Below are 144,179 nucleotides of genomic sequence, written 5' to 3'. Positions count from 1 at the left end.
AGATTCCGGGCTCTCCATCGACTCCAAACCCCACTTCCCCAGTAAAGCATGACCACATGTTTTTGATTATTCCCAAAGTTAAAGAAAAGATTTTCTCTTTTGACTCCCAACAAGGTATCATTGTAGCAATCCCAGCTCAAGGTCTTGTTAAAGTCACATTGATAAAGCCTTAGTGGCTTCTGTGATTGAGGCTTTCCCTCCACCCCTACACATAGTCCCTCCTCTGAGCTCATGAGCCGGCCTCCTGGGAGCCAGTGGAAAAGCTGAGAGTTGGAAAGTGAGGAGCAAACGGAAGCGGTGAGCTCAAAAGTCTCTCTGCGAGCGGAAGGTGAGCGCACCTCTGCACACTTGTTATGGGCCTCGTTATATAGAAGGAAGGAACCTGTGGAAAAAAAGAAGACTGTGTTTTATTAAAGGACTTAGCAATGAAGTTAATTAGTGACCCGAGCACTAGGGAAAAATATGTAACAGGGACCTCAACCACCATGTGCCATTTATAATACCGGATTCTACTTATTTGGCAAAGGGGCCTCTGGATGCCTTTAGATACTAGGGTGTGGCTGTAACTGTTACCTCTGCTCCAGCGGCGTACGTCCATTGTAACAGTGCACATGGCCGCTATGGGACCCATGAGGCGGGAAAGCCCGGCGCGGTCAGGCACAGGGCCCCCTCTCTATCCCCTGTTGTCACAATTCCAGCAATATCCACATCCACAGGAAACAGATATCTTTGAATAGTATGGTAGATTAGGAAGCCGAGAACTTCATCATCCACCATTCAGCCTTTGCCTGTGAGTCTGCTGGTACGGTGACATCACTACATTGCCTCCCCTCTTACACCGCATGTCGCAGAGCAGTGCACCGGGAGAATGATATGAGGTGAGTAGTATTTTTTTTTAAATGTTAGTAAACATAGGGGACATCATATTGAGTGGGGAGCTGTTGGGGCCATCATACTGAGTATGGAGTTGTAGGGGCCATTATACTGTGGGAGGAGCTATGGGGGTCATTATACAGGTGGGAAACATTATAATGAGTGGGGGGATTGGTGGGGGTCATTACACAGGATGGGACAATGATGGGGGATACTGAGTGGAGGGCTGGAGAGGGTCTGTGGGGGCCCCATTCTGAGTTGGGGACTGTGGGGGCCCCATACTGAGTTGGGGACTGTGGGGGCCCCATACTGAGTTGGGGACTGTGGGGGCTCCCATACTGAGTGGCGTGTTGTGGAGATCCTCATTCTGTGTAAGGGGCTGTGGTGCCCCTCCTACTGTGTGAGGGGCTGTGAATGCCATTATGCTAAGTGGTGAGCTATAGGGGCCATCATACTGAGTATGGAGTTGTAGGGCCATTATACTGTGTGAGGAGCTATGGGGGTCATTATACTGAGGGGGGCTTTTGGGTCTTCTATTCTGAGTGAGGGACTGTGGGTGTCCCAATTCTGTGTGGGGGCCCTTATTCTGTGTGGGTGGGCTATGGTGCCCTTCATAATGTGGGGGCCCTCACACTAAGTAGAGCGCTGTGTGTTCCCTCATACTGACTAGGGGGATGTGGGGGCTATCATGCTGAATGTGGCAGTCAGTGCCATCATACTGAGTGGGGGCATCATACTAAAAGGTCATTATACTGTGTGGGGGCCATGACGGTGTGCGTGTGTGTGCGTGTGTGTGCGTGGGGACTATAGGGATATCATACTATAGGAGGGCACTTTAGGGGCATTATGCTGTGGGAGTCTTATACGGTGTTAGTGGCACTTTGGTGACATCATACTTTACTGGAGGCACTGTGGAGTCATCTCACTGTACATTTGAGGTGAAACTGTGGGGATTCAGTGTGGGGATATAATACTCTGTGTGTGGATGGAGGCATTTTTGGAAGCATCATATTCTGTAGTGGCCATAAAAGAGGTACTGCTGGCGAGTACACTAAGGGGCTTCAATAAGGATATACTGTAATTATTGTGTTCTTGTCACAATACATGTCCTTCTCTGGGTTTATAAAAATTGGAGGACGTGACTTTACCGAATATATAAATAAATATACAGGTATATATTTTGGCGGGGGGGAGGGGGGGGGGTGCGTCAGCCAAAGATAGAACTTTTTCTATGAGCCCTGTGATTTGTATGTACACCACTGCCCTGCACCCCTACAGAACATGTGTAGACATAAATACTTACCCATCATTATGTGTCGTCTATGCTGCGCTTTTACTTTCTCTAATTCCGTCTCCATAGCATAATCTGCAAGTTTAAAATCATGTTTGTTTTAAAGGAAACGAGGTAAAAAATATTACATTCAATATTAGAAGGAAACAACTGAACAAACTGAGATCAGGATGGCAGAGAGAAGTTGGATTATTCACTTTTAAAATGCAAGTTAAAGGTAGGCTGGGAATAAACATGAACACAATCATAACGTAGGGGGCAATGAGAATGCATCTGCTCAAATTTCATTTTAACCATTTCATTTTAGCACTGATCCTTTGAGAGTCTGGCGATGTCTATTTAGACTTCTCTATAACTGATCCAAATAATGAAGTCATCAGTGTGACAAATTCTTTATGTGTTTGGATAATTTTTTGACAGTTTTAAAATGTAACCTGATATAGGGACAGGGCTAAAAAAAAAAAAGGGTCATAAAATGCCCCAAAGTTATTAAGAACATGTCTCATTATTTTGGCACAAATTTCATTGATTTGCTACAGGCAAGGCTTGTCATGTGAATGTATTCACATAGAAATTATCATAAGGTCGATTTTTGGCTTTAGAAGCCCAAATATTTGGAACTGGAATGTTAGTTAAGGAAATGAACATATTTTACCTTCTTTTCAATATCAGGTTAGAAAACATATAACAGGATGTAAATAATAGGTCTATACTTACATTTGGTCATAAAATAACCCAAGATGAAGATGCTCAAGAGGAGCAGAAGACCACAGCTAGAAGCAGCAACCAAGAGTCGGGACTTCTGATAACAACCTGGTAAAGAAGAAAGAGTTTCAGAGGTGGGCTTCAAAACCAGTGTCACAAAGTGCAAGGCAGAGACTTGAGGTATCTTCCTAGTATCCAGAAACCTGTATTTGAGTCGGTAAAAAAGTGAGATTTTTCGAACTTACTGAAATACATTGTAATGATAGTTATACTTTGGTTTCTCAACCATTACCACCACCTACAATATTAAACCACCAAGAATATTAAATGCTAATCCCCTCAAATCATCATACAACTCATAGACATTTTAGGTATTTACTCGCAACCACCTTGAACAATCATGAATTATTGACATTACCAATAGCACTAGCCATCTAATGACATCAGAGATAAAGACTACTACTCACCTAACCACCCTAGACCTCCAGTGGTGTTACAGGAATACTAACGCTAGTCATTCATGTATAAAGGCTACTACTCATCTAAACACCCTAAACCACCAGGAGTGTTACAGGAATACTATCACTGACCATACAAGTATATGTGACATAGTGCATATAGAATGTTGGAAAAGTTATTAAAATCAAAGGACATTTTGCCTGCTTTCCCAATGTCACCAATGCACTTGGAAATTCCCTGGACGTTTCACTTAGATATTGTACTGGAGTGTTCTGTTGAGGAGGAAAGAACTAGTCTCCTTACATAATTAATTCATACTTCCCTATTGCCTGGATAGATGAGTATGACTAAACATTTATGTGGAGGTGGCTAGGTCAGGAGAAACCTTGGATTTTAGCTTGCTTGGTTAGGAGGCTACATGGCACTATAATTTGGCTATTAGCCACTGTTTCACAGCAGTTATGGTACCCAGGTGGTATTCTTACAATGACTTTGATAAGAAGGGATCCATGCTTTACGTCTTTTTGGCGGGTCTGGATTCCACTGAAGTGTAGTATCTTCGATACTGCTTCCAGTGGATGATAGTCTCCAGAGGTTCTCAGAGTCTGGCTTCTCACTCCTCGGCACTGGTTCATATATACTTTCTTCTTGAAGATATATGTCACTATGTTCTGAAAACAGAAGATAAACAGATTTTGACCAAAAAGTTTAGTGCCATGAATCCTTTGCAAATGAAGAACACGTTTGATGTTAAAAGGAACAGACGGGTCTAAATCAAAAATGGGACTTTTGTTCCCAAAGTGGATACTTGAAAAGTATGGATTTGGGCAGAGTAATAAGAAATCATTATTACCTAAGTGTACAATATATTCACTCAATAATGTCCAAAAAAAAAGAAAAAAGGCATCAAGGAAAAGATCCAAATATGCCCTATACACCATTTTGGTGATGGGTATCGACACCAAGGGCAGAGAGGTCTGGTGTACCGTGTTTGATTCATCTTCCACAATTTAAAAGTCCATTACTTACCTACCTCTTTGTGAAAAATGCAGTTCCTCTGAAGAGGGGAGTCCTGCCCTACGATCTTGCTACATAATATGATAAAGAATGAGAAGATCTAAAGACACCAACACACATTAGAGCAAAATTGGCAAGACTCCTAGATTACGGTGGAACCGTCTGATGTGTTGGAGGTTTCCTGACACTCACCTGCAGATGATGACAGTGATGTATAGTCACTTGTTTTTGGAGACAAGCCACCAACAGAGGTGTCGACTTAACTCTTCTGTCCCCATACCGAAGACTGAACTTCTGAGATTGGGAGAGATTTCTATCGGGCAACAAGCCTTCAGCCTGCAGCGTCTTTGTATGGCTTCTTTAAGGCTTCATAGAAAGTCCATAGTTTTTGAACTGAATATTGTTAAAGTCTATTATCTATGCATGCTTCCTTGAAAAATTCATATAAGGACTAATTGGAAGACTTTTGCATTGCCATCTAATAGCCATATGGCCGGAAATGAGCTCAAGACGAGTCTCTAAAGTCTCCTTTTTCCTAGAGCTCAGAGTTGTGGATGACTTTTAGTTTGAAGTTCCTGTTTTACAGGAACTTTCTACCACAGCTGGTCAAGATGGTTTTGTGTTTGCTTGTCATTATCATAAATGGGATTTCCGGTTTTCGTAATCACTATGTAACAAGGACAGTTTTTCTGCCTTCAAATTTTTTTCCCTGTTTGCTATCAGCTAATTGAAACTTTCCTGTTTACACTCAGATGCTGTCCTGGTCGCCTGCTGCTTATAAATGAGGATCTATCACAAGATTTCACAATACAAAGTAAATAGGTATCTCAGACCTGAAGAGGCTGGTGTTCTCATTTTTAAAAGCCACATCAGAATGGCTGTATGATTATTTTTGAAAGTTTCCTTGCCTAGTTTTAAAATAATGATTTTTTTGGAGTCTCATAAAATGTACATTTTTTTATTTATTTTCGGATTATGAAGTCATCCTAGCGTAAATTTTCAAAGTAAGCACACTAGCTTCATCAGGTCTAAGACATCTCTATAATGATGTATGCAGTTTGTATTGCGAAATCTGTTGACAAATCCGCTTTAGGTCCAGCAATTCTGCAGTTGTTGTAAGATATGAACTAAGTCTTAGCCAATGGATGCCAACAATTGTTATCTTTGACGGACTGCAATCAGATATCTTTTAAATGATGAGAAATATATATTAAAAAGTTACAAAATGTTTTATTATATTACGGCTAGAGAGGATTGGATTGCTTAAAAGCTGTGAATTCATGGGAACATCCAATGGACCCAGTTTGCAACACCATAAGAGGTCCCACTATCATGTCCTTTTCTATAAAAAAAAAAAAAAGAACCATATAATGATAAATGGTCAGGAACAGATATACTATATAGCCTATTTACTGTACAGGGGCCCAGGTATGAGAGGTGACACCCAAGAATCCCCCCTCTCCTCAGGGGCGGTTCAGAAACATGCGCACTCGTCCATTAGATGTTACCAGCTCTGAAATTATCCAGATGTAAACAGTGTATGGAGCTGGAACAGCCCAGCTGTATGGAGCTGGAACAGCATAGCTCCGTACACAGCCAAGTGGCCATTCTGAGGTACTGCAGATCAACTTCTATTCATTTGAATTATTGATCTGTGATCAGCCGATTAGGGGGGTACCTGTTCTCAGACCACCGCCAATCTGAAATTGGCCTCACTACATATTGGACAAACCCGCTGCTAGTATTAGTAGCATTGGCCTATAGTCTAATGTGCGTGGGGGACCTCTCAATGATGTCAGAGAAGAAAGGAATCCAGTGTGTTGACCAATTCTTTTGTTCTCTGGCAGATTATTCTTGCATAGACCCTCTTATAGAACATAAAGGAGGGCTTGGTCAAGTTGATCGTCCCTGTGTATGGGTAAGATAAGACAGGGAAGATAGCTGTCGGCAAAAAACAATCGTCAATTCAACAATTTCTTATACACCTCTGGAAAAAATTAAGAGACCACTGCAAAATGTTCAGTTAGTCTGATTTTTCCCTTGATAGGTATATTTTTGAGTAAAAATGTAAATTGTTCTTTTATTCTATAAACTTCTGACAACATGTCTCCGAATTTCCAAGCAATAATTTTTGTATTTTTTTCTGACAAAGAAAAATGGTCAAAATTAAAAAAAACCCAGTGCTTTCAGACCTCAAATAATGCAAAGAAAACAAGTTCATAATCATTTAGAAACAACAATACTAATGTTTTAACTCAGGAAGAGATCAGAAATCAATATTTTGTGGAATAACAATAATTTTTAGTCACAGCTTTCATGCGTCTTGGCATGCTTTCCACCAGTCTTTCCCACTGCTTCTGGCACAAAAATGTAAGCAGTTCTTCTTTGTTTAATGGCTTGCAACTATCCATCATCCTGTTGATTACATTCCAGAGGTTTTCAATGGGGTTCAGGTCTGGAGATTGGGCTGCCCATGACAGGGTTTTGATGTGGTGGTCTCTTAATTTTTGCCAGAGCTGTATAAGTGTAGGGGGTAGATTAAAGCAGCCATTAATATCAATAGTAGCAGGCAAACCCTTTAACCTCGTTACTACATTATATTAGACCATTTGAGGTGTTATCAATAATCCCATCATCTCCCTAGACCAACTGGGACGTTACCATTGACCTAAGTGAAATAAATACAGCATGTTTAAAGTATACGCTGTCACATCTATGAGGATGTTTTTCATTGCTTTTCGCACTTTTATTATTCTCTTTAGATACTGTAACTTGATCGTGCAATCACTTGTACAGTGCACTGTAAAATTACCGTTCTCCTGTGAAGATCAGCCACAGGTTGGGCTTCATAGGTGAGCATTCATGGCAATGATAATGAAATCAACACCCTATTTCCAATCTTTTTAATGGCGCTCTAATAATTGACAGCGGTACCTACAAAGTTGCTTGGTCCCTAATCCGACGAGCCAACTGTTTTTGTCCAGGTTCGCTAGTATCTGGCTCCGGACCTGGGCGTATTATTTGATGTATCATGTGACACTCTTAATGGAGGCACCCCTGAATCCTTAAAAATCAGAAAACCCATTTGAGCCATATACCGCCTCATGAAAGCTAAAGAAAAACAAGCAATCCTATAAATATGGTCCTTATATTCTACTACCCTTAGCCATTTTGTCTTAATTACCTGATGGGCTTCTCTTTAGGAAAACGTCTCCATGCTCAGCTGGGGCAACATAATCCACGTTGCCGTACATGTTTCCATAAGAGGCTGATGGTGAAAGTGAGCAGTGTGGTCACGGAGAGGACTTATTGTACAAGGAGATAAGACGATGCATCCGGAGACACATGGTGTGTACGATTATACATCTGCTCATCATGTTTGGGTCCATGAGACATGAGCAGGAAGAGATAGGGGAAGCAACGCGTCACCTAGTATGACAATGGCACTACTGTAGAGGAATCCAACAGGCACAATAAAACTATTAGTACTTTCAATACTTCTGAATGGTAGTTCAGCCGACAGCTTTCTACCCCGACTCCTCCAAGCATAGGGAGAGTCACTGACAGACATTGTTGGTGGAGGCTTATGGAAAGGATCTGCAGTTGGAAATCTAAAATGTCAGATGGTTCTCTTCCCCCAACATCATCTGTCAAGGGAGAGTTGGGAGGTCCCCATACACATTGTTAGGTCGGCTGGTCCTGCTAATATCAGCGGGTTTGGCCAACATTCATCGATTGTGCATCTTTACGAAAATCTTCCAGTACCACGATCATACGCTGTCTTCAATACGGACATTCCTAGATAGGACCAGCCCTTCTTCAAGGGAGAGCTTCAGATTTCCTGGATTTTAATAGTAGTTATATAACAGTATCATTATATGTTGTAGACAGATGATCAGCATTATAATATAGACAGGGTATAGCAGTAGTATTAGGGGGTTATGTAGTCACTGGTATTTGAGTGCGGCATTGCAGTATGTATTTTGGAATTATATGGTGCCATTTTGAGGCACTGCACAGTAGGTTATTTTTCTATGTGTATATTGGCAGCTCTATATTAATTAGGCACTGTTTGATATAGTGCACCCAATCAGCCAGAGTTTCGTGGGACCAAATTCTTCAGTGCACCATACTTGTTTTCCATCTATTGTCGCCCTCCTCTTCCTTGATTGACCACTCAGGCTTTACAGAAGCTGAAGAAGGAGATAAGGCATCAACATAAGATCGGAGGGGGTCCAACACTTTATACATCCAGGGTTGCCTCTAAGCTGATGAATTTTGCATAGCAGGTCTCTCCCTTTACAGGAGATTCATCTTCTGGTGAACTCAACATTTTCAGATTGCATCTTGATTTAAAATACTGCAATACTTCAATTCCCCTGCGGTGGTGCTGCAGATGAGTTAAAGGCATTGTCCCCTTTCAGAAAACTTTAATCCTCCCGGTGTCTCTACCTCTGCCCGTGTCTCCGTTACTTGGCTGCAGAGATGACGTCACATTGACATCACTGCAGCCAATCACTGAGCTTAACAGCGCACGTCATCTACATGGGCCTAGCCACTGAGCTTAGGGATTGGCTGCAGCCATGTTAAGGCTGGTCCTCGAGAGAGTAAGTAAAGCTCATTTTGTTTTCTTTACAATGATCTGTACATACCTGGAAAAGTTTTTTGGAAAGTTACACCTTTAAATATTTTATCTCAATTTCCCTAACAAAAATAATTGTCATTTTTCATTGTCATCACAGTGAGGCCTATCCAAGGATATGATCCAACAATGCAATCTTGCTGATGCAACCAGACAATTTTACGTGCTGTCAAGTGCAAGTGCAGGGCCAATAAAGAGCAAGGCAGAGAAGGGCATGATAGTTTAATTAGACTTGCATAGCTGGAAGTTTGGGTATTTTAATTACTTAGACAAAGCTAATTGTGACTGTTGCAGAAGTGATGATATTTATTGTGGAGCGGTGGAGTAGCTCAGAAACTTGTATAATGTAGGTCATTAACATGTTAATAATACAAAGCTCTAAAGTCCATCATTGCATATTTATTACAAGATATATGTAGAGAACCAGAAACATTGTAGTATTGCTTTATATAATGTTCCCACATACACACAGTTCACTGCCATTGTCCATCAAAGTTCACAATCTAGGTCACTAGGAATTTCAGAGCCCCATACTGGCAACATTTTAGGGCCCCTTTGAGACTCTGCCCAGGGTCCGCCCCAGCTCCGCATCCACCCATCAAATCTTCCACAGTCCCAACGCCCACTCTTGGAAAAACTCCTCTTCTGCACCACGTCCTCACCAATCACACATTAGCAGTTCCCACCGAACAGCATATCACATACTTGGCCATCAGCTTTTGTTTCGGCTAGATTTTTTAAGCCACCACCACGACAAGGTAGGCTCTTTGGCAGCACCCTACTCTAATCTATTAAAAATTTCTTAAAATATCCAATACTCTTTTAGGTATATTTTTCTTTAAGGGAATGAATCACATACATTTTTTAAATGACCAATTGTCACACAATGGCCAGACAATATATTACCACCACATAGTGACCAAATAATACCACATGCAAGGCACAAATAACACCACACCATGACCAGAAAACAAATTACCACCAAGTAGTGACTGAATAATACCACATACAAGGAACAAATACCGCTATACCATGATCAGACCGTATATTACCACCACATAGTGACTGAATACTGCAACACTGATCATTAATAATAAAACTCACCATACTAAGTGCCATTATACACAGAAGCTGTGTATATAGTGTATAGTGTACAGGTAATACAGTGACCACCGGTGACATTATACACAGGAGCTCTGTATATAGTGTCAGTGTACCGCAGCTGAATGCAGAAGTGCACCTACAGTTAATACATAATTAGTTATTATGCATCCCACCATTCCAATTATAAATTGGAATCCACCACTATGCCCCCCACTAAATATACATAGCAACTTTTCTGATCTAATATGTAAATTAATTAGCACCAGTACTTTTCCCCCAATTTAATACCAGCTACACTTCTGCATTTTCAACTCCTCCTACTGTGTACCTCCTGCTCCCTCGATTCATTATATTTACATGCCCCTTCCGCTACAATTCATTATGTCATGTCTTCTGTCTTCCACCCTCAATTCATTATCAACTGCTCTTCCCCACATTCAATACATCATTTACTCTCCCCCATCCTCAATTTATCATTATTTGCTGTCCCACCCTCAATTCCTCATCATTTACTGTCCCCATCTGGCAGTCTCAATATATCATCATTTACTCCACCCACCCTCAAAATTCAGCATCATTTGCTCTCCCTTTAACCCCCCAAGTTATCATTTGCTCTCCCCACGAAATCTTCAATTCTTCATTTGCTCTTCCCACCACCACCTTCAATTCATTTGCAGTCCCCCATCCCCCACCCTCAATTCATCATTTGCAGTCCCCTTTCCCACTTCATCATTTACAGTCCCCTTTCCCACTTCATCATTTGCAGTCCCCCTCCCGACCTCACTTCATCATTTGCAGTCCCCCTATATCTTGTATTTTATCTGTTTAGTGGCCAGTGTGAACATGCACCTACAGGCTGCATGCATACCAACTTGTATTCCAGTTCACTCCTTAGGTTTTTGTTATTGGTCAATTTAGCTCTGCAGCTTATAAGACTTAAATGAGTTGTTCAAGAATATGGTATTGATGACTTATCAACAGGATAGATCATAAATAGCTTATCAGTGGGGGTACAACACCTGGCACCTCCACCATTTACCTATTTGACAGCAGAGTAGATCTAAGTGTAGCAGCCACTGCCGGCCATTGACAGCTTCAGCGGTACAAAACTTATACAAAAGAATAGTAACTGTGCTAGAGCAGCCAGTAATGGTCAACAGCAGCTGCAAACCTTTTATTGATGCTGTGCTCAGCAACTTCTTTCAAAGTATGCACATCCGTTCAGCGCTGGTACAAAAATCATCAATACCCTATGCCTGGACAATCACTTCAATGGGAATCCGCTGAGCTGGCAACAGCAGCAACCACAGAGTGAATCTTGGTGCAAGCATGGAATTTAGGTATGGTTGGTTGAGGGGGTTGTGCACCTTTAAATATATGTAGGGTACGGTGGCTACATTGGTGCTTGGGTAGAGTGGTGGAATTAATGCCATTATATATAGGAGAAAAACTTTACCCACAGCAGCAAACATTTTTTTTTACAAAATCACTTAAAAGGGAGGTTACCTGGTAGTTACAAACGCTGTCACAAGACGCCATGATTTGGCTTGAACAAAGCTAGTCTAGTAATCTTGTTCACTTCTGCGGCCTACTTACCGCATATCAGTCCCTCGCACATAGACACCAGTGTTGTCATCATCTCTTTGTTTGGCCAAAGTGTTCCCTCGCTGCCATCAGTACACACACTTTGTCTATCTATCTTCTCCACCTTGTGTGTGTCGACCCTTCTCCATTTTGGAATATGTACTCTTAGCTCACAGGAATAGACCTCTCGGCCCTTCATCTTGTGGTGGCAGTCTATACCTTCTTTCTTTCTGTGTAATGGTGGCACTCTCTCATGCACACGGGTTTTTCATATTTACAGATAGAGTTGAGCGACTTTCATTTTTTTAAGATCGAGTCGGGTTTTGTGAAACCCGATTTTGTCCAGAGTCGAGTCGAGTGCAGTCGGCCGATTATCGCTAAAAGTCGGGGATCGACCGAAACACGAAACCCAATGCAAGTCAATGGGGAAGCATAGTCGGCAGTGAGTGGAGGCCAGGAAAACACCTACAGTGCCCATTTTAATGCCAAAAACATCCATTCTTGTTTCTGAAGCTTGTCAATCTTAATTAACTTTATAATAATAGTTGGGCATAGGGAATTGGGGGTCATTTGGCAAAAGTTGTGGGGGGAGTAGGGCCGGCTCAAGTTTTTCGTGGGCCCAGGAAATGCGGACTACGTCACGGCGGTGTTGCAGGGAAAGGTAAGTATTTCAACGTTGCAAGTGCTGTGATCCTGAGCAAGCAGGGGGGGCCCACTCGTTCGCATTGGCACTGGCACAGGGCCCCTCAAAGTACAGCGATGTGTGTTTGCATGGCGGGGGCGCCTCCCACCAGCAGCGACACTTTTGCGTACTCTGAGGGGCCCTGTGCCAGTGACGTCGCCAACGAGTATGCCCCCCCACCTGATGAAGGAACCTGCACTTTCATCTGCACCTTCCTCTCTGTCCCTGTGTAAGGTGGTATAACATGCGGGAAGGGGAACCTTACTTTCAGCAGGGTCAGATTCTGGCTGTGTAGAGTATAAGGGGAATGTAGTGGTCTAGGTCAATGTACCAGCAGACTCATCTAGCAGTGGCTGGGCAATGGGCAGGATGAGGAGGAAACAGATATAGGGCCAAAGAATAAAGTAGGCTAAATGCAGTTCAAAATTGGTAACAGGACTAAACAGGCGGCATTGCTTTGTTCAGTGGAGTAGCAAACCCAAGAGCAGCAGACACTGTTTCAAGGGCATAACCACACTAGTAGGCCAAATGCAGTTTAATATCTGATAGCATAGGGCGAAAGCCAGAATGTGGAAGCTCAGCTTTGTTCAGTTGAGGACAACACCAGGCAGGGGCAGACAGACACCTTTAGTAGGCCGGAACAGCCAATTTTAAAAAAAAACAGCAGTTAGTAAGAGGCAGAAGGTAGAAGCTCAGCTTTATTCAGTTGAGGACAACACCAGGCAGGGGCAGACAGACACCTTTAGTAGGCCGGAACAGCCAATGGCATTTTTAAAAATGGTAATTTGGAACTGAAGGTTGAAGCTCAGCTTTATTCAGTTGAGGACAACACCAGGCAGGGGCAGACAGACACCTTTAGTAGGCCGGAACAGCCAATTTTTTTAAAAACAGCAGTTAATCAGAGCCAGAAGGTAGAAGCTCAGCTTTATTCAGTTGAGGACAACACCAGGCAGGGGCAGACAGACACCTTTAGTAGGCCGGAACAGCCAATTGCATTTTTAAAAATGGTAATTTGGAACAGAAGGTTGAAGCTCAGCTTTATTCAGTTGAGGACAACACCAGGCAGGGGCAGACACCTTTAGAAGGACGGAACAGCCAATTTTTTTAAAAACAGCAGTTAATCAGAGCCAGAAGGTAGAAGCTCAGCTTTATTCAGTTGAGGACAACTTGAACTAGGGACTGCAGACAGACTTTGCAGGCTGTCCCCTGTGTGGACCATGCATCCAATACATTAACCCATTTAGCCACAAAGGACACGTAACCTTCCGTGGCCAGGCCTACAGGTCCATGTGTCTGTTGTCAGGTATACCTTTGGACTGACAAATTGACAGAATGCAAGGACAATGCGGTCTTTAACATGCAGGTGGAGGGGTGGGATGGCTTTTCTCGCAAAAGAATTGTCAACTGGGTAGCTCATAGCGTGGTATATCGTAGTTCTTCCTGGCTTTATTAATATTAAATTAAATTAAAAAATAGGCTCTAGGCACTTTATTATTGGTTCCAGGGGTACACGGGCAGCAGTGGTCAGGTGAGTGGAGGCCTAGTGGAAGGAGGGACCTTAGACAGGCTTCGAAGGCCTAACATAATAAAATGGGCTGGCGGTAGGCACTTTATTATTGGTTCCAGGGGTACACGGGCAGCAGTGGTCTGGTCAGTGGAGGCCTAGTGGAAGGAGGGACCGCAGACAGGCTTCAAAGGCCTAACATAATAAAATGGGCTGGCTGTAGGCACTTTATTATTGGTTCCAGGGGTACACGGGCAGCAGTGGTCAGGTGAGTGGAGGCCTAGTGGAAGGAGGGACCGCAGACAGGCTTCGAAGGCCTAACACAATAAAATGGGCTGGCTGTAGGCACTTTAAAATTGGTTCCAGGGGTACACGGGCAGCAGTGGTCTGGTCAGTGGAGGCCTAGTGGAAGGAGGGACCGCAGACAGGCTTCGAAGGCCTAACACAATAAAATGGGCTGGCTGTAGGCACTTTAAAATTGGTTCCAGGGGTACACGGGCAGCAGTGGTCTGGTCAGTGGAGGCCTAGTGGAAGGAGGGACCGCAGACAGGCTTCGAAGGCCTAAAATAACAAACAATAGGCTCATGGCAGCTTTACAGCGGTTACATGGATACACAGGCAGCTTGGTGGTGAGTGGAGGAGTATTTAAAGTAGGGACCGCAGACAGGCTATCAAAGGCCTAAAATAACAAACAATAGGCTCATGGCTGTTTTACATCGGTTACATGGATACACGGGCAGGCAGCTTGGTGGTGAGTGGAGGAGTATTTAAAGTAGGGACCGCAGACAGGCTATCAAAGGCCTAAAATAACAAACAATAGGCTCATGGCAGTTTTACAGCGGTTACATGGATACACGGGCAGGCAGCTTGGTGGTCAGTGGAGGAGTATTTAAAGTAGGGACCGCAGACAGGCTATCAAAGGCCTAAAATAACAAACAATAGGCTCATGGCAGCTTTACAGCGGTTACATGGATACACGGGCAGGCAGCTGGTGATGAGTGGAGGAGTATTTAAAGTAGGGACCGCAGACAGGCTATCAAAGGCCTAAAATAACAAACAATAGGCTCATGGCAGCTTTACAGCGGTTACATGGATACACGGGCAGGCAGCTTGGTGGTCAGTGGAGGAGTATTTAAAGTAGGGACCGCAGACAGGCTATCAAAGGCCTAAAATAACAAACAATAGGCTCATGGCTGTTTTACATCGGTTACATGGATACACGGGTAGGCAGCTTGGTGGTCAGTGGAGGAGTATTTAAAGTAGGGACCGCAGACAGGCTATCAAAGGCCTAAAATAACAAACAATAGGCTCATGGCAGCTTTACAGCGGTTACATGGATACACAGGCAGCTTGGTGGTGAGTGGAGGAGTATTTAAAGTAGGGACCGCAGACAGGCTATCAAAGGCCTAAAATAACAAACAATAGGCTCATGGCAGCTTTACAGCGGTTACATGGATACACGGGCAGGCAGCTTGGTGGTCAGTGGAGGAGTATTTAAAGTAGGGACCGCAGACAGGCTATCAAAGGCCTAAAATAACAAACAATAGGCTCAAGGCAGTTTAACATCGGTTACATGGATACACAGGCAGGCAGTTTGGTGGTCAGTGGAGGAGTATTGCAAGGAGTGTCTGTCCCAGTACTCCCAAAATATAAATAGATGTTAATGTCTCGCAAAACAACCAAAACAAAAAAAAAGGTGGCATACTTAGGTACAGGGGTGGGCTCATCTACTGAGTTTCTGACATAGTAATTTGGCAGTAACTATTTAATGGTGCCAATATAGGACACAGACACAGACTACTTTAAGTTGCATCATAGATGTCTACAAATTTGTATTGTCAGTGCCAGACATTGAATGATGTCAGCGAATAGACTAAAGATTGGTGGAGCTGTGCGACATAATTTTGCACGTGGTAGAGCACATTTTGAGCTGGGGTAGGGGGGAACTCTCTTGAGGCCGGCGGGACCGCCCCAGGGCCCCTCATGTTACAACGGTGTGTCTGACGTTGGGTGCGCACCGCCACCGCCAGAGACACTACATTGTACTATGAGGGACCCAGTAGCAATGCCGTCAACCAAAAGCGAGCACACCCACCTCTTCAGACAAACAGCAGTCTCACGGGTGCTTGCGCCAAGTCGCGATACCACGGCCCCGTGTGGGGAGTTTTGCCATTTAGGGAGGTGTAAACATGTCGTATGCTGTACAATCAGCTGCAGCAAATTAGACATTAGAAAAGTAATTCACAGGCAAGAGCTTTTCATAGGAAAGCTAGGTGTCGGCCGGGCAAGGTGGGGCAAAAGATTTCGAAATCCAGTTGTGGTTCATTTTAATGAATGTTAGATCGTCAACATTTTGGGTAGCCAGACGAGTCCTTTTTTCGGTTAATATTGAACCTGCAGCACTGAATACTCTTTCTGATAGGACACTTGCTGCCGGGCAAGCAAGCTCCTGCAATGCATATTCTGCCAATTCTGGCCAGGTGTCTAATTTGGAGGCCCAGTAATCAAATGGGAATGACGGTTGAGGGAGAACATCGATAAGGGATGAAAAATAGTTAGTAACCATACTGGACAAATGTTGTCTCCTGTCACTTTCAATTGATGCAGCAGTACCTGTCCTGTCTGCGGTCATAGCAAAATCACTCCACAACCTGGTCAGAAAACCCCTCTGTCCAACGCCACTTCTGATGTGTGCACCCCTAACACTCCTAGTCTGCTGCCCCCTGGAGCTCGTGTGAGAACGATCACGTGCGCTGTGTGCTGGGAATGCCTGAAGCAAACGGTCAACAAGAGTTGATTGTTTGGTTGCTAATATTAGTTCCAAGTTCTCATGTGGCATAATATTTTGCAATTTGCCTTTATAGCGTGGATCAAGGAGGCAGGCCAACCAGTAATCGTCATCGTTCATCATTTTCGTAATGCGTGTGTCCCTTTTTAGGATACGTAAGGCATAATCCGCCATGTGGGCCAAAGTTCCAGTTGTCAAATCTCCGGTTGTGATTGGTTGAGGGGCAGTTGCAGGCAAATCTACGTCACTTGTGTCCCTCAAAAAACCAGAACCCGGCCGTGACACGCAACCAATTTCCTGTGCCCCCGGGAAAGGTTCGGCATTAAAAATATACTCATCCCCATCATCCTCCTCGTCCTCCACCTCCTCTTCGCCCGCTACCTCATCCTGTACACTGCCCTGACCAGACAATGGCTGACTGTCATCAAGGCTTTCCTCTTCCTCTAGTGCAGACGCCTGCTCCTTTATGTGCGTCAAACTTTGCATCAGCAGACGCATTAGGGGGATGCTCATGCTTATTACGGCGTTGTCTGCACTAACCAGCCGTGTGCATTCCTCAAAACACTGAAGGACTTGACACATGTCTTGTATCTTAGACCACTGCACACCTGACAACTCCATGTCTGCCATCCTACTGCCTGCCCGTGTATCCTCCCACAAATAAATAACAGCACGCCTCTGTTCGCACAGTCTCTGAAGCATGTGCAGTGTTGAGTTCCACCTTGTTGCAACGTCTATGATTAGGCGATGCTGGGGAAGGTTCAAAGACCGCTGATAGGTCTGCATACGGCTGGCGTGTACAGGCGAACGTCGGATATGTGAGCAAAGTGCACGCACTTTGAGGAGCAGGTCGGAGAACCCAGGATAAGTTTTCAATAAGCACTGCACCACCAGGTTTAAGGTGTGAGCCAGGCAAGGAATGTGTTTCAGTTGGGAAAGGGAGATGGCAGCCATGAAATTCCTTCCGTTATCACTCACTACCTTGCCTGCCTCAAGATCTACTGTGCCCAGCCACGACTGCGTTTCTTGTTGCAAGAACTCGGATAGAACTTCCGCGGTGTGTCTGTTGTCGCCCAAACACTTCATAGCCAATACAGCCTGCTGACGCTTGGCAGTAGCTGGCCCATAATGGGACAACTGGTGTGCAACAGTGTCATCTGCCGATGGAGTGGTTGGCAGACTGCGTTCTGTGGAAGAGCTGTAGCTTCTGCAGGAGGACGAGGAGGAGGAGGAGGAGGGGGTGCGAACGCCTACAGCCAACTGTTTCCTAGACCGTGGGCTAGGCACAACTGTCCCTAAATTGATGTCGCCTGTGGACCCTGCATCCACCACATTCACCCAGTGTGCCGTGATGGACACATAACGTCCCTGGCCATGCCTACTGGTCCATGCATCTGTAGTCAGGTGCACCTTTGTACTCACAGATTGCCTGAGTGCATGGACGATGCGCTGTTTAACATGCTGGTGCAGGGCTGGGATGGCTTTTCTGGAAAAAAAGTGTCGACTGGGTAGCTCGTATCGTGGTTCAGCGTACTCCATCAGGGCTTTGAAAGCTTCGCTTTCAACTAACCGGTAGGGCATCATCTCTAACGAGATTAGTCTAGCTATGTGGGCGTTAAAACCCTGTGTACGCGGATGCGAGGATAAGTACTTCCTTTTTCTAACCAGAGTCTCATGTAGGGTGAGCTGGACTGGAGAGCTGGAGATCGTGGAACTTTCGGGTGTGCCGGTGTACATGGCAGACTGAGAGACGGTTGGAGACGGTATTGTTTCCGCCGGTGCCCTAGATGCAATATTTCCTCCTACAAAACTGGTGGTTCCCTGACCCTGAGTGCTTTTGGCTGGCAAAGAAACCTGCACAGATACTGCCGGTGGTGCGGAAAATGGTGGCCTTACAGTGACGGAAGGGATGTTGCGTTGCTGACTAGCTTCATTGGCCGAGGGTGCTACAACCTTAAGGGACGTTTGGTAGTTAGTCCAGGCTTGAAAATGCATGGTGGTTAAGTGTCTATGCATGCAACTAGTATTTAGACTTTTCAGATTCTGACCTCTGCTTAAGCTAGTTGAACATTTTTGACAGATGACTTTGCGCTGATCAGTTGGATGTTGTTTAAAAAAATGCCAGACTGCACTCTTCCTAGACTCGGATCCCTTTTCAGGGATTGCAGACTGAGCTTTAACCGGATGGCCACGCTGTCCTCCAACAGGTTTTGGCTTTGACACGCGTTTTGGGCCAGATACGGGCCCGGCAGATGGAACCTGTTGCGATGTTGATGCCTGCTGCGGCCCCTCCTCCACCTCCGCTTCTGAACTACTGCCGCCTGCACCCTGTTCCCCCAATGGCTGCCAATCGGGGTCAATAACTGGGTCATCTATTACCTCCTCTTCGAGCTCGTGTGCAACTTCGTCTGTGTCACTGTGTCGGTCGGTGGTATAGCGTTCGTGGCGGGGCAACATAGTCTCATCAGGGTCTGATTGTGGATCTGTACCCTGAGAGGGCAATGTGGTGGTCTGAGTCAAAGGAGCAGCATAGTACTCTGGCTGTGGCTGTGCATCAGTGCACTCCATGTCAGAATATACTTGTAATGGGCATGGCCTGTTAAATGTTTCACTTTCTAAGCCAGGGACGGTATGTGTAAAGAGCTCCATGGAGTGACCCGTTGTGTCGCCTGCTGCATCCTTCTCTCTTGTTGTAGTTTTTGCTGAGGAGGACAAGGAAGCGACTTGTCCCTGACCGTGAACATCCACAAGCGACGCGCTGCTTTTACATTTACCAGTTTCGGAAGAGGAGGCAAAAGAGCTAGAGGCTGAGTCTGCAATGTAAGCCAAAACTTGCTGTTGCTGCTCCGCCTTTAAAAGCGGTTTTCCTACTCCCAGAAAAGAGAGCGTTCGAGGCCTTGTGTAGCCTGACGACGAAACTGGCTCCACAGCTCCAGACTTAGGTGGAATATTTTTATCCCCACGACCACCTGATGCTCCACTACCACTACCATCATTACCAGCTGACAATGAACGCCCACGACGACCTCTTGCACCAGACTTCCTCATTGTTTTAAAATCTTAACCAAAGTAACTTTATTTGTTGCTGTCAAACAACTTACACGGTGAGCTATAACTTCAGTATGATTTCAATATCCCTTAACAGGTTGGTGAGACCACAAGGAAAATCAGGCACAATGTTACACACTCTGTTTTCTGTGGCACAAAATCACAGAGATGACACACACGCAGGACTGTCACTCAAGCACTAATGTCAATATTAATCTCCCACCTAATTTATTTATTTTTTTTTCTCAGGGAGACTTTAGAAACCAAATAATATTAAAAAAACCAAAAAAATAAATAGGCTTTCTATGGCCCACTGAATGAGAGGGAGAGAGGTGGCACACCCAGGAGTCAAGACTGGCACACAAGCTGAAAGGGCAATATTACTCTCCCACTGTTTTTTTATGTATTTTTTGTTTTTTAAGGGAGACTTTAGAAACCCAATAATATTTAAAAAAATAAATAAATAGGCTTTCTATGGCCCACTGAATGAGAGGGAGAGAGGTGGCACACCCAGGAGTCAAGACTGGCACACAAGCTGAAAGGGCAATATTACTCTCCCACTGTTTTTTTAGGTTTTTTTTTTTTTTTCAGGGAGACTTTAGAAACCAAATAATATTAAAAAAACCAAAAAAAAAAAATAGCCTTTCTATGGCCCACTGAATGAGAGAGAGAGGTGGCACACCCAGGAGTCAAGACTGGCACACAAGCTGAAAGGGCAATATTACTCTCCCACTGTTTTTTTATGTATTTTTTGTTTTTTAAGGGAGACTTTAGAAACCCAATAATATTTAAAAAAAAAAAAAAATAGGCTTTCTATGGCCCACTGAATGAGAGGGAGAGAGGTGGCACACCCAGGAGTCAAGACTGGCACACAAGCTGAAAGGGCAATATTACTCTCCCACTGTTTTTTTATGTATTTTTTGTTTTTTAAGGGAGACTTTAGAAACCCAATAATATTTAAAAAAAAAAATAAATAGGCTTTCTATGGCCCACTGAATGAGAGGGAGAGAGGTGGCACACCCAGGAGTCAAGACTGGCACACAAGCTGAAAGGGCAATATTACTCTCCCACTGTTTTTTTATGTTTTTTTTTTTTTTCAGGGAGACTTTAGAAACCAAATAATATTAAAAAAACCAAAAAAAAAAAAATAGCCTTTCTATGGCCCACTGAATAAGAGAGAGAGGTGGCACACCCAGGAGTCAAGACTGGCACACAAGCTGAAAGGGCAATATTACTCTCCCACTGTTTTTTTATGTATTTTTTTGTTTTTTAAGGGAGACTTTAGAAACCCAATAATATTTTAAAAAATAAATAAATAGGCTTTCTATGGCCCACTGAATGAGAGGGAGAGAGGTGGCACACCCAGGAGTCAAGACTGGCACACAAGCTGAAAGGGCAATATTACTCTCCCACTGTTTTTTTATGTTTTTTTTTTTTTTTTCAGGGAGACTTTAGAAACCAAATAATAAGAAAAAAAATAAATAAATAAATAGGCTTTCTATAGCCCACTGAATGAGAGATAGCACACACAGCAGTGGCACACAAGCCCTGACTGAGGCCAATATTTTTCTCCCACTGATTGATGTAGTGTTTTTGTGTTGAGGTAGATTTTAGAACACAAATCAAGGGAAAAAAAAAAAAATGCTTTCTATGGCCCACTGAATGAGAGAGAGGTGGCACACCCAGGAGTCAAGACTGGCACACAAGCTGAAAGGGCAATATTACTCTCCCACTGTTTTTTTATGTATTTTTTGTTTTTTAAGGGAGACTTTAGAAACCCAATAATATTTAAAAAAAAAAATAAATAGGCTTTCTATGGCCCACTGAATGAGAGGGAGAGAGGTGGCACACCCAGGAGTCAAGACTGGCACACAAGCTGAAAGGGCAATATTACTCTCCCACTGTTTTTTTAGGTTTTTTTTTTTTTTTCAGGGAGACTTTAGAAACCAAATAATATTAAAAAAAAAAAAAAAAAAATAGGCTTTCTATAGCCCACTGAATGAGAGATAGCACACACAGCAGTGGCACACAAGCCCTGACTGAGGCCAATATTTTTCTCCCACTGATTGATGTAGTGTTTTTGTGTTGAGGTAGAATTTAGAACACAAATCACGGAAAAAATAAATAGGCTTTCTATGGCCCACTCAGTGAGAGATGGCACACACAGGGATGGCACTGTAGCAGAAATGCCAATCTTAATCTCCCACAAAAAAAAACAAAAAAAAAAACAGGGACTGTCCTACAATTACTATCTCCCTGCAGTAATCTAAGCCAGGTATGGCAGGCAGCAATAGGAGTGGACTGATGCACAAATTAAATAAAAAGTGTGGACAAACAAAAAAGATAGCTGTGCAGAAAGGAAGGAACAAGAGGATATGTGCTTTGAAAAAAGCAGTTGGTTTCCACAGTGGCGTACACACAGCAATACAGCTATCACGGAGCCTTCTAGGGCAGCCCAATGAGCTACAGCGCTGAGGGGAAAAAAAAAAAAAAATAGCTTCCACAGTCCCTGCACACCGAAGGTGGTGTTGGACAGTGGAAATCGCTGCAGCACAAGCGGTTTGGTGGTTAGTGGACCCTGCCTAACGCTCTCCCTGCTTCTGACGAAGCGGCAGCAACCTGTCCCTAAGCTCAGATCAGCAGCAGTAAGATGGCGGTCGGCGGGAACGCCCCTTTATAGCCCCTGTGACGCCGCAGACAGCAAGCCAATCACTGCAATGCCCTTCTCTAAGATGGTGGGGACCAGGATCTATGTCATCACGCTGCCCACACTCTGCGTTCACCTTCATTGGCTGAGAAATGGCGCTTTTCGCGTCATTGAAACGCGACTTTGGCGCGAAAGTCGCGTACCGCATGGCCGACAAGCACAGGGGTCGGATCGGGTTTCATGAGACGCCGACTTAGCCAAAAGTCGGCGACTTTTGAAAATGATCGACCCGTTTCGCTCAACCCTATTTACAGATAGTGCTAAAAGCTGGATCATTGATTCTCTGCGATCCTCTCTATAGCTCTGGAGCAGAGCCCCAATTATAGCATGTGATACTTACCCCCACTTCTAGTTAACTAAGATGCAGACACTACACTCACTACTGAGCTCCATTACCAAACTTTTTGTGTCTGTCTGCACGTGTCCTTTACTGATGGTAAAACATGAGCCTTTTTATGTTCTCCGCCATGATTTTAGAGGCATTGTGCCAGTAGTCCTCTAGAAAGTAGTGCTCGCCGGAGCTACCAGGCCAAAAATTAGGTGGTAGCGCTGTAGAGCACTTCTCCTACAGAGTGTACTGCATTTGCACATTGCCATCCCATTTACACAAGCCTTTTCCATACAAACACAGAAGTCTGAATTCACAGAATTACATTCAAGTAACTATACACTCACAGAAGACAAATATAAAGCCAAAAGCAGGTTGATAACTCCATCCATGGATCTGATATGTAATTAAGAGATGAAAGTTACCCGAGCAACATGTTTTTTTATGTAAAGGCAACTTATAATATATGTAAAAATAATTTTTTCATGTCAAAGTTGTCTCTGACAGTGCTAAAGCTAGAGAGCACTTGACTAGGCCCAAGGTTGTGAGTATTTTCCAGTCATCATTCACAGCAAATCTAGATTCATGGGGAGTATTAATCAAAAAAGCTAATTCACACAAAAAACCCAATATTAAAAAATTACCTTTTATTAATCATTTATATAAAAACTAGTGCACACAAGACCATTACCGACACAAGAAAAACTTAATAAAAAAACTAATAGAAAAGGCCTTAGGAGGTGCCTGACCCTATAGCCTAATACTCACTGGCACCCTACCTACCAGCGGAGGTTGGCACCCTACAACCTACGCCGTGGCGCCCCCGCTCACCGTCGGCTGTCCCTTCTTTTCTAAAAGTCCCTATGGGACAACGGGTAGAAAAGAGAGGAATACAATAGCAATATAATGTAATAGGTGCAGATTGTTGAGGGCCAGGTGGGGTAACACTAACCCTATATCCTGACCCTACCTCGCAGCAGGGGTAGGCACCCTAAAGCAATCGCGACATATGGCGCCTCCACTCCTCGACGGCTGTTCCAAGGCTCACCCTACAAGGGGGTGTGAAAGGTGCTATAGTGCAGGACAGGAAAATGTAGCCAAAAAAGGGGCCTACAATGGCAATATAGATTGGGCTTTTGATTAGTGTTGTGACTAGGGTTGAGCGAAACGGATCGTTCATTTTCATAAGTCGACGACTTTTGGCAAAGTCGGCGTCTCATGAAACCGAGCCGATCCCAGCGTTGCGTCGGCCATGCAGTACGCGACTTTCGCGCCAAAGTCGCGTTTCGATGACGCTAAAAGTGCCATTTCTCAGCCAATGAAGGTGGACGCAGAGTGTGGGCAGCGTGATGACATAGATCTCAGTCCCCACCATCTTAGAGAAGGGCATTGCAGTGATTGGCTTGCTTTCTGCCTCGTCACAGGGGCTATAAAGGGGCATTCCCGCTGACCGCCATCTTACTGCTGCTGATGTGAGCGTAGGGAGAGGTTGCTGCCGCTTCTTCAGAAGCAGGGATAGTGATAGGCAGGGTACATAAAGCTACAAACCGCTTGTGCTGTAGCGATTTCCACTGTCCAACACCACCTTTTGTTTGCAGGGACAGTGGAAGCTACATTTTTTTTTCCTCAGCGCTGTCGCTCATTGGGCTGCCTTAGAAGGCTCCCTGACCCTGATAGCTGCGTTGCTGTGCCTGTGTGTGTACGCCGCTGTGCAAACCAACTGCTTTTTTCAAAGCACAAATCCTGTTTTTCCTTCCTTTCTGCACAGCTATCTTGTGTGTTTGTCCACACTTTTGTGTGCAGCAGTCCTTTTTCTAGCTGCCTGCCATTCTTTTCTTAGATAACTGCAGGGAGATAAATATTGGCAACTCTGCCTCCGTGCCAGTCCTGTGGGTGGCATCTCTCTCTCATTTGTGTGGCACCGAAAACGAAAACGACTGTGTGATACTTGGCCATTTTTTTTTTTTTTGGCTACATTCTCCCTTTTCCAAAAAAATAAATTAGTGGGAGATAAATATTGGCAAGTCTGCCTCCGTGCCATTGCTGTGGGTGGCATCTCTCTCTCATTGTGTGGCACCGAAAAGCAGTGTGTAATACTGGGCCTTTTTGTTTTTCTTGGGTAAATTCTCCCTTTTCAAAAAAAAAAAAAAATTAGTGGGAGATAAATATTGGCAAGTCTGCCTCCGTGCCATTGCTGTGGGTGGCATCTCTCATTGTGTGGCACCGAAAAAACCACTGTGTGATACTTGGCCATTTTTTTTTTTTCTTGGCTAATTTCTCCCTTTTCAAAAAAAAAAAAAAATTAGTGGGAGATAAATATTGGCAAGTCTGCCTCCGTGCCATTGCTGTGGGTGGCATCTCTCTCTCATTGTGTGGCACCGAAAAAAACACTGTGTGATACTTGGCCATTTTTTTTTTTTGTCTAAATTCTCCCTTTTCAAAAAAAAAAAAAAATTAGTGGGAGATAAATATTGGCAAGTCTGCCTCCGTGCCATTGCTGTGTGTGGCATCTGTCTCTCATTGTGTGCCACCAAAAAGCAGTGTGTAATACTGGGCCTTTTTTTGGGGGGGGGTAAATTCTCCCTTTTCAAAAAAAAATAGTTAGTGGGAGATAAATATTGGCAAGTTTGCCTCCGTGCCAGTCCTGTGTGTGGCATCTGTCTCTCATTGTGTCCCACCGAAAAGCAGTGTGTAATACTGGGCCTTTTTGTTTTTTTGGGGTAAATTCTCCCTTTTCAAAAAAAAAAAGTTAGTCGGAGATAAATATTGGCAAGTCTGCCTCCGTGCCAGTCCTGTGTGTGGCATCTGTCTCTCATTGTGTCCCACCGAAAAGCAGTGTGTAATACTGGGCCTTTTTTTTGGGGGGGGTAAATTCTCCCTTTTCAAAAAAAAATAGTTAGTGGGAGATAAATATTTGAAAGTTTGCCTCCGTGCCAGTCCTGTGTGTGGCATCTGTCTCTCATTGTGTGCCACCAAAAAGCAGTGTGTAATACTGGGCCTTTTTGTTTTTTTTGGGGAAATTCTCCCTTTTAAAAAAAAAATAGTTAATGGGAGATAAATATTGGCAAGTTTGCCTCCGTGCCAGTCCTGTGTGTGGCATCTGTCTCTCATTGTGTGCCACCGAAAAGCACTGTGTAATACTGGGCCTTTTTGGTTTTTTTGGGTAAATTCTCCCTTAAAAAAAAAATAGTTAGTGGGAGATAAATATTGGCAAGTCTGCCTCCGTGCCAGTCCTGTGTGTGGCATCTGTCTCTCATTGTGTGCCACCGAAAAGTACTGTGTAATACTGGGCCTTTTTGGTTTTTTTGGGTAAATTCTCCCTTTTCAAAAAAAAATAGTTAGTGGGAGATAAATATTGGCAAGTTTGCCTCCGTGCCAGTCCTGTGTGTGGCATCTGTCTCTCATTGTGTGCCACCGAAAAGCACTGTGTAATACTGGGCCTTTTTGTTTTTTTTGGGTAAATTCTCCCTTAAAAAAAAAAATAGTTAGTGGGAGATAAATATTGGCAAGTCTGCCTCCGTGCCAGTCCTGTGTGTGGCATCTGTCTCTCATTGTGTGCCACCGAAAAGTACTGTGTAATACTGGGCCTTTTTGTTTTTTTTGGGTAAATTCTCCCTTTTCAAAAAAAAATAGTTAGTGGGAGATAAATATTGGCAAGTTTGCCTCCGTGCCAGTCCTGTGTGTGGCATCTGTCTCTCATTGTGTGCCACCGAAAAGCAGTGTGTAATACTGGGCCTTTTTGTTTTTTTTGGGTAAATTCTCCCTTTTCAAAAAAAAATAGTTAATGGGAGATAAATATTGGCAAGTTTGCCTCCGTGCCAGTCCTGTGTGTGGCATCTGTCTCTCATTGTGTGCCACCGAAAAGCACTGTGTAATACTGGGCCTTTTTGTTTTTTTTGGGTAAATTCTCCCTTAAAAAAAAAAATAGTTAGTGGGAGATAAATATTGGCAAGTCTGCCTCCGTGCCAGTCCTGTGTGTGGCATCTGTCTCTCATTGTGTGCCACCGAAAACTACTGTGTAATACTGGGCCTTTTTGGGTTTTTTTGGGTAAATTCTCCCTTTTCAAAAAAAAATAGTTAGTGTGAGATAAATATTGGCAAGTTTGCCTCCGTGCCAGTCCTGTGTGTGGCATCTGTCTCTCATTGTGTCCCACCGAAAAGCAGTGTGTAATACTGGGCCTTTTTTTGGGGGGGGGGTAAATTCTCCCTTTTCAAAAAAAAATAGTTAATGGGAGATAAATATTGGCAAGTTTGCCTCCGTGCCAGTCCTGTGTGTGGCATCTGTCTCTCATTGTGTGCCACCGAAAAGCACTGTGTAATACTGGGCCTTTTTGTTTTTTGGGGGTAAATTCTCCCTTTTCAAAAAAAAATAGTTAGTGGGAGATAAATATTGGCAAGTCTGCCTCCGTGCCAGTCCTGTGTGTGGCATCTGTCTCTCATTGTGTCCCACCGAAAAGCAGTGTGTAATACTGGGCCTTTTTGTTTTTTTTGGGTAAATTCTCCCTTTTCAAAAAAAAATAGTTAGTGGGAGATAAATATTGGCAAGTCTGCCTCCGTGCCAGTCCTGTGTGTGGCATCTGTCTCTCATTGTGTCCCACCGAAAAGCAGTGTGTAATACTGGGCCTTTTTTTTGGGGGGGGTAAATTCTCCCTTTTCAAAAAAAAAAGTTAGTGGGAGATAAATATTGGCAAGTCTGCTTGAGTGCTGCTCCTGTGTGTGCCATCTGTCTCAAATTATTAGGGCACAGAAAACCTAGTGTGTAACATTGGGCCTGATTTTCCTTTCAGTGTCAGGCACCTATAAAGGTATATATAAATCCTACAGAAGTTTGAGTTCAAGTTATAAGTTGTTTTACAGTAACAAATAGCGTTACTTTAGTTACGTTTTGCAAACAATGAGGAAGTCTAGTGGAAGAGGTCGTGGCCGTGGGCGGTCATTGTCAGCTGGTAATGATGGTAGTGGTGGTGGTGGAGCATCAGGTGGTCGTGGTAAAAGCAGTACAGCACCAAAACCAGTTGGAGGACAGCGTGGCCATCCGGTTAAAGAAGCTCAGTCTGCAATGCCTGAAAAGGTATCCGATAGTAGAAAGAGTGCAGTCTGGCATTTTTTTAAACAACATCCAAATGATCAGCGCAAAGTCATCTGTCAAAAATGTTCAACTACCTTAAGCAGAGGTCAGAATCTTAAAAGTCTAAATACAAGTTGCATGCATAGACATTTATCCACCATGCATTTGCAAGCCTGGACTAACTACCAAACGTCCCTAAAGGTTGCAGCACCCTCGGCCAATGAAGCTAGTCAGCAACGCTACATCTCTTCCCTCACTGTAAACCCACCATTTCCCGCACCACCCGCAGTATCTGTGCAGCTTTTGTCGCCAGGCCAAAGAAGTCAGGGAGTCGCCAGGTTTGCAGTAGGAAACACTGCATGTAGGGCACCGGCAAGAATACCATCTCCTACCCTCTCTCACTCACCCATGTCCACCGGCACCACCGCTAGTTCCACGATCTCCAGCTCTCCAGTCCAACTCACCCTACATGAGACTCTTGTTAGGAAAAGGAAGTACTCATCCTCGCATCCGCATACACAGGGTTTGAACGCACACATTGCTAGACTAATCTCATTAGAGATGATGCCCTACCGGTTAGTTGAAAGCGAAGCTTTCAAAGCGCTGATGGACTACGCTGTACCACGCTACGAGCTACCCAGTCGGCACTTCTTTTCTAGAAAAGCCATCCCAGCACTCCAACAGCATGTTAAAGACCGCATCGTCCATGCACTCAGGCAGTCTGTGACTGCAAAGGTGCACCTGACAACAGATGCATGGACCAGTAGGCATGGCCAGGGACGTTACGTGTCCATCACGGCACACTGGGTGAATGTGGTGGATGCAGGGTCCACAGGGGACAGCAATATTGGGACAGTTTTGCCTAGCCCACGGTCAAGGAAAGAGTTGGCTGTAGGCGTTTGCCCCCCCCCCTCCTCCTCTTCCTCCTCCTCATGCAGAAGCGAGAGCTCGTCCACACACCGCAGTCGCACATCCACTCCATCCGCAGCTGCCACTGTTGCACACCAGGTGTGCCATTATGGGACAGCTAGTGGCAAGCGTCAGCAGGCTGTATTGGCAATGAAGTGTTTGGGTGACAACAGACACACCGCGGAAGTTCTGTCCGAGTTCTTGCAGAATGAAACTCAGTCATGGCTGGGCACTGTACATCTTGAGGCAGGCAAGGTTGTGAGTGATAACAGAAGGAATTTCATGGCTGCCATAGCCCTTTCCCAACTGAAACACATTCCTTGCCTGGCTCACACCTTAATCCTGGTGGTGCAGTGCTTCCTGAAAAGTTACCCGGGGTTACCCGACCTGCTCCTCAAAGTGCGCAGATTTTGCTCGCATATCCGCCGTTCGCCCGTACACTCCAGCCGTATGCAGAACTATCAGCGGTCTTTGAACCTTCCCCAGCATCGCCTAATCATCGACGTTGCAACAAGTTGGAACTCCACACTGCACATGCTTCAGAGACTGTGCGAACAGAGGCGTGCTGTTATGTTTTTGTGGGAGGATACACATACATGGGCAGGCAGTTGGATGGCAGACATGGAGTTGTCAGGTGTGCAGTGGTCGAAGCTACAAGACCTGTGTCAAGTCCTTCAGTGTTTTGAGGAATGCACACGGCTGGTTAGTGCAGACAACGCCATAATAAGCATGAGCATCCCCCTAATGCGTCTGCTGATGCAAAGTTTGACGCACATAAAGGAGCAGGCGTCTGCAGCCGAGGAAGAGGAAAGCCTTGATGACAGTCAGCCATTGTCTGGTCAGGGCCGTGTTGAGGACGCGGTAGCGGGCGAAGAGGTGGAGGAGGACGAGGAGGATGATGGGGATGAGTACTTTTTGAATGAGGAAGCTTCTCCTGGGCCAACAGAAATTAGTGGCGTTGCAAGGCCGGGTTCTGTTTTTTTAAGGGAGACAAGTGACGTAGATTTGCCTGTAACTGCCCCTCCAACCAGCACAACCGCAGATTTGACAACTGGAACTTTGGCACACATGGCGGATTATGCCTTACGTATCCTCAAAAGGGACACACGCATTATTAAAATGATGACCGATGACGATTACTGGTTGGCCTGCCTCCTTGACCCTCGCTATAAAGGCAAATTGCAAAATATTATGCCACATGAGAACCTCGAACAAATATTAGCAACCAAACAAGCTACTCTTGTAGACCGTTTGATTCAGGCATTCCCAGCACACAGCGCCGGTGATGGTTCTCAGTCTCACACAAGCTGCAGGGGGCTACATGGCAGAGGTGTTAGAGGTGCACAGATCAGAAGTGGCGTTGGACAGAGGGGTTTTCTGACCAGGTTGTGGAGTGATTTCGCAATGACCGCAGACAGGACAGGTACTGCAGCATCCATTCAAAGTGACAGGAGACAACATTTGTCCAGTATGGTTACGAACTATTTTTCAGCCCTTATCGATGTTCTCCCTCAAGCGTCATTCCCATTTGATTACTGGGCATCCAAATTAGACACCTGGCCTGAATTGGCAGAATATGCATTGCAGGAGCTTGCTTGCCCAGCAGCTAGTGTGCTATCAGAAAGAGTATTCAGTGCTGCTGGTTCAATATTAACCGAAAAAAGGACTCGTCTGGCTACCCAAAATGTGGATGATCTCACCTTCATTAAAATGAACCACTCCTGGATTTCAAATTATTTTGCCCCACCTTTCCGGGCTGACACCTAGCTTTCCTATAAAAAGTGCTTGCTTGTGGACTGGTCTTACTGAGTGTTCCAATCTGTTAATTTGCAGCAGCTGTTTGTCCAGCATACGACAGGTTTACACCTCCCGCAATGGGAAAACTCCCCCCATGGGGCCGTGGTCTCGCCACTTGGCTCAAGCACCCGTTACAGTGCTGTTTGTCTGAAGAGGTGGGTGTGCCCGCTTTTGGTTGACGGCACTGCCACTGGGTCCCTCATAGTACAATGTAGTGTCTCTGGCGGTGGTGGTGCGCACCCAACGTCAGACACACCGTTGTAACATGAGGGGCCCTGGGGCGGTACCGCCGGCCACAAGAGAGTTCCCCCCCAGCTCAACCTGTGCTCTGCCACATGCAACATTATCTCGCACAGCTCCACCAATGTTTAGTCTATTCACTGACATCATTCAATGTCTGGCACCGACAATACCAATTTGTAGACATCTATGATGCTACTTAAAGTAGTCTGGGTCAGTGTCCTATATTGGCACCATTAAATATTTACTGCCAAATTACTATGTCAGAAACTCAGCAGATGAGCCCACCCCTGTACCTAAGTATGCCACCCTTTTTATTTTTTTTTGTTTGTTTTGCGAGACATTAACATCTTTTTATATTTTGGGAGTACTGGGTCAGACACTCCTTGCAATACTCCTCCACTGACCACAATGCTGCCTGCCTGTGTATCCATGTAACCGATGTAAAACTGCCATGAGCCTATTGTTTGTTATTTTAGGCCTTTGATAGCCTGTCTGCGGCCCCTACTTGCATTACTCCTCCACTGACCACAATGCTGCCTGCCTGTGTATCCATGTAACTGATGTAAAACTGCCATGAGCCTATTGTTTGTTATTTTAGGCCTTTGATAGCCTGTCTGCAGCCCCTACTTGCATTACTCCTCCACTGACCACAATGGTGCCTGCCTGTGTATCCATGTAACCGATGTAAAACTGCCATGAGCCTATTGTTTGTTATTTTAGGCCTTTGATAGCCTGTCTGCGGCCCCTACTTGCATTACTCCTCCATTGACCACAATGCTGCCTGCCTGTGTATCCATGTAACCGATGTAAAACTGCCATGAGCCTATTGTTTGTTATTTTAGGCCTTTGATAGCCTGTCTGCGGCCCCTACTTGCATTACTCCTCCACTGACCACAATGCTGCCTGCCTGTGTATCCATGTAACCGATGTAAAACTGCCATGAGCCTATTGTTTGTTATTTTAGGCCTTTGATAGCCTGTCTGCGGCCCCTACTTGCAATACTCCTCCTCCGCTGACCACAAAGCTGCCTGTGTATCCATGTAAACTATTTTAAACTGCCTTGAGCCTATTTTTAGGTATTTTAGGCCTAGTAAGCCTGTCTGCGGTGCCTCCTTGCAATCCTCCTCCACTGACCACAACAATGCTGCCCGTTTACCCCTTGAACCTATTTTACAGTGCATAGAGCCTATTTTTTTATTTTATTTAATATTAATAAAACCATGAAGGACTACGCTGTACCACGCTATGAGCTACCCAGTTGACAATTCTTTTGCGAGAAAAGCCATCCCACCCCTCCACCAGCATGTAAAAGACCGCATTGTCCATGCACTCTGTCAATCTGTGAGTCCAAAGGTACACCTGACAACAGACACATGGACCTGTAGGCATGGCCACGGAAGGTTACGTGTCCATTACGGTGCAATGGGTTAATGTGGTGGATGCATGGTCCACAGGGGACAGCCTACTAAGTCTGTCTGCAGTCCCTAATTCAAATTGTCCTCCACTGTCTAAATCTTACCTTCTACCTTCTGGCTCTCATTAAGTGCTGTTTTTAAATAAAAAAATGGTGTTTAGGGCCTACTAACGGTGTCTGCCCCTGCCTGGTGTTTGTCCTCAACTGAATACAGCTGAGCTTCAACCTTCTGGCTCTCATTAAGTGCTGTGTTTTTAAAAATTGGTGGATAGGGCCTACTAACGGTGTCTGCCCCTCCCTGGTGTTGCCCTCAACTGAATACAGCTGAGCTTCTACCTTCTGGCTTTCGGCCTATAGTATCAGATATTAAACTGCATTTGGCCTACTAGTGTGGTTGGGCCCTTGAAACACTGTCTGCTACTCTTGGGTTTGCTACTCCACTGAACAAAGCAATGCCGCCTGTTTAGTCCTGTTACCAATTTTGAACTGCATTTAGCCTACTTTATTTTTTGGCCCTATATCTGTTTCCTCCTCATCCTGCCCATTGCCCAGCCACTGCTAGATGAGTCTGCTGGTACATTGACCTAGACCACTACATTCCCCTTGCACTCTACACAGCCAGAATCTGACCCTGCTGAAAGTAAGGTTCCCCTTCCCGCATGTTATACCACCTTACACAGGGACAAAGAGGAAGGTGCAGATGAATGTGCAGGTTTCTTCATCAGGTGGGGGGGGCATACTCGTTGGCGACGTCACTGGCACAGGGCCCCTCAGAGTACGCAAAAGTGTCGCTGCTGGTGGGAGGTGCCCCCGCCATGCAAACACACCGCCGTACTTTGAGGGGCCCTGTGCCAGTGCCAATGCGAACGAGTGGGCCCCCCTGCTTGCTCAGGATCACAGCACTTGCAACGTTGAAATACTTACCTCTCCCTGCTCCACCGCCATGACGTAGTCCACGTTTCCTGAGCCCACTAAAGGCTTGAACCAGCCCTACCCCCCACAACTTTTGCCAAATGACCCCCAAGTTCCAATGCCCAACTATTATTATAAAGTTAATTAAGATTGACAAGCTTCAGAAACAAGAATGGATGTTTTTGGCATTAAAATGGGCACTGTAGGTGTTTTCCTGGCCTCCACTCACTGCCGACTATGCTTCCCCATTGACTTGCATTGGGTTTCGTGTTTCGGTCGATCCCCGACTTTTAGCGATAATCGGCCGACTGCACTCGACTCCACTCTGGACAAAGTCGGGTTTCACAAAACCCGACTCGATCTTAAAAAAATGAAAGTCGCTCAACCCTAGTTGTGACATTTATGACCATAAGGTGCAATATTAGCAATAGTTCCTCAAGGAGCCTATAATAGGGGAACTAATTGAAAATTTCTATATGGAGCCCCCCACCTCCATAGGGACCCAGCTAAAAAGAAGAGAAAAATAGTTCTCTAGAGACAATGCTTCATGACAGGGCAGACTGGCTCAGCTTAAAGGGAGTCCTTTCAGTACTTCTTTCCTGAATGGGCTTCTCTCCTTGTCTACAGCCTTTGTATCCGCCCTCCTTGAGACTGCACATGCTTTCTCCTTTTCTCATGTTGTGGATTTTGGTGTATAATCCCTCCAGTTGCTCACTGCTGCTATCTTTGACACTGAGAGAAGGGCAGATGGGGAGGAGCTGAGACTATAAGGACCAAGAGTTTTGACAGCTATGCTTCAGTTTTGCAGATCACTGACCCAGATACATAACTTACAGACACTCTGCAGTGGCAAAATGGTTAAAAATATTTTTAATGAGCGCTAGTTAGAATTGCGCTTGCGCTTAGCGCTTGAGTTTGCATTTAGGAAGCCATTAAACAATAAAAAACATCTCTGTGCAAAGGCTTACGTAGCCTTTAATGATAGATTGATTAGGGTGTGGAGTTTTGGATGCCATATTTATAAAAAATCACTTTCTCTGCTGTCACCTCCCTCTTCTATTTCCTAATCTTACGCACTGGAGAGGCTGAGAGGGTGGAGAATGTACAGTAATAGTAATAAGAAACTCATTACAGATCAGATTATTACAGGTGGTGGATCAGGGAAGAGAAGCAAAGAGGAGAATGAACGGGAAAAGTGATGGCACAGGTAAGAGGGAAACAATACAACAAAGATGACACCAAAGATGCTGCTATGAAGAAACTGAGTTCTTAATTCTGGTTCTTTCAATAGGACGTTTGGATAAGGACAAGGGTTTTGTCAATGTGGATGTATTTAAGACGGTCGAGAATAATGGATCCACCATAAGGAGCAAATGTAAAGTATCTATCTCTCTATTATCTATCTATCTCTCTATTTATCTATCTATCTATCTATCTATCTATCTATCTATCTATCTATCTATCATCTACGGTATATATTATCTATTATCTATCTATCTATAGATCTATCTATCATCTATCTATCTATCTATCTATCTGGAGCGCCCCCACACCGCCGCAGGGCCTAGGGGTACCCGGAGCAGGGCCTCTGGGTCTCAGTCCTGGGGTTGTCACGGTGGCTAGACCCGGTCCGTGGCCCTGTCCGTCAGTGGGGGACGTCCGGTGCAATAAGTGATGATGGTGCAGTAACGGTGGTGTAACGGTGCAGTTGTGGGGTGCAGGTCGCGGTAAATAACGAGGACACCAGGTTGCAGTCTCTTTACCTCTTTACTGGAGATCTCTCAGTCCGCAGTCCAGAATACGGTTCACCAGGCTGCGCAAGTCCGGTCGGTCCGATGGCACCTCCAGAGTTCTCCTCACAGGTGGAAATCAGTGCCCTCCTTCTTAGCGCTATGTGTTGTAGTCCTTCCCTGCTGTGCTCACGGAAAGTACCCCACAACTGTCGTGTCTGTTTCTTAAGTTCCCTCACAACTCGATTCACTGATGTTCTTCTCGTATTCCATCCCTCCCTGTTATTCAGGTTGGAACGGCACCCGTTTGTCAGGTAGGCCTGGAGTTCTTCCGGGACCCTAGAGACGCCCCTCTCCCGCAATTGCCCCCCAAGACTTCATAGGTGATATGTGGTAGACAGCCCGCCTTAAACTGACTGCCCTGCCGCTGTTTGGAGTATGGCTTGAAGCTGTATGCTATTCCACTCCCTCGGCGTTCCGGCCACCGGTAATGCGCCTCAGTAGGATGTTGCTCCGGTCCTACAGCATGACCCCTACTGGTATTCTCCTTTTTGCTTGATCTCGTTTCTCACTCAGCACAATCTATCTCGCTTCTAGTCCTTTCTTGGGTACCGCCGCTATGCTGAGCAGGCACGGTCCCGTTACGTTCTTTCCAATGCCAAGCCTCTGTCAGGATCCCACCCCTGACAGAGACCCTACTGTCTCTTCCTCCACAACACCCTCTGCCACAAGGTGTTGCTTCGTTCAATCCAGTCAGCTTTCTCCTCTAACTTCCTGCCTGACCCCCAGTTTACCCACTATGGTGGGGAGTGGCCTAATGAATAGCACCCTTAGCTCCCCCCAGAGGCCCTGCTGTGAAACATATTGGTGTCTGTGATACCTGGTCAGATGAACTCCTTCAGTGCCATCGAACGCACCATGGCTCCCCATAGTGGCGGATCCACAGTACTGCAACGACCAGAACTCTGGGGCGCTGCACTCCCCCCTGGTTAAACACAGTACTCCGGGACTGGGAAGAAAACAACAATACAGGTTAGCAAAAAGACATACAATTTTGTTGAGTGCAAAACAATAAGCATACTTGAACAAGCTTCCCTTTATGGGAGGTGAGGACACTTTAACGTTACAAACATAATTAAATATCATAGCAACAGGCTACAATTAACTCTCATTACCCAACCGGGTATTCTACTAAGTGCAATTTAATGAACAATAATTTAACATTGCCTTCAAGGAACATACACTCCTAGCTCGCTAAAGGCCTTCCCATAATCACATTACAGGGCAAGTTAACTTTTCATTCTCCTACTTTGAACCTGCAGGACCGCCTGTCCCTATGGCACCAGACCTACTGCCTCTCCTTTCTTCTACAGGACCGCCCCGTTCAGCCAGGGCCTACTGCCTTTCTCTACTATACATGGTATAGACATAACATTCCTTTCAGTTTGAGAACACTGAGCCGGCTCTACTTGGCTCCTATAAGGACTCACTCACTAACCCCTACGGGTTCACTTTCTGTCCTTAGTAACACATTATTAACTTTCTATGGGGACTCAGGGTTTACCTTCTATCCTCACCTTCGTTACTACTTCCTTTCTTTCAACTATGCAGGACTCTAATTCCTCCCCTACGGGCTCTCTGCATCTCTCTTTTTAAAGAACATTATCTAGATTTCACATTTCAAACAGATTAAACACACATAACTTTTCTTTATGCAAAAACAGTTACATTTCTTCCAGAGCATCATCATATTACTGTTCTAAAACAGTATCACTTTTCAAGTTCAGGTCAAACATCCCCTTTAAGAGGGGATCAAGTCTTTCTGAGGTAGCTCGTCTTCTCAGCCTACCAGTCTTTGCTCGGCAAAGGTTCCAGAACGGTATCTTCGCAAAGAGTCTTTAAGTAAAACCAGTAGAAAGCGCCTTTAAGAAGGTGCAAACTATTTACAAGAAAGTTTGGATCATGCACTGTTCATGATTACGGCAGTTCTTATAACATTGTGGAACAAAAAGCAAAAACGAAAGTGAAAGCAAAAATAAAAAGCAATAGGGATCCCGGGTAAACAAAGGGATCCCTTTAAGAGTTAACCCAGGACGGGTTTTAGCAGCAAAATAGCAAGGAAATAAACAGTTAACTATTTACAGTTCAGGTTTCCGAGGCTTAGTTGAACGGCTTCCAGGGCTGCACTTGGCACTTAACCCCTCCCGGCCCGGGAAGGGTGAAGTCCAGGGTTGCACCCAGTGCTGGACAAACGCCGTTAATCCGTCTCTCATGTACAGTTAAATCATGCGCAGCGATGGAGGTCTGCGCAGCTTGAGTAGGGGCATTTGCCGCAGCAGAGGTAGCGGCTGCTGCAAGATCAGTCACTGGAACGGAGTCAGCAGCTGTGGCACTAGCAGTCGCTGGAGTGGTGTCGGTCGTCAGGGCAGGGTCGTCCTTCATACCTGCTTCAGATGCGGTCCCTCCGGTGCCGGTCTGCTCCGTCTCCACTGCGGCCTGTAGCGCTGGTTGCAGGGCCTTGTGCTGCGACGCTGTCATCTCTGCTTGCAGTACCTCGCTTTCCGGCAGGGCCCTGCTTTCTGGCTTCGGAGCGCTGGAACTTCTTTCTTGCTCCGGACCAGACGAGGCTGCCAACAGACGTCTGGCGAGGCTCCCGATGATGGTCTTCTTCCACCCGGCCTCAGTGCTCAGCTGCATCCGCCGGGGTTGATGGATCAGCCCGTCCGCTCCGGTCTGCAGGAGGTCAGCGTCAACTGTGGAGGTCTGGCTGCGGTGCCTCTCCGGGTAGCTGGGGGAGTCCTCGGCTCCGACCCCACGCTCCGGCTCCGGGCGGCTGGCCATGGCGTCCTCCATGTCGCTGAATTCTTCTTCCTGGTCCTTTTCCCGCTCTCTCCTTCGTGGGCGGTTTCGTTTTCGCTGTCTCTGCCCACCATTGAGGATCAGGAGGCGGATCTCGGCTGCTGACGGACACGTCCTCAAGGGGCCGAGATATTTAGAATGGGCGGCCATTGTCTTTCGCGCTCTTCAGCTTGTTCACGCCCACTTCCACGCCCTTCTTCTTCTCCTGCGCTCTCCTTAGCGCTGTAATGGCGGCGGTTTTGGCGGGAACTTCTGGCGGCAAGTGGCAACACACAGTCCTTGTAATAACGCACAGTCCAAGCACAATAAATCACAGTTCCAAGTATAATAAATCACAGTTCCAAGGCACACATGACCTGATTCTTCAGGCTTAAGTAGATCCTGTTCATGACGCCAAGTTGGAGCGCCCCCACACCGCCGCAGGGCCTAGGGGTACCCGGAGCCGGGCCTCTGGGTCTCAGTCCTGGGGTTGTCACGGTGGCTAGACCCGGTCCGTGGCCCTGTCCGTCAGTGGGGGATGTCCGGTGCAATAAGTGATGATGGTGCAGTAACGGTGGTGTAGCGGTGCAGTTGTGGGGTGCAGGTCGCGGTAAATAACGAGGACACCAGGTTGCAGTCTCTTTACCTCTTTACTGGAGATCTCTCAGTCCGCAGTCCAGAATACGGTTCACCAGGCTGCGCAAGTCCGGTCGGTCCGATGGCACCTCCAGAGTTCTCCTCACAGGTGGAAATCAGTGCCCTCCTTCTTAGCGCTATGTGTTGTAGTCCTTCCCTGCTGTGCTCACGGAAAGTACCCCACAACTGTCGTGTCTGTTTCTTAAGTTCCCTCACAACTCGATTCACTGATGTTCTTCTCGTATTCCATCCCTCCCTGTTATTCAGGTTGGAACGGCACCCGTTTGTCAGGTAGGCCTGGAGTTCTTCCGGGACCCTAGAGACGCCCCTCTCCCGCAATTGCCCCCCAAGACTTCATAGGTGATATGTGGTAGACAGCCCGCCTTAAACTGACTGCCCTGCCGCTGTTTGGAGTATGGCTTGAAGCTGTATGCTATTCCACTCCCTCGGCGTTCCGGCCACCGGTAATGCGCCTCAGTAGGATGTTGCTCCGGTCCTACAGCATGACCCCTACTGGTATTCTCCTTTTTGCTTGATCTCGTTTCTCACTCAGCACAATCTATCTCGCTTCTAGTCCTTTCTTGGGTACCGCCGCTATGCTGAGCAGGCACGGTCCCGTTACGTTCTTTCCAATGCCAAGCCTCTGTCAGGATCCCACCCCTGAGAGAGACCCTACTGTCTCTTCCTCCACAACACCCTCTGCCACAAGGTGTTGCTTCGTTCAATCCAGTCAGCTTTCTCCTCTAACTTCCTGCCTGACCCCCAGTTTACCCACTATGGTGGGGAGTGGCCTAATGAATAGCACCCTTAGCTCCCCCCAGAGGCCCTGCTGTGAAACATATTGGTGTCTGTGATACCTGGTCAGATGAACTCCTTCAGTGCCATCGAACGCACCATGGCTCCCCATAGTGGCGGATCCACAGTACTGCAACGACCAGAACTCTGGGGCGCTGCATATCTATCATCTATCTATCTATAGATCTAGCTATAGTTATCTATTATCTATCTATGTATTATCTACGTATCTCCGTATCTATCTCCTTATCTATCATATGTCTATCCACCAGATATATTGGCTGTATTTGAAGACTTTGAATGCTTCTATAGCTCAGTGATTGAGATGCTAATGTATTTTATTTGATTAAGGTATAGCCTATGGTCCCTGGTGGGTCAGTGGTATAGTCGTTATTCTGTTATTCTATCCTTTCGTCCCAGTATAGACTCTAGAAGGTACAGAGGTGCAGTCCTGGTGGCTAGTGGTACTATCAGTGGCCAAATCTTTAGTGGACTTGAAGCCTGGTAATTGTGGTTGTGTTATAGGAGAAGGAAAGCAAGGAAAGTTAGATTGGGGTACTGTATGTCTTTATTAGTTTATTATTGGCTGGTGATCCCTGGTGGACCTGTGGGATCTTGTAAACTTTGTGAGAATTCTTGTAGCCCATGCCGCACTCATTACCGCCTCAATGTCTGAACGATAGGAGGAGGTGTTAGAGCAGGATCCATTTTATTTTGCTTGCCTCCATTTTGTATAAGTGTTATTAAAGGTCATAAAAACAAGACATAATTCACTATTCTTCATTGTGCTGTTATCGCTGATTCATAAGAACTAATTGTAGCAGGGAATGTCCTTGGTAAAATAACGAATAATGTACTGTGTAAAAATGTGTTTGCGAAACCATAGGGAGACTAGGGAGTAATACACTCCGACGCTTAGCCCATATATGGAGAATCCGCCTCCAACACAAGAATGCATAAAAAGTGTGTGTAAGCTTAAATAAACTAGAGATACTTCAGATACAGCCCTGGTGTACTGTGTCTTATCTCTCCGGTGCCGTGACGTCATCTCTACAGTGGACTCATCAGAGAGTAGGTCGAGACCTGCGACAACAGAGGTTTACACTAATTAATAAGCAGTTTATTGTGAAAGAGATTAATAACGTGATCCTAAATCCTTTGTATTTTCTTTTCCCAGCTGAATCCTGCTTTAGGAACAGAAAGTATCCAGGATAGCTCTCCTTGCTTTAATCTTGCTGATCGGTATAATCTTGATAATCTTTGTATGTGCATTCAGTAAGTATAAGATAAATGGTTCCACATGCTCACACCTACAGTACATACAGAGCCTTGAAAAAGTATTCATGCCCCAGGAACTTTTCCACATTTTTTCACTTTACACACACAACGTTACATGCATGCTATTGGGATTTTATGTGCTATACTAACACAAAGTAGCAAGTATTTGTGAAGTGCAAAGGAAATGATACATGGGTTTTTTAAATATTTAAAAATGTAAATCATAATATAATAAAAATAAAAATTGTGGCATGAAATTGTATTTAGCCCTCCCTCGCTCCCCTCCTTGAGTCAAAACTTTGTAGGGCCACCTTTCACTGTAATTAATTCTGCAGTGTTTTGGGGTCTGTCTCTACCAGCTTTGCACATCTGGAGGTGACATTTTTGCCCATTCTTCTTTGTACATTCGCTCTCGCTCAATGAGATTGGATGGAGGTGTCTGTGAATAGCAATTAACAAGTCTTGTCACAGATTATCAATGGGATTTAGGTCTTGGTCATTCACAAACATGAATATGCTGTGATCTAAACCTTCCATTGTAGCTTCCTCCTGGAAGGTGAACCTATGCCCCAGGATTGCCCTTTACTTAGCTCCTCCCATCTTCCCATCAATTATGACTAGCATCCTTGTCCCTGCTCAAGAAAAGCCTCCCCACAACATGATGCTGCCAAGGGCTGCCACCAGGAATTTCATGGCCCCATACTGGTAAATTTTTCAGGCCTCCTTGAGACTCTGTCCAGGCTCCACCCCAGCTCTGCCTCCAACCCTTGAACGTTCCACAGTCCCACCGCCCACTCTTGGAAAAATTCCACTTCTGCACCATGCCCTCACCAATCAGACATTAACAGTTCCAATTGAACACCAGATCACATACATAACCATCAGCTTTAGTTTTGGCTAAAAGATTTTTAATCCACCACCATGACAAGGTAGGCTCTTTTGGCCGGGCCCTACTCTACTCTAGCCTATTAAAAATTTCTTAACATATCCAATACTCTTTTTAGGTATATTTTTATATTTGTTTTAGGGAATGTGTCACGTTTTTAAAATGACCAATAATACCAGATACAAGGGACATTATACACAGGAGCTCTGTGTATAGTGTACAGGTAATACAGGGATCACCAGCTCTGTATATAGCGTCAGTGTACAGGTAATACAGTGATCACCAGTGACATTATACACAGGAGCTCTGCATATAGTGTCATTGTACGGGTAATACAGGGATCACCAGTGGCATTATACACAGGAGCTCTGTATATAGTGTTAGTGTACAGGTAACACAGTAATCATCAGTGACATTATACACAGGGCCTCTGTATATACAGTAGTGTATAGTGTACAGGTAATACAGTGATCACCAGTGACATTATACACAGGAGCTCTGCATATAGTGTATAGTGTCAGTGTACAGGTAGTACAGTGATCACCAGATACATTATCCACAGTAGCTCTGTATATAGTGTTAGTGTGCAGGTAATACAGTGATCACCGGTGACATTATACACAAGAGCTCTGATATTCACCTACACTGTTTCTTCCTCATCCAGCGCAGACCCCCATAGCTTCTTCCTGCCAGGACTCATTTCTGCAAATAATAACACAGTTATCTAGAGTACATTACCCAATTTTCCCCAACTTCGACACTGCACCAGATGAAGAAAGAAAGTGATAGTGTCATCCTGCACAATAACAGGACCTTTCCTTCCCCACTGAAAACACTATCCTCAAAAATAAAATACATTACCAGAGGCTACAGAAACTCTCCACCATCTTACAAAAGGGAGACGAGGTTCAATCGCAGGAACCAACAACACTGATGTCATCATGCTTAACTGTACATCAAGACACGGAAGACCAAGACCAAGGTAACCTGCAAATTATCAATCTTTCCACTTATGTTTTGACACCAGCAGAAAACTCGGTCTTGACTAAGGGTTTGTCGTTTGCCCCCATGAACACCCTTGACAAGTTCACCCTTGTCAAGGATGTATATCTATTTTGTCGTCAACTGACTTTTAAACTTCTGTATCATCATCCCTCTTTAGCAGATCAACTTCCACATGATGAAAGACAAGTCCTTAGGGATCTTATGGACTTGCTTAATGAAAATGATATGGATGTTACCAGGAGACGGTTTTCCGGAAGATTACCATCACAGGCCACTCCATCTCTTTCCCTCTTCCCGGCAGTTCAAATTTTCTTCAACAATACCTGTAGAGAGATACAGACTCTACGTGTGGACGGTAATAGAAATAGAAATCTAAGCCCACTTGAACAGAGGGCCCTCCTTGGTCTACAAAAGAACAAGGAATTCTTGGTCCGTGAGGCTGATAAGGGGGGTAACATTGTTTTATGGCCTAATTCTCTGTATTTACAGGAGGTTAAACGACAATTAGGAGACTCTACATGCTATAGACGCCTTCCTGGAGATCCTACTGATATCTTTAAAGGGAAACTGGATCATCTGTTTGAATCAGCACTCCAACATGGCACCTTGAACAAAAAGGAAGTGACGTTCTTGACAACAGACCATCCTGTGGTACTGACGTTTTATTTGCTCCCCAAGGTGCACATGTCGTTGGAAAACCCTCCAGGTAGGCCAATCGTATCCGGCATAAGTGGTCTGTTTGAGAAACCATGTATGTATCTGGACTTTTTTCTACAGCCTATGGCAATGTCACTAAAATCATTTATCAGGGATTCGACACACTTGATCCAGCTTCTTCGGGAGTTTGCTTTACCACCTGGCACTCTCCTAATTACACTGGATGTCGAGTCCCTGTACACAAGTATCGACCATGATACAGGCCTAAGAGCTGTTTCATTCTTTTTGGAACATAGCAGTACAGGAGACAGAAAACATGACCAGTTCATCTTAGACCTCTTGTTTTTTGTCCTTGACAAAAACTACTTTGTCTTTGATGGAATATTCTATAGACAAGTAAAAGGCACGGCCATGGGGGCACGATGCGCACCATCCTACGCAAATCTCTTTTTGGGGTGGTGGGAGGAATCGGTGGTCTTTGAACATGGAGCCTACAAGAAATTTTGCCAGAAATGGCTCCGCTTCATTGATGATGTCATAATTTTTTGGACAGGTACGGAGAAGGAATACTATCTTTTTCTCACTGAACTTAACAATAACCCTTTCAACATCCGGCTCACTTCACATCTCTCACGGACGTCAGTGGATTTCCTTGATTTGAAGCTTACCCTTGATGGTTCGTATATTGTTACCACCCTTCACCGTAAACCGACAGCGACAAATAGCCTGCTGCATTACTCTAGTTTCCACCCTAGGTCCTTAAAGAACGGTATACCAACTGGTCAATTTTTTCGATTAAGGAGAAATTGCAGTGATAGGACCGACTTTGATGTGGAGGCTCGGAAATTGACTAATCGTTTTAAACATCGGGGATATCCTAAGACTGTTATTTCCTCGGCTTACCAGAGAGCGAAAAATAGTGAACGGATGGGACTATTCCAAAGACAAGCACGTGAGACCTCTAGGCCCATGGGCATTGTTACTACATTTAACAATCAGTGGGGGGACATCTATAAAATCCTGGACCATAGCTGGGGAATCCTACTCAGTGAACCCAAGCTAAAGCCTCATATCTCAGAAACACCTAAATTGATAGCCAGGAGGGCCAGTAACTTGAAGGACTTGCTATGCCATAGTCACTTTATCCGTCCTACTATCAGACTCAACAGGGGTATTAGAACTATTGGCACCTACCCATGTGGAGGCTGCAATGTTTGCCAGTACACCGTAGCCCGGGATGGTCTGTCATTATCTATTTCTCCTTTCCAGATCAAACCCAGGAGGTCTTTCTTCAATTGTAAAAGCCGCTCATTGGTCTATGCCTTAATATGTGACTGCCCCAAAGTCTACGTGGGACAAACAACCCAAGAATTAAGAAGGAGGATTCAACAGCATCTTTCGAATATTGCCATGGCTCACAAGGATCGAGAGAAAGGCAAGAACATTTCATCAGTAGCGACACATTTTCTGGATGTCCATCTTGGCCGTACCAAGGGCTTTAAGGTTATGGGACTAGAGTTGGTTCCACTTAACATCAGAGGCGGAGATAGAGTTAGAAAACTACTGCGATGTGAATCAAGATGGATCCATGATCTTCAAAGCCTCGCCCCACATGGACTCAATGAGGAACTTTTATTTTCGGGATATTACAAACAATCTTAGTTTTTTGGTTGTGTCCTTACTAGTATTATCATATACATCTTTTCTTTAGATATGATTTATATATTTTTATTTTTTATTCTACATTTATTATCATTTATTATTATATTTTTTTATTTATTATTTATTTTTTATTATTTTTTATTTTTTATTTTTTATTTTCTATTTTCTATTTTTATTATTTTTCATTTTTTATCATTTATTATTTATTATTTTTTATTTTTTTATTATTTGTATTATTTTTTTCATTTATTTTTATTTTTTTATTTTTGTATTTATTTTCATCTTTAGTTCAGTTTATACCTATTATTCTGTGGATATTATATTAATTTTGTATATTTACCCTTTTTTATTTTTATTATTTCATTTATTATTTTTGCTTGTTAGCTTATTCTTGTTCATTTACTGTAATGCAATACTGGTATATTCTCCGTATATACCCCTCAGAGCCATCATCTAGTGTATATATGTATACATATACATACACATAAAAATCTGTCTTATCCCCCAAATAACCTTCCTCTTTGTCTCCATGGGCAGACAAGTCCCTGCCCTAAAAGAAAGAACCTGGCACTCAACTTAATGCTTGTGAGATTTTAATCGTAGTAGCCAAAACGTTTCGGTCCTATATCTGGACCTTCATCAGTTACGTACTATGATGAAAAAAGTAAATGACTGTAGTGTCATATAAGGCACAGCATGGTCTGCGTCTGGTATTTGCGCAGATAGGTTTAGGCACACAGAATGGACTTATTCACGCTGATAGGTGCTGTGCTTGTGTCCAGACACGGAATCCCCGCTTGTCTCTGCCCTGTGTCCCTTGCGTACTATATACAATTGCTTCACTCCGGATCCTTTGTATCCGCTAGGGGTCCTTTTCCTTTCAATACTCTCGGCCGAGAGTCCATATGCGGACTTATTATGTCTTCTGGCATACAGTGCGCAGGCGCCGACCGGCGCACGCGCACTTGCCAGTAATCCGCAATAGGAGAATCTTCTCCCCTCTTTCGCAGCTTCGCTGCACTGCGCAGACGCCGACATTCTCTATCACCGATTGGCGCATGCGCAGCTATGGGCGGCCCACAATCAGGGAACTTCTCACCTTAGTAAACTCGCTATACTGCGCAGACGCCGGCGTCCTCTGCAACGTCCGGTTTTCCTCGCTCAGTACCGGCGCCATGCTCTACATCCTGGATTCTAGATACCAGCTGTTTCTAGCCTTTTACAATTAACAGGTATTTATAACACGGGCACCTCTCTGCATTCAATGCCCCTGAGGAAGCCAGATCTCTCTGGCGACACGCGTTGGGTGATTTTATGCCCTGGTTCTCTACCCCCCTTTTTTTGCTTGTCCCTAGAATCCCTTGACATTTTGTAGGGATCGGGGCTCAGTCTTGCACTGGACGGGGTACTCCTTGTTTATATGTAAGTGTATGCCTGTATTATTATCTTAGCCTTTGGGACTGCATAGGTTACCTATATTCAGTGCACTTTACTAGGTGTTGAATACGTTATTTATATATGGGGATGTGTTTTGAACCAGGGTTATAGACCCTATTATGGGTCTTTGTATTTACCATGTTTTTTGGTGGTTTTATGTGTTTTTAAAGTTTTGTGCAGTGTTTTGTGCTTGCTATATTTAATAAAATGTATTATATTTGTATGATCTTGGATGTGGTGATCCCCAATTTATACATGCCTCTTTTCTCTTTGTTTTTTTGACTTATATATCTTTGTGGCATGTGATGGGAGATCCCATGTAGTGGTGCCCGCCTGTCTTTATTTTTACATGTGCAGGTAATACAGTGATCACCGGTGACATTATACACAAGAGCTCTGATATTCACCTTCACTGTTTCTTCCTCATCCAGCGCAGACCCCCATAGCTTCTTCCTGCCAGGACTCATTTCTGCAAATAATAACACAGTTATCTAGAGTACATTACCCAATTTTCCCCAACTTCGACACTGCACCAGATGAAGAAAGAAAGTGATAGTGTCATCCTGCACAATAACAGGACCTTTCCTTCCCCACTGAAAACACTATCCTCAAAAATAAAATACATTACAACAGTAATAATATGCCTTAATTATGCCCTACAGTAATAATGTCCAACATCCTGCCCCAGGTGTCTTCCATCCTGTTCCGAAGTGTTTCCCATCATGCCCCATGTTTCATAATCCTGCCCCATGTTTCATAATCCTGCCCTATATGATCTCCCAGCCTGCTCCAGGTGTCTCCCAGCCTGCCACAGGTGTCTCCCATCCCTCCCCAAGTGTCTCTCAGCCTGCCCCATGTGTCATCAGCCTGATCCATGTGTCATCACTCATCATCCTACCTCATGTGTCATCATCCTGCCCCATATGATCTCCCTTCCTGCCCCAGGTGTCTCCAATCCTGACCCAGGTGACTTCCATTCTTCCCAATATGATCTAGAAGCCTTCTCCAGGTGTCATCATCCTGCCACAGGTGTATCCCATCCCGACCCATGCGTCATCATCCTGCCACATATATTCTCCCATCTTGCCTAAGGTGTCATCATCCTCTCCCATATGATCGTCCATTCTGCCCCAGGTGTCTCCCATTCTACACTAGGTGTCTCTCATTTTGCCCCATATGTTCTCCTATCTTGCCCCCGATGTCATCATCCTCTCCCATATGATCTTCCATTCTGCCCTAGGTGTCATCATGCTACCCCATATGATCACCCATCCTGCCCCAGGTATCTAACATCCTGCCCCACATGTTCTCCCATAATGCCCAAAGGTGTCATCTTAATTCTCCATATGATCTCCCCTCCTGTCCCAGGTGTCTCACATCCTGCACCATATGTTTTCCCATCTTTCCCCAGGTGTCATCATCATATCCCATATGATCACCCATCCTACCCCAGGTGTCTCGCATCCTGCCCCAGGTGTCTCCCATCCTGCCCCATGAGTCATCATCCTGCCACGGTTGCCTCCCATCTTGCCCAGGTGTTATCATTCTGTCCTAGGTGTCATCATCCTGGTATAGATGTCTCCCAATCCTGCCCCAGGTGTCTCCCATCCTGCTTCAGGTGTCATCATCTTGCCCCATGTGTCTCCCATCCTGCCACAGGTGTCTTCACCCTGTACTGTGTATCACCCGTCCTCCCCATGTGTCATTATTCTGCTCCATGTGTCTCCCATCCTAACCCATGTGTCTCCCATCCTGCCCCCATGTGTCTCCCATCCTGCCTCATGTGTCTCCCATCCAGCCCCATGTGTCTCCCATTCTGCCCCATGTGTCTCCCTTCATGCCCCAGGTGCCTCCTATCCCACCCCAGGTGTCTGGCCGTGGTCCAGCGGTATCCTCTTCTCATGCATTTCAGGCGCGGATGCCTCGGTACATGACAGTGACATCATATGCTGACGACGTGCATGCCGAGGTCGGCTGCCGGCCTCTGATTGGCTGACAGCTGTTATTTGTTGCTGTGCAGAAAGTCGGTGGCTTCCTGTACGGCAATAAATTTAACTGAATGTGCGTCCGAGGACACACGTTCAGTTACTGAGCCGGCCGAATCCTGCTGCTGGGGCCCGGTGAGCAGAAGGGGGCCTGGTCTGGGCCTCCCTCTGCTCACTGGGCCCCATACACCAGTAAGAGCAGTACTGATGGCGGCACTGATGGTGCCACCACAAAGTTTGTCAATCGGGACGGTGGTTTCAGGGTGATGTACATTGTTAGTTTTCCAATATACATATCGTTTTGCATTTAGCCCAAAAAGTTCTACTTTGGTCTCATCTGACCAGAGCCCCTTCTTCCATATGCTCGCTGTGTGCAATACATGCGTTTTTGCAAACTGCAAACAGAACTTCTTGTGGCTTTCAAAATAGTCTTTCTTCGTGCTACTCCTCAATAAAGGATAGATTTGTGGAGTATACAGTCGAGGTCTCCTGTGGAAAGATTCTCACACCTGTGTTGTGGATTCCTGCAGCTTCTCCACAGTGACCATGGACCTCTTGGCAGCTTTTTAGTGCTCGCCTTGTTTGGGATGTCAGTTTAGATGGGACGGCCATAGTCTTGCACTCAGGATTTTATTTAGGGGTATGAGACTACTGGGGGCTGAATACAAATGCACGTCACATTTTTCAGATGGATATTTTTAATATATTTTGCATACCATGTTCTCCATTTCCTTTACACATACTTGCTACTTAGTGTTGGTATGTAACATAAAATCCAAATAAAATACATTTAAGTTTGTGGCCGTAGTATGAAAAAATGTGAAAAAGTTCACAGGGTATGAATAACTTTTCAAGGAACTGTAAACTGATTGATGGCTCTTCAATGCTTGCTGCCGCATCTCTGCCTTGAGTTAAGGACCTATGTTGCTGGGTGTTCTCTGCCCAATGTGAAGTGTTTGCAGTGTATGCACAGTACGCTGTGCGTACAGCGTGTGCGGTGTGTACAGTGTGTGCAGTGTGCGCATTGTGTGGGGTGCATAATGTGTGGTGTGTATAGTGTGTGTCGCGTGTACAGTGTGTGCGGTGTGTACAGTGTGTGGTGGTATTGGAACGCCCCCACGTAAGGGCAATGGGGTACTCGGTACCGGGTCCTTCGGTTCGGGCGATGTCACGGTGGCCCGACCCGGTCCGTGGCCCTTTGAGGGACGTCCAATAAAGAAAAGAGTTTTTATGGTTTGGGAAAGGTCTTTAAAGGGGAAATGTTCGTGACGCCACCTGTGGTATTCGGTCAGGGTGTCCGACGCTGCTTAGAGGTCCGCTGGGGTGATGTTATGGCAGCTAGATGGTATACCTTCCCACAGGTGAAGTGTATCCCCAGGGCTTCCCAGAAGTGTAGATGGTGATGGTGGATGGTGTGAGGCGCAGGGAATAACGAGGACACACGGTTGCAGTCTCTTTACCTTTTACTGAAGACTTCAGTATCCACAGTCCAGAGCACAGACCACAGGGCAGGCAGAGTCCAGCCGGTCTGAAGGCAAATCCAGAGTTCCCTTATCCAGGTGGAAATCAGTAGCCTTCCTCTTGCACCTGTGTGTTGTAGTACCTCCCTGCTGAGCTTCTCGGTAAGGTCCTCACAACTCTTGTAGATGTTCTAGATGTTACGTCTTCCTCTCTGTCCCCCAGATGGTATGGATAGGACAAACCCACATGACTGATGGCCTGAGGCTTTTTACAGGGACCCTAGAGATGCCCCGGCCCCCACAAGTTGCCACCGTGCCTCCTGGGTATAAGGTCGGGCAGCCAACGTGGAATTGACTGTCCTGCTGGCCTCTGGAGCAAGGCTTAGAGACTGTTGCTCCCTCGGTGTTCCGGCCACCGGCTTCTGCGCCTCAGAAGGAGGCAGCCTTCTACAGGGCAGAACTCCTTCTGGTTTTATCTCCTTGTGCTATGACTTCGTTTCTCACCCGCTACAATACAATTCTCTTTGTGTTCTTTCTTAGGATGCTGCCACACGTGGGGCAGGTGCAGCTCCGTAGCTTTCTGTCTAGATCTCTGACAGGATCCCACCCCTGTCAGGGACCCTCTGTCTGCAGTTCAGATGTTCCTCCTTTCCCGGTCTGCCTGACAGGTGTTGCCTGGGCAAAGCCCAGTCAGCTTCTGTCTCGATGTTACCTGGGCGAAGCCCAGCCAGCTTCTGTCTAACTTTCTATCCAGCCCACCAGTTTTACCCTATTGTGAGGAGTGCCCTAGTAGATAGGAGCAAGGCTCCCCCTGGTGGACTGGAGTGTGAAGTGTGGTGTATGGTTTGTGATACCTGGTAGGAAGATCTCCTTTATTGCCATCAGATGTAATATCACTCCCCCTGGTGGAAGAACGACATTACTGCAACGACCAGGACTCTGGGGCGCTGCAGTATTAGTGTGTGCAGTGTGTATGGTGTGTACAGTGTGTGCGGTGTGTACAGTGTGTGCGGTGTGTATAGTGTGTGCGGAGTGTATAGAGTGTGCATTGTGTGTGGTTTGTACAGTGTGTTTGTTGTGTACAGTGTGTGCGGTGTGTACAGTGTGTGTAATGTGCATAGTGTGTGCGGAGTGTATAGAGTATGCATTGTGTGTGGTTTGTCCAATGTGTTTGGTGTGTATAGTGTGTGCGGTATGTACAGTGTGTGCAGTGTGTACAGTGTGTGTGGTGTGTACAGTGTGTGCTGTGGTTACAGTGTGTGTGATGTGTATAGTGTGTGTGCGGAGTGTATAGAGTGTGAATTGTGTGTGATGTGTAAAGTGTGTTTAGTGTGTATAGATTGTGTGGTATGTACAATGTGTATTGTTTCTACAGTGTGTGTGGTGTGTACAGTGTGTGTCGTGCGCATGCGGCAATTGTGGTGTGTACAGTGTGTATGCTTTGTAGTGTTTGCAGTGTGTACCGTGTGTTCGATGTATATGGTGTGTGCACAGTAATAATTTTAATGAAACCTTTGTTCTGTTTCTGCAGATTCAATGATCGTTAAACAACTGAAGATAATGAATTTAAAAGGTAACTCTCCTATTTGACCTGTGAACCAGTATATACCCATGTACCTCTCACTTTATGACCCCAGAAGGTGTAAGATCATTTTTTCAATAGGAATCTGTACCTCAATAGCACTCTTACTTACAAATATACTCACTGTAGGTGCCCATTAAAGGAAACCTGACACCCCCAAAATCGAAGATGAGCTATGCCCACTGGCATCAGGGGCTTATCTACAGCATTCTGTAATGCTGTAGATAAGCCCCCGATGTATCCTGAAAGATGAGAAAAAGAGGTTAGATTATACTCACCCAGGGGCTGTCCCGCTGCGGTCCAGTCCGATGGGCGTCGCAGTCCGGTCCGGGGCCTCCTATCTTCATAGGATGACATCCTCTTGTTATCTTCACGCTGCGGCTCCAGTGTAGGTGTACTTTATCTCCCTGTTGAGGGCAGAGCAAAGTACTGCAGTGCGCAGGCACCAGGCCTCTCTGACCTTTCCCGGCACCTGCACACTGCAGTACTCACTCACCGCCCCAGCCGCAGCAGCATCCTCCTGGGCGTCTCCCTCCTCAGTGACCGCCGCACTCTCCCCTGCTCTAAAAGAGGCAGCACGAACATGGTAAATGCCCCCAGCTAACGGCTCATTTTACCTTTTTACATTTTTCTATTTTCTTTGTAGTATCACAATCTGTGAAGACTATTGATACAGCACAAGAAAACATAATGGACAAGATGAATGAGCTGAAAAGCCTTGGTAATAAATCTCTAAAATCGCCCATAATGTACATGTATGAATCTAGAAGGCAGATAGGACATAGTACAAGAGATTGGAAGGAGACAACTGTCGCCACATGAGCTTTCCCCCAACAGTGACATTATTTAGTTTGTATAGAACCTACTGTATCAGGACAATTTTACTAACCAAACTGGTGTCATGGCGGTATAAGTTATGGAACAATATAAATACCTATTTTGTAGTAATCCGATATTCTGTTGCTTAGAAATCAAGCTTTGAAGACACATACAAATTATCCTTGAAATGGATTGTGGACTAGTCCGGAGCCGTCTCCTGACCTGCTTTTCCCAGCCCAGCTCCAGGTGATTGATATGTCTTTTCCAAAAAGACCTGTCAGTCACCTGGATTAGTGCTGAGAAATGCTGTCCAAGGGGGAAGAGGGCACCAGACTAGTCCCATCTCTCGCTCTGGTCCCCGGCCAGATCTGCAAACTATATATCATCTCTGAAACTCTGAAGCATTTCAGAAAAACATGTATACCTGACTGAAATTCTTGCTGCCTGTGGTTTGGGAAGCAAGAATCAAGTGAAAGGTTCCCTATAAAGGGGAACTAGGCAATTTTTACAAAAATCTATGGGTTGTCAAAATCCCTATATAGTAATATATTATTCATCACAATTACTGATTTCCAAGATGTTGTGATAGCAGAACAAATAAGGAGGGGACAAGCACCAAGAAAATCCCAGAGTGAGTGAAAAGGTTCTTCTGCAGAACTACCCAGGAACCTTTGTAAATGAGTTGTCAAAGTCAACGTTAGCTTTACTTTACCTTCATCAAGAATGTGGTCCACTGTCCTAGCCCTGCATCCATATGGCCCTACTCACCTGTGTCTAAAGGTACCTTCACATTAAGCGACGCTGCAGCGATACAGACAACGATGCCGATCGCTGCAGCGTCGCTGTTTGGTCGCTGGAGAGCTGTCACACAGACCGCTCTCCAGCGACCAACGATGCCGAGGTCCCCGGGTAACCAGGGTAAACATTGGGTTGCTAAGCGCAGGGCCGCGCTTAGTAACCCGATGTTTACCCTGGTTACCAGTGTAAAATGTAAAAAAAACAAACACTACATACTCACATTCACGTCCCCCGGCGTCCGCTTCCCTGCACTGACTGAGCGCCGGCCCTAACAGCAGAGCGGTGACGTCACCGCTGTGCTGTGCTTTCACTTTACGGCCGGCGCTCAGTCAGTGCAGGAAGCGGACGGCGGGGGACGCAAGGGTGAGTATGTACTGTTTGTTTTTTTTACATTTTACACTGGTAACCAGGGTTAATATCGGGTTACTAAGCACGGCCCTGCACTTAGCAACCCGATGTTTACCCTGTTTACCAGTGTAAAACATCGCTGGCATCGTTGCTTTTGGTGTCAAACACGACGATACACGCCGGTCTGACGACCAAATAAAGTTCTGAACTTTCTTCAACGACCAGCGACATCACAGCAGGATCCTGATCGCTGCTGCCTGTCACACTCAACGATATCGCTAGCCAGGACGCTGCAACGTCACGGATCGCTAGCGATATCGTTTAATGTGAAGGTACCTTAAATGTCCTAGTCTAAGCATAGCGGTTGGTTGGTGGCCAAAATAATTGAAACCTGGTTCACCAGCCTCCTTAGCTACATCCTTAGCTGTTTTATATTTCAGCGCTTTCAAGACCTTCATGTCCAGATGGATGGTATAAAATCAGGTCCGCGTGTTACTATTTCTCTACTATTGTTGGAACATGGCAAGAAGCTAACGACACCTGCATTGCACAAAAATCTCAGCTGTTGATTGTGACCAGCCCGGAGGAAATCGTAAGTCTCCGATAGTAAGGACTAAGAATAGTTAAAACGCTCAGATGTATTTATGTACAGAAGGGTGGGACATCTCCATCCAGAGGCCACCTGTCATGTCCAACAACTTGGGAATCATACAATGTTGTATTGTCATTGTATTGTTGCTGTTACACTGCTATGCATTAGTTTGCCTTTTAGTAGTTTGTCTTGTATCTCTCCCTGTTGTCTATCTCTGATGTAAGTAACCCCTGCCTTCTTCCTCTTTGGTCAGTGTTAGTCATCCATCTTTGTCAGATGTTCATATCTATATACATCTCTGCTTCAGAATAATCTTTTTTTTTCTAGTTCTGCTGCAGCTTTTGCAGCTACTGCTATTGTATAATACAAGAGTCCAGTTTAATAATAAAACCTCTGGAATCTTCATCCTCTGCAGTCGAGTTGAAGCTATATGATGAAATCACTTTGTGCGAGAACTGGTCAATAAAGACTTCCATAGAAATGTTGTCTAAAGAGCCCCAGACTTGCAGCCTAGTTATGCAGTCAGAAAAGTACCAACTTTACACTGGTAGTTCTGTCTTCTGGCTTGATAGTGAGAGATGACATTAATGTGTGATTGGAGGTGGTCTGGTCATTTGGACAGCAACAGCTCGTGTGATAAGAAGTAGTGGTGCACATCCATGGATGACTATCTATTAAAAGTGAGCTGAGAAAATCTCTATACAAAAGCCATAGTTGCCAACTTTAAATGATTGCCATATTGTAGACGAGATCTGCAGATGAGTGTGACACAAATATTTTTGTCCCTGACAATGCCCCCTCTCAATTCAATACCATAGTGCCATAATCAATCCCCATCTGTTCTGTACCCCTCAATGCCTCTGTTGCCCATTTCCTGAGATGTTAGGGCACAAGAAACTTCTGAAATTCTGGGAAGATTTCAGGTGCATTCAATAGAGTCGGGGAAACTTGTTTTTTTACTCTTCCGGGAGTCTGGAAGGTCCTCTCTTTTTTCAGGAAGCTCCTGGAAATTTTGGGAGATTTACAAAGTATGACACAAACTCAAAAATATCCTACAGTGCTTAAAAACTTCAAACAGAATGGAAACAAAATTCCACATGAAAATGATAGTAAGATATTATTCATGATATACACTATTTGGACAAAGTATTGGGCCCCTAGCCCTAATCATTGAATTCCGGATTTTCATTCTGTCCCACGGCCCCTGGTGTATAACCTCAATTTCCTTGCCTTCTCATCTGCCTTTAATGACTTGACACAATGGCTGGTGGTTAGTGATTAGCGAACGTGCTCGGATAAGTTGTCATCGCATCTGCATGTCTTACGGCTGTTTGACAACTGCAAAACATGGAAGGATTGCCGATTAGTTCAAACCTTCTTTGATATTAACATCAGGTAAATAATTGTGCTCCTGCAGCGCCCCAGAGTCCTGGTCATTGCAGTAATGTTGCTCTGCCACTAAGGGGAGTGATGTTACGTCTGATTGCACTAAAGGAGTTCACCTGACCAGGTATCACACACACACTACACTTCACACTCCGGCCACCAGGGGGAGTGGTTCTATCTAGTAGGCCACTCCTCACGCTCTGGTAAAACTGGGGGTTGGACAGGAAGTTAGGGAGAAAGCAGCCCGGGAGAGTTCGGGAGAGGACCTGTCAGGGGTGGGATCCTGACAGTGGCCTAGCGAAAAGGACAGATCATTACGGAGCCGTGCTTGTAGGATATAGCGGCAGGCTTCTTAGAAAGGACACGAAGCGAGGTTTATTGTGGAGAAGTGAGAAGCGAGATCACAGCACAAAGGAGAATAGAACCAGTAGGAGTCGTGCCCTAAGATCGTGGCAACATCCTACTGAGGCGCGTAGCCGGTGGCCGGAGCACCGAGGAAGTAACAGACTCTACGCATTACTTTAAACTACGGCAGGACAGTTAACTTCAGGTTGGTTGTCTCACCCTTTTACACCTAACGAAGACAACGGAGGCAATTGTGGGAGAGGGGCGTCTCTAGGGTCCCTATAAAATAACTCCAGGCCTACCCCGTCATACGGGTGCGTCCTAGCCATATCATCTGGGGGACGGAGAGAGAAAGAACATCAGAAACAGACACAACAGTTGTGAGGACTATCCCGTGGTGCTCAGCAGGGAGGTACTACAACACACAGGCGCTAGTAGGTAGGCTACTGATTTCCACCTGCAAAGGAAACTCTGGATGTGCCTTCGGACCGGCCGGTCTCAGCCAGCCCTGTTAGCAGTGCTCTGGATTGAGGATCCTGACGCCTTCAGTAAAGAGGTAAAGAGACTGCAGCCCTGTGTCCTCGTTATTCATCGCGCCTTGCACCACGCACCATCATCACCTTTCATTGGACGCTCCTTAGCAGAGTCACGGACCGAGTCTAGCCACCTTGACAACCCCAGGACCGAGACAGAGAGGCCCGGTACCGAGTATCCCGCGGCCCTGCGTTTGGGGGCGCTCCAACTCCCACCTGAAGCCACATAGCCTGGGTTTCCATGGTTGAGCAACTGCATTCAAGCCTGACATCACCAAGCACAATGCTAAACGTCAGATGAAGTGGCGTTAAGCACAGAACTCATCTCAAATTACAAATTTGTTTTCTTTGCAACCAAATCCCTGGTGGGCTATGGCTGTGAAGTGGGATGCTTGCTTTTTTTGATTTGGTTCCTTGTACATATTGTTCATAGGCATGTGGTAGGTCCACCCCTGCTTAGATACTTGTACACCAAGAGATAATGGAACTGGAGTTAAATATAATTATATTATTAAATCTCCTCATTCTGCTCTCTCCTAGGGTGCCCTGCTGCCTTTAACCATTGGAAAGGTTTCCTGGGCATGCGCACTGCGCTTGTCAGACGCTCCCCCAGGTTCCCCGCCTTCCAGCGTCGGTCTGTGCAGGAATCTGCCCAGGAATCCCCGCCCCGCACTGTGCATAATGCATAACACAGTGCGGGGCGGGGATTCAGCAACAGGGTGGCCGCACTGCCCGCACAGGCGCAGAACGGAACCCGGCATCAGCGCTAGGACGGCCAATGAACACTGCGCCTGCCCCAGGCAGGCACGCACAGCGCAGGCGCCGGATTTAAGAAGAACAGCGCGCAGGGGGCGGCGACCATCGCCCCAGAAGAGATGAGTGACGGCAGTTGGGCGCTTCACAGAGGAGGCTTCAGAACTGCCTCCAGGTACAAAGATAGGTATTTGGGGAAAATTATAAAACGCTTTATTGAGGGAATAACAGAAGCAAAAACTAAAAGAACCACCTTGTTAGACTGCAGCATTACTGCTGCACAAGGTGGCTCTTTTAGTTTATAATGGCTGGAGGTGGTGACAGTGTCCCTTTAACTCTATACTTACAGGTTTAGTAATGAGGGTGTCTGGCCGACACCTCTTCATTACTAAACCTAGGCCTCGGTGTCAGCGGAAGCTGCTGACACCAACCCATTACCCCAATGCCACTGCACCAGGACATCGGGAAGAGCCCGAGCTAAGTTCCAGAATTGGTGCTTCAAATATAACGCCCTATTTCTGGGGCAGCTGAGGGCTGGTATTTTTAGCCTGGGATGGGGCAATTAAACATAAAAACGAAGGTGTTCAACAAGGAAATTACACAAAGCTTTTTTTTAACCTTTTTTCAAGTATCTTTATTTAGCTCCAAAAAGTATTGATTGCTGTACAAAAATGCATAAAAAATGCATGCAAAAAAAGTATGCAAAAATGAAACAAAAACGCATAAAAAAGTGTGCTTTTTCCTTTGCGTTTTTGCTGCCAACAAATTCCTAGAGATGCAGAAACGTTGCAGAAATGTCTGAAATCAAACACACAACGTGTGCACGTACCCTTAGAAACCTCTGGTGATAAGTGTTACATTTGTTTCCTTGAAGCGGTTACTGAAAAGAATATATATTATTATATTCTGACAAATTGAGGTAGCAATCACTATATGAAGGCATGAACAGCCAAGTCCACTGAGTCTGTCAGAGGAATAGGTAATGGGGAAGCTCAGAGTTTGCCACTTATAGATTACATAGAAAAGAATAGTGTCCCAGGATGCTACTTACCGTATTTTTCGGACTATAGGACGCACCGGACTATAAGGCGCACCCAGGTTTTAGAGGTGGAAAATAAGGAAAAAAATATTTGAAGCAAAAAAAATGTGGTAAAATATTTAATAACATAAATAACATACTATTATATGTGGTGTTATTATATATAATAGTATGTTATTATGTTGGAAGCTGCAGGACCAGTGTGGTGTCTGTGAAGTACGATATGAAGACGCTGGAGGGTGAGTATAAGGGCTCATTTCCACATGCGAGGCACACGTCCGTATCTCGCATGTGGAAACCAAGCTCTGGCGCCGGCACTTTGGAGCTGAGCTGTGCAGCTCCATGTGTTCCTATGCGGCCGCACGCTCCGCTCTGGAGTGCCGGCTCCACAGCTTGGTTTCCACATGCGAGATACGGACGTGTGCCTCGCATGTGGAAATGAGCCCTAAGAATGGGGGCACAGGGCTTATAGTGAAAGCACCACTCCAGCACTGCAAAATAACACTGGAGTGCTGCTTTAAAATCCCATGGGAGAACTATAACTCCCAGCATGTCCTGCAGATCCTATGACATGCTGGGAGTTATAGTTCACCAAAGGACGGGCAGAGTGCTTTATTGTGTTTTGTAAAGACTGACCTCTTAATTGTGGCAGCCAGCCTGTGGTGAGGTAAAAGCTGGAGCATCCCATGGCTGCACACACACAGAGCCCTCCCTGTTGTTGTTGCCTTTCCACAGCGCAGGACATAAGAGGAAGCAGCAGATTCTAGGTGGGAGTCTGAAGGACCTGTGATGATATCAGAAGAGGGAGGGCTCTGAGCTGCCATGTGATGCTCCAGCCCGCTCACTTCTGACATCACACAGGTCCTATTTGTGCACCACAGAAGTCAGCGTCCAGCACAGGCAGGTAGGCAGCGATCCCCTGGCCCCTGCTGCTGCCTCCTCCTCCCCCGGACACACAGATTCTCCCCGGAATCAGTGCTGGGGAAACTGTGTGTCCATGCTTAAGTTCAGCATTCATTTGCTGCTCCCCGCTCACCGCTCAGCTGATCGGTGGGCGGGGAGCAGCTAATAAATATTCACTGCACTTAATCAGCGGGGCCATGTGGTTTCCAGAGCAGCTGATTCCGGGCAGCGGGGACAATCCTGAAGTGGGATAACAGTGCGATCCCACTCGCTGCTGCCCCCCTCCCCACATGCTATATCCGGACTATAAGACGCACCCACACTTTCCTCCCAAATTTGGAGGAAAAAAAGTGCGTCTTATAGTCCGAAAAATACGGTAGGTTGAAAAATAAAATAAAGCGCAACTTTCTAAGACCTAGAGATCTACTCCAGAGCAAGGTAACACTAACCCACCATGTGGAAGCCTATTTTGCACCTCTGTCTAGCGGTAGAACATTCTAAAATGCAACCACTTTGCTCTAAAAATAATCTGATTATGTAATAATTATAGGGGATAACTCAGGAGACTCTTTGCGTGGAACAAGACAACTACAGGACACAGTTTTATAAGTGGTAAAGTCTATATTATCACACGGTGATTCAAACAGGTGCAGAGAGAAACTCAAGTCCACAACACTTGGTGTAAATATTAAACGCAGCTTAGCAGTCTATAGGGAACTTCAGAGGAAAATGCAATCACGCAGAAAGTCTATGAAGCACAGTTATTCTTGAGGATACTTGACACGAATAAGTCCTTGTTTTAGTCCAAACACAGATAGATATGCTTATAAGGCAGTTCAAGCAATGTCTTATCTAAACCAGGAAGGCCTGGGTGAGCAGAGCAGCAACAGCTTACATGTCCAGCAAATGCAGATGGAAGTAAACACGAGCAGCAGATGAAGTAAGATTACTGGAAACTGGTGTATGCAGCGGGAACTCAGAGCAGAGTAGCAGGATCACCATACAGGTATACAGGAGCAGGTATATAGCCAGGGAGTCACCAGAGTCAGGAGCTGAATGCAAGGCAGAATACTCTAGCACAGACTGAAGGCTGTGGTGGAGTTTTATAGCAGGAAGACACAGTGCACATGAGACCAAAGATGCCATCTTGGAAAAGGGCAGTAATGCGCAAAAGTAATAAAAATGTTTAGAGTCCTGACATTACTCCCTCCTTAGAAGAGGCCTCAGGACGATCCTGGACCTGGTTTCTCAGGGAATCTCTGATGAAAATGAGAAATCTTCTGTTGGGCATTGATGTTTTCCACAGGTTCCCAAGAGTTTTCCTCAGGGGGATATCCCTGCCATCTTATCAGATATTGGAGCCGATTCCTGCGAATCCTGGAATCAATTATTTCCTCCACCACAAATTCTTCTTGCCCATCAATCACCACAGGCTGCGGAGGTGGCACAACACGTCCCTGGAAGGTATTAGGAGATACAGGCTTTAGTAAAGATACATGAAAAACTGGGTGTACCTTCATAGTCTAGGCAGCTTCAGCCGGCAGGCCACAGAGCTCACAATACCGTTGATCTTGAAAGGGCCAATTAATTTCTGTCCAAGTTTTTGTGAAGGAACGTTTAACTTCAGATTCTTAGTTGCTAACCACATGGAATCTCCTACCTTGAACATGGGTGCAGGTTTACGGAATCTATCAGCCGATCTCTTATAACGTTCTTGAGCTGTGGTCAGGGATTCCTTCAGAACCTCCAGATTTTGCCTCATCGCAGTCAGCCTTTCCTCCACTGCCGGAACCGGAGAATTAATTGGAGACCTAGGTAAGATACACGGATGATAACCCAGATTGGCAAAGAAAGGTGTAAATTTAGTGGAGGCGCTCTGAGAATTGTTATATGAAAATTCGGCCAACGGCAGCAACTCCAACCAATCATCCTGGAGATGGCTGACATAGCATCTTAGATATTGTTCCAGCGTCTGGTTGGTACGCTCAGTCTGACCATTTGTCTGGGGATGATAAGCGGAAGAGAGACAGACATTAATATTGAGTGCAGAGCAAAACCCCTTCCAGAATCTTGAAGTGAACTGTACTCCACGGTCAGAGATGATCTCATCTGGGACCCCATGCAACCGAAAGACATTCTGTATAACTAAGTTCACTGTATCTTTAGCTGAGGGGAGGCCGGTGCACGGAACAAAATGAGCAGCTTTTGTCAGGCGATCAACTACCACCATGATTGTATTCATACCCCCCGATGTAGGCAGCTCCACAATAAAGTCCATTGATATAGACCCCCAAGGGCAGGACGGAACAGGTAATGGTTGTAGAAGACCCGCAGGTGCCACATGAGGATTCTTGTAACAAGCACATACCTCGCAAGAGAGAACATAGTCCTTGGTATCCTTCAGGCAAGTTGGCCACCAGAAGAATCGGCTCAGGAACTCTTGTGTCTTCTGTACCCCCCTGTGACCAGCCAACTTGGAGTCATGTACCAACTTGAAGATCTGCAGACGGACGACCTCAGGGACATAGATACGTGGATCTCTGTTATGACCCCAATGGCGAGGGTCTCAGAGAAACAAGTAAGTCTGCAACGTACAAAAATCCAGCTCATAGGGCAGTGGTAACTGGGTTGACCATATATCTACTCCTAACGCCAACACTAGCAGTAGCCGGGGAACATGCCTACGTTGGTCGCTAGATGTCTCGCGCCAGCCGGAGGACTAACTACCCCTAGAAGAGGAAAACAAAGACCTCTCTTGCCTCCAGAGAATAGACCCCAAAAGTAGGATAGTAGCCCCCCACAAATAATAACGGTGAGGTAAGAGGAAATGACAAACACAGAGATGAACTAAATTTTAGCAAAGAGAGGCCCACTTACTAATAGCAGAATTTAGTAAGATAACTTATATGGTCAACAAAAACCCTATCAAAATCCACGCTGGAGATTCAAGAACCCCCGAACCGTCTAACGGCCCGGGGGGAGAACACCAGCCACCCTAGAGCTTCCAGCAAGGTCAGGAAACAGATAATATACAAGCTGGACAAAAATGCAAACCAAAACAAATAGCAAAAAGCAAGAAAGCAGACTTAGCTTAATCAAGCAGGAACCAGGATCAGTAGACAAGAGCACTACAGATTAGCTCTGATATCAATGTTGCCAGGCATTGAACTGAAGGTCCAGGGAGCTTATATAGCAACACCCCTGACCTAACGACCCAGGTGAGCATACAAGGGATGAATGACATACCCAGAGTCAAATCACTAGTAGCCACTAGAGGGAGCCAAAAGGTAAATTCACAACAGTACCCCCCCCCTTAGTGAGGGGTCACCGAACCCTCACCAAGACCACCAGGGCGATCAGGATGAGCGGCGTGAAAGGCACGAACTAAATCGGCCGCATGCACATCAGAGGCGACCACCCAGGAATTATCCTCCTGACCATAGCCCTTCCACTTGACCAGGTACTGAAGCCTCCGCCTGGAGAGACGAGAATCTAAGATCTTCTCCACCACGTACTCCAACTCGCCCTCAACCAACACCGGAGCAGGAGGCTCAGCAGAAGGAACCACAGGCACAACGTACCGCCGCAACAAGGACCTATGAAATACGTTGTGGATGGCAAACGACACCGGAAGATCCAGGCGAAAGGATACAGGATTAATGATTTCCAATATCTTGTAAGGACCAATGAAGCGAGGCTTAAATTTGGGAGAGGAGACCTTCATAGGAACAAATCGAGAAGACAGCCATACCAAATCCCCAACGCGAAGTCGGGGACCCACACCGCGGCGGCGGTTGGCAAAACGCTGAGCCTTCTCCTGTGACAACTTCAAGTTGTCCACCACATGCCCCCAGATCCGCTGCAACCTATCCACCACGGAATCCACCCCAGGACAGTCAGAAGGCTCCACATGTCCCGAGGAAAAACGAGGATGGAAACCAGAGTTGCAGAAAAATGGCGAAACCAAGGTGGCGGAACTAGCCCGATTATTAAGGGCAAATTCAGCCAACGGCAAGAAGGTCACCCAATCATCCTGATCAGAAGAGACAAAACACCTCAAATAAGCCTCCAGAGTGTGATTAGTTCGCTCCGTTTGTCCGTTAGTCTGGGGATGGAAAGCGGATGAAAACGACAACTCAATGCCCATCCTACCACAAAAGGATCGCCAGAACCTGGAAACAAACTGGGATCCTCTGTCCGACACAATATTCTCAGGAATGCCGTGCAAACGAACCACGTTCTGGAAGAACACAGGAACCAGATCAGAAGAGGAGGGCAGCTTAGGCAAAGGAACCAAATGGACCATCTTGGAGAAACGATCACATATCACCCAGATGACAGACATGCCCTGAGACACCGGAAGATCAGAAATGAAATCCATAGAGATGTGTGTCCAAGGTCTCTTCGGGACAGGCAAGGGCAAGAGCAACCTGCTGGCACGAGAGCAGCAAGGCTTAGCTCGAGCACAAGTACCACAGGACTGTACAAATGACCGCACATCCCTTGACAAGGAAGGCCACCAAAAGGACCTGGCCACCAGATCTCTGGTGCCAAAAATTCCCGGGTGCCCTGCCAACACCGAGGAATGAACCTCGGAAATGACTCTGCTGGTCCATCTAGCAGGCACAAACAATCTGTCAGGTGGACAAGAGTCAGGCCTACCAGCCTGAAATCTCTGCAACACACGTCGCAGATCTGGAGAAATAGCAGACACGATAACTCCTTCCTTAAGAATACCCACAGGTTCAGCGACTCCAGGAGCATCAGGCACAAAGCTCCTAGACAGAGCATCGGCCTTCACATTCTTAGAACCTGGTAAATACGAGACCACAAAGTCAAAACGGGAGAAAAACAATGACCAGCGGGCCTGTCTAGCATTCAGGCGTTTAGCAGACTCGAGATACATCAGATTTTTGTGATCAGTCAAGACCACCACACGATGCTTAGCACCCTCGAGCCAATGACGCCACTCCTCAAATGCCCACTTCATGGCCAACAACTCCCGATTGCCCACATCATAATTTCGCTCTGCCGGCGAAAACTTCCTAGAGAAAAAGGCACAAGGTCTCATAGTAGAGCAACCAGGGCCTCTCTGCGACAAAACGGCCCCTGCCCCAATCTCCGAAGCATCCACCTCAACCTGAAAGGGAAGTGAGATGTCAGGCTGGCACAAAACAGGCGCCGAAGTAAACCGGCGTTTTAACTCCTGGAAAGCCTCCACGGCAGCAGGAGCCCAGTTAGCTACATCAGAGCCTTTCTTGGTCATATCCGTCAGCGGTTTAACAACGCTAGAGAAATTTGCGATAAAACGACGGTAGAAGTTAGCAAAACCCAAGAACTTCTGAAGACTCTTAACTGACGAGGGTTGAGTCCAATCATGAATAGCTCGGACCTTGAGTGGATCCATCTCCACAGCAGAAGGGGAAAAAATGAACCCCAAAAAGGGAACCTTCTGTACACCAAAGAGACACTTTGAGCCTTTTACAAACAAAGAATTTTCACGCAGAATCTCAAAAACCATCCTGACCTGCTCCACATGCGAGTCCCAATCATCAGAAAAAAACAGAATATCATCCAGATAAACAATCAAAAATTTATCCAGATACTTCCGGAAAATGTCATGCATGAAGGACTGAAAAACTGAAGGTGCATTAGAGAGACCGAATGGCATCACCAAGTACTCAAAATGACCTTCGGGCGTATTGAATGCGGTTTTCCATTCATCGCCTTGCTTAATGCGCACAAGGTTGTACGCACCACGAAGGTCTATCTTGGTGAACCACTTGGCACCTTTAATCCGGGCAAACAAGTCTGACAACAGCGGCAAAGGATACTGAAATTTGACAGTGATCTTGTTTAAAAGCCGATAGTCAATACAAGGCCTCAAAGATCCGTCCTTTTTGGCCACAAAAAAGAATCCCGCACCAAGAGGGGAAGAAGAAGGACGGATATGCCCCTTCTCAAGAGACTCCTTGATATATGAACGCATCGCGGTATGTTCAGGTACCGACAGATTAAACAGTCTCCCCTTAGGAAACTTACTGCCAGGAATCAAATCTATTGCACAGTCACATTCCCTATGAGGAGGCAGTGCACTGGACTTAGACTCGCTGAAGACATCCTGATAATCAGACAAATACGCCGGAACTTCCGAAGGCGTAGAAGAAGCAATAGACAAGGGCAGGGAATCTCCATGAATTCCATGGCAGCCCCAACTTGACACTGACATAGCCTTCCAGTCCAAGACTGGATTATGGGTCTGTAACCATGGCAAACCCAAAACAACCAAATCATGCATTTTATGCAGAACAAGAAAACGTATTACCTCCCGATGTTCGGGAGTCATGCACATGGTAACCTGTGTCCAAAACTGCGGTTTATTTTTTGCCAATGGCGTAGAATCAATACCCCTAAGAGGGATAGGATTTTCCAATGGCTCAAGAACAAATCCGCAGCGCTTGGCAAATGACAGATCCATAAGGCTCAGGGCAGCACCCGAGTCCACAAACGCCATGACAGGATACGATGACAGTGAGCAAATCAAAGTTACAGATAGAATAAATTTAGGTTGCAAATTACCAATGGCGACCGGACTAACAACCTTAGTAAGACATTTAGAGCATGCTGAGATAACATGTGTAGAATCACCACAGTAGTAACACAAGCCATTCTGGCATCTATGAATTTTCCGCTCATTTCTAGTCAGGATTCTATCACATTGCATTAAATCAGGTGTCTGTTCAGACAACACCATGAGGGAATTAGCGGTTTTGCGCTCCCGCAACCGCCGGTCGATTTGAATAGCCAGGGCCATAGAATCATTCAGACCTGTGGGAATGGGAAAACCCACCATCACATTCTTAATGGCTTCAGAAAGGCCATTTCTAAAATTAGCAGCCAATGCACACTCGTTCCACTGGGTCAGCACGGACCATTTCCGAAATTTTTGGCAATACACTTCAGCCTCGTCCTGGCCCTGAGACATAGCCAGCAAGGCCTTTTCTGCCTGAATCTCAAGATTGGGTTCCTCATAAAGCAAACCGAGCGCCAGAAAAAACGCATCAATGTCAGCCAATGCCGGATCTCCTGGCGCCAGCGAGAAGGCCCAATCCTGAGGGTCGCCCCGTAAAAAAGAAATAACAATTTTTACTTGCTGAGCGGAGTCTCCAGATGAACAGGGTTTCAGGGACAAAAACAATTTACAATTATTCCTGAAATTTCTAAATTTTAATCGGTCTCCGGAAAACGGTTCAGGAATCGGTATCTTAGGTTCTGACATAGGACTTCTGATAACATAATCTTGTATGCCCTGCACACGAGCAGCAAGCTGGTCCACACTTGTAATCAAGGTCTGGACATTCATGTCTGCAGCAAACACAAGCCACTCAGAGGTAAAGGGGAAAAGAAAAAAAAATGAGAGAGAGAGAAAAAAAAAAACTCAGAACTTTCTTTCTTATAATCCCGCTTCTGCAATGCATTTAACATTTAATACTGGCCTGGCAAACTGTTATGACCCCAATGGCGAGGGTCTCAGAGAAACAAGTAAGTCTGCGACGTACAAAAATCCAGCTCATAGGGCAGTGGTAACTGGGTTGACCATATATCTACTCCTAACGCCAACACTAGCAGTAGCCGGGGAACATGCCTACGTTGGTCGCTAGATGTCTCGCGCCAGCCGGAGGACTAACTACCCCTAGAAGAGGAAAACAAAGACCTCTCTTGCCTCCAGAGAATAGACCCCAAAAGTAGGATAGTAGCCCCCCACAAATAATAACGGTGAGGTAAGAGGAAATGACAAACACAGAGATGAACTAGATTTTAGCAAAGAGAGGCCCACTTACTAATAGCAGAATTTAGTAAGATAACTTATATGGTCAACAAAAACCCTATCAAAATCCACGCTGGAGATTCAAGAACCCCCGAACCGTCTAACGGCCCGGGGGGAGAACACCAGCCACCCTAGAGCTTCCAGCAAGGTCAGGAAACAGATAATATACAAGCTGGACAAAAATGCAAACCAAAACAAATAGCAAAAAGCAAGAAAGCAGACTTAGCTTAATCAAGCAGGAACCAGGATCAGTAGACAAGAGCACTACAGATTAGCTCTGATATCAACGTTGCCAGGCATTGAACTGAAGGTCCAGGGAGCTTATATAGCAACACCCCTGACCTAACGACCCAGGTGAGCATACAAGGGATGAATGACATACCCAGAGTCAAATCACTAGTAGCCACTAGAGGGAGCCAAAAGGTAAATTCACAACAGATCTCTGAACCACATGCCACCCTTAAAGACAAAATTAATATCCACAGGTGGGTTGGCCAGAATTACATCACCGTCATAAGCCTCCCTGCACTCCTTCCACAAGTCCTGATTGTGGATAACTCCGATGAAATTGGCATCAGATAGAATGGTCTTGGACGGGGCTCCAGGTACAGCATCCACAGCATGGTTTCGGGATCAAGCATCAGCCTTCCCATTACGAGAACCTGGACGGTACGAGATAACAAAGTTAAATTGATTTAAAAATAAGTTCCAATGAGCCTGACGAGGAGAAAGACATCTAGCGGATCTAAAGAACTCTAAATTGCGATGGTCAGTTAGCACTATGATCTGTTGTGCAGCTCCTTGCAGATGATGCCTCCATTCTTTGAAAGCCGCAATAATAGCCAGCAATTCCTTGTCTCCCACGTCGTAATTCTTCTCTGCTGAGGTTAGTCTATGGGAAAAGAAAGCACAAGGATGTAGCAAACCCTTCTCTCCAGTTCTTTGGGAGAGAATAGCCCCCAAAGCATTATCAGAAGCGTCCACCTCGACAATGAAAGAAAGTGTTGAATCTGGGTGTATCAACAGCGGTGCTGAGGTGAAACAGATCTTAAGCCGATCAAAAGCTTCTTGAGCCTGTGATGACCACTAAAAGGGCTTTTCCTTCTTTGTCAACGAAGTAATGGGATGGACAATATCAGAAAAATGTCGAATAAAGCGTCTGTAGAAATTTGCAAAACCAATAAAACGTTGGACCTCCTTAACGTTCTTGGGTGCCGGCCAGACAAGGATAGCCTGAATCTTACCACATTCCATGTTCAGCCACTGGAGAAAGATGATATAACCTAAGAACTGTATCTCAGAACGATGGAACTCGCATTTCTCCGGCTTCATATACAGATGGTTCTCTTTCAGACATCTTAAAACAGTTTTGACATGTTCTTCATGTTCCTGTAGAGAGTCAGAAAAGATTAGTATATCGTCCAAATAGATCACCACAAACTGGTCCAACAAATCTCTGAAAATGTCATTACCAAGGTGTTGAAATGTTGCAGGGGCGTTACAAAGCCCGAAGGGCATCACAAGATATTCAAAGTGTCCATACCGGCATCTGAATGCTGTCTTCCACTCATCCCCTGGACAAATACGCACCAAATTATAAGCCCCACGAAGATCCAGTTTAGAGAACACCTTAGCATGGCGGACTCTTTCCAGTAATTTGGGAATCAGAGGCAAAGGGTAACGGTTTCGTATGGTTACCTTATTAAGTTCCCGATAGTCAAACAGGGTCTCAGGGTCCCATCCTTCTTTTTTACAAAAAATATAGGTGCCCCTGCTGGTGAGGAAGAAGGACGTATGAAGCCTTTGGCCAGATTTTCACCAATATACTCCTTTAAGGCTTGAAGCTCAGGTGCCGCCAAAGGGTATACTGTTATGACCCCAATGGTAGAGGGTCTCAGGAATAATTGCTAGGTCTGCAAACACAGAAAACCAGCTCATAGGGCAGTGGTAACTGGGCTGACCATATATCTAATCCTAGCACCACAAATACCAGCAGCCGGGGAACGTGCCTACGTTGATTCTAGACGTCTCGCGCCAGCCGGAGAACTAACTAACCCTAGAAGGGAAAAGAAAGACCTTTCTTGCCTCCAGAGAATAGACCCCAAAAGTTGGATACAAGCCCCCAACAAATAAAACGGTGAGGTAAGAGGAAAAGACAAACATAAGAATGAGCTAGGTATTTAGCAAAGAGAGGCCCACTAGCTAATAGCAGAATATAGAAAGATAACTTATATGGTCAGCAAAAACCCTATCAAAAATATCCACACTGGAAATTCAAGAACCCCCGAACCGTCTAACGGCCCGGGGGGAGAACACCAGCCCCCTAGAGCTTCCAGCAAGGTCAGGAATCACATTTAGTACAAGCTGGACAAAAATGAGAGCACGCAAATAACCCAAAAAACAAAGAAGCAGGACTTAGCTTAATTTTGCACGAACCAGGACCAGCAGATAGGAGCAAACAGAATATGTCTGATTACAACGATGCCAGGCACTGGACTAAGGATCCAGGAGGTTTATATAGCAACACCCCTGAACTAACGACCCAGCTGGGTGCAAACTGAGGGAAGAAAATCCCAGAGTCATATCACTAGTAACCACAAGAGGGAGCCAAAAAGTCTAATTCACAACAGTACCCCCCCCCTTAAGGAGGGGTCACCGAACCCTCACCAAGACCACCAGGGCGATCAGGATGAGCAGCGTGAAAGGCACGAACTAAATCGGCCGCATGCACATCAGAGGCAACCACCCAGGAATTATCCTCCTGACCATAGCCCTTCCACTTGACCAAATACTGAAGCCTCCGTCTGGAGAGACGAGAATCCAAGATCTTCTCAACCACGTACTCCAACTCGCCCTCAACCAACACCGGAGCAGGAGGCTCAGCAGAAGGAACCACAGGCACAACGTAGCGTCGCAATAAAGACCTATGGAACACGTTGTGAATGGCAAACGAAACCGGAAGATCCAAGCGAAAGGACACTGGATTAAGGATTTCCAATATCTTGTAAGGACTGATGAAGCGAGGCTTAAATTTAGGAGAGGAGACCTTCATAGGAACAAATCGAGAAGACAGCCACACCAAATCCCCAACACGAAGTCGGGGACCCACACCGCGGCGGCGGTTGGCAAAACGCTGAGCCTTCTCCTGTGACAATTTTAAGTTGTCCACCACATGATTCCAGATCTGCTGCAACCTATCCACCACAGAATCTACCCCAGGACAGTCAGAAGGCTCCACATGTCCCGAGGAAAAACGAGGATGGAAACCAGAGTTGCAGAAAAATGGCGAAACCAAAGTAGCGGAACTAGCCCGATTATTAAGGGCAAACTCAGCCAACGGCAAGAAGGTCACCCAATCATCCTGATCTGCCGAAACAAAACACCTCAAATAAGCCTCCAGAGTCTGATTAGTTCGCTCCGTTTGTCCATTAGTCTGAGGATGAAAGGCAGACGAGAACGACAAATCAATGCCCATCCTAGCACAAAAGGATCGCCAGAACCTGGAAACAAACTGGGATCCTCTGTCAGACACAATATTCTCAGGAATGCCGTGTAAACGAACCACATTCTGAAGGAACACAGGAACCAGATCGGAAGAGGAAGGCAGCTTAGGCAAAGGCACCAAATGGACCATTTTCGAGAAGCGATCACATACCACCCAGATGACAGACATACCCTGAGACACCGGGAGATCAGAAATGAAATCCATGGAAATGTGTGTCCAAGGCCTCTTCGGGACAGGCAAGGGCAAGAGCAACCCGCTGGCACGAGAACAGCAAGGCTTAGCTCGAGCACAAGTCCCACAGGACTGCACAAATGACCGCACATCCCGTGACAAGGAAGGCCACCAAAAGGACCTAGCCACCAGATCTCTGGTGCCAAAAATTCCCGGATGACCTGCCAACACCGAGGAATGAACCTCGGAAATGACTCTGCTGGTCCACTTATCAGGAACAAACAGTCTGTCAGGTGGACAAGAGTCAGGTCTACCAGCCTGAAATCTCTGCAACACGCGTCGCAAATCAGGAGAAATGGCTGACAAAATAACTCCCTCTTTAAGAATACCAACAGGTTCTGCGACTCCAGGAGAGTCAGGCACAAAGCTCCTTGAAAGAGCATCAGCCTTCACATTCTTTGAACCTGGTAAATACGAGACCACAAAGTCAAAACGGGAGAAAAACAATGACCAGCGGGCCTGACTAGGATTCAGGCGTTTAGCAGACTCGAGATACATCAAATTTTTGTGATCAGTCAAGACCACCACACGATGCTTAGCACCCTCGAGCCAATGACGCCACTCCTCAAATGGCCACTTCATGGCCAGTAACTCCCGATTGCCAACATCATAATTCCGCTCAGCAGGCAAAAACTTCCTAGAGAAGAAAGCACATGGTCTCATTACCGAGCAACCAGGGCCTCTCTGTGACAAAACGGCCCCTGCCCCAATCTCAGAAGCATCCACTTTGACCTGAAAGGGAAGTGAGACATCAGGCTGGCACAAAACAGGCGCTGAAGTAAACCGGCGCTTCCACTCTTGGAACGCCTCCACGGCTGCAGGAGCCCAGTTAGCAACATCAGAACCTTTCTTGGTCATATCCGTCAAAGGTTTAACAACGCTAGAAAAATTAGCGATAAAACGACGGTAGAAGTTAGCAAAACCCAAGAACTTCTGAAGACTCTTAACTGACGTGGGTTGAGTCCACTCATGAATAGCTCGGACCTTGACTGGGTCCATCTCCACAGCAGAAGGGGAAAAAATAAACCCCAAAAAGGGAACCTTCTGTACTCCAAAGAGACACTTTGAGCCTTTAACAAACAAAGCATTCTCACGCAAAACCTGAAACACCATCCTGACCTGCTCCACATGTGAGTCCCAATCTTCAGAGAAAACCAGAATATCATCCAGATAAACAATCATAAATTTATCCAGATACTTCCGGAAAATATCATGCATAAAGGACTGAAACACTGAGGGAGCATTAGAGAGCCCAAAAGGCATCACCAAGTACTCAAAATGACCTTCGGGCGTATTAAATGCAGTCTTCCATTCATCTCCTTGCTTAATGCGCACAAGGTTGTACGCACCACGAAGGTCTATCTTGGTGAACCACTTGGCACCTTTAATCCGGGCAAACAAGTCCGACAACAGAGGCAAAGGATACAGAAATTTAACAGTGATTTTATTCAGAAGCCGATAGTCAATACAAGGTCTCAAAGATCCGTCCTTCTTGGCCACAAAAAAGAATCCCGCACCAAGAGGGGAAGAGGAAGGACGGATATGCCCCTTCTCCAGAGACTCCTTGATATACGAACGCATTGCGGCATGCTCAGGTACAGACAGATTAAATAATCTTCCCTTGGGAAATTTACTACCTGGAATCAAATCTATGGCGCAGTCACAGTCCCTATGAGGAGGCAGAGCACTGGATCTGGACTCGCTGAATACATCCTGATAATCAGACAAATACTCAGGAACTTCCGAAGGAGTAGAGGAAGCAATAGACACCGGCGGGGAATCAGCATGAATTCCCTGACAGCCCCAACTTGACACAGACATTGCCTTCCAATCCAAGACTGGATTGTGGGTCTGTAACCATGGCAGACCCAAAACGACCAAATCATGCATTTTATGCAGAACAAGAAAACGAATCACCTCCCGATGTTCAGGAGTCATGCACATGGTCACCTGCGTCCAAAACTGCGGTTTATTTTCCGCCAATGGCGTAGCATCAATACCTCTAAGAGGAATAGGATTTACCAACGGTTCAAGAACAAAACCACAGCGCTTGGCAAATGACAGATCCATAAGACTCAGGGCAGCACCTGAATCCACAAACGCCATAACAGGGTAAGAAGACAAAGAGCAAATCAAAGTCACAGACAAAATAAATTTAGGTTGCAAATTACCAATGGCGACAGGACTAACAACCCTTGTTAGACGTCTAGAGCATGCTGATATAACATGTGTAGAATCACCACAGTAAAAACACAACCCATTCTGACGTCTATGATTTTTCCGCTCATTTCTAGTCTGAATTCTATCACATTGCATTAAATCAGGTGTTTGTTCAGACAACACCTCCAGAGGATTAGCGGTTTTGCGCTCCCGCAAACGCCGGTCAATTTGAATAGCCAGCGCCATAGAATCATTCAGATTTGTAGGAATGGGGAAACCCACCATCACATTCTTAATGGCCTCAGAAAGGCCATTTCTGAAATTTGCGGCCAGAGCACACTCATTCCACTGAGTAAGCACGGACCATTTCCGAAATTTTTGGCAATACACTTCAGCTTCATCCTGGCCCTGAGAAATAGCCAGCAAGGCTTTTTCTGCCTGAATTTCAAGATTGGGTTCCTCGTAAAGCAATCCGAGCACCAGAAAAAACGCATCAATATTTGCCAATGCCGGATCTCCAGGCGCTAGGGAGAAAGCCCAATCCTGAGGGTCGCCCCGTAAAAAAGAAATAACAATTTTAACTTGCTGAGCTGAATCTCCAGATGAACGGGGTCTCAGAGAAAGAAACAATTTACAATTATTCATGAAATTCCTAAACCTAAATCGGTCTCCAGAAAATAATTCCGGAATAGGTATTTTAGGTTCAGACATAGGACTACTGGTAACAAAATCTTGTATGCCCTGCACACGAGCTGCCAGCTGGTTTACACTTGTAATCAAGGTCTGGACATTCATGTCTGCAGCAAGCACAAGCCACTCAAAGGTAAAGGGGAGGAAGAGAGGAAAGAAAAAAAAAACCTCAGAATTTCCTTTCTTATTATCCCACTTCTGCAATGCATTAAACATTCAATGTTGGCCTGGCATACTGTTGTGACCCCATTGGCAGAGGGTCTCAGGAATAATTGCTAAGTCTGCAAACACAGAAAACCAGCTCATAGGGCAGTGGTAACTGGGCTGACCATATATCTAATCCTAGCACCACAAATACCAGCAGCCGGGGAACGTGCCTACGTTGATTCTAGACATCTCGTGCCAGCCGGAGAACTAACTAACCCTAGAAGGGAAAAGAAAGACCTTTCTTGCCTCCAGAGAATAGACCCCAAAAGTTGGATACAAGCCCCCAACAAATAATAACGGTGAGGTAAGAGGAAAAGACAAACATAAGAATGAGCTAGGTATTTAGCAAAGAGAGGCCCAGTAGCTAATAGCAGAATATAGAAAGATAACTTATATGGTCAGCAAAAACCCTATCAAAAATATCCACACTGGAAATTCAAGAACCCCCGAACCGTCTAACGGCCCGGGGGGAGAACACCAGCCCCCTAGAGCTTCCAGCAAGGTCAGGAATCACATTTAGTACAAGCTGGACAAAAATGAGAGCAAGCAAATAACCCAAAAAACAAAGAAGCAGGACTTAGCTTAATTTTGCACGAACCAGGACCAGCAGATAGGAGCAAACAGAATGTGTCTGATTACAACGATGCCAGGCACTGGACTAAGGATCCAGGAGGTTTATATAGCAACACCCCTGAACTAACGACCCAGCTGGGTGCAAACTGAGGGAAGAAAATCCCAGAGTCATATCACTAGTAACCACAAGAGGGAGCCAAAAAGTCTAATTCACAACAGTATACGTTACCAAAAGGAATAGCTGCCCCAGGATGCAGCTCAATGGGACAGTCATAATGCCTGTGTGGAGGAAGCTGATCTGCATTCTTCTTGTCACAGATGTCAGAGAACTCTTTATATGCTGAAGGTAAAGTAAATACCTGTACATGTGGTTCCGTAGCCGTGGACTCAGGGACAGCTTCTGTTAACGCTGAGTTGCTCCTTGTTGGAAAGATAATCTCCTTGGTCTCCCAGTTGATAATTGGGTTCTGAGAACGCAACCAAGGAATGCCTAAAATCACAGGAAATTGAGAAGAAATTAGCAAGAAAGAAAGTTGCTCCTGATGATTAGGCTCCAACAAAATTTCAAGGGGTACGGTCTCCTGATCCACAGGCCCAGAGATTAAAGGTGACCCATCCACTGTTTTCATGGTAATTGGAGAGTCTCTTTGCTGAATTTCAATACCATGTTCCTTGGCAAATGCGATATTCATGAAATTGCCACCTACACCAGAGTCAATCATAGCTGCACTGGAAATCCACTGTCCTGAACACAGAATCTTAATAGGGAGAGAACAGTGAGAGTTCTTCTCCTTCAGCTCCTTGGGGGGTGAAGTCATAGAAAGTAAATGGAATACAGCGTTTAAAGGCAGGCTACATTCAGAGATGTCAGATTCATCATCACAGTTGTCATATTCTCCTACCGCTGCTAGCACCTTGTTAGGCCACTTGGGTCACTTGGGACAGTTGATTAAAAAGTGGTCAGACTGACCGCAGTAGAAACATAGACTTTCACGAAGGCGATGCTCCTGGCGCTCATTAATCTCGCGCCTCTGAACGGAATCAATTTGCATGGGCACCTCCTCCACCTCCTGAGAGGTCTTACCTGCAGGCTCTTTGGAAGGAAGGGAAAAGTTAGAAATACGGTTATATGCAGCAAACTTCTCCTGCCTACGCTCAGTAAGGCGAATGTCTATGCGCACATGCTGTATAAATGTCTCTAGCTCTTGTGGTGACTCAGAGCGAGCTAGTTCATCTTTTACAATACTAGACAGACCCCTTTTAAAAATAGGCAATTGTGCATAACTGTCCCAATTGGTATCTACCGCTAATCTCCTGAATTCAGTGGCATACTCAATAACAGAACGTTTAGCCTGGCGTAAAGACAATAAAGCAGATTCAACGGTTGCATGGCGATTAGGATCATCAAACATTAATGCCATAGCGGCCAAGAAATCATCCAAGTTATTTAACCGTGGGTCATGAGACTCAATCATCGGATTTGCCCAGGTGAGCGCTCGCGAGGTCAGCAGCATCATTACACACAATACTTTGGATCTATCAGTAGGAAAACGGTCAGCATGCACATCAAAATATAGCATACATTGATTCACAAAGCCACAAAATTGGTTGCAATCACCATTAAATCTGAATGGGGGCAACTTAGGTGGGCTAGCTGGTGGCGGTTGCCCAGAGGGTAAAGTCGCTTGTGCAGCTATTTGCGTGCTTATGTCCTGAAAATCCCGTCCATACTGGGCTCTATGCCTGCAAGTTTGTTTTCCTGGGCTGCCATGCGGGTGCTTAAGTCCTGCAAAGTTTGTCCAAACACTTGTTGATTGTGTTCAAAGCTTCCAAACTTCTTTTGCAGACCTTCCACATCTTTCTGCAGTGATCTAATTATGGAAAACACCTGCTCTAATCTGCTTTCTGCAGTCATTGTTCCAGCAGTCTCCTCCTTTCGGGCTAGAGTATCCTGTAATAATTATAGGGGATAACTCAGGAGACTCTTTGCGTGGAACAAGACAACTACAGGACACAGTTTTATAAGTTATAAAGTCTATATTATCACACGGTGATTCAAACATGTGCAGAGAGAAACTCAAGTCCACAACACTTGGTGTAAATATTAAACGCAGAAAGTCTATGAAGCACAGTTATTCTTGAGGATACTTGACACGAATAAGTCCTTGTTTTAGTCCAAACACAGATAGATATGCTTATAAGGCAGTTCAAGCAATGTCTTATCTCAACCAGGAAGGCCTGGGTGATAATCTCATGTTTAAGCAGAGCAGCAACAGCTTACATGTCCAGCAAATGCAGGTGGGAGTAAACACAAGCAGCAGGCAGCAGATGAAGGAGGATTACTGGAAAGTGGTGTATGCAACAGGAACTCAGAGCAGAGTAGCAGTATCACCATACAGGTTCACAGGAGCAGGTATATAGCCAGTGAGTCACCAGAGTCAGGAGCTGGATGCAAGGCAGAATACTCTAGCACAGACTGAAGGCTGGGGTGGAGTTTTATAGCAGGAAGACACAGTGCACATGAGACCAAAGACGCCATCTTGGAAAAGGGCAGTAATGCACAAAAGGTAATAAAAATGTTCAGAGTCCTGACAGATTAGTTCTTAGAATGAACAGTTAATTGTGTTAAACTTATACATAATTATACTTCTAAATTGTTTTTTCTCTTTCATCTAAATAGTCATTTTAGGCTCATTTCATATCTCCTAATTTGAAGGGATATTCTCATGTTAGTACATTGGTTTAATTAGTTAGACAGCATGACAATAAGAAGTTTACAATTGACCTTCTGTCATTCTTCTGCAGTCAGAGCTTTTGTTTTACATAGTTTACAGCTTGTTTTCATGGAGCTAAACAACCAAACCCTGGACAAGTGTGCACAGTAATTACATTCTAGAAGATGAGTCAACTTCTAAAATCTCAGCTACCTCTCTATAGGACTTAGCTGCTTACCTCCCTCTCCCTTCATTTCAGCTCCTGACTAGCTGCTGTTATAAATCTTACAAAATCACCAGCCTCCATTATTGGCTGCTTCCAGAGCAGGTCTACTAATCAGGGCTCTTACTTTCCTGAGCTCTGTGCTTGTTCAAACTCCCTGTTATCCATGTGTAAATATAGGGATAGCAGTGTATAATTCAGGACAAACAACTGATAGCCGAATGTGTTACAGCAGATCTTGTGCTGTGCTTTATAGTTCTACTAATACTATTGCGGCGCGCCCCCACACCGCCGCAGGGCCGAGGGGTACCCGGAGCCGGGCCTCTAGTTCTCAGTCTCGGGGTTGTCACGGTGGCTAGGCCCGGTCCGTGGCCCTGTCCGTCAGTGGGGGACGTCCGGTGCAATAGGTGGTAGTAACGGTAGCGATGTAGCGGTGCGGTTGTGGGGTGTAAGTCGCGGTAAATAACGAGGACACCAGGTTGCAGTCTCTTTACCTCTTTACTGGAGATCTCTGAGTCCTCAGTCCAGAACACGGTTCACCAGGCTACGCAAGTCCGGCCGGTCCAATGGCACCTCCAGAGTTCTCCTCTCAGGTGGAAATCTGTGCCTTCCTTCTAGCGCTATGTGTTGTAGTCCTTCCCTGCTGTGCTTACGGAAAGTAACCCCACAACGGTTGTGTCTGTTTCTTAAGTTCCCTCACAACTCGATTTGATGTTCCTCTGTAATCCACCCCTTCCCTGTATTCAGGTTGGAATGGCACCCGTTTGTCAGGTAGGCCTGGAGTTCTTCCGGGACCCTAGAGTCGCCCCTCTCCCGCAATTGCCCCCCAAGACTTCATAGGTGATATGTGGTAGACAGCCCGCCTGAGACCGACTGTCCTGCCGCTGTTTGGAGTATGGCTTGAAGCTGTATTCTAATCCACTCCCTCGGCGTTCCGGCCACCGGTATTGCGCCTCAGCAGGGTGCTGCCTCTTTCAACAAAACCCCTGCTGGTATTCTCCTTCTGCTTGATCTCGTTTCTCACTCAGCACAATCTATCTCGCTTCTAGTCCTTTCTTGAGTCCCGCCGCTTCCAGGAGCCTGCGCGGACCCGTTACGTTCTTTCAATGCCAAGCCTCTGCCAGGATCCCACCCCTGGCAGAGACCCTACAGTCTCTCCCTTCACAACACCCCCTGCCACAGGGTGTTGCTCCGTTCAATCCCGTCAGCGTTCTCTCTAACTTCCTGCCTGACCCCCAGTTTACCCACTATGGTGGGGAGTGGCCTAATGAATAGCACCCTTAGCTCCCCCCGGAGGCCCAGCTGTGAAACATATTGGTGTCTGTGATACCTGATTGGAGGAACTCCTTCGGTGCCATCGAACGTACCATGGCTCCCCTTAGCGGCGAAGCCACAGCACTGCAACGACCAGGACTCTGGGGCGCTGCACTATAGTTACCCAATTCACCAGAACTGTCACTTAAGGAGGAGTGCCAACCTTGGAAAAAACCATAAATGAGACTGCAAATTTCTGAATTTCTCAATAGACAATTTGAGAATACACCTCTAACAAAACAGTAAAATCACAACATTTTGACTGCTTTTAGTCACCACTTATTTTTCACTTCGTATACATTGAAATTAATTGCAAAACAGTATGCTATAAGCTCCCCTTAGTGGTGACTGCATACTGTCAACATTTTATTTATCTCTATAATGAGCACTTGAAGCTTGGTATGAGGAAAAACTGGGCTCCTACTGCTATAATTATATAGTTATTAATACAGACAGATTGATAAAGGAAGTAAAAATTTTATGATTTCACCCTATGGTTTAGTAGGGGCTTCCTGAATGTTTACTCTACAAAAAGAAAGAGAAAATAGGATTGGGAGGGAGATAGAGGGAAAGTAAAGCATTTGGGGCTAAAGCCTTTAAGTACTGAAAGCACCGCTCACAATTCCGTTACCCAGTTTTTGTCCAAGGGGGCCCAAATAAGGTAGAGACGGTCCCACATTTTATTAAGACGGGAAATAATTCCATATTGTGAATATCTTTAGGATTATGGAGAGATAGAGGAAAATGTTCCTTTCAATGGAGGGTGATAAAGAACTTTGTTGCAATGAATAGGTGGAGAAGCATCGATTTTGGTTGGGGTAGTCATCAAAAAATGTAAAATTGTAAAGACCATATAACTCTTACTATGCTTGATATAAGGACCAGAAATTTAGACCAGTAGAGGGTTAGGAGAACATAGTTTGAGAAGATATCAAATAGGGCTGGAGATTTTTGCCATCTCCACCGGGTGTCCAGAACTTGGGGAAGTTTTAGCCACTTTGTGACAGATAGTTTGCTGCATAGAATTATTAAATTTCCATTTTGTGTATTTTTCAGCTCATTTGGAGTTCTATATCAGCAAAAAAAAAAGCTCAAAACTACTGTACAATTAATGGCGACAGTTTTTTGGACCTACTGGGAATCAAAAAAGAAATAAGCAGATATTTACTACATACAGTATTGTGCAACTGTTTTAGGCAGGTGTGCTGCAAAGTAAAAATACTTCAAATCAAAACCTAAAGGGCCCTGTGAGACAAATGGATTTCTCCCTAAACGAAGGTTCACCACTGCTCTATGTTATCGCAATTTGTAGATTATGGCTTTCACTGTGGTTCGCTGGAGTCCCAAAGCTTTAGAAATTGCTTTATAACATTTTTCAGACTGATATGTATCAGTTACTCTGTTTCTCATTTATTCCTGAATTTCTTCAGATCGCGGCACTTTGTCTAGCTTTTGAGGATCTTTTGGTCTACTTCACTTTGTTAGGCAGGTCCTATTTACATGATTTCTTGATAGAGAGCAGGTGTGGCAGGAATCAGGCCTGCCTGTGTCTAGGGAAATTGAACTCACCTTCCCAAAGATGTGATAAACCACAGTTAATTTATGTTTTTTGTTCATTCACTTTGCATTTTGTTAATTAATAAAAAAAAAAACTAGAATCACTTTTATTTTGGAAAGCATTCTTACTTTGCAGCATTTTTTTCACACCTACCATGAATTTTTGCACAGTACTGTTTGTAAAACACATAAGCCATATGAGTCGTCCGCCAGGGCCGTGGGGTCCTTGGTACCGGGTCCGATACTCACAGGAGGATGTCACGGTGGCGGCGACCCGGCCCGTGGCTCTGGGCGCCCATGTAAAAGGGAAAGTTTTTAAAGGGGTTGTAGGAATAGTTTGTTCATGACGCCACCTGTGGTGTCCGGTCAGTAGGGACCGACGCTGCTTAAAGGGGTCCTCTGGGGTGATGGTATGGCAGCTAGATGGTATAACTTCCCACAGATGAAGTGGGTCCCCAGGGCTCCCGTGTGTAGATGGAGATGGTGAACGGTGCAGTGAAGAACGAGGACACAGGTCTGCAGTCTTTTACCTGGTTTACTGTAGACTTGAGGCAGCCACAGTCCAGGGCACCAGATCACAGGTACAGGCAGGGTCTGGTTGGCTTGGTAGCGAATCCAGAGTCCCCTTTACCAGGTGGAGTTAAAAGCCTTCATCTAGCGCGGTGGTGTTGTAGTCCCTTACTGCCTATGGCTTCTGATAAGGTCCTCACAGTTCTTCTCTGTCTCCCATATAGGTTAGGACACAAACCCATATGACAGGTGACTCAAGCCTTTTTACAGGGTCTCTATCACGACCCGGGCGCTATGTGTCAATGTGCCTCCTGGGTATTAAGGCAGACAGGTAACTTGCAGTTCAGCTGTCCTGCCGGTTTCTGCTGTAAGTCTTAGAGTCCCTCACAACCTCGGTGTTCCGGCTACCGGTTATCTGCGCTTCAGAGGGAGATAGCTCATTCGCAGCTGTCCTCCCCTGATGTCACTCTCCTGTGCCTCGCTCTCCTTCATGCTCACTGAACGATGTTCTTTCCTTTTCTGTATCTCTTTCTCCAGGGGCTGTAGTACCTCAGACTACAGGGCCCCTTCAGACCTTCTGACACTCTATGTCGGTCTGCTCTCTTCTTCTGTCTCTCTCAGACTGCTGTCTGGCACTAACTGAACTCTTTCCCTCCAGATCAGAATGTATTTATAGGGGAGTTCACCCTAAGCCAGGTTTAGAGCTCCCTCTTCTGGCCTGGAGTGTGAACATGTTGTGTGCTTTGTGATTACCTGACAAAGAGATATCCTTCATCGCTTCTAAGCGTAACATCACTCTCCCCGTGAGGAAAGCAATGTCACTGTGACGACCAGGACCCTGGGGTGTCACACATATATGCCAACTCTGCTAGAAATTCTCCATGGAGTAGTCAGCAAATCACTAAGCCCACTGAAGCATCCTAAAGTCAGTGAAAGGTTTCTTGTGACTTAGTGTCTTAAGAAGGTGGTCATAGACAAAGGACAGAATGGATAATGGGCTCAGAGAGTGTTCATAAGTTAAAAGCTGACTTAAACAATCTGTGTTGTTCTGTACTCGTGGCAGATGAGGTTCAATGTGGATAATGTAAAGTTATGCTTTATATGTAGTGCAAAAAAACTATTTTACCAAGAGTAAAACTAGGAGAGCCACTTGTAGAAAAGGTTCTGCATGTACCTGTAAATCACAGACCGCAATGTCAGTCAGCGGCTTCTAAGGCCAGCGGAATATTCTCATGTATTAAAAGAGGCATGGACTTTTGGGAAAGGGACGTAATACTATCACTATACAAAGCACAGTGTTCATAAAAAGCATGCTCTGGAGTTAGAAAAAGTACAAAGAGGAGCCACAAAAAAAGCAAGGGCATTGAAAATCTTAGCTATAAGGAAAGATTAAATTTTAGTTTTGAGAAGAGTTATCTAAGAGGAGACATAACTTATGCAAATACAAAAATGGCCCCTAGAGTATGGTCAAAAGCTGTATCATGTAAAACCTCCTCAAAAGACAAGAGGGCATTCCCTCCACCTGTAGAAAAAAAGTTAATTCTCCAGAGAAGACAAGGCTTCTTTACCACAAGAACTATTAATCTATGGAATAGTCTACCACAGGAGCTGGTCACAGTGGGAACCATCCATGCTCTCAAAAAAGGCTTAGATGCTTTCTTAGAAGAAAATAATCTACAAAATTATATACGTATAAATTTCTTGTTATGAATGTTGATCCAGTCGATTGATACTCAAGGATAACAAGGAAAATTTTCTCTTAGAGCAGAGTAAAACATGCAATATGGTTGTATCTGTTCACTTTCCCTAAATTGTCTCCCAGCCTTTGTGTGAAATTGAGGACGTCTTTTGTTCAACCATGACAGTAACTATTTAAACCGCTTGAAAAGTAAACGCTTCCCCTCTGGATCCACCAGGGTGGAAAACTATAAGTGACATATAAATTTGGGACTGGGTTTCCCTCTACAAATCACGTATGTGTGTGATTTCTGCCTCAACATTGTTATATTCTGTCCATCTTCTATTTCAGCCACTGGAAAGTTAGAGAACCAAATAATCGAGAAAAACAAGAAAACTGCGTAGATATGAAAATCGATGGCTGGAATGATCTACACTGTAATTCACTTGATTATTATATCTGCAAGACGTAATGACTTTTTGCTGCTGATATATTTATGACCGTATGACCTTCTTCTGTGAATAAACTAATACATAATCCAAGTAGTAATCATTAGTTTTGTTATAATTGTAACAATGCCAGATAGGCTAGGGTTAAATCCTAGCTCAGCAGGCTTTGATTATATACCTGGCTAGCTCTGCTCATAAATCGGCTAGGTGTTCACCTAACTTAGTCTGCTAGGGAGGCTGACCAGACTGGATGTGTCTTGAAGTTGAAGTGAGAAAAAAAACACAATCTCTTTGAGAAGAACCTGCACAGGCCATGTGCACCAAACTGCAAGTATCAGTGTTTGCTATGGATGATAGCTGTTTTATTTGACTGAGCTGGAGCTATCTAAGCGGTATGTGAAGTATTCAGGGTCGATACTGTTTAGTTAGTGCCTGGATAAGGCTACAGGAAAGAAATATATCTTGGTACCGTGTTAGCCAGTAGATAGAAAAATATTTAGAATTGAGAGTCCTCAGTGGTTGATACCTTTTAATGGCTAACTGAAAAGATGGTAACAAATCGCAAGCTTTCGAGACTACATACGTCTCTTCATCAGGCAAAGACTAAAACAAATTTGTTTTAGTCTTTGCCTGATGAAGAGACGTATGTAGTCTCGAAAGCTTGCATCTTTTCAGTTAGCCATTAAAAGGTATCAACCACTGAGGACTCTCAATTCTAAATATTTTTTTTGGGATAAGGCTAGGGATTGATTTATGTTTAGGATTTTGTTGTTTTGGTGCTGTGCAACCTTTGGAAAGCAATAAAAACATGTGTGGTGAGGACATCTGCAGAAAAAAAAGCAGTTAACAAAATGCAGCATTACATTACATGTGAATACTGCCTCAGCGTGACATTTTTATAAAAAATTTTATGGGATTTATAGAGAAAAATATCAAATTGCGTCATTTTATTTACGCTATTTACCAATCTCCAGAACTAATATAAACACTGTGATGTGTGGGTTGTTATGTTTACATGGATGTCCTTGTAATTTGCTAACCTGTGATGTTCATCATTTTAAAAAAAAAAAAAGCGAATTAAAAATTACAATATTTTAAGTATTCTTCACTATTTTTTAGTAATTTTACAGGATAAAAAATCTATTTTATTCTCCCTCTAGAATACAAATACATTGAAACACTTTGCTGTGCATAATCTATCAGTACAATCTTCCTGTGGAGTCAGAGCCTGCAATACAGATCAAGTACACAAAATTCTCCCCATGACATCACCAGAGCCTGTGGCTCAATAGCTTTAGCTCCTGCCAGTAATGTTGAGGATGTCGGAGAGAGGAGAGTATTTAGAAGCCGGAACAAAGCTCTGACATGGCGGGCCTGAGTCCTCAAAGAAGGGCAGTCCTACTAAATGTGAGACAATTGGAAGCTATGTCAATAACATGGATACCATGGCATCTTCTTCCTTCTACATTCCCCACAATATTGACCTCATTCATCACAAGTTGTCCCATTTTTCTTCACCACGATCAGGCCATCACACAAGGAAGGGCAAATGTAACTACTATAGGGTCCATGGAGTAAGAAGGTTCAGAGCAGTTTGGTTCAATCCCTTCACTAGAGGGTGGTAACAAACTACGCGAACTGCCCTCTCCAAACAATCTATATTGATAGCACAATTGTTGAGGAGGGTGAATCATCGGAAGGACCAGAAGAGGGAAACAAAAAACAGTCTATCCTGTCTGTCTATCCTGGATGACAAAACGCAACAACATGATTGGATGATATGGGTGTAAATTTGATCTTCACTAGGAGCTGTCTGTCTTCCATGTAAATCACTCATTGTAGGGGGATGTTCGTATGTAATAGGAGATTGTGTATAATATAATAATAATAATAATAATAATAAAGATAGCATATTTAATATGGCTGCTGTTCTCCATTTTATGGGAATATACTGACTTCTGGTGGAGATTAGATCACATACAGCTCTGGCAAAAATTAAGAGACCACCACATCAAAACCCTGTCATGGGCAGCCCAATCTCCAGACCTGAACCCCATTGAAAACCACTGGAATGTAATCAAGAGGATGATGGATAGTCACAAGACATCAAACAAAGAAGAACTTCTTACATTATTGCACCAGAAGCAGTGTGAAAGACTGGTGGAAAGCATGCCAAGACGCATGAAAGCTGTGATTAAAAATCATGGTTATTCCACAAAATATTGATTTCTGAACTCTTCCTGAGTTAAAACATTAGTATTGTTGTTTCTAAATGATTATGAACTAGGTTTTTTTGCATTATTTGAGGTCTGAAAGCACTGTTTGTTTTTTTTAATTTTGACCATTTTTCTTTGTCAGAAAAAAACCCAAAATGTATTGCTTGGAAATTCAGAGACATGTTGTCAGAAGCTTATAGACTAAAAGATCAATTTACATTTTACTCAGAAATATACCTATAAAGGGAAAAATCAGACAATCTGAACATTTTGCAGTGGTCTCTTAATTTCTGCCAGAGCTGTACATACCTTATTATCTGTAATGTGCCACTGTTTCTTCTCATACATTTCTCCTACTATTAACATAGCTTCTCGTCTACGCCACTTCAAGGACTGGTACTGTCACGGATCCCACGGGATCCCACCACTATGTAACGGTTCACGGGGAAGATACCTTTATCATCCCCACCACTCACACCAATTTGTCATGAACCAGGGTTATTTGGTTGCACCTGGTTCCTTCTGAAGGGGATTTATCTATATCCCACTTACCAGTTCTGGTTTGGAACTTGCAGCTCTCTGGCACCCCCCTTACCCTCAGGTCAGTCAGGGTAGTGCACCTAGGGTAATTAGTTGCCAGAAAGGCTGCCTGATATGTACTGGCTATTGGGCACGCTGCAGCGAGGGCAATATAACTACTCCCACACAGGCAGGAACAATAATTATCAATGCCGCCAGTCGCTGCAAAGACGCCCAATTGCACAGGACAAAGTATGCTGCCATCAGCTCCGATTTTCCAAGGATTAACGGGTCCGGAGCCAACCCAAATCAGTAGCAGAATTCACTTCCGAGGACGCGACAGTTCGTTTAGAGCATGGAGAGACAAGTTAGTAATTTTATATTTTACTCCAAAAAAATGTAAGCAGTGTTTACAAAGTATAAAAAGATGTTACAATGGAGACAATATCATACGTATAATACAAATTACAAATAAAATGGGATTAAAATTGAAAAGAACACTTACAGGTCGTTATGTCATTGTATCATCTTGACTTGCCGTGTGCTGGGAGGGAAGGGTGAGCATATACAATGCCTACAAGTAGTATTCAACCCCCTGCAGATTTAGCAGGTTTAATAAGATGCATATAAGTTAGAGCCTTCAAACTTCAAACATGGGCAGGATTTATTAACAGATGCATAAATCTTACAAACCAAAAAGTTTTGTTGCTCAGTTAAATTTTTATAAATTTTAAACATAAAAGTGTGGGTCAATTATTATTCAACCCCTAGGTTTAATATTTTGTGGAATAACCTTTGTTTGCAATTACAGCTAATAATCGTCTTTTATAAGACCTGATCAGGCCTGCACAGGTCTCTGGAGTTATCTTGGCCCACTCCTCCATGCAGAACTTCTCCAAGTTATCTAGGTTCTTTGGGTGTCTCATGTGGACTTTAATCTTGAGCTCCTTCCACAAGTTTTCAATTGGGTTAAGGTCAGGAGACTGACTAGGCCACTGCAACACCTTGATTTTTTGCCTCTTGAACCAGGCCTTGGTTTTCTTGGCTGTGTGCTTTGGGTCGTTGTCTTGTTGGAAGATGAAATGACGACCCATCTTAAGATCCTTGATGGAGGAGCGGAGGTTCTTGGCCAAAATCTCCAGGTAGGCCATGCTATCCATCTTCCCATGGATGCGGACCAGATGGCCAGGCCCCTTGGCTGAGAAACAGCCCCACAGCATGATGCTGCCACCACCATGCTTGACTGTAGGGATGGTATTCTTGGGGTCGTATGCAGTGCCATCCAGTCTCCAAACGTCACGTGTGTTGTTGGCACCAAAGATCTCGATCTTGGTCTCATCAGACCAGAGAACCTTGAACCAGTCAGTCTCAGAGTCCTCCAAGTGATCAAGAGCAAACTGTAGACGAGCCTTGACATGACGCTTTGAAAGTAAAGGTACCTTACGGGCTCGTCTGGAACGGAGACCATTGCGGTGGAGTACGTTACTTATGGTATTGACTGAAACCAATGTCCCCACTGCCATGAGATCTTCCCGGAGCTCCTTCCTTGTTGTCCTTGGGTTAGCCTTGACTCTTCGGACAAGCCTGGCCTCGGCACGGGAGGAAACTTTCAAAGGCTGTCCAAGCCGTGGAAGGCTAACAGTAGTTCCATAAGCCTTCCACTTCCGGATGATGTGCCCAACAGTGGAGACAGGTAGGCCTAACTCCTTGGAAAGGGTTTTGTACCCCTTGCCAGCCTTGTGACCCTCCACGATCTTGTCTCTGATGGCCTTGGAATGCTCCTTTGTCTTTCCCATGTTGACCATGTATGAGTGCTGTTCACAAGTTTGGGGAGGGTCTTAAATAGTCAGAAAAGGCTGGAAAAAGAGATAATTAATCCAAACATGTGAAGCTCATTGTTCTTTGTGCCTGAACTACTTCTTAATACTTTAGGGGAACCAAACAGAATTCTGGTGGGTTGAGGGGTTGAATAATAAATGACCCTCTGAAAAGACTTTTCACAATTTAAAAAAAAAATAAACAAAGAAATAACATTCTTTTTTGCTGCAGTGCATTTCACACTTCCAGGCTGATCTACAGTCCAAATGTCACAATGCCAAGTTAATTCCAAATGTGTAAACCTGCTAAATCTGCAGGGGGTTGAATACTACTTGTAGGCACTGTATCCTGATTCATAGCACCCCTCTGTACAGCAGCCGGACCTCAGACAAAAGACACTGCAAGAATGCTGTCTCACTAAGTCATTCCTACCCCAAAACCCAGGCACTCCCCCTGTGGTGACATCACTTAGTGGCTGACACCTCCCCTTTACTTAGAATATGAAAACTATTTTTACGCATATCTTGCTGTATGAACCTCGTATAAGAAAGACACGATGATGTGCCCCACATCATGGAGATTCTTTTAAATGTACACATGAAGTAATTACCTGAACCACTTATGAAGAAATCCATGCTTTGCACTCATTGCGTTTAGCTGCTAGCGCTTTCAGTGAGTGATAGATCTATCGATGGACATCCGGAATATATAATTCTTATATCTCTAGCCCGGATCGGTGCCCATATATATCATGTTAATAGAACAAAGGATCTCATGCAGTTTGGAAGGGGCTATACCAGTTTTGGCTGGAATTGGTTGGGAGGAGGGAATGAGTAGTTTTAGGGAGATTTGCCTGCTGCAGCTATAAGCCATAAACTGCTCTCACATTGGTATCAAGTTGCACAGAGTGTCTGCCACAGGGCTTTGTCTTTGTATGAGCGAATGCAGAGAGGGAGAAAGGGGGGTCAAATCTGCAGCGTGTGTCTGGAAAGCCATGTAACCTTCTGAAACTAAACTCACATTATGTCATTTTTACATTTTCGTGACAGGTATGACTAAATATGTAGTAATTTGTGCTTATTCTTACAAAATTGCTAATACTAGTAAATATTTTATAAATATCTGCTGCTTTTTCTATGTAACCCTAAAGCAGTATGATGTAAGGACTGAGACCCCCTATTTCAACGTTGTAAAACGCACTAAGCTGTGTTGCTATCTCAATAAAGGCAGTGTTTTATTAGCAGGAGATTATCTCTACAGGACTAGGTGTATGTGCCTCCTAGTCAACTGCTCTATCTAACCCCTCACCCACCACTGATTGGCAGCTTGATCTAAATGTACAGCGTACAAAGAAAGCTGCCAATCAGTGGTGTGGGCGGGGTTATACAGCACTGCTAGATCTGCAGCAGAGAAAACAGAAAATAGGGAGTGTATCAAAATGACAGCATGCAGACCAGTAAGTGACACATTGCTGGAATCAAAGTCTCAGCCTCTGCATCATGCTGCTCTCAGATTTCATAGCAAAAAACTAGAGTGACGCATCAAGGGTTGAAGAACTTGGAAAAAATTGTTGAGAGTTGAATAAAACAAAGACATTTGGCTGTAGGAGAACAGAGAAGAGCAGAGGTGTTAGTGAACGGAGATGCCTCTGATAATGCAGATGATTGACAGACTGAAAAGCATCAATTGTTTTTGTTCTGTTGACAGTAGATCTGTACTTGATGGATTATTGCTCATTTGAGAAGAAATTTTAGGAATTGCCCCTTCTACCAATAATAAACAACAACGGACGTCAGGACAGAGACAAAAAAAAAAACAAGTAATAAAATGTCTCTGTATCAAACTAGATCTGGATTGGTTGTGTGATGTAGGGTGAGGAGTAATATTCCCAACATGATATTAGAGATCACAGAATTGAGGTGGCAATACCACATTAATGCAGTATATAGTGAAAATTACTGCAGAGTGGGCTTCACATGAGGTCCAAGTTGGCTGCTATAGGGGTCTGCTGAAGAGAAGTGTAAGAGTAACAAGATGGCAGCAACTAGGATTTTGGCAGGCCCCCAGCTCCTAAGATAACCTATAGTGTTGCGGAGAGCCAATGGGAACTGATGCGTACACCCAAAGCAGCAATCGCAGTGTTTAAGCGCCATTGGCGGAGATTGACAGCAGCATAAATGGTGAAAGGTTCTGGGCAGAACTCACTCTGGCAGTCACTATTCCAAGCAGATGCCAGCTGTGTCTGTTAAGGGGTCAATATCTGTCACTTCCAGTTCACGACAACACGCCATAAATTTATAAAACTTGGTTATCGTCGGCTTTAGTCTGTACATATGTGCTTTTATGGTTACTTATTCTAGCTTTGATCTTCAACATAGTTTTGCCTATGTAAATTAGGCCACTTGGCAAGAAAAACTCGATGCACATGTATATCTACGTCTGATGTAATATCGTTTACCTTTACCATATTACCACAATATGCACGGGGGAAGTTGCCAGGTTTTAGAGTTTCATAACATATTTGGAAAGTCCCTTTATATATCCCAGTTTATCTTTTAAACAAAGGCCTCTTTTATGGGACATCAGAGGAGCGCTCATAAATTCTGCAACAGTTGAACAGCCCTTGGTGTACGGTTCGTAGTATACTGCATGTTATTACTAGCTCATGTGGACTAATTTACATAGGCAAGACATAGGAAAGCTAGAATACATAAGCACAAATGCACAACTCACCCAGGCAGGGCCGGCTCTAGGTTTTCATGGGCCCTGGGTGAGGGCCGTAGTCGTGGCTGAGAATATCTGGTAAGGCAATATTGCCTTGCACTGGCGTGTACTCCGGAGGACAGAGAATGAACTTCAATCCAATATTGTGGCCAGCATGCAGCCAGCGGGTAAGGAAAGGGTGAATCAAACACCCGAAACCCCGCCCATATGACCCAAAACCGGTCTCGCCAAATTCAGGTGACAGGTTCCCTTTAAACTAGAAACTTTACTTGTATCCAATCGCAGCACATCCACATTAGTTACAGCACCAACACAGAGAACGACATCTGCACTTTGGGATGAACGTTGGGGTGCAGAGAATAAGCAAGGGACGCAGAAAAGTGCAGTTTTCTTTACCTGTACTTCTTGGTAGATGAACATGCAATCCGGGGTACCAATTATAGATGACAGAAGAACCCCGGCTAGCCTGGAAGCATTCAGGGGGTCCAACTTGCCAGGTGGGGTTGGAGCCCTTCCTGCTGCGCTCTCTTTTCGGGTCCCAGCTGCCTGTAGCTAAGCTGCTGCCCTCTCCTGCATGTTGGTTTTGACCTGTATAGCAGACAGCGCGAGCCTATCATGGGCACTGCCTTTCACTGTAGCCAGGGAGCTTGCAATGCTCTGCCCTCCAGACTCGGCTGTCAGGGCGTACAGCACCCACACAGCTAAGGACTCTGTTGTCCTTCTTGTCAGCGCTCCGCTCCTGGGTCAGCTCTGATACAGCTGCAATTCCCCAGAGCCCTTGTCTCCACTCCTCTCTCTCCCCTCTCCTCAGACTAACTCCCTAACAGTCAACACTAACTCCACCTCCCAACCAGAGAGAGCAGCTCCCCAGAAGTCGGGTCTAGAGCTCCCCCTTCTGGCCTGGAGTAGGAATTGTGATGCATGCTGTGTATTACCTGGCATGTGGACCTCTTCCTGCTTCCAGGCATGACATCACCCTTCAGAGGTAGGCAATGTCACCTTGGCAACCGGACTCTGGGGTGCCACATTCCCCCCTAGTTAACTTCAGTACATCCCGGACTGATAAAACAGAACAAGAACAGTTAATAACAACAATAAATGAACATATACATAGTCTTAAAAATTAAAAAAATTACAAAAACCCTAAAAGGAAAGCAATGACACAGTTACTGCAGCGCCTAGTCCTTACGCTGCCATCCAGGAATTGTCTTTGTCCGCGTACCTTTGTGTGTCAACCCTGGGCGTGGCTACAGGGCACTCTGTAGGTGAGCCTGGTTTTTGGCCATGCCAGCAGCTTATTTTCAAGGCCAAGTCGGGGTAGCTATTTACAAGTAAGGTCCTGGCCACACATAGTCCTGTGGCCCAATTGTCCTTCAACAGGATATTACTTATATTTAAAAGTTCATACAGTAAGTCTCTCTGGCTGTCATGCTTAACGGTTGCAATTATACACATTTATTAACCTCTTTACTTTTTAGTCCCTATACCGGGCTGGGACCTGACCTCTCACACTACAGGTGGATCTACGCGGTACAGGTATCCCTAATGATCTAGCTTGGTCTAGTGTGTTTGTTGTTGATGTTGTGGACCCACTAGTGTCTGTGCTACTGGTGGGCCTGTATTTTACTGGTAAACTGGGCAGCCATCTGCAACTTCTTACACTCACCATGGGTCTGACAGATTCACCGCTAGCAGGGGGTAGATTTTCGCGTTCTACTACAGATGTGGCATCTGTTACTGGAGCCGATGGGTCTAGAGTCTCTGCTGCTTCAGGTGCAGTAGACTGGGGAAATATCAGGACAGGTACTATGATGGCTTGATTCACCTGCGTCCAAGATCGGGGAAAGTCTCCAAGAATGGTACAGATCTTCTCTTCCACCTTTTTTATGGGTTGAGGGGCATCTTGGTCTCCCTCTTTGTTTCTCAATTGGTCAGGGCATAGTTTCAGATGATCCATCGACACTGCTGCTGAGGTTTCTCCCTCCTTACTGACGAGGCATACCTTGGTATTATCAAAGTTTGAAGGCATGATGGTGTATGGTTCAGCCTCCCACTGATCGTCCAGTTTGTGCATCCTCCTCTTTCTTTTGAGGACTTATTCTCCTGGTACTAAAGGAGTAGCCGGAGTTTGTTGGTTGTAGCTCTTTTCCTGTCTCTGCCTGGCCTGGGACAAACTTCATTCCACGCACTCTTGCACTTTGAGGTATTTGCGGTATTGCTGCTGCTCTATATCCCATTCGGCATCAGATCCAGCAACATCTCTGGCCACAGGTTTCACTCTTCCAGAGGCAAGGTCTTCAACAGGTCAATTACCACCTGGTTTATTTTCTCGCACATGCCATACAGGTTACACAACTCCTGCAACACTTCTGCCTCAAAGGCTGGGCCTTGGTTGGTGAGCACTTGTTCAGGGTAACCATGTGGTCGATAAAAGTGTTCTTGAAATGCTTTGGCTGCTCTCTTCGCGGTTTGGTCTTTGACAGGCACAACTACCAGGAACCTTGAGTAATTATTACTAGTGTTGAGCATTCCGATACCGCAAGTATCGGGTATCGGCCGATACTTGCGGGTATCAGAATTCCAATACCGAGATCCGATACTTTTGTGGTATCGGGTATCGGTATCGAAACAACATTAATGTGTAAAAGAAAGAATTAAAATAAAAAATATTGCTATACTCACCTCTCCGACGCAGCCTGGAGCTCACCGAGGGAACCGGCAGCATTCTTTGCTTAAAATGCGCGCGTTTACTTCCTTCCGTGACGTCACGGCTTGTGATTGGTAGGCATTCAGGATTTTAAAATTACGTTCCGGCTTGTGATTGGTCGCGTCGCGGTCACATGGGCGACGCGACCAATCACAAGCCGTGACGTCACGGGAGGCAGGAAACGCGCGCATTTTAAAATTACGTCCCGGCTTGTGATTGGTTGCGTGCCGCCCATGTGGCCGCGACGCGACCAATCACAGCAAGCCATGACGTAATTTCAGGTCCTGAATGCAGAATTCTGCATTCAGGACCTGAAATTACGTCACGGCTTGCTTGTGATTGGTTGCGTGCCGCAACCAATCACAAGCTGGGACGTAATTTTAAAATGCGCGCGTTTCCTACCTCCCGTGAAGTCACGGCTTGTGATTGGTCGCGTCGCCCATGTGACCGCGACGCGACCAATCACAAGCCTGAACGTAATTTTAAAATCCTGAATGCCTAGAATTAGGCATTCAGGACCTGAAAATTACGTCACGGCTTGCTGTGATTGGTCGCGTCGCGGCCACATGGGCGGCACGCAACCAATCACAAGCCGGGACGTAATTTTAAAATGCGCGCGTTTCCTGCCTCCCGTGACGTCACGGCTTGTGATTGGTCGCGTCGCCCATGTGACCGCGACGCGACCAATCACAAGCCGTGACGTCACGGGAGGAAGGAAACGCGCGCATTTTAAGCAAAGAACGCTGCCGGTCCCCTCGGTGAGGTCCAGGCTGCGTCGGAGAGGTGAGTATAGCAATATTTTTTATTTTAATTCTTTATTTTACACATTAATATGGATCCCTGGGCCTGAAGGAGAGTTTCCTCTTCTTCAGACCCTGGGAACCATCAGGAATACCGTCCGATACTTGAGTCCCATTGACTTGTATTGTTATCGGGTATCGGTATCGGATTAGATCCGATACTTTGCCGGTATCGGCCGATACTTTCCGATACCGATACTTTCAAGTATCGGACGGTATCGCTCAACACTAATTATTACTATTATTATTATTATTATTTATATAGCACCATTAATTCCATGGTGCTGTACATGAGACAGGGTTACATCAAAATATAAATATCACTTACAATAAACAAACTAACAATGATAGACTGATACAGAGGGGAGAGGGCCCTGCACTTGCGGGCTTACATTCTACAGGATAATGGAGAAGGAGACAGTAGGTCGGGGGTTGCAATAGCTCCGATGGTGTTGAGGTGGCCGTGTGGTCATTACAGGTTGTAAGCTTCTTTGAAGAGATGGGTTTTAAGGTTTCTTTTGAAGGATTCAAATGTGGTGGATAGCCAGACGTGTTGGGGCACAGAATTCCAGAGGATGGGAGATATTCGGGAGAAGTCTTGGAGGCGATTGGGTGAGGAGCGAATAAGCCTGGAGGAAAGAATGAGGTCTTGGGGGTGACTGGAGATTACGTTAGGGAAGATATTGTTAGATTAATACGGAAATATACGGAGGAGAAAGGTTATGGATGGCTTTGTAGGTCAGTGTTAGTAGTTTAAACTGGATACGCTGGGAAATTGGGAGTCAGTGAAGGGATTTGCAAAGAGGTGAAGCAGGAGTGTAGCGAGGAGATTAATTAGTTGGGCAGCAGAGCTAAGGTAGGACTGGAGAGGTGCAAGGGTGTTAGCAGGGAGGCCACAAAGGAGGATGTTGCAGTTGTCGAGGCGAGAGATGATTAGGGCATGCACAAGCATTTTGGTAGAGTGAGGGTTGGGGAAAGGAGTTATTCTGGAAATATTTTTGAGCTGGAGGCGACAGGAGGTGGCGAGAGCTTGGATGTGCGGTTTAAAAGACAGGCCAGAGTAGAGGGTTACTCCAAGGCAGTGGATTACCAGGACGGGGGAAAGTATGAATTCATTTATTGAGATAGATAGATAGATAGATAGATAGATAGATAGATAGATAGATAGATAGATAGATAGATAGATAGATCAGGTAGGGAAGATGTGCGAGGTGGATTGAAGATAATTAGTTCTGTTTTGTCCACAATGAGTTTGAGGAAGCGAGGGGAGAAGAAGGAGGATATGGTTGATAGACACACTAGGATTCTGGACAGCAGAGAGGTGACATCTGGGCCACAGAGATAAATCTGAGTGTCATCAGCACATATATGGTACTGGGAGCCATAAGACTGGTAATGGTCAATTATGGTCAGGGTGTAGGTGTAGCCAGTCGTACTCGGAGTCAACTTCACTTGATCCAAAGCAACCAGTTCAAGAAGTTGTTTGGTGACTATGGGCTCTAGGGGAGCCCTCTGGCTATCACAGTCTTTCTGTCTCAGTTTGCATGGACCACATTCTCGACACCATTTCTCAATTGCTTTCCTCATGCCAACCCAGTAGAATCACTCACGTAGCAGGACTTCCAACTTCTTCCACCCGAAGTGTCCTGCTACATCATGGTATGCTTTTAAGACCATTGGCGCATCCCGCTTCGGGACTACCACCTGCCAGACCACTTTGTGTGTTCGGGAGCTTCCCCTTATAGATGAATAGCTTGCCCTTCTCCTTCCACAACTGTTGGGTCTCTTGTGGAGCATCTGGACAAGGGTGCAAATCAGCTTGTGTCAGCAATTCCTTTACTAGGCGGACTGCTGGGTCGCTATCCTGCATCTCTGCCCATCCATGGTGGGGCAACGGGTTACACGTGGCCTCTTGCATGACATAGCGCTTGTCCCTCATGCAATGGGGCACTGGGCCGCCTCGTGGCGGTGGAAGGATGGTAACTCGATTTCTTCTAGCTCTTCCAGATCTTCTTCCCATCTGGTAAATTGGACTTCCTGGACAGGGCATCAGCATTATCGTTCTTATGCCCCGCTCGGTACTTGATGGTAAACTTATAGTTGGACAGCCGGGCCATCCATCGCTGTTCTAATGCACCTAGCTTTGCAGTTTCCAAGTGAGTTAGCGGATAATTGTCCGTGAAGACAGTAAACTTAGCTGAAGCCAGGTAGTGTTTAAATCGCTCGGTCACAGCCCAGACTATGGCGAGAAACTCGAACTTGAAGGAACTATAGTTGTCAGGGTTCCTTTCAGTGGGACGAAGCTTCCTGCTGGCATAAGCAATCACTCTCTCTCTGCCTTTCTGCACTTCTGACAGCACTGCTCCCAATCCCACGTTGCTGGCGTCAGTGTAAAATATAAATGAATGGTCATTATTATTATTATTATTTATATAACACCATTAATTCCATGGTGCTGTACATTAGAAAGGGGTTACATACAGAGTTATAGATATTTTTTACAGTAAACGAATTTACAATGACAGACTGGTATAGAGGGGAGAGGACCCTGTCCTTGCGGACTTACGGGATAATGGGAAAGAGACAGAAGGTCGGGGTCATTGTCAGGGTAGGCCAGGACTTCATCTCCCGTGAGAGCCAACTTCAACCGGGTGAAGGATTCTTCTATCCTGTTGTTCCACTCAAACGGAGGACTCTTGTTCTTGGCCTTCTTGGGTTGGCCCACTAGGAGGTCTTGCAGGGGTTCAACTATCTTAGTGAAACCCTTGATAAATCTCTGGTAGTAGCCTACCAACCTGAGGAAGTGCCGTACTTCATGAATGGTGTTGGGTCTTTGCCAGTCCCTGATAATGGTGACTTTGTCAGGGTCTGGTGCCACGCCATCCGCGCTTACTACATGGCCTAGGCACTGCACCTTGGGCTTCAAAAGGTGACATTTGGACGGCTTCACTTTCAGGCCTAAGTTGGACAGGGCTTTGAACACCTCGGCCAGGTGCTTCAAGTGGTCTTCATAGGTCTTGGAGAAGATGACATCATCCAGGTTTAATAGAACCGTTTTGAAGGTCTTGTGCCCGAGGCAACACTCCATCAACCTCTGGAATGTCCCCGGTGTGTTGCAAAGCCCGAATGGCATGCATTTGAATTCGCATAAGCCCATGGGTGTTGTGAAGGCGGTCTTCTCTGTGTCCGCCTTTGCCATGGGAACCTGCCAGTACCCACTGGTGAGTTCCAAGGTGGAGAAATAGTTAGCAGATTTCAGGGCAGCTAATGACTCCTCAATTTGTGGTAAAGGGTAGGCATCTTTATGTGTTATGTGGTTTATCTGCCTGTAATCAACACACATCCTCATTGTACTGTCTTTCTTCTTCTTAACGAGGACTAACGGAGTTGCCCAGGGGCTACAACCATCTCTAATGACGCCCACTTCTTTCATCTTCCGTAACATGCCCTTGGCACACTGGAAGTGGGCCATTGGAACTGGGCGGTACCTTTCCTTAAAGGGAATCTGTCACCCCAAAATTCGCCTATAAACTAAGGCTTCTTTCACACTTCTGATTTTATAATCTGCACAGGATCTGTCAAAATGTTGAAATGACGGATCCTGTGCAGATTGTAAAAAACGGGTGCACTGGGCCCGCTTTTCTGATGGACCCATCGAGGCTATGTGCACCTGTTGTGTATGCGTCTTCGCAGCGGATTTCCGCTGCGAAAACGCATACACAACACAACCCAGGTTAAAAATAATTAAAAAATGAAAAATCGCAATATTTTTACCTTCGGCCATCCTGCGCAGCGTTACCGATGCTGGCGATGCTCCCAGCAGCTGGCGTTCTCAGTAATGCCTTGCGTGCAATGACCTCTGATGACGTAGCGGTCGGACTGGCCTGGCGGGGTGCCGGGGAATTCCCCGGTGGGCCAATGGAGAGGGGAGGGGAAAAAAAAGGTTGCGGGCCCTTTAAATGTGGGCGTGGCTGAATGGGCGTGGCTGAATGGCCGTGACGCGCAGACAGTGGAGAGCTGGGCCAGGAGGCAGGAGAGCAGCAGGGGTCGCACAACCAGCAGTCTCACAGCTAGCAGACTCGGCCACAACCGCGTCTGCTTAAAGTGACATCATTTTACACGACCTGCACTGCTGCTTCTGGTATAGGAGTGCAGTGCTTCAATAATGACTGTGTAATAATTATAGGGGATAACTCAGGAGACTCTTTGCATGGAACAAGACAACTACAGGACACAGTTTTATAAGTGGTAAAGTCTATATTATCACACGGTGATTCAAACAGGTGCAGAGAGAAACTCAAGTCCACAACACTTGGAGTAAATATTAAACGAAGCTTAGCAGTCTATAGGAAACTTCAGAGGAAAATTCAATCACGCAGAAAGTCTATGAAGCACAATTATTCTTGAGGATACTTGACACGAATAAGTCCTTGTTTTAGTCCAAACACAGATAGATATGCTTATAAGGCAGTTCAAATAATATCTTAGCTCAACCAGGGAGGCCTGGGTAATAATCTCAGGTTTTTGCAGAGCAGCAACAGCTTACATGTCCAGCAAATGCAGATGGAAGTAAACACGAGCAGCAGATGAAGGAGGATTACTGGAAACTGGTATATGCAGCAGGAAGTCAGAGCAGAGTAGCAGGATCACCACACAGGTTCACAGGAGCAGGTATATAGCCAGGGAGTCATCAGAGTCAGGAGCTGGATGCAAGGCAGAATACTCTAGCACAGACTGAAGGCTGGGGTGGAGTTTTATAGCAGGAAGACACAGTGCACATGAGACCAAAGACACCATCTTGGAAAAGGGCAGTAACGCACAAAAGGTAATAAAAAAACTTCAGAGTCCTGACATTACTCCCTCCTTAGAAGCGGCCTCAGGATGATCCTGGACCTGGTTTCTCAGGGAATCTGTGATGAAAACGAGAAATCTTCTGTTGGGCATTGATGTTTTCCACAGGTTCCCAAGAGTCTTCCTCAGGGGGATATCCCTGCCATCTTATCAGATATTGGAGCCGATTCCTGCGAATCCTGGAATCAACAATTTCCTCCACCACAAATTCTTCTTGCCCATCAATCACCACAGGCTGCAGAGGTGGCACAGCACATCCCTGGAAGGTATTAGGAGATAGTAAAGATACATGAAAAACTGGATGCACCGTCATAGTCCTAGGCAGCTTCAGCCGGCAGGCCACAGAGCTCACAATACCATTGATCTTGAAAGGGCCAATGAATTTCTGTCCAAGTTTTTTGTGAAGGAACATTTAACTTCAGATTCTTAGTTGCTAACCACATGGAATCTCCTACCTTGAACATGGGCGCAGGTTTACGGAATCTATCAGCCGATCTCTTATAACGTTTTTGAGCTGTGGTCAGGGATTCCTTCAGACCCTCCAGATTTTGCCCCATCGCAGTCAGCCTTTCCTCCACTGCCGGAACTGGAGAATTAATTGGAGACCTAGGTGTTGTGAACTCTGTTTTCAGGCTCCCTCTTGTGGTCACTGGTGGTATGGTGTGACTTTTGCTTTGGGCTCCCCCTGGTGGCTTTGTTTGTTATCCTGCTGGTCTCTGGCTATCAGCTGGTTCGTTATCCTCTGGGAGGTTCCTATATAGCTCTGTTTCACTTCCACTTGTTGCCGGCTGTCGATGTAATCAGTGCTACTCAGATTCCTTCTGACTACCTTGCTCCCAGTCCATCCAGGACAAGCTAAGTTTTGTTTGCTCATTTTTTGATCAGCAGTGTTTATCATGTTTTCTTGTCCAGCTTGCTAAAATGTGATTCCCTCGCTTGCTGGTTGCTCTAGTGGACTGAGTTTCTCCCCACACACCGTTAGTTGGTGTGTGGGTTCTTGAAATCTCAGGATGGATATTTTGTAAGGGTTTTTTATTGATCGCATAGACCCCTGCTCTATTTTCTGCTTTCTAGTACTAGTGGGCCTCTTTTGCTGAATCTGATTTCATCCCTATGTATGTGCCTTCTTCTTACTTCACCGTTAATATTTGTTGGGGGCTTCTATATCTTTGGGGATTATTTCTCTGGAGGCAAGCGAGGTCTTTCTTTCTCTTTAGGGGTAGCTAGTTCCTCAGGCTGGCTCGAGACGTCTAGGAATTTTTTAGGCACGTTCACCGGCTACCTCTAGTTGTGTTGGATAGGTTCAGATTTGCGATCAGTCCAGTTACCATCTCCCTAGAGCTTGTCCTAATTTTATTCACTTGCTGGTCTATTTGTGATCCTCAGCCACTAAGGATCATAACAGTACAGCCGGCCACAAAGTGTTAATTGCATGGCAGAAGCAGGAGAAAAGAAGCCTTGAGAATTTTTTTTTTTTTTTGTTGCCGTGTGTCTAGCTGCTGTGGCTAGCTTCTCTCCTCCTCTTAATCTTGGTGTGGCTCTGAGTTCAGCTGCTGAAATGGATGTCCAGAGCTTGGCTTCCAGTCTGGATCATCTTGCTGCTAGGGTTCAAAGTATTCAGGATTTTGTTGTTCACAGTCCTATGTCAGAGCCTAGAATACCTATTCCGGAGTTGTTTTCTGGAGATAGATCTAGGTTCCTGAATTTTAAGAACAATTGTAAGTTGTTTCTTTCTTTGAAACCTCGTTCCTCTGGTGATGCCGTTCAGCAAGTTAAGATTATCATTTCCTTTTTGCGTGGTGACCCTCAAGATTGGGCCTTCGCATTGGTGCCAGGGGATCCTGCATTGCTTAGTGTAGATGCATTTTTTCTGGCCCTTGGATTGCTCTATGAGGAACCTAATCTTGAGAACCAGGCTGAAAAAGCGTTATTGGCCCTCTCGCAGGGGCAAGATGAAGCAGAGGTGTACTGCCAGAAATTTCGGAAATGGTCGGCGCTTACTCAGTGGAATGAGTGTGCCCTGGCTGCAAATTTCAGAGAAGGTCTTTCTGAAGCCATTAAGAATGTCATGGTGGGGTTCCCTACGCCTGCAGGTCTGAATGAGTCAATGACTCTGGCCATTCAGATTGATCGGCGTTTGCAGGAGCGCAAACCTGTGCACCATTTGGCAGTGTCTTCTGAACAGACACCTGAATCTATGCAATGTGACAGAATTCTGACCAGAAGTGAATGGCAAAATTATAGACGGCAAAATGGGTTGTGCTTTTACTGTGGTGACTCAGCTCATGTTATCTCAGCATGCTCTAAGCGCAAAAAAAAGGTTGATAAATCTGTCACCATTGGTACTTTACAGCCTAAGTTTATTTTGTCTGTTACCCTGATTTGTTCCCTGTCATCTTACCCGGTTAATGCTTTTGTAGATTCAGGTGCTGCCCTGAGTCTGATGGATTGGTCATTTGCCAGGCGCTGTGGTTTTGATTTGGAGCCTTTAAAATTCCCTATTCCACTAAGGGGAATTGATTCTACACCATTGGCTACGAATAGACCTCAGTACTGGACACAAGTGACCATGTGCATAACTCCTGTTCATCAGGAGGTGATTCGCTTTCTTGTACTGCATAATTTGCATGATGTTGTCGTGTTGGGTCTACCATGGTTGCAGACTCATAATCCAGTCCTGGATTGGAAAGCTATGTCTGTGTCAAGTTGGGGTTGTCAGGGAATTCATGGTGACGCTCCTGTGGTGTCAATTGCTTCGTCCACTCCTTCTGAAGTCCCTACGTTTTTGTCAGACTACCAGGATGTATTTGAGGAGCCCAAACTCAATTCTCTACCTCCTCATAGGGACTGTGATTGTGCTATAGATTTGATTCCTGGTAGTAAGTTTCCTAAGGGACGACTTTTCAATTTATCTGTGCCGGAGCATGCTGCCATGCGGAGTTATATAAAGGAGTCTTTGGAGAAGGGACATATTTGCCCGTCCTCATCCCCTCTTGGTGCAGGATTCTTTTTTGTGGCTAAGAAGGATGGTTCCCTGAGACCTTGTATTGATTATCGCCTTTTGAATAAAATCACGGTCAAATTTCAGTATCCTTTGCCATTGTTAACTGATTTGTTTGCTCGCATTAGGGGGTCTAGTTGGTTCACCAAGATAGATCTTCGTGGTGCGTATAACCTTGTGCGTATAAAACAGGGTGATGAATGGAAAACTGCATTTAATACGCCTGAAGGCCATTTTGAGTACTTGGTGATGCCTTTTGGACTTTCTAATGCTCCTTCAGTCTTTCAATCCTTTATGCACGACATCTTCCGTGAATATCTGGATAAGTTTATGATTGTGTATCTGGATGATATTCTGGTTTTTTCGGATGATTGGGAGTCTCATGTTAAGCAGGTCAGGATGGTCTTTCAGGTCCTGCGTGACAATGCTTTATTTGTGAAGGGCTCAAAATGTCTTTTTGGAGTCCAGAAGATTTCTTTTTTGGGTTTCATTTTTTCTCCTTCTACTATTGAGATGGACCCAGTCAAGGTTCAGGCTATTCATGACTGGACGCAGCCTACATCTGTTAAGAGTCTTCAGAAGTTCTTGGGTTTTGCTAATTTTTACCGTCGCTTCATAGCTAATTTTTCTGGTGTTGTTAAGCCTTTGACGGATTTGACCAAGAAAGGTTCTGATGTGACTAATTGGTCTTCTGCGGCTGTGGAGGCCTTTCGGGAGCTGAAGCGTCGGTTTTCTTCGGCTCCGGTCTTATGTCAGCCAGATGTCTCACTTCCCTTCCAGGTGGAGGTTGATGCTTCCGAGATTGGAGCGGGGGCTGTTTTGTCGCAGAGAAGCTCCGATGGCTCTGTGATGAAGCCATGTGCTTTCTTTTCAAGAAAGTTTTCGCCTGCCGAGCGGAATTATGATGTCGGTAATCGGGAGCTGTTGGCTATGAAGTGGGCATTTGAGGAGTGGCGACATTGGCTCAAGGGAGCTAAGCATCGTGTGGTGGTCTTGACTGATCACAAGAATTTGATTTATCTCGAGTCGGCCAAGCGGCTGAATCCCAGACAGGCTCGTTGGTCGTTGTTTTTCTCTCGTTTTGATTTCATGGTCTCGTACCTGCCTGGTTCGAAGAATGTGAAGGCTGATGCTCTTTCTAGGAGTTTTGTGCCTGACTCTCCTGGAGATTCAGAGCCGGCTGGTATCCTTAGAGAAGGGGTGATTTTGTCTGCCATCTCCCCAGACTTGCGACGTGTGCTGCAAGAGTTTCAGGCGGATAGACCTGACCGCTGTCCACCGGAGAGACTGTTTGTCCCGGATAGATGGACCAACAGAGTCATCTCCGAGGTTCATTCTTCGGTGTTGGCGGGCCATCCTGGAATATTTGGTACCAGAGACTTGGTGGCCAGGTCTTTTTGGTGGCCTTCCTTGTCGCGGGATGTGCGTTCCTTTGTGCAGTCTTGTGGAATTTGTGCTCGGGCTAAGCCTTGCTGTTCTCGTGCCAGTGGTTTGCTGTTACCTTTGCCTGTCCCGAAGAGGCCTTGGACGCACATTTCCATGGATTTTATTTCAGATCTCCCTGTCTCTCAGAGAATGTCTGTCATCTGGGTGGTGTGTGATCATTTTTCTAAGATGGTCCATTTGGTGCCCTTGCCTAAGTTGCCTTCCTCCTCCGAGTTGGTTCCACTGTTTTTTCAAAATGTGGTTCGTTTGCACGGGATTCCTGAGAACATTGTTTCTGACAGAGGATCCCAGTTTGTGTCTAGATTTTTGCGGACCTTTTGTGCTAAGTTGGGCATTGATTTGTCTTTTTCGTCGGCCTTCCATCCTCAGACGAATGGCCAAACCGAGCGAACTAATCAGACCTTGGAGACTTATTTAAGATGTTTTGTTTCTGCTGATCAGGACGACTGGGTTACTTTTTTGCCGTTGGCCGAGTTTGCCCTTAATAATCGGGCTAGTTCTGCTACTTTGGTTTCTCCTTTTTTTTGTAATTCGGGGTTTCATCCTCGTTTTTCTTTGGGTCAGGTGGAGCCTTCTGACTGTCCTGGAGTGGATGTTGTGGTTGATAGGTTGCATCGGATTTGGAATCATGTGGTGGACAATTTGAAGCTGTCACAAGAGAAGGCTCAGCTCTTTGCCAACCGCCGTCGCTGTGTGGGTCCCCGACTTCGCGTTGGGGACTTGGTGTGGTTGTCTTCTCGCTTCGTTCCTATGAAGGTCTCCTCTCCTAAGTTCAAGCCTCGGTTTATCGGTCCTTATAAGATTCTGGAAGTCCTTGGCCCTGTGTCATTTCGTCTGGACCTCCCGGCATCATTTGCTATTCATAATGTGTTCCATCGCTCGTTGTTACGGAGGTATGTGGTGCCTGTGGTTCCTCCGGTTGAGCCTCCTGCCCCGCTGCTGGTTGAGGGAGAATTGGAATACGTGGTGGAGAAGATCTTGGATTCTCGTATTTCTAGACGGAGGCTCCAGTATTTGGTTAAGTGGAAGGGCTATGGTCAGGAGGATAATTCTTGGGTTGTCGCCTCTGATGTTCATGCGGCCGATTTGGTTCGTGCCTTCCATGTGGCTCATCCTGATCGCCCTGGGGGTTTTCATGAGGGTTCGGTGACCCCTCCTCAAGGGGGGGGGTACTGTTGTGAACTCTGTTTTCAGGCTCCCTCTTGTGGTCACTGGTGGTATGGTGTGACTTTTGCTTTGGGCTCCCCCTGGTGGCTTTGTTTGTTATCCTGCTGGTCTCTGGCTATCAGCTGGTTCGTTATCCTCTGGGAGGTTCCTATATAGCTCTGTTTCACTTCCACTTGTTGCCGGCTGTCGATGTAATCAGTGCTACTCAGATTCCTTCTGACTACCTTGCTCCCAGTCCATCCAGGACAAGCTAAGTTTTGTTTGCTCATTTTTTGATCAGCAGTGTTTATCATGTTTTCTTGTCCAGCTTGCTAAAATGTGATTCCCTCGCTTGCTGGTTGCTCTAGTGGACTGAGTTTCTCCCCACACACCGTTAGTTGGTGTGTGGGTTCTTGAAATCTCAGGATGGATATTTTGTAAGGGTTTTTTATTGATCGCATAGACCCCTGCTCTATTTTCTGCTTTCTAGTACTAGTGGGCCTCTTTTGCTGAATCTGATTTCATCCCTATGTATGTGCCTTCTTCTTACTTCACCGTTAATATTTGTTGGGGGCTTCTATATCTTTGGGGATTATTTCTCTGGAGGCAAGCGAGGTCTTTCTTTCTCTTTAGGGGTAGCTAGTTCCTCAGGCTGGCTCGAGACGTCTAGGAATTTTTTAGGCACGTTCACCGGCTACCTCTAGTTGTGTTGGATAGGTTCAGATTTGCGATCAGTCCAGTTACCATCTCCCTAGAGCTTGTCCTAAGTTTATTCACTTGCTGGTCTATTTGTGATCCTCAGCCACTAAGGATCATAACACCTAGGTAAGGTATACGGATGATAACCCAGATTGGCAAAGAAAGGTGTAAATTTAGTGGAGGCGCTCTGAGAATTGTTATATGAAAATTCGGCTAACGGCAGCAACTCCAACCAATCATCCTGGAGATGGCTGACATAGCATCTTAGATATTGTTCCAGCGTCTGGTTGGTACGCTCAGTCTGACCATTTGTCTGGGGATGATAAGCGGAAGAGAGACAGACATTAATATTGAGTGCAGATCAAAACCCCTTCCAGAATCTTGAAGTGAACTGTACTCCACGGTCAGAGATGATCTCATCCGGAACCCCATGCAACCGAAAGACATTCTGTATAACCAAGTTCACTGTATCTTTAGCTGAGGGGAGGCCGGTGCATGGAACAAAATGAGCAGCTTTAGTCAGGCGATCAACTACCACCATGATTGTATTCATGCCCCCCGGTGTAGGCAGCTCCACAATAAAGTCCATTGATATAGACCCCCAAGGGCGGGACAGAACAGGTAATGGTTGTAGAAGACTCGTAGGTGCCACATGAGGAGTCTTGTAACGAGCAAATACCTCGCAAGAGAGAACATAGTCCTTGGTATCCTTCAGGCAAGTTGGCTACCAGAAGAATCAGCTCAGGAACTCTTGTGTCTTCTGTACACCCCTGTGACCAGCCAACTTGGAGCCATGTACCAACTTGAGGATCTGCAGACGGATGACCTCAGGGATGTAGATACGTCGATCTCTGAACCACATGCCACCCTTAAAGACAAGATTAATATCCACAGGTGGGTTGGCCAGAAATACATCACCGTCTTAGGCCTCCCTGCACTCTGTCCACAAGTCCTGATCGTGGATAACTCTGATGAAATTGGCATCAGATAGAATGGTCTTGGATGGGGCTCTAGGTACGGAATCCGCAGCATGGATTTGGGATAAAGCATCAGCCTTCCCATTACGAGAACCTGGACGGTACGAGATAACAAAGTTAAATTGATTTAAAAATAAGTTCCAACAAGCCTGACGAGGAGAAAGACATCTAGCAGATCTAAGGAACTCTAAATTGCGATGGTCAGAAAGCACTATGATCTGTTGTGCAGCTCCTTGCAGATGATGCCTCCATTCTTTGAAAGCCGCAATAATAGCCAGCAATTCCTTGTCTCTTATGTCGTAATTCTTCTCTGCTGAGGTTAGTCTATGGGAAAAGAAAGCACAAGGATGTAGCAGACCCTTCTCTCCAGTTCTTTGGGAGAGAATAGCCCCCAAAGCATTATCAGAAGCATCCACCTCGACAATGAAAGAAAGTGTTGAATCTGGGTGTATCAACAGCGGTGCTGATGTGAAACAGATCTTAAGCCGATCAAAAGCTTCTTGAGCCTGTGATGACCACTTAAAGGGCTTTTCCTTCTTTGTGAAGGAAGTAATGGGACGGACAATATCAGAAAAATTTCGAATGAAGGGTCTGTAGAAATTTGCAAAACCAATAAAACGTTGGACCTCCTTAACGTTCTTGTCTACCGGTCAGTCAAGGATAGCCTGAATCTTACCAGATTCCATGTTCAGCCCCTGGGGAGAGATGATATAACCTAAGAACTGTATTTCAGAACGATGGAACTCGCATTTCTCCGGCTTAATATACAGATGGTTCTCTTTCAGACGTCTTAAAACAGTTTTGACATGTTCTTCATGTTCCTGTAAAGAGTCAGAAAAGATTAGTATATCGTCCAAATAGATCACCACAAACTGGTCCAACAAATCTCTGAAAATGTCATTAGCAAGGTGTTGAAACGTTGCAGGGGCGTTACAAAGCCCGAAGGGCATCACAAGATATTCAAAGTGTCCATACCGGCATCTGAATGCTGTCTTCCACTCATCCCCTGGACGAATACGCACCAAATTATAAGCCCCACGAAGATCCAGTTTAGAGAACACCTTAGCATGGCGGACTCTTTCCAGTAATTTGGGAATCAGAGGCAAAGGGTAACGGTTTCGTACGGTTACCTTATTGAGTTCCCGATAGTCAACACAGGGTCTCAGGGTCCCATCCTTATTTTTTACAAAAAATATAGGTGCCCCTGCTGGTGAGGAAGAAGGACGTATGAAGCCTTTGGCCAGATTTTCTTCAATATACTCCTTTAACCCCTTCATGACCTTGCCGTTTTTTGCAATTCTGACCAGTGTCCCTTTATGAGGTAATAACTCAGGAACGCTTCAACGGATCCTAGCGATTCTGAGATTGTTTTTTCGTGACATATTGGGCTTCATGTTAGTGGTAAATTTAGGTCGATAATTTCTGAGTTTATTTGTGAAAAAAAAAAATTTCGCAATTTTCACATTTTGAATTTTTATTCTGTTAAACTAGAGAGTTATGTGACACAAAATAGTTAATAAATAACATTTCCCACATGTCTACTTTACATCAGCACAATTTTGGAAACAAATTTTTTTTTTGCTAGGAAGTTATAAGGGTTAAAATTTGACCAGTGATTTCTCATTTTTACAACAAAATTTACAAAACCATTTTTTTTAGGGACCACCTCACATTTGAAGTCAGTTTGAGGGTTCTATATGGCTGAAAATACCCCAAAGTGACACCATTCTAAAAACTGCACCCCTCAAGGTGCTCAAAACCACATTCAAGAAGTTTATTAACCCTTCAGGTGTTTCACAGCAGCAGAAGCAACATGGAAGTAAAAAATGAACATTTAACTTTTTAGTCACAAAAATGATCTTTTAGCGAAATTTTTTTTATTTTCCCAAGGGTAAAAGGAGAAACTGGACCACGAACTTTGTTGTCCAATTTGTCCTGAGTACGCTGATACCTCATATGTGGGGGTAAACCACTGTTTGGGCGCACGGCAGGGCTCGGAAGGGAAGGAGCGCCATTTGACTTTTTCAATGAAAAATTATCTCCATCGCTAGCAGACACCATGTCACGTTTGGAGAGCCCCTGTGTGCCTAAACATTGGAGCTCCCCCACAAGTGACCCCATTTTGGAAACTAGACCCCCCAAGGAACTTATCTAGAAGCATAGTGAGCACTTTAAACTCTCAGGTGCTTCACAAATTGATCCGTAAAAATGAAAAAGTACTTTTTTTTCACACAAAATTTCTTTTAGCCTCAATTTTTTCATTTTCACATGGGCAACAGGATAAAATGGATCCTAAAATTTGTTGGGCAATTTCTCCTGAGTACGCCGATACCTCATATGTGGGGGTAAACCACTGTTTGGGTGCACGGCAAGGCTCGGAAGGGGAGGCGTGCCATTTGACTTTTTGAATGGAAAATTAGCTCCAATCATTAGCGGACACCATGTCGCGTTTGGAGAGCCCCTGTGTGCCTAAACATTGGAGCTCCCCTACAAGTGACCCCATTTTGGAAACTAGACCCCCCAAGGAACTTATCTAGATGCATAGTGAGCACTTATAACCCCCAGGTGCTTTACAGAAGTTTATAACGCAGAGCCGTGAAAATAAAAAATAATTTCTCTTTCCTCAAAAATGATTTTTAGCCCAGAATTTTTTATTTTCCCAAGGGTAATAGGAGAAATTGGACCCCAAATGTTGTTGTCCAGTTTGTCCTGAGTACAATGATACCCCATATGTGGGGGTAAACCACTGTTTGGGCGCACCGCAGGGCTCGGAAGGGAAGGCACGCCATTTGGCTTTTTGAATGGAAAATTAGCTCCAATCATTAGCGGACACCATGTCGCGTTTGGAGAGCCCCTGTGTGCCTAAACATTGGAGCTCCCGCACAAGTGACCCCATTTTGGAAACTAGACCTCCGAAGGAACTAATCTAGATGTGTGGTGAGCACTTTGAACCCCCAAGTGCTTCACAGAAGTTTATAACGCAGAGCCATGAAAATAAAAAATAATTTTTCTTTTCTCAAAAATGATTTTTTAGCCCACATTTTTTTGTTTTCCCAAGGGTAACAGGAGAAATTGGACCCCAAAAGTTGTTGTCCAGTTTCTCCTGAGTACGCTGATACCCCATATGTGGGGGTAAACCACTGTTTTGGCACACGTCGGGGTTTGGAAGGGAAGTAGTGACGTTTTAAAATGCAGACTTTGATGGAATGCTCTGCGGGCGTCAGGTTGCGTTTGCAGAGCCCCTGATGTGCTTAAACAGTAGGAACTCCCCACAAGTGACTCCATTTTGGAAACTAGACCCCCAGGGAACTTATATAGATGTGTGGTGAGCACTTTGAACCCCCAAGTGCTTCACAGAAGTTTATAACGCAGAGCCGTGAAATTAATAAATGTGTTTCCTTTCCTCAAAAACATTTTTTTAGCCCAGAATTTTTTATTTTTGCAAGAGTAACAGGAGAAATTGGACCCCAAAAGTTGTTGTCCAGTTTCTCCTGAGTACGCTGATACCCCATATGTGGGGGTAAAGCACTGTTTGGGCACATGCCGGGGCTCGGAAGGGAAGTAGTGACGTTTTGAAATGCAGACTTTGATGGAATGGTCTGCGGGCATCATGTTATGTTTGCAGAGCCCCTGATATGCCTAAACAGTAGAAACCCCCCACAAGTGACCCCATTTTGGAAACTAGACCCCCCAAGGAACTTATCTAGATGTGTGGTGAGCACGTTCAACCCCCAAGTGCTTCACAGACGTTTACAATGCAGAGCCGTGAAAATAAAAAATCATTTTTCTTTCCTCAGAAAAGATGTTTTAGCAAGCAATTTTTTATTTTCACAAGGGTAACAGGAGAAATTGGACCCCAATATTTGTTGCCCAGTTTGTTGTGAGTACGCTGATACCCCATATGTGGGGGTAAACCACTGTTTGGGCACACGACAGGGCTTGGAAGGGAAGTAGTGACATTTGAAATGCAGACTTTGATGGAATGGTCTGCGGGCGTCACATTGCATTTGCAGAGCCCCTGATGTGCCTAAACAGTAGAAACACCCCACAAGTGACCCCATTTTGGAAACTAGACCCCCCAAGGAACTTATCTAGATGTGTGGTGAGCACGTTCAACCCCCAAGTGCTTCACAGAAGTTTATAACGCAGAACCATGAAAATAAAAAATAATTGTTCTTTCCTCAAAAATTATGTTTTAGCAAGTAATTTTTTATTTTTGCAAGGGTATCAGGAGAAATTGGACCCCAACAGTTGTTGCCCAGTTTGTCCTGAGTACGCTGGTACCCCAAATGTGGGGGTAAACCACTGTTTGGGCGCACGTCGGGGCTTGGAAGGGAGGGAGCACCATTTGACTTTTTGAACGCAAGATTGGCTGGAATCAATGGTGGCGCCATGTTGCGTTTGGAGACCCCTGATGTGCCTAAACAGTGGAAACCCCTCAATTCTAACTTCAACACTAACCCCAACACACCCCTAATCCTAATCCCAACTGTAGCCATAACCCTAATCACAACCCTAACCCCAACACACCCCTAACCACAACCCTAACCCCAACACACCCGTAACCCTAATTCCAATCCTAATCCTAACCCTAATCCCAACCCTAACCCTAATCCCAACCCTAACCACAACTGTAACCCCAACACACCCCTAACCCTATCCGTAACCCTAACCACAAGCCTAATCTTAACCTTATTTCTAACCCTAGACCTAATTCCAACCCTAACTCTAATTCCAACCCTAACCCTAAGGCTATGTGCCCACGTTGCGGATTCGTGTGAGATTTTTCCGCACGATTTTTGAAAAATCTGCAGGTAAAAGGCACTGCGTTTTCAGTGTTTTTTTTGTGCGGATTTCACCTGCGGATTCCTATTGAGGAACAGGTGTAAAACGCTGCGGAATCTGCACAAAGAATTGACATGCTGCGGAAAATACAACGCAGCGTTTCTGCACGGAATTTTCCGCACCATGGGCACAGCGGATTTGGTTTTCCATAGGTGTACATGGTACTGTAAACCTGATGTAAAACTGCTATGAATTCGCAGCGGCCAATCCGCTGCGGATCCGCGGCCAATCCGCTGCGGATCCGCGGCCAATCCGCTGCGGATCCGCGGCCAATCCGCAGTGTGTGCACATGCCATAACCCTAACCCTACCCCTAACCCTACCCCTAACCCTAACACTAACCCTAACCCTACCCCTAGTTCTAACCCTAGTTCTAACCCTAACCCTAGTGGAAAAAGAAAAAAAAATATTTTCTTTATTTTATTATTGTCCCTACCTATGGGGGTGATAAAGGGGGGGGTTTATTTATTATTTTTTTATTTTGATCGCTGTGATAGAACCTACCACAGCGATCAAAATGTACTTGTAACGAATCTGCCAGCCGGCAGATTCGGCGGGCGCACTGAGCATGCGCCCGCCATCTTGGAAGATGGCGGCGCCCAGGGAGAAGACGGACCGACTTCGGGAGGCTCGGTAAGTATGAGGGGGTGGTGGGGGGGTGGATCGGAGCACAGGGGGGGGATCGGAGGACGGGGGGAGCGGACAGGAGCACGGGGGAGCGGACAGGAGCACGGGGGAGCGAACAGGGGGACGGAGGGGGGTACCGGACAGAACGGAGGACTGGGGAGGAGATCGGGGGCGGTGGGGGGGGCCAGAACATGATTTCCAGCCATGGCAGATGCTATTGCAGCATCGGCCATGGCTGGATTGCAATATTTCACCATTTTCATAGGTGAAATATTGCAAATTGCTCTGATTGGCTGTTGCACTTTCAACAGCCAATCAGAGCGATCGTAGCCACGTGGGGGCAAAGCCACCCCCCCTAGGCTGAAGTACAACTCCCCCTCTCCCTGCAGATCGGGTAAAATAGGAGTTAACCCTTTCACCCGATCTGCAGGGATGCGATCATTCCATGACGCCACATAGGCGTCATGGGTCGGGAAGGGGTTAAGGCTTGAAGTTCAGGTGCCGCCAAAGGGTATACGTTACCAAAAGGAATAGCTGCCCCAGGAAGCAGCTCAATGGGACAGTCATGATGCCTGTGTGGAGGAAGCTGATCTGCATTCTTCTTGTCACAGATGTCAGAGAACTCTTTATATGCTGGAGGTAAAGAAAATACCTGTACATGTGGTTCCATAGCCGTGGACTCAGGGACAGCTTCTGTTAACGCTGAGTTGCTCCTTGTTGGAAAGATATTCTCCTTGGTCTCCCAGTTGATAATTGGGTTCTGAGAACGCAACCAATGAATGCCTAAAATCACAGAAAAATGAGGAGAAGAAATTAGCAAGAAAGAAAGTTGCTCCTGATGATTAGACTCCAACACAATTTCAAGGGGTACGGTCTCCTGATCCACAGGCCCAGAGATTAAAGGTGACCCATCCACTGTTTCTATGGTAATTGGAGAGGCTCTTTGCTGAATTTCAATAACATGTTCCTTGGCAAATGCGATATCCATGAAATTGCCACCTGAGTCAATCATAGCTGCACTGGAAATCCACTGTCCTGAACACAGGATCTTAATAGGGAGAGAACAGTGAGAGTTCTTTTCCTTAAGCTCCTTGGGGGTGAAGTCATAGAAAGTGAATGGAATACAGCGTTTAAAGGCAGGCTACATTCAGAGATGTCATACTCCACTACTGCTGCTAGCACCTTGTTAGGCCATCTAGGACACTTAGGACAATTGATCAAGAAGTGGTCAGACTGGCCGCAGTAGAAATATAGACTTTCACGAAGGCGCTCATTGATCTCGCGCCTCTGAACGGAATCAATTTGCATGGGCACCGCCTCCTCCCGAGATGTTTTACCTGCAGGCTCTTTGGAAGGAAGGGAAAAGTTAGAAATACGGTTATAAGCAGCAAACTTCTCCTGCCTTCGCTCAGTAAGGCGAATGTCTATGCGCACACAATGCTGTATAAAGGTCTCTATCTCTTGTGGTGACTCAGAGTGAGCTAGTTCATCTTTTACAATACTAGACATACCCCTTTTCAAATAGGCAATTGTGCATAACTGTCCCAATTGGTATCTACCGCTAATCTCCTGAATTCAGTAGCATACTCAATAACAGAACGTTTAGCCTGGCGTAAAGACAATAAAGCAGATTCAGCGGTTGCACGGCGATTAGGGTCATCAAACATTAATGCCATAGTGGCCAAGAAATCATCCAAGTTATTTAACCGTGGGTCACGAGACTCAATCATCGGATTTGCCCAGGCGAGTGCTCATGCGGTCAGCAGCATTATTACACACAATACTTTGGATCTATCATTAGGAAAATGGTCAGCATGCACATCAAAATATAGCATACATTGATTCACAAAGCCACGAAATTTGTCGCGATCACCATTAAATCTGAATGGGGGAAACTTAGGTGGGCTAGCTGGTGGCGGTTGCCCAGAGGGTAAAGTAGCGTGTGCAGCTATTTGCGTGCTTATGTCCTGAAAAGCCCATCCATACTGGGACTCTATGCCAGCAAGTTTGTTTTCCTGGGCTGCCATGCGGGTGCTTAAGTCCTGCAAAGTCTTGCCAAACACTTGTTGATTGTGTTCAAAGCTTCCAAACTTATTTTTCAGACCTTCCACATCTTTCTGCAGTGATCTAATTATGGAAAACACCTGCTCTAATCTGCTCTCTGCAGTCATTGTTCCAGCAGTCTCCTATTTTGTGGCTAGACTATCCTGTAATGATTATAGGGGATAACTCAGGACACTCTTTGCATGGAACAAGATAACTACAGGACACAGTTTTATAAGTGGTAAAGTCTATATTATCACACGGTGATTCAAACAGGTGCAGAGAGAAACTCAAGTCCACAACACTTGGAGTAAATATTAAACGCAGCTTAGCAGTCTATAGGAAACTTCAGAGGAAAATGCAATCACGCAGAAAGTCTATGAAGCACAATTATTCTTGAGGATACTTGACACGAATAAGTCCTTGTTTTAGTCCAAACACAGATAGATATGCTTATAAGGCAGTTCAAATAATATCTTAGCTCAACCAGGGAGGCCTGGGTAATAGTCTCAGGTTTTTGCAGAGCAGCAACAGCTTACATGTCCAGCAAATGCAGATGGAAGTAAACACGAGCAGCAGATGAAGGAGGATTACTGGAAACTGGTATATGCAGCAGGAACTCACAGCAGAGTAGCAGGATCACCACACAGGTTCACAGGAGCAGGTATATAGCCAGGGAGTCATCAGAGTCAGGAGCTGGATGCAAGGCAGAATACTCTAGCACAGACTGAAGGCTGGGGTGGAGTTTCATAGCAGGAAGACACAGTGCACATGAGACCAAAGACACCATCTTGGAAAAGGGCAGTAATGCACAAAAGGTAATAAAAAATCTTCAGAATCCTGACAGACTGTGCTGGGCTGGAGACAAGCCAAGGTAGGGTACTAACACCCCGAATGTGTGTATGGTTATATATGAGTTGTATGCATATGCCTGCATGTGTACATGGTATATGAGTGTATGTATATGCCTGTATATGTATGCATGGTATATGCGTGTATGTGTATATATGCTTGTATGTGTGTGCCTGTATATGTATGTATGTATGCATGGTATATGTGTGTATATATACTTGTTTGTGTATGCCTATATCTGTGTGTGCACGCGTATGTCTACATATGTGTGTCTGTGTCTGCATGCACTTGTCTGTGTTTTTACATATGCATTTCTGTGTGTGTATGTCATTGAGTGTCTGCATGTGTGTGTCTGTCTTCCTGCGTGTGCTTGTATGTGTCTAGTCTGTGTGCATTTCTGTCTATGTGTCTTCACATGTGTGTGTGTGTGTGTTTGTGCTTGTCTGAGCGTGAATTTCTGTGTGTATGAGCATGACTGTCTGCGTGTTTATGTATGCACTTTTGCATGCATAAGTGCGCTTGCCTGTGTGTATATGCAGCATCGGACTGGAGCACCTTGGGCTCACCAGACAAAATGATTCTTGAGGCCCACTATGTAGCTACATAGAAATAAATTCAAGACCATCAATTGTGTAGTAAAACACGCTAATATCAGGGCATAATATAAGATAGTAGACATCTTAATTATGTAGCAGGGGTTGGGATAGCCCCCTCATAGAATATTAAGTAGCCCCCCTCATAAAATATAATGTAGCCTCCCACAGAATATAATGCAGCCCCCGATAGAATATAATGCAGCTCCCTCATAGAATATAATGTAGCCTCCCTCATGGAATATAATGCAGCCCCCCTCATAGGGTATAATACAGCACCCCACAAAATATAATGCAACCCCCTCATAAGGTATAATGCAGCCCCCCCCCATAGAATATAATGCATCTCCCTCATATGGCATAATGCAGCCCCTCCACAGAATATAATGTAGCCCCTCAGAGTATAATGCAACCCCCTCATAAGGCAGCCCCCCTTAGAGTATACTGTAGCCCACTCATAGGGCATAATGCAGCTCCCCTCATATAGTATGATGTAGCCACCTGAGAGAATAATGCAGCCCTCACATATAATATAATGCAGCCCCTCCATAGAATATAATGTAGCCCCCTCAGAGTATAATGCCAACCCCTCATAAGGCAGCCCCCCATAGAATATACTGTAGCCCCTCATAGTGCATAATGCAGCTCCCCTCATATAGTATGAATTAGCCCCCTCAGAGAATAATGCAGCCCCCCACAGAATTATAATGTAGCCCCCTCATAGGGTATAATGCAGCCCCCTTGAAAGGGTATATTGCAGCCCCCTCCAGATCATCATTGTTCTCCCCCTCCACCATTGTACTCATTACCACCTCCATCATAGCCTCCTCCCCCACCACCATTGTCCTTTCCACCACTACCATCTTTGTCCTTTACACCACAATCATCATTGCTTTCTTCCCCACCACATCATCATTGCCTCCCCACCACCATCATCATCACTGCCTCCCCCATTACCACCATAATCATTGCCTCCCCCACCACCATCATTGCTTCCCCACCACCATCATCATTGCCTCCAACACCATCATTATTGCCTCCAGCACCATCATAATTGCCTCCAGCATCATCATCATTGCCCCCACCACCATCATCATTGCCTCCAGCACCATCATCATCATTGCCCCCACCACCATCATCATTGCCCCCACCACCATCATCATTGCCCCCACCACCATCATCATTGCCTCCAGCACCATCATCATTGCCTCCAGCACCATCATCATTGCCCCCACCACCATCATCGCCTCCAGCACCATCATCATTGCCCCCACCACCATCATCATTACCTCCAGCACCATCATCATTGCCTCCAGCACCATCATCATTGCCCCACCACAATCATCGCCTCCAGCACCATCATCATTGCCCACACCACCATCATCATTGCCTCCAGCACCATCATCATTGCCTCCAGCACCATCATCATCATTGCCTCCCCCCACACACACAGCTGCACACACGGAGACAGGGACACACACGCAGGCAGGCAGGGACGCACACACAGACACACACACAGCTGCACACACGCAGGCACACACGCACAGACACACATAGCCGCACATACGCAGGCACACACGCACACACACAGACACATACACAGACACACACACGCAGGCACACACACAGCACCCACTCACCTCTCCGCACATTCCCAGCAGCCGCAGCACATCCCAGCAACTTTCTCTCTGAAACAGCCGTGCTGAATGATGACGTCATCCAGCCGTGCTGATTAAGACAGGAAGTGCCGGACAGGAAGGAGGATGGCGTGGATCCCTGCAGCTCCACTCTGGTCCCAAGCTGCAGGGATTGCAATCAAGGATCGCCACCCTTCAGGGGCCCACCTCCGGGGCCCCCCATTCAGCAGCAGCGGCGGGCAGTGTTAGCCTCAGCCTGCGGCTAACGCTGCCCACCATTAAAGTGAAAAGGTATTCATGCCTCTCTACACCCATGGGTGCGTGGGGAAGCGTGAATATGGAGCAGAGGGGGCCTTAGGCAGCTGCTAGCCAATATGCCAGCAGGTGTCAGTGCCTGGGCCCACCGGAGAACCGGCCAGTCCGACCCTGTGTATATGTGTGTGTCCCCATTTCTGTGTGTCTACTAATGCATGTCTTCCTGTGTGTGTATATGTGCTTCTGTATTTCTTTGTGTGTCTTTGTGCTCTTCCAAATATTTTAATTGTCTTCAAAGGGAGATTTGTAGTTAAATTTCTGCGCTGCCGCTGAGATGAATTTCAGGAGAGTATAGTTGATTCACAGTGGTTTTATTCAACACGTTTCAGGGGTCTCATGCCCCCTTCATCAGGAAATACCACACAGGTGTGGTATTTCCTGATGAAGGGGGCATGAGACTCCTGAAACGCGTTGAATAAAACCACTGTGAATCAACTATACTCTCCTGAAATTCATCTCAGCGGCAGCGCAGAATTTTAACTACAAATCTCCCTTTGAAGACATTATTTTATCTGGTCGGCGAAGACCTGTGGATCTGCAGCAGCCGCTATCTATATGCTCTAATCTCATCCTAACCAGGTGAGCAAATTTGGTATATATTCTCCTCTGTGTAACGTGGATAAGACCCTATTGCACTCTTTGTCTCCCCATTGTTTTGCAATAAATATTTTAATTGGGGAGAGATGAGGGGGAGAAATTTTAGGATACAGTATGCGGAGAATGTGGGAAGAAACAGTGTGGTGAATGAGGGGAGGGGGAATGGGTGCGGGAACAGAAGGGAGATGTATGAGGAGATAATATGGAGAGTGAGAGGAGACAGCATGGGGGAGAAAAGAGTGAGGGGACACAGAACTAGGTAATGTGGGGAGAGGTATATAGATGGGACAGTGTGAGGGCACAGCAAGGAGGGAATAGTATGCTGTAGAGTGGTAGTGAGGGGGCACAGTATAGAGACTGGGCAGTATAGGGACACCATGTGAGAGGACAGTGTGAAGAGGAGGCCCAGTATAGAAGAGAAAGCTCAGTGAAGAGGGCATGTACCATAAGAATTATAGAGTGTGTGGGTCATATTTAGCGCAGGGAGCATTGTGAGAGTTAGTAGTCTCCGCGTAGGGCAGATATTTTTATTCAGGAGCATTGTAATGACTCTGCTCTTTTTAGGGGCGTCGTGTGGGGATGTGCTGCAGAAGACTGGAGAAGATGGAGGTCGACAGAGAACAGCTGTGCATGAGAAGAGTCATCATGGAGTCTGGACAAGATGGAGACGAAAAGAAAGGGAAAGACTCCAAGCAGAGATGAGGTCACAGGTAAGATACCTGGATGTAAATGTTTATTTGTGATCCAGCCTGCGTCTCATCAGTTCTGTGGTTCCAGTATGGTCTGCAGACTGACGACTGATGACAACAACTCCCAGTATCTCCATTGTTAAGGACATACTGGGAGTTATAGGTTCATGTGATACAAAGGTATATGGGGTTGAGTTGACACTACAATTTATGTACCATGTACTAATGGTGGTTCAGGTGATGTATTCTGTATACTAGAGTGTTTTTGCCTGTCTGTGTGTTTGTGCCTGTCTGCGTGTTTGGAATTATATGTATCTTTGTAAGATGTGCATTCTGGAGTGTAAAAACATTTGTATGTTTGGGCACATTTACTAAATCTATAAGGGCTCTTTCATGTGTTAGGGAATTCCATTTGCCTTTCCATGTTTAGGAACAGACAAGTGAAATTTTCTAACCTTGTCATAGCTGTCACCTTAGGGGTGTGCTTGTATGGAGTGTGTTCAGGAGCTGAGCCTGCTCCATACCAGGCAGATGTCGGATGTGATACACAGCCGGCGTCTGCCTGTAACAGCAGTGATCAGAGCTCACCTTGATTGTTGCTGTTTTAGGTATTTAAATGGCCTTGTCAATCACTGACAGCAGCATTTAGATGGCACGATGGCTGGTGCCTGCACTCACCTGCACCCATCAGCCTCCTGTGACGCACTTGCAGGTTGCTGATGGGTGTCACATGCTGCTGCCATCTTAGTCGTCAATGAAGGCCGGCCTGAGGTTGGGCTCCCTGGACGATGTCACAATCAGTGTCGGGACGTTATTCCAGCACGCTCACTTTGTAGTAAGCGGTGACTGTAATGTCTCCCTCCTTGTACCGGCCCCATCACAGGAAGCGACTGGCGGAAGGGAGAATAAAGCTTAAATTTCTCCCTGCAGCCAACGCTTTCCCATTATGCCGGGTAACCAGGCTTTAAACCCCATTTACCTGCAGATTAACCCTATATCTGCAGATACATAATGTTCCTGAAGATGACAAGTTACCCTTAAAGGGATTCTGTCAGTGCAGAATGACTGTTCAGACTGCCACTCGGTGCTTCACGGCGGGGCCAATCATGTACATTCATCTTCCCACCTGTTTGTATTCCATCATTCTCCACCCCCTCTAATGTGATTGACAGCTCTGACTTCATAGAGTCAGAGAAGTATGGAAATGGATGGGAAACAAGCAGGTGGGAGGGTGTATATAAACGATTGGCCGCCATGATGATCTGAGCTCCTGTGCTTGGTTTCAATAGTCATTCTGTGCTGACAGAGAGCCTTTAAAGAGGTGTCCAATACACCTGAAAGGTTTCACTGTGACTCAAAACATTGTATACAAAGCACCCAGCATCTATATATATAATTGTCTAAGGGTTTTTCTGTCTGTCTGTCTGTCTGTCCTGGAAATCCCGCGTCTCTGATTGGTTGAGGCCGCCAGGCCTCGACCAATCAGCGACGGGCACAGTATGGCGAAGATGATGTCATAAAGGTTGCCTCGACCAATCAGCGACGGGCACAGTCTGCCGCGAATTTGCCTCGACCAATCAGCGACGGGCACAGTATCGACGTAGATGTCATAATGGTTGCCATGGCGACGATGATGTCATAAAGGATGCCTCGACCAATCAGCGACGGGCACAGTCTGCCGCGAATTCTGGAATCATCATTGTCCATATACTAAGGGGACATGCATATTCTAGAATACCCGATGCATTAGAATCGGGCCACAATCTAGTTATATATGAGAATATATCCGTATAATGTCAGCACGATCCTCCTCCAGAGCGGGTCCACTGTGGGATACAATCAGTGGGCATCCCACAATGGACTCACTAGTGTGAAATTGCTATAAAGGAGTTATCCAGCGATTCTGTTACAGGGAATCTGTCACTGATTTCATGGTGGCATAACTAAGGGAAACAAACTACTGACAGATCCCCATAGCAGAAAGCTGAGTCACTCAGCTGTACCACAATCTTGTATTGAGGGACACAAAACAGTCCTGCTTTATTTGGAGCAACAAGCACTATACATCAACTGGTCTCCTCCTAAATTTTGTGCCCATGTTCGGTCTGATGATGACGCTGTGGCTGCAGTCATCATAGGCTGCCAAGGCATTGCAGGGGCATTAGTTGGCCGAGCAGTGGACTGGGAACTGGGTTTTGCTTGGGCCGACTCTGTGCCAGCATAAAGTCCCAATCCCCATTCTTTGTGTAGGGTAACAGCAACAGCATAGTACCCCCGAGGGCCATCCTCCTGGGAAAAATTGACCCAGTCTCCTTCTTTTAAAGGCCTGCCGAACTTCAGTGAGGCATTAACGTACACCTTAGCATTGGTGTCGTCATCCTGGATGAATCTGTAGCCATGCTCCACCTCTGTGTATTCCAGCTGCCCGCTGGTGCACCGTCCGGCCATAGCGCCCCCTCCCAGTTGCCGCAGTTCCGCCCACACCTCCGTCTCCCACTGTTTCTTATGGAGGATGACCTCTATCCAGGCGGCCTGAGTGGGGGATGGGAAAGGACTCTCTGATGGTGGATGGGTATGAGACAAGCCCCGGGTTATGATGTTTCCAAGTGCGGGCCTGTCCTCTATGGTCTGGGGCCGATGAACACTCATCACCTCTTCCCGTAACCCTATGAGGTGTTGTTAGGATCATTACAGTATTTCCCGGATCTGTGCATTCCTTAACCATGAAACCACAAATACACTAGTACATGCCCTTATCATCTCCCGCCTCGACTACTGCAACCTCCTACTCTCTGGCCTCCCCTCTAGCACTCTGGCACCACTCCAATCCATCCTAAACTCTGCTGCCCGACTAATCCACCTGTCTCCCTGTTGCTCCCCAGCCTCTCCTCTCTGCCAGGCCCTTCATTGGCTTCCTATCGCCCAGAGGCTACAGTTCAAAACACTAACAATGACATACAAAGCCATTCACAACCTGTCGCCTCCATACATCTGTGACATGGTCTCCCCGTACCTACCTACACGCAAACTTCGATCCTCTCATGATCTCCTTCTCTACTCCTCTCTCATCTCTTCCTCCCACAACCGCATCCAAGACTTCTCCCGTGCTTCCCCTATACTCTGGAACTCTCTACCCCAACACATCAGGCTCTCACCTACCACGGAAACCTTCAAAAGGAACCTGAAGACCTACCTCTTCCGACAAGCCTACAGCCTGCAGTGATCCTCAGTCTACTGAACCGCCGCATGACCAGCTCTACCCTCTCCTAGTGTACCTCACCCATCCCCCGTAGACTGTGAGCCCTCGCGGGCAGGGTCCTCTCTCCTCCTGTACTTGTGTATGCCTTGTTTTACTCATGCTTATTGTACTTGTCTAAATTTGGCCCGTTCACATGTAAAGCGCCATGGAATAAATGGCGCTATAAAAATGTATTATAATAATAATAATAATAATTATAGTATAAATGGGGGCTGTTTTGGACATCATAGTATACATGGGGACTGTTTTAGACATCATACTAATTATGGGGGCTGTGGTGACATTATACCATATATATACTGTAGGAGTCTGTGGTGAATATCATACAATATATGGGGGCTGTGGTAGTGACCATACTATATATTGGGGGGTTGTTGTGGATATCGTACCATATGGGCGGCTGTGGTGACCATCATACTGTGTTGGGGACAGTGTGAACAGTGGTTACAGTTTGAAGAGGGCAGCGTGGTGGGCAGTATGACAGCATAGTGGGAAAGGGGAACAGAATGGATATGGAGATTGGAGTGTGAAATGGAGGCACAATATTGGGTTGTGGGGGTTAGCATGGTGGGGGAACAGTGTGAAGATATAGAAAGAGCAATGGAAAATTAGAGAGAGTACAGGTACATGGTATAGGCCGTGGTTCATAAGGGCTTGTTCACACTTTGCTTTTTTTGCTGCGGATTTTTCAGCTGCGGATTTGGAAAAACCGCAGTGCAAAACCGCACTGCGGATTTTCCTGCGGTTTCTTCTGCGGATTCCTCTGCGGTTTTTCAACAGCACTTTCCTATTGGTGCATGTTGAAAACCGCAGCGGAATCCGCAGAAAGAAGTGACATGCTCTTTCTTTTTTTCCGCAGCAATTCCGCGCGGTTTTTTCCAGGATTTTCTGCAATGTGGGCACAGCGGTTTTTGTTTTCCATAGGGTAACATTGTACTGTACCCTGCATGGAAAACTGCTGCGGATCCGCAGCAAAAACCGCAAAGTGTGAACATAGCCTTAGGGTGAGTGGTGTGGCGGTTATAGTTTATAATGGTAGACAGTGGGGAGGTGATATAACATAGGAGGCTTATTTAGGGTCTGTAAGGGGTTGACTCACTCAGCTGCTTGCAAAGGTAAACACAGGAACACCTCTTGTGGTAAATCACCTGCTGGTTTATTAGAGAACAGCATAATCCGTAGCAGGGTTGAACATAGCCTTTCTGGCATAATGGCAATAAGAAAAGAAAGATAAAGTCCTATAGAGTCCTTTTTCCTGCAAGATTCACCCGCAGGGAACACTGAAAGTCCTCAGGTCCTCCTGGAGCCACGTCTGGAGACTTTCCTCTCCAAACACACAACAGAGTAAAAAACAGTGGCTGAACATATAACTCCCCAGCCATACCCTTGAGTTGGAGATATATTGAGTAGGCGTCCCGACCATCTCTTACCTACTCACCAAAAAAAACCCAGTTTCTTATCATGGCTGATTAACCCCTTCACCACATAGCATGCTGGAGAGAAACGTATGGGTTTTTAGATCACAGAAGAAAGCAATCTTCGTGTCACATATCTATCCTCACAAACAGTGCCATTGATCCTGTCACAGGTCATAATATGGTATTGACAGATATTTTTATGTGGAGGGCATTTTAACAACACTCTTATTTTTAATAACATTATGTTGGGATGTGCTGCAAAAGACCAGCGATGATGGAGGTCTGTAGAGAACCATTGTGAAAAGTCATCATGGCATCTAGACAAGATGGAGATGAAACAAAAGAGACTGTAATAAGTAATCTATAAGGTACCTGGATGTAAATGTTTGTTTGTGAAACTGACTAATCCTCATCATCAGTACTGTGGTTCCTGTACGGTCCGCAGTCTGGTGATGGCTGTTAATAACAACTCCCAGTATCTCCTTACAATTGTTACGCGCATACTGGGAGTTGTAGGCTGTAGGTTCGTGCAATACAATTGGTTATGGAGCTCAATTGATATTACAATTGATTGCTGTGCTAAGCTTAATTCGAGTATTCAAGTACTCTTGGTCCTGGTCCTGTATTCATGTACTTATGGTGGTTCTGGTGACGTATTCATGTACTGATGGTGGTTCCGATGACATTTATTTACTGATGGTGGTGCTGATGATGTATTTATTTACTGATGATGTTTCTGGTACCATATTCATGTACTATTTATGGCTCTAGTGATCTAATTAATGTACTGATGATAATTTTGGCTTTGTATTCACGTACTGATGATGATTATGGTGATGAATATATAACCAGCATGATCATAACTACATGAATACAGCACAAGAACAACCATCACCGCATGAATATGTCACCAAAACCAGAATATATCACCAGAACCACCATCAGTTTTCTGCAAGATGTATTACCTTTTCATTTTCATTGCACCCTTGTCTCTTAAATATCCAATTTGCAACAAATCCTCTTTAAAAGATCCAGTAGCGCTTGTTAATTAATATTAAATAGCACCTCAAAACTCAGCAGATTCTACAGGATTGTACACCTGTTTCCTCAACACACAATCATGGACTGATATCTCCCGATACAACAGAAGAGGAGGAGTACAACAAGCTTCAATGGTAAATGAAAATGATCATGGTGTTGATGACACTGGCCATATTCTATATGAGGGTGCCGCCTGGCTAACAGAAAGAAGAGTATGAGAAGAAGGAGGAGGAGTGCATTTGTTTACTCTGATTGCTGGCCTGCATGGTTATCAGAAGGCTAGGGCGTGCATCCGAGCCCAGCTCCTGTACGGCTCCAGGAGGGCTTCGGATGAGTCCCATTTGAAAACCAAACCAGTTTTGGGTAAATTATTCCCCAAGAGACCATTGATGACAGCCAGAAGGAGTAATAATTTGCGAGATCTTTTAGTCAGGAGCCACTATGTGGCAAAACCGTCTCTCCCTTTTTATACGGGAAGACCACATCAGGGCTGTTTCCCATGTGGATCCTGTCTGGTGTGTCGGAATGTGGAACGGGCCAATAATTTTTCCTTGTCTAACGGAAAACGGGTTTTTAGGATTATACAAAATACAGAAAAAGCATATGAATCTAAGAAGGGGATCACCAAGAGATGTAATGTGTAATACAAAAAATGCTTTTATTGAAAACCACCACATACAAGACTATTAAAAACATTTAAAAGTCAGAACTTAAATTACAATCCAAAAAGTATGGATTCATAATCAGTATTCCCCCTAACCAATAATGGCCAAATAGAAATAATACAACATAAATAGATGAATAAAGACTATAGGTTGTATGCATGCTGCTATCATAAAAATAATAACATGATGCTCATGCCACACATCCCATATAAAGAGATTTTGCAATATTAGCCCACAACAGCTCCCAACCGCAAATAACACAGCATAAATACAAACTTGTAAGTTGTGTACATGCCACTAGTTTTGTAAAATACAATTAATACAATATGGATGTAAAATTATATTTACCAAGCATGGGTATAATAGTCTGAGAAAAAGGCAAAATAGGCAATAGGAAACATTAAAGATAGAGTAACTGCCACTGAGGGGTCAATATGTCGGTGAGACAAATACTTCACCCTAATCCGGAATAACGGTTGCCCCCCATGTAGCAGAGCAGTCAGGCAAAGTAGGTGCTAGACCCACGCGTATCGACACACCAAGGTGTCTTTCTCAAGGTCAGATGCCCAGGTTTTTAGGATTAATGAATACATCTAGTGTAGTAGGGACTATGTCGTGTATTATGCCACATGTTCCTGTGCTCTGATTTACATAGGGTTAACATCTTGGGAACTACGGATCAGAACCAGGGAACATGTTAGAGATATTAAAGCAGCACAAACCAGTAGTGACATCTTGACCTAAAAGACTATTCCCCACCATTTCAGGATGCACCATGCTTGTAACCCAGATTTATTAAAAATACGTGGTATTGATCGGGTACATGGTAGTATCACAGGGGGAGACTTGAGACGCAGGCTGGCACAACTTGAGTGCTGGTGGATTATTAAATTGGGGACCACGACCCCTCTGGGTCTTAATGAAAAATTAAGCTTTACATCATTTTTGGAATATAGATTGACATCTTGTTATTTAGTGCCTTGTTGTGATGTTCATCTAATTAATGCCTTTGGAATATTTTTGAATGCTTTATTTGTGTTTTTGTGTTTTATTTATATTAGCGGATGTCATCTCAGCATCTAAACTTGGGCTTTTGTTTCTTGTATACCACTGAACATCCCTCATGATGATACCTATCAGGCACTTATGGATATACGGAGTGATTCCATATGTCAGTCTAACATCAATTGGACGCTGTATGTAGAAGTGATGTTTCATCTACTGACCTTTTGATGGAGTGAATGGAACGGCTTCATGATACACTAATATCTACCAATATGTGTTATCTTGGTGACTAAGTAGCAGTCATTGATATGTGGACTTATTCTTTATCTGTTATTTTTAATTTATTTTTGTTGTTGTCCATAGGTATCATTAATCTATTGGGAATTGTAATGAATTGGGACGTTAATATTACGTTTTGAGCGGTACATTTTTGCCCTCTGTGCTGCCCTTAAGTATTATGGCCCCATTATAATCTCTTTCATCCAGTCGTGAGTAGCGTATGCCGCCGTGACTACCCTCAGCTTGCGTCTCACATGGCATCTAAACGAGGCTGTGCGTTTCATTGACGTCAAACGGAACACTTGTTCCTAACTCACCGCCCCATGATGCTGGAAGTGACATATTGGTGCTGTGGTAGGTTCCGCCCTTACACATTCACATGACACGACTGGAGGCATCCCTCGCCCTTGCGTTCATTGGCCCGCCCCCACACTTTCACATAACGCGGCCAGATGTGTCTCTGTTTATTGCGTTCATTGGTTGTGGTGGATTATGGTGGGATATTTAAGACTGCGTTTTGGACACAGATGCACTGCCCCCCCGAGGAAGCAACAGCGAAATGCGCGTCGGGGCTTCTGTGCTTTGGTTTGGCATCAGTATGGATAAGAGGTTTTGATGTTACTGCTAACTATGTATTGGTGGCAATTTACTGGTTACCTTAGGTAGATGGGGTCACTTTTTTGTTACCTTCATATTGTATTACTAACTTTACTAACTTTACTACCTGCAAATTACTATTTTATTATCATCCTCTGGCCTTGTGACTTATGGTGTAATTCCTTTGTATGCATCTAGGCAATATATATTATGCACTATGCACTTTATTAAGGGAATGAATCTATGCATGCCTAGGTGATCTTTTTCCCATAGTTTCATACAGTATGCCCTCCATTGCTCTCATGGTTAAATTGCTGCCTGCCTCTTCTTTTCCACATAAATTGATTATTAAGTATGGATTTAATTCTTATTTTGTATATGTATTGTTTCTCATTTAGTATTTTGTATCAATAAACACACTTTTTAATATTTTTATAAAGTTTTGTCTTTGTTGGATTTATTACTAAATGTGCTTTTGTGGTACATCCATACTATTAATTAGGATATTCAAAACTCTCTGTGGTTCTTATGAGTTTTTAACAATTGATTTTTGTATTCCTGTCTTCTTAATATCAACTGACGACATCGCAGGTGAGCCCACACCATTCCAGCACATTTGATTCCTTTCTCGTGGGTCTGCAGCAGCCTAAGCCTCTTTAAATGGTTCTGTGCACACAACCCTACCACGTGAGCATGCTATTGCCTATTCTTGTCCACACTATCTACTCAGATAAGACCCTTTTGTGCTTCTTGTCCCTTGCAAGTTTATTTTTTTTCAAGGTAGGGCATTATATAATAGTGGATGGGGATAGACGAATACATGATAAAGGAAAACACTATTCAGAAATGGAAGGTAATATACAGTGGCATGTAGAAGAGTTGGCAGCTATATCATCTGAGAAAATAAAGAACCTCATCCACAACTACCACAAAAGACTTCAAGCTGTCATTGATGTTAGAGGGGGCGATACACGAATAAGTAATGGGGTATGTGAACTTTTGATCAGGTTCATTTGGATGTTTTGGGTTGTTATTATGATTTAAAAAGAGAAAACACAGTAATTTGACGATAAATGGCTTCACCCAACCACTAACCATGAGCGGAGAAAAAGTTCTGGTGTTATCATTCATATTCTCTGAAAAAAGGCCAAGAAAGCAAAAATTATGCCAGGGTATGTACATTTTTGAGCACAACTGTACATATATGGAATAAGCCGAAGACTGCCGAGAGCAGTGAATACCGCTGGAAGGTAATGAGCGGCCCCGGAAGCAGATGCAGCCGGGAGACAGCGGGATGGGAGGACACGTCACTGGAAAGGTAAGTATAATATTTATAATGTTTATTACCATATATACTCGTGTATAAGCTGAGATTTTCAGCACTTTATCTTGTGCTGAAAGTGCCCCCCTCGGCTTATACACGAGTCATGGTCCAGAAAGCCAGCGGGGAGAGGGATTGGGGAGCCGGCGGCTGTAGCACAGTGACAGCTGCAGCCGCTGGCTTTCAGAAGACCTCAATACTCACCCTCCGTTGCTGCATCTCCTTCTCTGCATCTCTGTCCCGGTGCGGCAGCTTCTTGTGCTGACCGATCACATGGTACCGCTCATTAAAGTCATGAATATGGACGCGACTCCACTCCCATAGGCGTGGAGCGCATATTCATTACCTTAATGAGTGGTACCGCAAGACCGCTCAGCACAGGAAGAAGCTGCTGCACCGGAACAGAGATGCAGGGACGTTCAGCGACGGTGCGAGGAGGGTGAGTATGACGGGGAGGATGGGGGAGGACAGAGGAGGATGGGAGAGGATGGGGGAGGATGGGGAGGATTGAGGAGGACAGTGGAGCCCAGCCATGCATACAAGATGGGACAGGGGGGCCATGCATACAAGGATGGGTGGGAGCCGAGCCATGCATACAAGATGGGACTGGGGGAGCCATGCATATGGAGCGCCCCCACTGCCGCAGGGCCGAGGCTTCTCTGTCTCAGTTCTGGGATTGTCACGGTGGCTAGGCCCGGTCCGTGACCCTGCTGAGGGGCGTCCAATGAAAGTTGAGAATGATGTGGTGTGGTGCAGGTCGCGATGAATAACGAGGACACCAGGTTGCAGTCTCTTTACCTCTTTACTGAAGGCTTCAGGATCCTCAATCCGGAGTACGGTTAACAGGGCTGTCTGAGACCGGCCGGTCCGATGGCACTTCCAGAGTTCCTTTTGCAGGTGGAAATCTGTGCCTACCTTCTAGCGCTTGTGTGTTGTAGTCCTTCCCTGCTTAGCACCATGGGATAGTCCTCACAACTGTTGTGTCTGTTTCTGAAGTTCCCTCACAACTGATTCTGATGTTCTTCTCCGTCCCCCAGATGATATGGCAAGGATGCACCCGTATGACGGGTAGGCCTGGAGGTCTTCTGGGACCCTAGAGTCGCCCCTCTCCAACTGTTGCCCCCTATGTCTGCTTAGGTGATTTAGGTGAGACAGCCCGCCTATAACTGACTGTCCTGCCATAGGTTTGAAGTAAGGCCTGGAGCTCAATACTTCCTCGGCGTTTCCGGCCACCGGCTACGCGCCTCAGTAGGATGTTGCCTCGTTCTTACAGCACGACTCCTACTGGCGTTTCTCCATGTTTCGTTGATCTCGTTTCTCACTCTTCACAATAAACCTCGCTTCTTGTCCTTTCTTGGGGTACCGCCGCAATGAAGTGCAGGCACGGTCCCGTAACGTTCTTTCTGTTCGCTAGGCCTCTGTCAGGATCCCACCCCTGACAGGGACCCCCCTGAATCTTCCCCTGCAACACCCTCTGCCACAGGATGTTGCCTGGTTCCAACCCAGTCAGCTTCTGTCTAACTTCCTATCTAACCCCCAGTTTTACCAGATTGTGAGGAGTGGCCTAATACATAGCACCCTTAGCTCCCCCTGGAGGCCAGACTGTGAAGTGTATTGGTGACTATGATACCTGGTCAGAAGAACTCCTTCAGTGCCATCAGACGTACCATAGCCCCCTTAGTGGCGGAGCCACAGTACTGCAATGACCAGGACTCTGGGGCGCTGCACATACAACATACAGATAGGAATGAGGGGACAATACATACCTGGCTTATACTCGAGTCAATAAGCTTACCCAGTTTTCCGTGGCAAAATTAGGTTCCTCGGCTTATACTCGGGTCGGCTTATACTCGAGTATATACAGTATTCATTTTATGCTTTCTTTTACAGGCCCTGGACCCAAACTGGACCCGAACTGTAACATGGGTTTCCCATGGAAACCCGTGTTCGGGACCTTGTGACCGAACACTAACTGCCAACTCAGGTGACCAAGACAAGATGGTAAACATGGAAAAATCACAAAAATAAATGGGTTTCATATATTGCTGTACTTGTTTTTTTCATCATCCATTGCTTTCAATGGGTGAAAAATGCTGAAAAAATGCTGAAAGAAGTGACATGTTCTATGTCCAAAAAAACATGCAAAGCACAAAATATTGTTGACAAAAAAAAATGTGTGTGCATGACATTTCTGAAATTTCATAGGCTTTGTTGGTACTGTAAAACGCAGTTGAAAATTAGCTTAAAAAAAGCAGCAAAAACACTTAGTGTGAACTTAGCCTAAAATTTACAGACCTCTCCATTCGTTGTAGGTGGGAAAAGTTGCAAAACTGGCAGTTTATCAAATACTTATTTTCTCCACTGTATATTCAGGCACTATGTAATAATGAATGGTGATACACATAAGAAGGAAGGACACAATGGAATAATGGACATCTCTATACATAATAAGGGAGGACACTACACCACATTCTAAATTATTATGCAAATTGGATTTAAATGTCATAAATATGTAATTTTTTTGTTTTCCAAATAAACTGGATCACGGAAATCAATTCAAACTTCTGTGATAATTTGTTTGCCAGGTGAGTCCACTTAAAGGAAAACTACTTAAGAAAAACATTCCCCATTATTGAGCAGGCTACAGATTTCAAATAATATGGGGAAGAAAAGGGATCTCTCTGCAGCTGAAAAGCAGCAAATAATGCAATGACTTGGACAAAGTGTGAAAAAAGTAGATATTTCACAAAAACTTGAGCATGATCGTCTTACTGATAAGAGATTTATGGTTGATACAGTTGTAAGGCTGCCAGGGTGGTAGTCGTGGCAACAAGCTGTATGGTTCCCACACCCTGGCACCACGCAGAGGAAATACAAAATCTTTTCTGTAGTGTGTATGATGCGTGCAGCAGAGTACTTACTTCAATTGCTGGAGTCCCCTCAGTCTCGGTCACTCCAGCTTCACAAAAAGTTTCAGAGTCACCACACACCAAACACAGAATCATCTTCATATCTCTCCCTGTCATCCGGACAGTCTCTATCCCCTGCATCAGCTTCCCTTTCAAGGCAAGCTCAATTATATCACTGGACAAGCCGTGTCCCACGTATTTCCTTGGACAATCCATGTCCCATCTGTTTCCTTGGACAATCTGTGTCCCATATGTTTCCTTGGACAATCCGTGTCCCATCGGTGCCTTTCCTGTTACCAGCTCCTTATCAGCCCCTCGTCTCTTTCCAATTGGGAAGGGTGCTGGGAACGCCATCTCAGCTGCTCCCGCCCTGGTCCTAGACCCTAGGTCCTTCTTGGGGATGATTCTGTCAAGCTAGTGCTTGTTGGCACTGTTCACCGGCCTGGGGCCCCTTAATGCCATCTGCAGACTTATCCCCACAGCCTGTTGCACTCTGCCTTACTACTTCTCACACATACTGCCCTTTCCGGGTGTCTGGTCCTAATCAGGAAGTATCCTGACTATACATCCCTGCTCTGTGCTGCCCCTTCTATTAACTTAACCCCTATGCTGCTTATCTCCTACTCTGTCCCATGCTGTCCTCTATGTTGTGATTTTGCTTTTTGCTCCCTCTAGTGGTCATTAGTGATTTGACTCTGGAGCTTCTGTCTTTTCCTATATCCTCACCTGGGCCGTTAGTTCAGGGGCGTTGCTATATAAGCTCCCTGGACCTTCAGTTCAATGCCTGGCATCATTGAAATCAGAGCTAATCTGTTGTGCTCTTGTCCTATGATCCTGGTTCCTGTATTTCAAGCTAAGTCTGCTTCCTTGCTTTTTGCTTTTGTTTTGTTTGGTATTTTTGTCCAGCTTGTTCCAATCTTTATCCTGACCTTTGCTGGTAGCTCTAGGGGGCTGGTGTTCTCCCCCCGGACAGTTAGACGGTTCGGGGGTTCTTGAATCTCCAGCGTGGATTTTTATAGGGTTTTTGTTGACCAGATAAGTTATCTTGCTATATTCTGCTATTAGTAAGCTGGCCTCTCTTTGCTGAACCTGGTTCATTTCTGTGTTTGTCATTTCCTCTTACCTCACCGTTATTATTTGTGGGGGGCTTGTATCTTGCTTTGGGGTCCCTTTCTCTGGAGGCAAGAGAGGTCTTTGTTTTCTTCTCCTAGGGGTAGTTAGATTCTCCGGCTGGCGCGAGTCATCTAGCGATCACCGTAGGCATGATCCCCAGCTACTTCTAGTGTTGGCGTTAGGAGTAGCTATTTGGTCAACCCAGTTACCACAGCCCTATGAGCTGGATTTTTGAATCTCGCAGACTTACACGTTCCTCTGAGACCCTGTCCACTGGGGTCATAACAGTATGCCAGGCCAGTATTAAATGTTTAATGCATTGCAGAAGTGGGATTATAAGAAAGAAAATTTTGAGGTTTTTTTTTCCCTCTCTCATTTTTTTTTTCCCCTTTACCTCAGAGTGGCTTAAGCTTGCTGCAGACATGAATGTCCAGACCTTGTTTACAAGTGTGGACCAGCTTGCCGCTCGTGTGCAGGGTATACAAGATTATGTTACCAGAAATCCTAGGTCTGAACCCAAGATTCCGATTCCTGAACTGTTTTCAGGAGACCGATTTAAGTTTAGGAATTTCAGGAATAATTGTAAATTGTTTTTGTCCCTGAAACCTTGTTCGTCTGGAGACTCTGCTCAACAAGTAAAAATTGTTATTTCATTCTTACGGGGTGACCCTCAAGATTGGGCTTTTTCGTTGGCGCCAGGAGATCCGGCATTGGCTGATATTGATGCGTTTTTTCTGGCGCTCGGTTTACTTTATGAGGAACCCAATCTTGAGATTCAGGCAGAGAAAGCCTTGCTGGCTATGTCTCAGGGCCAGGACGAGGCTGAGGTGTATTGCCAAAAATTTCGGAAATGGTCCGTGCTGACACATTGGAACGAGTGTGCACTGGCCGCTAATTTTAGAAATGGCCTTTCTGAGGCCATTAAGAATGTTATGGTGGGTTTTCCCATTCCCACAGGTCTGAATGATACCATGTCCCTGGCTATTCAAATTGACCGGCGGTTGCGGGAGCGCAAAACCGCAAATTCCCTCATGTTGTTGTCTGAACAGACACCTGATGTGATGCAATGTGATAGAAAAACCGCAAATTCCCTCATGGTGTTGTCTGAACGGACACCTGATTTGATGCAATGTGATAGAATCCTGACTAGAAATGAGAGGAAAATTCATAGACGCCGGAATGGCTTGTGCTACTACTGTGGTGATTCTACACATGTTATCTCAGCATGCTCTAAACGTATATCTAAGGTTGTTAGTCCTGTCACCGTTGGTAATTTGCATCCTAAGTTTATTCTGTCTGTAACTTTGATTTGCTCACTGTCGTCTTATCCTGTCATGGCGTTTGTAGATTCAGGTGCTGCCCTGAGTCTTATGGATCTCTCATTTGCTAAGCGCTGTGGTTTTATTCTTGAACCATTAGAAAATCCTATCCCTCTTAGGGGTATTGATGCTACGCCATTAGCAGAAAATAAACCGCAGTATTGGACACAGGTTACCATGTGCATGACTCCTGAACACCGCGAGGTGATACGTTTTCTCGTTCTACATAAAATGCATGATTTGGTTGTTTTGGGCCTGCCATGGTTACAGACCCATAATCCAGTCCTTGACTGGAAGGCTATGTCAGTGTCTAGTTGGGGCTGTCGTGGTATTCATGAGGATTCCCTGCCTGTGTCTATTGCTTCTTCTACGCCTTCGGAAGTTCCGGAGTATTTGTCTGATTATCAGGATGTCTTTAGCGAGTCCAGGTCCAGTGCATTGCCTCCTCATAGGGAATGTGACTGTGCAATAGATTTGATTCCAGGCAGTAAATTTCCTAAGGGAAGACTGTTTAATCTGTCGATACCTGAACATACCGCTATGCGTTCATATATCAAGGAGTCTCTGGAGAAAGGACACATCCGTCCGTCTTCTTCCCCTCTTGGTGCGGGATTCTTTTTTGTGGCTAAAAAGGACGGATCTTTGAGGCCTTGTATTGACTATCGGCTTTTAAATAAGATCACTGTCAAATTTCAGTATCCTTTGCCGCTGTTGTCTGACTTGTTTGCCCGGATTAAAGGTGCCAAGTGGTTTACCAAGATAGACCTTCGTGGTGCGTACAACCTTGTGCGCATTAAGCAAGGGGATGAATGGAAAACCGCATTCAATACGCCCGAAGGTCATTTTGAGTACTTGGTGATGCCTTTTGGGCTCTCTAATGCCCCTTCAGTTTTTCAGTCCTTTATGCATGACATTTTCCGGAACTATCTGGATAAATTTTTGATCGTTTATCTGGATGATATTCTGGTTTTTTCTGATAATTGGGACTCGCATGTGGAGCAGGTCAGGATGGTCTTTAAAATTTTGCGTGAAAATTCTTTGTTTGTCAAGGGCTCAAAGTGTCTTTTTGGTGTACAGAAGGTTCCCTTTTTGGGGTTCATTTTTTCCCCTTCTGCTGTGGAGATGGACCCAGTCAAGGTCCGAGCTATTCTTGATTGGACTCAGCCCTCGTCAGTTAAGAGTCTTCAGAAGTTCTTGGGTTTCGCTAACTTCTACCGTCGTTTTATCGCTAACTTTTCTAGCATTGTGAAACCTTTGACGGATATGACCAAGAAGGGCTCCGATGTGGTTAATTGGGCTCCTGCTGCCGTGGAGGCCTTCCAGGAGTTGAAACGTCGGTTTACTTCGGCGCCTGTTTTGTGCCAGCCTGATGTCTCGCTTCCCTTTCATGTTGAGGTGGATGCTTCAGAGATTGGAGCAGGGGCCGTTTTGTCGCAGAGAGGCCCTGGTTGCTCTGTTATGAGACCTTGCGCCTTTTTCTCTAGGAAGTTTTCGCCTGCGGAGCGAAATTATGATGTGGGCAATCGGGAGTTGTTGGCCATGAAATGGGCATTTGAGGAGTGGCGTCATTGGCTCGAGGGTGCTAAGCATCGTGTGGTGGTCTTGACTGATCACAAAAATCTGATGTATCTCGAGTCTGCTAAACGCCTGAATCCTAGACAGGCCGCTGGTCATTGTTTTTCTCCCGTTTTGACTTTGTTGTCTCGTATTTACCAGGTTCAAAAAATGTGAAGGCCGATGCTCTTTCCAGGAGCTTTGTGCCTGATGCTCCTGGAGTCGCTGAACCTGTTGGTATTCTTAAGGATGGTATTATCTTGTCAGCTATTTCTCCAGATCTGCGACGTGTGTTGCAGAGATTTCAGGCTGATAGGCCTGATTCTTGTCCACCTGACAGACTGTTTGTGCCTGATAAGTGGACCAGCAGAGTCATTTCCGAGGTTCATTCCTCGGTGTTGGCAGGTCACCCAGGAATTTTTAGCACCAGAGATCTGGTGGCCAGATCCTTTTGGTGGCCTTCCTTGTCTAGGGATGTGCGGTCATTTGTACAGTCCTGTGGGACTTGTGCTCGAGCTAAGCCTTGCTGTTCTCGTGCCAGCGGGTTGCTCTTGCCCTTGCCTGTCCCTAAGAGACCTTGGACACATATCTCCATGGATTTCATTTCTGATCTTCCGGTGTCTCAAGGCATGTCTGTTATCTGGGTGATATGTGATCGCTTCTCCAAGATGGTCCATTTGGTTCCTTTGCCTAAGCTGCCTTCCTCTTCCGATCTGGTTCCTGTGTTTTTCCAGAACGTGGTTCGTTTGCACGGCATCCCTGAGAATATTGTGTCAGACAGAGGATCCCAGTTCGTTTCCAGATTCTGGCGATCCTTTTGTAGTAGGATGGGCATTGACTTGTCGTTTTCGTCTGCTTTCCATCCTCAGACTAATGGACAGACGGAGCGAACTAATCAGACTTTGGAGGCTTATTTGAGGTGTTTTGTCTCTGCTGATCAGGACGATTGGGTGACCTTCTTGCCGTTGGCTGAGTTTGCCCTTAATAATCGGGCTAGTTCCGCCACCTTGGTTTCGCCGTTTTTCTGCAACTCTGGTTTCCACCCTCGTTTTTCTTCGGGTCATGTGGAACCTTCTGACTGCCCTGGGGTGGATTCTGTGGTGGATAGGTTGCAGCGGATCTGGAATCTTGTGGTGGACAACTTGAAGTTGTCACAGGAGAGGGCTCAGCGCTTTGCCAACCGCCGCCGCGGTGTGGGTCCCCGACTACGTGTTGGGGATTTGGTGTGGCTTTCTTCCCGCTTTGTTCCTATGAAGGTTTCCTCTCCCAAATTTAAACCTCGTTTTATTGGTCCTTACAAGATATTGGAAATCCTTAATCCTGTATCCTTTCGCCTGGATCTTCCTGTGTCGTTTGCTATCCACAACGTGTTTCATAGGTCCTTGTTGCGGCGGTACGTTGTGCCTGTGGTTCCTTCTGCTGAGCCTCCTGCTCCGGTGTTGGTTGAGGGCGAGTTGGAGTACGTGGTGGAGAAGATCTTGGATTCTCGTCTCTCCAGGCGGAGGCTTCAGTACCTGGTCAAGTGGAAGGGCTATGGTCAGGAAGATAATTCCTGGGTGGTCGCCTCTGATGTTCATGCGGCCGATTTAGTTCGTGCCTTTCACGCCGCTCGTCCTGATCGCCCTGGTGGTCGTGGTGAGGGTTCGGTGACCCCTCACTAAGGGGGGGGTACTGTTGTGATTTTGCTTTTTGCTCCCTCTAGTGGTCATTAGTGATTTGACTCTGGAGCTTCTGTCTTTTCCTATATCCTCACCTGGGCCGTTAGTTCAGGGGCGTTGCTATATAAGCTCCCTGGACCTTCAGTTCAATGCCTGGCATCGTTGAAATCAGAGCTAATCTGTTGTGCTCTTGTCCTATGATCCTGGTTCCTGTATTTCAAGCTAAGTCTGCTTCCTTGCTTTTTGCTTTTGTTTTGTTTGGTATTTTTGTCCAGCTTGTTCCAATCTTTATCCTGACCTTTGCTGGTAGCTCTAGGGGGCTGGTGTTCTCCCCCCGGACCGTTAGACGGTTCGGGGGTTCTTGAATCTCCAGCGTGGATTTTTATAGGGTTTTTGTTGACCAGATAAGTTATCTTGCAATATTCTGCTATTAGTAAGCTGGCCTCTCTTTGCTGAACCTGGTTCATTTCTGTGTTTGTCATTTCCTCTTACCTCACCGTTATTATTTGTGGGGGGCTTGTATCTTGCTTTGGGGTCCCTTTCTCTGGAGGCAAGAGAGGTCTTTGTTTTCTTCTCCTAGAGGTAGTTAGATTCTCCGGCTGGCGCGAGTCATCTAGCGATCACCGTAGGCATGATCCCCGGCTACTTCTAGTGTTGGCGTTAGGAGTAGCTATTTGGTCAACCCAGTTACCACAGCCCTATGAGCTGGATTTTTGAATCTCGCAGACTTACACGTTCCTCTGAGACCCTGTCCACTGGGGTCATAACACTCTATCACTAATTTGCCTCCCTCTATTGTCCTATACTATCTAAGTTCCTAATCTAGCCCTAATGCTATAAACAGTACATTCACATTACAATACATGACATCACAGTATAAATGAACATTAATAAACAGTGAGGTGCTGCAGTTAAACGTGCGAACAGCATCCAGGAGAGAGAAGGCACGTGAGGGTGCCTGCCACCTCTTTACACAGTCACAGACAGGTTCATGCAGTTAAAGGCATAGTAAGGAAGGTTTGTGGCAGACAAATTCATTGGATTAAGAGAGCAGCTGCTCAAATACCATTAAAAAGCAGCAAACAGGTATTTGAAGCTGCTGGTTCCTATGGAATGCCACAAATTTCAAGGTGTTGGATCCTGGAGGCTTGCAATTGTGCATAAGCCTACATTTGGCTACCCCTAAACAGTGCTCACAAGTAAAACCAGTTGAAGTGGACCTAGACCTACATGAAGACTAGTGGATTATTGGTTGGATGACCACCAGGTCCCAACAAGGCTGCATCATCAGCAAGGAGTTAGCGGAGTCATGTTTTGGGCTGTACTTATGGCTAGTGAGTAGTTGGGTCCCTGAAGGTGTGAAAATGACCGTGACAAAATATATAGAGTTTTTGACTGACCATTTTCTTCCATGGTATAAAAAGAAGAACCATGCCATCCATAGCAAAATCATCTTCCTGCTGACAATGCACCATCTTATGCTGCAAAGAAGCCTCTGAATCTTTGGCTGCTATGGGCATAAAAGGAGATAAACTCATGGTGTGGCCACCATCTTCCCCTGACCTCAACCCTATAGAGAACCTTTGAAGTATCCTCAAGCTAAAGATCTATGAGGGTGGGAGGCAGTTCACAGCAAAGCAGCAGCTCTGGGTGTTACGCTGACATCCTGCAAAGAAGTTCAACCAGAAACTGCCCAAAAATTCTCAAGTTCAATGGATGTAAGAATTGTGAAGGTGATATCAAAGAACTGTCCTATGCTAATATGTAGCTTGGCCTGTTAACATGTGTTTGAAAAAGCTTTTCATTTCAGTAAATGTGACCTCTTAATGCTTCAAATTTAACAAATAACCATTTTGCGTTCTCTTACAACCTACAAAATGGTTGGAAACTCAGTTGCGCATAATAATTTGGGACAGCTCATTTTGAGTTTTTTTTCGTTTTAAAAAATACTGTTGTCTTTAGGAAGTTTTTCCTATAAAATGTATTTTTTTTTCTCAAAGGGTTGATGATTTGAACATTCATTATACTGACTCATTTGCATCCACCATTTAGAAAAATCAGGGAAAAATAGCATTTGAATAAAAATTTGGAATGCGGTGAATATAATAATGGATGGTGCAACTCAATAAAAGGGAAAACACTATGTAATAATGTGGGGTGCTGTACATAATAGATAAAGGCACTATGTGATAATGGACGGTGTAATACATAATAAGGGAAGACACTGTGAAAACGGATGGCACAATTCGTAATAATGGAGGACCCTATGTAATAATGGGCATCACTATTCATACTAAGTAAAGACACTATATAACAATCAAATTGCTGTACATAATAGGATAGAACATTGTAATAATGGATAGCACTATGCATAATAAGATAGAACACTAGGTAACAATGCAATAACCTATTTATGCCAAGAAATCAAAAAACCTGCCTTGTCTCTTAGGCTACTTTCACACTAGCGTTAACTGCAAACCGTCTCAAAACGTCTTTTTTCAGAAAAAACGCATCCTGCAAAAGTGTTTGCAGGATGCGTTTTTTCCCCATAGACTTGTATTGGCGACGTATTGCGACGTATTGGCATACGTCGTGTACGTCGTACGACAGATGCGTCGAAATTTGGCGACACGTTGCTTGTAACGTTTTTTGTCTCCGCCTAAAAAACGTGTCGCGACGCATCCTGAGGCATGCGTCGTTGGCTACAATGGAAGCCTATGAGCGACGGATGCGTCGGGACACGTCGTACGACGCAATGCAGCGCTGCAATACGTTTTTTTACACTGAGCATGCTCAGAAGCTGGATTTTGTTGCCAATTGGCCAGACACCCCCAAATCTATATAAACCTGGCCTGGGCCTTCAACCCCACATATATGGCCACGTATATAAGTGCCACGTATTTAAGTGCCACGTATTTAAGTGCCACGTATTTAAGTGCCACGTATATACAGTTAGGTCCATATATATTTGGACAGAGACAACATTTTTCTAATTTTGATTATAGACATTACCACAATGAATTTTAAACAAAACAATTCAGATGCAGTTGAAGTTCAGACTTTCAGCTTTCATTTGAGGGTATCCACATTAAAATTGGATGAAGGGTTAAGGAGTTTCAGCTCCTTAACATGTGCCACCCTGTTTTTAAAGGGACCAAAAGTAATTGGACAGATTCAATAATTAAAAATAAAATGTTCATTTTTAGTACTTGGTTGAAAACCCTTTGTTGGCAATAACTGCCGGAAGTCTTGAACTTATGGACATCACCAGACGCTGTGTTTCCTCCTTTTTGATGCTCTGCCAGGCCTTCACTGCGGTGGTTTTCAGTTTCTGTTTGTTTGTGGGCCTTTCTGTCTGAAGTTTTGTCTTTAACAAGTGAAATGCATGCTCAATTGGGTTGAGATCAGGTGACTGACTTGGCCATTCAAGAATATTCCACTTCTTTGCTTTAATAAACTCCTGGATTGCTTTGGCTTCATGTTTTGGGTCATTGTCCATCTGTAGTATAAAACGACGACCAATCAGTTTGGCTGCATTTGGCTGGATCTGAGCACACAGTATCTCTCTGAATACCTCAGAATTCATTCGGCTGCTTCTGTCCTGTGTCACATCATCAATAAACACTAGTGACCCAGTGCCACTGGCAGCCATGCATGCCCAAGCCATCACACTGCCTCCGCCGTGTTTTACAGATGATGTGGTATGCTTTGGATCATGAGCTGTACCACGCCTTCGCCATACTTTTCTCTTTCCATCATTCTGGTAGAGGTTGATCTTGGTTTCATCTGTCCAAAGAATGTTCTTCCAGAACTGTGCTGGCTTTTTTAGATGTTTTTTAGCACAGTCCAGTCTAGCCTTTTTCTTCTTGATGCTTATGAGTGGCTTGCACCGTGCAGTGAACCCTCTGTATTTACTTTCATGCAGTCTTCTCTTTATGGTAGATTTGGATATTGATACGCCGACCTCCGGGAGAGTGTTGGTCACTTGGTTGGCTGTTGTGAACGGGTTTCTCTTCACCATGGAGATTACTCTGCCATCATCCACCACTGTTGTCTTCCGTGGGCGCCCAGGTCTTTTTGCATTGATGAGTTCACCAGTGCTTTATTTCTTTCTCGGGATGTACCAAACTGTAGATTTTGCCACTCCTAATATTGTAGCAATTTCTCGGATGGGTTTTTTCTGTTTTCACAGCTTAAGGATGGCTTGTTTCACCTGCATGGAGAGCTCCTTTGACCGCATGTTTACTTCACAGCAAAACCTTCCAAATGCAAGCACCACACCTCAAATAAACTCCAGGCCTTTTATCTGCTTAATTGAGAATGACATAACAAAGGGATTGCCCACACCTGTTCATGAAATAGCCTTGGAGTCAATTGTCCAATTACTTTTGGTCCCTTTAAAAACAGGGTGGCACATGTTAAAGAGCTGAAACTCCTAAACCCTTCATCCAATTTTAATGAAATTCAAATGAAAGCTGAAAGTCTGAACTTCAACTGCATCTGAACTGTTTTGCTTAAAATTCATTGTGGTAATGTCTATAACCAAAATTAGAAAAATGTTGTCTCTGTCCAAATATATATGGACCTAACTGTAAGTGCCACGTATATAAGTGCCACGTATATAAGTGCCACGTATATAAGTGCCACGTACTTAAGTGCCACGTACATAAGTGCCACGTACATAAGTGCCACGTACATAAGTGCCACGTATTTAAGTGCCACGTATATAAGTGCCACGTATTTCAGTGCCACGTACTATAAATACTATAACTACGTGGTTATACGTGGCACTTAAATACGTGGCACTGAAATATGTGGCACTATGACTGTCAGAAAATGTTCATTAAACGGTTAGGTGTGAGGTTAGGGGTAGGTTATGGTTTGGATCCCTTTATCATCATCCGTAGTTCATTAATCGGATGTATCCAGAGTCGCCTCCGTCTCCGTTACTGCAGAAGCATCCTACGTCTTTCCGCTGCCGCCTCCTTCTCCCGCACTATGATATCCAGGCGATTCGTCTCAAAGATAATGTCGGTAACCAAACTAGCAATCCTCACAAGAACACCTTCCATCGCTGCCACAAAACTAAAACCCTCAAAGATGGGCTGTAAAAACAGTAACTATATAGTTTTCCATATTTTCCAGTAGCCAATCAAATTTGGGAGCCTCCCATTTTAAAAACGGATCCGTCGTAAAAACGGATGCAACGGATGGTAAAAACGGATGCAACGCATCCAGTATTTAGACGGAAACGTTTAGCGGATTTGCGACGGATCCGTCGAAATGCTGTATGCGTGGCATACATTTGTCACTTTTTTTGACGCATCCGTTTTTTCGGCAAAAAACGGATTTGCGACGTAATGCAGTTAACGCTAGTGTGAAAGTAGCCTTATAGGTTAGCCTGGCCATAAAATGGCACATCAGAGTATTATGATTTATGACTATTGCACAACACTTCTCATGAATGATACATTGTAGCTCTATATCACATACTGGTTTTCCCATTTAAATATTCAATTATGTCACCATATAAATATATGCAATAATTTATGTTAAATTGGTCCTGCTCATTTCCTATAAAATATGAACGTACGCCGCTAACTGCAGTTCTGTAGGAAGACATGCCCAGTTGTGATATAGACACATTATAATGTGAAGAATTCAGCCATGATTTCCCCAGAATAATGAGCCCCGGAGAGAGCATGGACCCTCTAGTGATGAGCGAGTATACTCGTTACTCGAGATTTCCCGAGCATGCTGGGGTGGTCTCTGAGTATTTCGCCGTGCTCGGAGATTTAGTTTTTGTCAACTCAGCTGCATGATTTGTGACTTGTAGAGAGGCTGAATATATGTAGGAATTCCCTTACAAACAGGCAATCCCCACGCGTATTCAAGCTGTCTAGCAGCCGCAAATCATGCAGCTGCGTCGACAAAAACTAAATCTCCAAGCACGCCGAAATACTCAGAGACCACTCTAGCATGCTCGGGAAATCTCAAGTAACGAGTACACTCGCTCATCACTACCGCCCTCAATATTCTGCCCAAAGCCCTCAATTCCGATATTTACGGCCCATCCTAAGGATAAGCCATTGATAGTGTGATTTTGGAAATGACTTTTAGGCATAAAACTTATTATGTGAGAAGTTATATAGCATGGAGGAACAAAGGGAAGAGGAGACCCTAAAAAAACGTTTAAAACTTTTCAAAACAAGGTAAACTATGAAAGAACCAAACTAAATCAAATATAAAAGCGACAGGTGAATGAGAACCAAATCATGTTGTGTTAGTATATTTTTAGTATTTATTTGTGTAAGTAATTATACTTAATGATAGATTAATTTAGGTGTGGAATGTACCATCTAATGTTAATGAAAATCCCCTTCTCTGCTGGCACCGTCCTCTTCCTCGTCTGGAGAATATATAACAGGTACATATTACAGGTCAGGGTTACTGGTAGCATATAAGAGAAGAAGAGAAGAAAAGAGAATGGATGGGAAAAGTAATGGCGTTGGTAAGATGGAAACAATGAGGGACGGTAAGAATACACGGTGCTGGTACGAAGAACCTAAATTCCTACAATTTATTCCACAGGATATTCGGAAAAAGATAATGGAGTCTTTACTGTGGATGTGTTTCAGACAGTAGAAAACAACACTATGAGGGGCAAATGTAAAGTATAATTCTATCTATCTATCATCTATCTATCGTATATCTATCTATCTATCTATTATCTATCTATCATCTATATCTATCTATCTATCTATAATCTATCTATCTATCTATCTATCTATCTATCTATTATCTATCTATCTATCTATCTATCTATCTATCTATCTATCTATCTATCATCTATTATCTATCTTGCTATATACAGTACTTGAGGTGCAGATTGATACATATATATGTTTATTTACAGGGACAAAGTAATATCTGTCTATGGTCCATGGTAGATCAGTAGTATATGCCAATAGTGGAATTCCCTTAAGGGAAAAAAGGAGAGAGGGTGGCACTTTATGAATTTCGTAAGGGCGCTCCCATTATAGCAGGTATAATCAAATGGAAAAATTACCAAAAAAATTACCAGAAGAAGAAAGTAAAATAAAAATGTATTTAAAAACACAATGTGCTTTCGGCTGTACCCAGCGTTCATCAGGTGTTGAGACCTGGAGAAGGTTGGATGAAGTCAAAACGTGTTGTGTTTTAAATACATTTTTCTTTTACTTTGTTCTTCTGAAATATTTTTAGTAATTTATTCATTTCATTACATCTGCTATAATGGGAGCGCACTTTACCTGGTATCTCCACCCAGGTCAGTAGGTTAGCCATTATTCTTTAATGACCAGTAGCCTAGTAATTGTGGCTGGGAATGATAATACAGGACAACTTTCAGGTTTGTGATCCCTGGAAGACAAATTAGATCTTGTAAACCTCGTTAGTTTAGAAGAGATCCTAAAAACCTATACTCCATTCATTAATGCCTCTACATTTGATCAATGGGTGGGGATTTTACATACATAAATAATGAAGTATTTTATTTTGTAGTTTTTAATTCTTTTTTCTAGTTGAATCCTGTTTTGGGAGGAAGAGGTCTTTAGTATTCAGAATTGCTGCCCTTGTCTTAATCTTGCTGGTCGTGATACTCCTGATAATCATTGTATGTGCATTCTGTAAGTATAAGACATGTTAGCAGAGTGTTTTAATATGTGTGAAAGGAAGTTCCAAACTAGAGACCTGTCTATTTACTTACATAGTTTCGTAGGTTTAAAGAAAGACCTAGCTCCATCAAGTTCAACCTTTCTCCACCAATTGTACATTTTGTCATTAATTTAACTAACCCTCAATGTTATGTGTATGAAGGAAATCGTCCAGCCCTTTTTTAAAAGCTGTTATAGTGTCTGCCATTATTACCTCTTGTGGTCGGGCATCTCACATGAGAAGGGCTCACACACAGAGCCGAAACGTCACGCACAAATGGTCTATTAAAATAGCTTTTTTTGCACTAAAATGATAGTGTGCTGCTTCTTTGATTTTTCTTACATGTGGGGGTAGCTCTATATTGGTACTCTGTAACTGAACAATTTAGTTCAAACCCCTAATAAATTGTTCAATTCAGATTTTTTTTTTTTAATAAAACTTGATTACAGAGATTTCTTCTGATGATGTTAATCTAGTTGTAAGCATAAATGGTCCATAGACAAAATTGACTTTGCTAAAAGTGCAAGTAATTTCTTTGGAGGCAGCGGCATAGTTGTCTGCCATCCACTTCTAGTTGAAGTAAAAGAGATCTGAAATCCAACCTCTATAATCACGGTTTAATCCAATTGGAGACATCAGTAGACCGTCCGACGTACCTGAACACTGGGAATGGTATCTGCTAATGTCAATGGACATCCTATAACCACACCTAGGGGTCCATTGATCTGCTTACTTCCCGCACGGGGCTGTGCACACCATGCGGGAAGTAAGCAGATTATGTGCGGTTGGTACCCAGGGTGGAGGAGAGGAGACTCTCCTCCACGCACTGGGCACCATATAATTGGTAAAAAAATAAGAATTAAAATAAAAAATAGTCCTATACTCACCCTCTGATGGCCCCCGAAGTGTTCCCGCCTCTGTGCTGCACGCTGGCTTCGGTTCCTGTAGCTGGTGTGCGGTGAAGGACCTTGCCGAATGACGTCACTGTCCTGTGATTGGCCGAGACCGCTCACGTGACCGTGACGTCATGGAAGGCCCTGCGCGCACACATCAGCTATAGGAAC

The 144,179-nt window shown here is 45.2% G+C and overlaps 3 protein-coding genes across 4 annotated transcripts in view; 2 read left to right on the top strand and 1 right to left on the bottom strand.

The window, feature by feature from the left end:
• The window catches only part of LOC143773332 (uncharacterized), an 8,337-nt gene extending 714 nt beyond the window's left edge, over positions 1-7,623 (bottom strand). The window contains exons 1-5 of one of the 2 annotated variants that reach the window (XM_077260807.1): positions 7,530-7,623; positions 3,847-3,999; positions 2,882-2,977; positions 2,177-2,239; positions 1-382 (exon numbers count right to left, since the gene is read on the bottom strand). The exon at positions 1-382 is cut by the window's left edge and continues 714 nt beyond it. In XM_077260807.1, the coding sequence (XP_077116922.1) occupies positions 1-382; positions 2,177-2,239; positions 2,882-2,977; positions 3,847-3,999; positions 7,530-7,599 (764 nt within the window). In that variant the 5' untranslated portion in view covers positions 7,600-7,623. Of the gene's footprint in view, positions 383-2,176; positions 2,240-2,881; positions 2,978-3,813; positions 4,000-7,529 lie in introns of both variants that reach the window. The other variant, XM_077260806.1, reaches the window with a different exon arrangement.
• Positions 7,624-34,257: 26,634 nt separating this feature from the next.
• On the top strand, positions 34,258-117,295 carry LOC143774864 (uncharacterized). Its single transcript, XM_077262634.1, has 7 exons — positions 34,258-34,282; positions 34,367-34,455; positions 40,268-40,349; positions 50,976-51,017; positions 51,673-51,747; positions 53,432-53,583; positions 117,158-117,295. Exons 1-7 carry the CDS (start codon positions 34,258-34,260, stop codon positions 117,293-117,295), a joined length of 603 nt encoding a protein of 200 aa, XP_077118749.1.
• Positions 117,296-141,871: 24,576 nt separating this feature from the next.
• Positions 141,872-144,179, top strand: part of LOC143773331 (C-type lectin lectoxin-Lio3-like) — a 14,962-nt gene continuing 12,654 nt past the window's right edge. Inside the window, exons 1-3 of the mRNA XM_077260805.1 lie at positions 141,872-141,931; positions 142,012-142,089; positions 142,983-143,087. Of these exons, the coding sequence (XP_077116920.1) occupies positions 141,907-141,931; positions 142,012-142,089; positions 142,983-143,087 (208 nt within the window). The 5' untranslated portion in view covers positions 141,872-141,906. The remainder of the gene's footprint in view (positions 141,932-142,011; positions 142,090-142,982; positions 143,088-144,179) is intronic.

The sequence above is a fragment of the Ranitomeya variabilis genome, chromosome 5 (genome assembly GCF_051348905.1).
Source record: "Ranitomeya variabilis isolate aRanVar5 chromosome 5, aRanVar5.hap1, whole genome shotgun sequence".
In the NCBI taxonomy this organism is placed as follows: domain Eukaryota; kingdom Metazoa; phylum Chordata; class Amphibia; order Anura; family Dendrobatidae; genus Ranitomeya; species Ranitomeya variabilis.
This window is presented reverse-complemented; position numbering and strand designations above follow the sequence as displayed.

Bases quoted from the DNA above. Each gene is read 5' to 3' on its own strand.
- LOC143774864 (XM_077262634.1), top strand. From the start codon at position 34,258: ATGAACGGGAAAAGTGATGGCACAG. The intron at 34,456-40,267 runs GTATCTATCTCT...ATCCTGCTTTAG, and splicing joins CCATAAGGAGCAAATGTAAA to GAACAGAAAGTATCCAGGAT. The intron at 51,018-51,672 runs GTAACTCTCCTA...TTTTCTTTGTAG, and splicing joins GAAGATAATGAATTTAAAAG to TATCACAATCTGTGAAGACT.